The sequence below is a fragment of the Rhinatrema bivittatum genome, chromosome 10 (assembly GCF_901001135.1).
Source record: "Rhinatrema bivittatum chromosome 10, aRhiBiv1.1, whole genome shotgun sequence".
In the NCBI taxonomy this organism is placed as follows: Eukaryota; Metazoa; Chordata; class Amphibia; order Gymnophiona; family Rhinatrematidae; genus Rhinatrema; species Rhinatrema bivittatum.
The window spans coordinates 109,709,305-109,821,574 of NC_042624.1; the positions used below are offsets into that span (position 1 = coordinate 109,709,305).

General features: G+C 46.6%; 3 protein-coding genes across 4 annotated transcripts; 1 reads left to right on the top strand and 2 right to left on the bottom strand.

Moving 5' to 3' along the window:
• Positions 1-2,489: 2,489 nt before the first annotated feature.
• CPT2 (carnitine palmitoyltransferase 2) lies at positions 2,490-9,131 on the bottom strand. Its single transcript, XM_029618322.1, has 5 exons — positions 8,905-9,131; positions 8,435-8,515; positions 8,196-8,302; positions 6,182-7,486; positions 2,490-5,088 (listed from the first exon to the last, which is right to left on the bottom strand). The coding sequence occupies exons 1-5, from the start codon at positions 9,099-9,101 to the stop codon at positions 4,757-4,759; spliced, it is 2,022 nt and encodes a 673-aa protein (XP_029474182.1). The 5' UTR covers positions 9,102-9,131; the 3' UTR covers positions 2,490-4,756.
• A 5,153-nt stretch (positions 9,132-14,284) lies between these two features.
• SLC1A7 (solute carrier family 1 member 7) lies at positions 14,285-63,248 on the top strand. Its single transcript, XM_029618385.1, has 11 exons — positions 14,285-14,425; positions 16,988-17,067; positions 29,807-30,022; positions 31,844-31,886; positions 34,590-34,812; positions 41,937-42,036; positions 43,242-43,475; positions 51,577-51,771; positions 57,685-57,819; positions 60,875-60,974; positions 63,021-63,248. Exons 1-11 carry the CDS (start codon positions 14,285-14,287, stop codon positions 63,246-63,248), a joined length of 1,695 nt encoding a protein of 564 aa, XP_029474245.1.
• Positions 63,249-75,877: 12,629 nt separating this feature from the next.
• On the bottom strand, positions 75,878-107,359 carry PODN (podocan). Of its 2 annotated transcripts, none has more exons than XM_029618309.1 (11): positions 107,198-107,359; positions 104,693-105,009; positions 103,288-103,381; positions 100,390-100,454; positions 94,726-94,835; positions 91,609-91,765; positions 90,394-90,509; positions 89,150-89,807; positions 85,057-85,205; positions 82,139-82,358; positions 75,878-77,146 (listed from the first exon to the last, which is right to left on the bottom strand). In XM_029618309.1, the coding sequence occupies exons 2-10, from the start codon at positions 104,981-104,983 to the stop codon at positions 82,175-82,177; spliced, it is 1,824 nt and encodes a 607-aa protein (XP_029474169.1). In that variant the 5' UTR covers positions 104,984-105,009; positions 107,198-107,359; the 3' UTR covers positions 75,878-77,146; positions 82,139-82,174. The 2 variants fall into 2 exon arrangements, with proteins under 2 accessions (XP_029474169.1, XP_029474170.1); XM_029618310.1 differs by having other exon boundaries at positions 107,126-107,359.
• Between the last annotated feature and the right edge of the window lie 4,911 nt (positions 107,360-112,270).

The following is a 112,270-nucleotide window of genomic DNA, read 5'->3' on the forward strand; positions in this document are numbered from 1 at the left end:
TACTGGGAACAATGCTGTTTAACATTTACATAAATGATCTGTAAATGGGAGCCACAAATGAATCTGCATATGCTTGTAAAATTATTCAAAATTGTTAAAACATGAGTGCACCGTGAGGAACTGCAGCAGAACCTTGCGAGAGTGCGAAACGAGGCACCTGCGTGGCAAATGAAATTTATTGTGAGCCCATGCAAGGTGATGCACATAAGGAAAAGTCCTCTTAACTAGAAATATACACAGTGCTGGGTTCTGTAGTGGGAGGCATCAGCCAGGAAAAAAGATCTCTGCGTCATTGCACACGCTACATTACCGTCTTCAGCTCCAGGTGTGGCAGTGGTCAAAAAAGCAAAGAGAACATTAGAAATGATTCAGAAAGGAATGGAGAATAGAAAGAGGATCAGCACACTGCCTCTCTATAAAGCCTTGAGTCGACCACAGCTGGAGTACTGTGTGTGGTTCTAAAGACGCAGGAGAACTAGGAAAAGTGCAGAGAAGAGCAACAAAAATGGACCAGCTCCCCTGTGAAGAAAGGCTAATGAGGTTAGGACTCCGTTTTGAAGAGGGGGTGATAGGGAAGAAGATAAGAGCTTTATAAAATCATGAGCGGGATGGAACAGGGAAACAGTAGTATCTCAAAGGGCAAATAACCATAGTCAGTGATTGGGGGACACGCCCTGAACCTAACAACCAGCAAATTTAAAATGCTTTGCAGAAAGTTTCTGGTTTTCAATCAAGCTGTGGAATTGATGGCCAAAGGACGTGGGCAAGGTGACTAGGCTAGTGGGGTTTGAACGTGGTTTGGACAAATTCCTGGAGGAAAAGTCCATAACTCATTATTAGCCAGATAGACAAAGGAAAGCTATTGATGTCCCTGAGTCAGTAACAGGAATTAGATCAACCTTATGGGACCGGCCGGGTACTCATGACCCAGACTGGCCCCTGCTGGAGACAGGATGCTGGGCTCAGTGGACCTTGGTGCACTTCTTATATTCTTGAAGAGCCAACAAGAAAGATGGATCTCCTACACTGTGGTGACCCTCACAAGTGTTATTCAGATGAAGTCTTGCACGCTGATCAGCTTTTGTTGGTCTTTTAAAAGGGCTCCAATACCACTACTGGAACATCACACTACAGCATAATTTATAAATCATTATAGAAAAATGGGAGACAGTAATACTTGTTTCCTTTTGTTTTATAATGTGTATACATTTAAAAATGCAATAAAGAAAAAATTATTTAAAAAAAAACAAAGTGAAAATTTTTTAGTAGTAAACCGGCTCCCTTTTGCTTACAGAGAGCTCATGTGCCATCTCAAGGGAATCTAGGATAGTTAAAAATCAATGAATTTTTAATAGTGTTTGCAAATATCTGATTTTTCTGCTTTAAACTGAATTTTGATTGTTTAGATTTATGGTTCTAGCAAGGCTTTTCTTGTGAACATAAACTTGCTTAAAACCTGCATTGAATGCTAAATATATTAAGGCCAAGATGAGAACTATTAAAACCCAAAGAAGACACAGATATTTCTCGATGTTTAATTTCCTTCTTTGGTTCAGAAATCTGCATACAGTTATGACTTCTATCCATGGGGCAGCTTTCAAAATGCTTGATACCAACCAATGGAAGGGTAGCTTTAAAAATCCCCTGTGACATCAGAAGGTGCATTAACCTACTTAAGAATTCAACCATCCTGGCCTGTTTTCCTGTAGGAAGTAAAAAGACAAAGTGAAATTTTCTGAACTGAAGCAGGGACCCAATGTTATTACAGGAGATGTGGTGGGGGGAAGGCATCTTTCATGTGTTGCTGCTGCTGTTTCCCCCTCCCCACTGGCAGGAGAGCAAAGCTACCTGTCTCTAGCTCCTCTGGGGGCCTGCTTCAACATCCCAACGGAAGCTGCCCAGAGGAGGAGGCAGAGACAGGCGCGTGCGCCTCGCCCCCTGCTGGATCGGGGAGGAGGAACACGAGCAGGCCCGAGGATTGTTTGGCAGCAGAGGGTGGATGGCGATATCGAGTGCACAATATTTTGTGGTGAGGATTTAAGAGAAGGGGATTGTTTTGGCATGAGGTATTGTGTTTACAAGCATTTACATAAATTGTATTAGATTTTTACCCCAGCGAACTGATAAAATCTTTTGAGTGCTTAAATTTGAAACTGCTTGCAGTGCGTTGCAGGGCAAGAGGCATCACATCAGTAAACTTTGGCACTGTCATATTCTGATACCATGGAGGGGGTTTAGTATTGCTTGCAGTGCCTATGAACAGCGCTTGCTTTGCACCTCTCTTTTTGGGTATGAGATTGGTGCGCGTGATTCTAATCCTTTTCACGGTGGGGGTTTATCCCCTGGCAACAGCTAAATCTTGTGACTGAATCCTGGATGCACCACTGCAGAAAAAAAAGCGAGAACTGGGTCAGTTCAGATTCAGACAGCATTAAATGTAGGTCATGCCCAGCTCCAACGCACAATGAAAAGCACAAAGACAGCAATCATGAGGGCCTGTACGTTTTGGGGAATAGTCCCAAGTTTATTACTGAAGTTATAATTACCATTTCATTTGCAAAATTACAATTGTATGCCGTCCTTCAGCCATTAAATTATTTTATGCATACAGTATTTTGATCAAGTGAGGTAAGCAGTTAAGTAAAGACTTCCTTTTGCCTTCATAGACAGCATCATGTTCTTACTTTGGTGAGACTGTGCCAGCTGGCATGGCAGCGAGACCACCTGCTGTGTAATGTGTTGCCAACCAAAGAGTCATTGTTAAAAGCGCTTCCATGTGCAGAGCAGTGTTTTACCTACAGAAGGAGGGGCTTCTTTAAAAACCACCTGCAGCACAATTTACCCCCATACAGTGTGGCCTGGAAGCAGGTCCCTTCACCCAGACTGAGCAGAGGCACTGCGCTTACATACAGGCGTCTGGATTTTAGAAAGTATACATGTATATTTGCCAGAAAAAATGCCTGCGTACATTTTAAGCAGCTGTACTTGTGCGTGGATAGCGTTGGTGGGATAATTTTCACAGCAGCTTAAGTTACAAAAGTTAACCCCCCTGCGAGGGAAGCAGCAGGCTATCCCAACGCTCATGGGCCTGGTGCCCGTTACAGAAAGTGGTCTGAGCCTGCTGGTGCCATGCATGGTAGGGGCTGGCCTGGCCATGCTAACCTTGTGCAAGAGATTAGCACAGCTGCCCTGCAAGTTTTCAAAATACTCAATCTTTGGCAGCCAGCTCTGGTCCTTCTCCCCTGTGCTTTCCAACTGCTGCTGTTCCAGGACACCAAAACATTTTGTGGACGTGAGAGAGGCCAAGTCCCGCCCGTCCCTCATAAGCAGATCTGACCTACGGAATAAATGAAGGCCGCTGGCGGGAAAAAGCAATGGGATCGAAGTTGGGGTAAAATCTCATTATTTAAGTGGGGGGAGGGGGAGCATCCCCCTGCCACACTGTCTCCCTCCCCTCAGTCAGGTATAGAGGGCACTGTGGTACAGGAGGGACAGGGGAGGACACGGTGCTGTGGGAGGTCCAAATCTCTCCCCCTATCAGAACAGACCCTCCCAGCAGCAGCAGGAATTCTGCAAATTCAGCCCCTTCTACCTCCTCATCCTACCGAGCTGGTACCAACAGCCTGGGTACCGCGGGCTCGGCTGGGAAACTGAGAAGGCAGCGGGAATGAGGGTATAGTATACACCACTCCCCGAACCTCTTATCCCAGATTTAAAAGGGGTCACAAACACATAATTTAATCGAATGCCTTAATGGTTCCATGCATGCTGTGAGCTTAGATAGTGGAGGCATAGCCAAGTGGGTAGGGCAGCAGGTTGGGAGCCAGGGTTCAAATCCCACTGCAGCTCCTTGTGACCTTGGGCAAGTCACTTTACCCTCTGTTGCCTCAGGTACAAACTTTTGTAAGCCCTCTGGGAACAGGGAAATACCTACAGTTTCTGAATGTAACCCACTTTGAAGTGCTGATCAGTCATAAAAGGCAGAATTAAAAAAAACTAATTTAGAAATTCATCTTTACACAGGTTGAACTGCAGCTGGGCGAGTTAAGACTCTGGCCCACAAGAGAATTGTTCAGCTTCCCCCATAAACCTGCACTCGCCTCCCTGCATGGAGGCGCCAATGCTTCTAAGGAAGGGGCAACTTCCCTGGCCCGGTGCACAGCTGGCATTGGTCAGAGAAGGTGGAGGCATTTCTGCCCACACTCGCAGACAATCTCATGCCCTTGCAGTGCCTCGTTCAGCAGGTGAGGGCGCAAGGGCCCCAAAGAACAAAACCAAGGCCTCCAATGCCTACAAGTGGACCTATCAGTGTTTCCCCAGGCATCAGCTGAAAAGGTCACTCAGTGCCACCCCTCCCCACTCCCCCATCAGCACCCGGCTAGCCCGCCCCCATTACCACACCGCTGGTATCCAATAATGCCCAAGCCATGACCGAGCATTGAAAAGAGAAGGCTTTCAAGCCTGGTTTGCACCCTGCTGGTGAACTGCAAGTCTTTTCAGTAAAGCATTGACCCGTCTCCTTTTATTCACAGCACCATGATAACTAGAATATATTATCCTTGAAATATCTCATCAACCATTATTTCATATCCTTAAAAATCTTCACCTGCAGCACCACATGCTGTCAAAACCAATCTTCCCCCATCATTAGAGCATTATAGATTAGAAATATTAATTCTTCATAATTGCTAAAAAAGTTAAAAAAAAAAAAAAGTCACATTGTGCATTTCAAAAGACAGATCACCACCTAAAACGTCTAGCCCTTTACAGACTTCCCTTCCAGCACCTGAAAAATGTCCTCCAGCGCGTGATGCACACACTGCAGAAATTCTTGCACGTTGCGGGATGGGTAAGAGGAGACGTTGCAGCCCACCCAGTCGTCATGCACCCCGTATGCCACCCCGAAGCCATCGGGGACGACGGGGGCAAAGCCCCCGAACTGCACGGCTGGGCTGGACAGCGTGCTGGTGGACAGGATGTTGTGGTTGATCAGCCTGTAAGCTTCGTCCTGGAAGAGGTCGGGTACAGGAAGAGCCTGAGATGCCGCAAGATAGCGCAGAGCAAACAGATGACGATCAAATCCTTTTCCTGTCACAGCAAAGAAAACAATTAGTAGAGCAAGACAGCCTAAGATCTTTTACTCCCCTCGGAAGCAGCAGCGTTCTGGCAATGTGCATAAAACTCAGTCACAAACAGCGTTTTCAAAGGAGGCAAATGGGCTGGTTCTGTCAAAGCAAAGAGTACTTGTGGTTCATCACCTAATAGCCAGCCCATGTGCCTCAGACATTTAAATCAAGGAGACGCTGAAGAGAGAAGGAAGCAAAAGGTGAAAGGGCTTTGAAGAAGAAAACAGGCAAGTATTTACCTAATCCAGAGAGTCCTTAGTCCAGGGCTTGGTTTCGTACCTGTTAACTAATTAAAACTATCTGAATGGGAAAATTTGATATGGATTTCTTTATGTTGGATTGGCCTCTGTTGGAAACAGGATGCTGGGCTTGATGGACCCTTGGTCTGACCCAGCATGGCAAGTTCTTAGGTTGTTATGTTTCAAAAGAATCTTAGATTTCATTTTTTTTTTCACTTCACGGTGGGAGTTAATTGAGGCCCCTCTGGCAATAAGGCAGGCTGTAGTACTTTTATACTACAGCAGAAGATTTGGAGAGGTGGTCACCCAGACTGTACCCAAAATACCTTTTGAACCAAGTTGGGAGTAAAGATTCACACTACACGCGTCAGCTAGTGCGGCGTAACAAAGACAGTTCGTGAAGAGGCCGTCTCGCATGTTGAAGAAAACAGCTTTTCCCCATCCAAGGAATGGCCCAAGTCTGCTGATTCTGAAAAAGCACCACAGACCTGTGCACTTAAGGCTGGAGTACAGGCAGAGCTGCCCTCCCCAACCCTCAGGGAAACAACGAGCCCTTAGGGAACGAGCTGGGGACTGTAGTACTTGGTACCTGAAACACTACGGGCTTCTGAGCTACTTCTACCCTGGGTTTTTATGGTTACTCTTTTTGCGTTTCTCCATAGGATTTACCATTCTCCTTGTGCAAAGCTCTGCTTTACAAGGTAGACTGCACGATACCCGGCTGCTTGGAACCAAAAGGTTTCCAGGAAAAATGATGCAGCTGTAATATCCGATGGAGAGGGCTTCGTTTTTCCCCCCCATTTCTTTATCACTTACCCATAGCAGCTTCTTTTGTCAGCTGACTGTGGTACTTGGAGCATTCGTTAATCATCTCCCGAAATTCAGCTGCGCTATGCTTGGCAGGTTCCTTAACAAAGGCCTCGGCACACTTCTTGGTATGCACGGAGGCCGGCCGGATAGTTTCCGTGCGCCCATGCTTGAAGGCGGCGGTGCTACACGACTCGTAGGTGGCTACGGTCTGGTTGTACTGTCTGAAGAAGGCAACCTGAAAGGCAAGCTGAACCACAGCATCTGGACTGACTCCCTGCTTCTTGAAGAACTCTTTGCCTCCAGCCATGAACTGCATGGTGTCAATGGTCAAGGTCTTCATGGTGGAATCAAATTTCTTCTTGGCTTCGGCAACTGCAGCTTTCAAGGCGCTGTCCAGGTGGAAGTGAAGCTTCTGCACTGCCTTCGAAGAGTCCACCGGCGCTGGTCTGCTCTGCGGTGTAACGGCAGGGCTCTGGGTGCTGTCCTGGAACACCTCATTCTGGAATCTCAAGACAGCCACCCCGTCGCCCCAGGAGTGCTCAAAATTAACTGCGGCTGTGCCGTCTGCAGCTATAATGAGGCTCAACGATTTGTCAAACCAACGGTTCAGGCCAGTGCCATGCAACATGTTGTGCGACAAATGGTTATGATCCTTAATTGGGAAATCATCCAAGCACAGGCAGAAGACGGCGGCGTCAACTTTCTTTAAGGCTTCCTCATTTCCATTTTCAAGCAGTTTTTGTCTAAGTAGTGCCCAAGTGTTCCTCTCTTCGCTGGTCAGATAGCCCAGCGAGAACTCCGGGGCAGGGCTGCTGTCCGAAAGAATATACTTCAGATGGGCTTGTATTTCCGAAGGCTTCACCAAGTTTCCATCTTTGTCGAGAACATCGAACACGTAAAAGTTCCCGTTTCGGAGCACTAGCAAATGCTTTGCCTGTTCGTCGGTGAAAAGCTCATCTCGGTTCGCTTTGGGCAGACGAGTGGAGTTGAAAAGCCTGAAGTACTGCGACATATCCAGGGGATACGCATTGACCATGTAAGCAGCGTACCATGATAGAAAGGAAGGCACAAGCCTGACGAGCTTCTTGAACGTCTGAGTGTCACTCTTGACTGGATTGAGATGAAAAACCTCCGGAGCCAGATAAGCTGCTCGCAGCGTCTTCAGGAACCGCATCGAAGACACGGTCATATTTGTGGCTCGGGTCAGCTGCTCATTATATTCGGATTTTGGGTCAGGGGTGAAAGAGATGAATGGATTAAAATTCAAAACTATGGGCTCCCGAGCACACAGGTACATGTCAAACCAGGGTCCTAGGGGAAATGCAGAGGACAGAAAAGGATTAGTGCAATACTGGCTAATCCCGCAAGGGATATGTTTTATAACTAAGCAGAAAGTATTGAGTAGTTGCTTAAATAATTTCTAGGCTGCTTCCCCAACAAGGCCATCCTCAGTGGTCCACAACTGCATAAAAATAAAACAAGAAAAATGGGCTGTGGTCACAGCACTGATTGGCACAGAATAAAATAAAATCAGTTAACACTCGTGCACCACAGGTTAGCGCTCAGACCTCAGCCGGGGGCTAGCACGGCTTCTGTCCCGCTGCTCCAAGTTCGCCATTGTGGCTGCAATTCCCTGTCTAGGCAGGCGACATTATAACAGCCTTAAATAGGCGGTGCTTTGACCAAATCACAGGCTGCAAAAACGTTCCCTAAATTATTTGTACAGTCAGGAACTATCCAGCAGCAACTTAGAAAAAGCTGCTGAAAATGAATGCTGTAGTAATGGCTGGCACAGGGCACAAACTGGTGGCCAAGCAAAGATGCCCATGATCTTGGCTTTGAGCACGGTGCATTTACTTCTTTAAATATTCAGCAGCGTCCTAGCAGCGCTCAGTCACACCACACCCCAAAACAGCACTGGGCAGCTGTGCCCGAGACAGCAGGGCCTTTAGCTACATCTAGCCATGCTGCCATGGGGAAACCGAATTCAAGCTTCAGGCCTCGGGAGGAGTATTTTCACCTGAGATGTAACTAGTGTGCTTATTCCTCTTGTCTTGGGCAGCAAGTTGCTCGTGTAGTTCCTTTCCAATGCCCTTCTGAAAGCTGCGGGCAAGCTGTTCGGTTTTCCTAAATTGATTACAAGGAGATTCAGTCACAATACAGACTTCAGGCACTAATTAGTTTCTTTTTAATTTTCTTTGCATAGAAACGAAGTCCATTTAAAAAAAAAAAAAAAAGAATGGACGCAAACCGCGTTACCTGTATTGCTCGTCATGTAGTAGAGGTCTCTGGGCACTGAGGTACCTCTCGATGGTATCTTCTAATGTAGGAATGGGTAACCTGAAAAAGAAAAACAAAGTTAATTCTCGCTTTAAAAAGTGTATTGGGCGTACATCCGTTATATTCAGGACGTGATCTCAAGTTTCCCGATGACAAGCTGGTTAATAACATCGCTGCTTTACCAAACAAGTAACAACTGTATCTAGTTATTGGGGAAAGGTTACATGCTTACTCCGAAAGAGCAACATGAGACTTCTCCAGGTATCAGTGCGAGACTTTCACGCCTTGCAGCTCTGAAGACTGATTCTTTTTATTATTATTCTTTTTTTTTTTTAATTCAAACCCCCGACCCCCTACAATTTTATTTTTTTTTTGTTTTGTTTTACTATTTTTCAGGGCGTTCCTGCACCCTGGCCCCTGCTTTCCCCTCCCAGCGCCCTTTGATCTACCTGGGCAGGCTGCGCTGGTAGTGCATGGTGGGCACCACGCTCCGGTGCAGGTACTCGGACCCCGCCGCCGTGCTGCCGCCCCTGCTCAGCAGGGCACAGGCGCATTTCCGTGCGGGGGACACGCGCAGCAGCAGCAGCCGCGCCATGGTGAGCACTGCAGGGCAAGGCGCCTCGGCCAGGGAGCAGCGCACGCGCATTCTCTCCCTTTCCGCCCCTCACGGTGCTGCGCCCTATACGGTCCGGCCGCCACTCTTCCCAGTTCCGGACAGCGTGGCGTCCGGTGCTTGCTCTTCCAGGCTAAGAAAATCACGCAAATGAACCCAGCTCACAGACTCGGGGTCTGATTCACTAGGCCTCCCCCCCCCCCCCCGCTTACATACGGAATGGGAGAAACGCTTAACTAAATCAAGTCCTAACTGGGTACAACTATAATCTGATGTATATTCATTGTGGGTCTCTTGCAAAGCAGATTGGTTTGCTCCTCTTGCCCTTCACTAGTGATCTTCGCTATATTTTGAGCATAGGGCCAGTTCGGGGCTGGGACACGGCAGGAGAAAAGTCCCCCTCAGATGACATGGCCAGCTGGAGAAGTTTACTGTAGTTTCAGAAGCATCCCTGGATTCTGCTTGTACGGTGAAACAATACCCCTTCAACCCCCCCCCCCTTCCTGCCCCCACCACCATCTCTGTTGGAAACAGGATGCTGGGCTCGATGGACCCTTGGTCTGACCCAGTATGGCATGTTCTTAGTATCCCAGTCTCTCTCTCCCAGCCCTGCATTCCCCGACCCTCTCTTCCTAACCCCTTTTTTTCCCTCTCCCTCCATTTTCCACTTCCTCCCCACCTTGACCTCCATTCCACAAGCCCCACACTTCAGTTTCACCTGCTGTTCTTCACTGTGGCTGGCAGGACCTGCTCTTCCCCAGCCCCACGCTTCTGTGGTTCTGATGCTATCGGCTTCCAAAAAAAAAAAAAAAAAAAATCCAAACACCTATGATTATGTTGGGAGCTGCACTTAGGGTCAATAGATTCCACTGGCCCGTGGATCTTACACTGAAGAATACTGTACTACACAATTATCCATTATCTGCTAAAAACAGGGGTGAGTATATAAATGTCAAGTTGGCATTGTTATTCCTAGCAGACCTGGGTCTAATGATCTGTGTGCTGCCTCCCCCACTCACCCTCTTCCATCTCAGGCTGTTGACTCCACCTCCTCCCACAGTTACTACTGCCCCTCAAACATCCTCCCCTGGCCAGCACTGCCAGTCTTGTGTTGTAATTCTGGTGCAGGATAGCACTGCCAGCCTTTTTATATCAAAAACCCCTACAAGGGAAGAAAAATTGTCTTTGTATTTGCTGAAAAGTCTCTGCAGTCCACTAAAACATACACTGCTTTGTCAGTTCTTCTTCAGCATAGAAATCAATGTAAATAACCGCCATTCTTGCACATGTAAGGGCTCTAAAGCATTCTTACCAGGAATATATATCTGACTCTCCCAGTGTGGATATGTTGATAATGTAGAGAAGAAAGTGGTGTTAAAACAACGAAGCTGAATTTGTAGAGAACCTTCATATTCTGAACCAATTTCCTTAAGTACTGAAATTCTACTTGCATAGCTACACAATTCCATCAGGAAAGACCTTTAATCCACTCAGGAATTTGTGCTTGTGATGCTGGATATATCATCTGCTTTCGATATGGTTGACCACAAAATGAAAATAATGCTGTGCAGACTGAATGAAACTGGTATTTCAGGTACTGTCTGGCAATGTTTTCATTCCTATCTAAATGGCTGCAAAGGATAATTGTCGAGGGAGAAGATTCCAATTGGTTCCCAATGTACTCTGGAGTTCCTCAGGGGTTGGCTCTTTCGGCCCTGCTTTTTAATATATACCTGGCCCCAAGCTGTCAAGTGCTGACTACTTTATGTTCCAGCTACCACATTTATGCTCATGATGTCCATTTTTTTTATCCTGTTGGCCAAATCTTGGTCTGATACTTTAATTTCAGTTTCCAACTGCATGAATAACATCAAACAATGAATTAGCCTTGAACCTTGAGAAAACTGAAATCATAGTTATCCAAACCAAGAACTTAATTGAGGTCCCTTTGACCATTTATTTACATTTTCATTTATTAGGATTTATTAATCACCTAACACTAGACTAGGTCTAAGCGATGTACAATAAAACATACATAAAATATAACAAATAACCATACATTACAAAATTAAAATCAATAAAAATAAAACAGTAAATAAAATGAGATGGAATAAAATTACAAATTTGCTAACTTAAATAATAAGAAGTCTTTAAAAAACCTCTGAATATTTTAACAGATTTATATAAATGGAGCTCCATCGAGAAGGAGTTCCAAAAGATCCTTATCTCAAAGATTGCATGCAGCTTAGAAGTACTTATTGACGCCAAGCTAGGCTGTATTCCTCAAATTAGAGCAGTGGTACATGCCATTTTGGGGTTTTTTAATATATAAACTGCGCTTAGTAAGCGATCTGAAGCCAATTTTACCCCCTCACAATTTTTGGATGATAGTGCAAGCATTTTTACTGACTGCAATAGATTACTGCAATTCACCGTACATTGGCCTTCCTGATTCTTCAATTAAACCATAGCAATCACTGCAGAATTCAGCAGCCAGATTACTTATTAGCACTGCCAAAAATTACCATATCTCACTCAATTCTTTCAGCCTTCATTGGTTCCCTGTTCAATGGAGAATCAAGTATAAAGTTGCCATGTTGATCCACAAAATCCTAACTTTAAAAATGTTGCTGTTGGCAACTTCAACACTCCAGTCTTTCCAGCCAACCAGAACCCTGAGGTCCTCACAAAGAGCATTACTAGATATTCCTCCTATTAAACAGGCAAGGCTGCATGGCACTAGCGACCGTGCCTTTGGAATTCTCTCCCCCAGGAACTCAGGCTGATTGGGTGCTGAAAGCTGAGTAAATCTGCACTGAAAACATACTTTTTAAAACAAGCTTTTTACGAATTTTAATTTTGACTGTATCCTTTATTACAATGTTTTATTGACTCTGTTTTAATTCTCCCGCCTTGGTGAAATTGTTTTATCTCACTGATTTAATATTACTTATGAGCAATATCTTATTTTAGTTGATTACTATTAATGATGTGTATCTGTCTATCTATGTACGATGAGCTTTGGGCTAACACATTAGTGGCCTATAAACGCAAATAAATAAATAAAGTGTACTTACCACCAACTATTTAGTGCATTCCCCTCCCCCCCCCTTATTGGGAAGGGTAACAGGGGCTCAGTGCAGAGTTTTAACATTTCCACTCCTAGACAGAGAGAAGAGAGCCCGCACTGAAGTGCTGAGGCTGTGAGGGGAGCGCGTAGGCCTCTTGTCTCTGCATAAAAGACGTTGCAGGCTCTTTTTCCCTTTTCCTTAACCAAAGGAAAGAAAGCTCAGGCCTCTCTAAAGGGAGAAAATCCTGTTAAGGATCTCATATCTGCTGCCGTCTCGCTGCATTTTTGTTTCTACTCCAGTCAATGCAAAAGTGTTGGCCTAGCACAGAAACCCCAAAGGGAGTAAGGAACAAGGGCCCAAATGATACCAAGAGGAAAAAAGAAGAGAAGATTCAAATAGACTGGAATGGAGGAATAAAGGTGCAAGGGTGACCTATGGAACGAGGGACCCGGCTGAACCTGAAAATACCCAGAGCGATTCTGTGAGAGTGCATTTGCAAGAAATCAAGTTTACCCTTCTAGGAGGTTAAACTGTCACAATCCAAGAAGTCTTGCATCAGTAAACTTTAGTTTCATTGGAACAACCAAACTGGTGTGGAGAATGCATTTCTTGAGTGACTGTAAGTGGAGGTCGTTAAGGGCCTTGAAACTTTGCTTCCCCCTTGCTCAGACAAATCAACAGAGCTACATTATTTATTTAGTTTATATTCTACTTTTCAGCACATCAAATTGTGTCAGTTCTCAGCGGCTTCTGAAAGAGAAGCCCTGACCCTTGCCAGCGAGGACACAGGAGGGGGGGAACGCACAGTTTTACAACCCAGTCATGGGCTGGCATAAGAGATACAAAGATTACTGGAACCTAGTGCCAGTGCCTTGCTGGCGAGACATGGAAGCGGAAGTTAGGAACAAGCACAACAGATTATCGCGTACCACCTTAAACAATGCATACAGATTGGGAGGTGCAGGGGAAGGGTGGCTGGGTTTTGTTATCATATATTGTTTAAAGGAAACACACTGAAAAGTCTTTACACTTCTAGTCCATAAGCCATGTCTGTCCCTGTGTTCCTACGTAAACTTAAGATGGTGACATATTACTGTGGTTTGGCAGCAGTGGTGCTGGTGAAGTCAGGAACAGCTGCTGTCGGGGATGCGGATGAAGGGAGCTATATTTCATTAAAAAAAAAAAAAAAGCCCACCTGCAGCAACTATTGTTCCTAAGTTGCTACTGCTCCAGGACTCTGCCTGCAGTACTTCTTGTCACCAGCGAGTGTCAGTGTAAGACTATATATCAACAGCTAATGTAGCGCACACTTCAGACTCTTACATTTCTCAAGCCTGCACACTGAGCATGCACTCTGTGCTTGGGGCTTCACTGACAGCACTTTTCTCTTGCAGTAATGAATTTACAGTTTGCAGAGGAGAGGATGAAACTTTGCAAGGTTTTGCAAAGCCCCTCGAAACATCTTTGTTTTAATCTTATTTACAAGTCTGGTATTTATGACAGAAAGCTACCCCCCCCCCCCCCCGACAAGCCAGCGTGGACGCCTTATTTACCTGGTGACCTCACTGTACCTACCAGGCCTAAGCAAATAGCTTGTGTGTTAAACCTGTGTTTTGGCAAATTCAGGAAATACAAGTGTTCAGGTTCATACAAATATAAAGCAATATCGTTTTACTGGACCAACGTAATATGTGCCTGGACCAGGAAGTCTTCTTCAGTTCAAATTAGCAAGTCAAAGCAAAAGATGAGGTTGCCTGAAAATACAAATGAATCATGGATGACATTACAATGTTGTGTTAATAAATCATAAAACCATGGCTTTTCCTTTCATTACTGTGCTACTTTTCAGATACATTTTTTTTTAAACAGGGCAGACCATCCATTTCTCAGAGCTCTTAATCCCTATCTAGGCTCTCATGATGCCATTGATAATAGGATTGTTGGTATTAATTTAGAGCAATGATGCTAGCCGCAGGCTTTGGTGGCGATTGGTTGACGGGTGCCCTTGGCAGGTCAGCTAAGCGGGGGTTTGGGGACGGTTTGATCTGATGTCTCCGGATCCAGGACTGCCTTCTTCTGATGAGGAGAGCAGTGGCGAGCTCTCGCTGCATGGGATGTGGCTGATTCCTCCGCACGGAACGCAGCATGGCCGTGACACTGGAAGCAGTGCTGGCCCGGGGCAGGGTCGCCTGCAAGGGGAACGGTCTGCTTATCCTCTCTGTGCTCTCTGTCATTGTAGGATGCCTTTTAGGGTTTTTCTTGAGGACCAGACATCTCTCTGAGCAGGTCAGTAGATCAATTTTGGGACTTGCAGTGTTCAGAACGATGTCTTAGCTGATGTGATCAAATAAAACCAATTCTTCTCCAATCACTAGTGTTACCATGCAGATTTGTAGGGACCTTCCTTTTCAGTTTTTGTTTTATTTTGCCTGGGAATTTCAATGATTTAACAAAAGATGTCAATGGAAAAATGACTCTGATGTAATACACAAGAGAAAAATCAGTGGAAAAATGATTTTTCCACTGATTTGTATTTTGTTCTAACATCCCAGAAAAATAAATAAAAACTGAAAAGGAAGATGCCTAAATATTTGACAGTTTTCTGTAGGATTTGTTTTTAAAAGAGGCTTAGGCATCCATGCATTAAGTGTCTTAAATTCACATTACCTGGGCTTAAAGATACATTTTAATATTAAACATGTGGGTCCTAAGCTGCATATATTAAAGTGCGTCTCTGTAGGTTGTGAGACCTTTTAAATAGAAAGCTGTTTCAGTATGGGAATTTTTGAGACCACACAAACCCCTCCGTGTACGACTTCTTTGCTCTTGGTCCTTTCAAAGGTTTCACAACCTTCAAGACCCCCCAAGTTTTCTTCAGAATCAACTAGAATCGAATGCATGAAACAGTCCTAATTATAACTGATTCCAGCGATCATGGGAGAGGAACTGAATTGCTCCATCTATGCCTGCTGGACATACTGAATTTTAAATTAAATCAACAGTAAAACTGGCCATGCCTTCTCGTGTTTTTCCAACATTATTAGGAGCTTAACCTAGGTTTCAGTTCAGGGAGTTTAAGTGACTTGCTCAAGGTCATACAATGAGTGCTGGGGCAGAGTAATCCCAATGAGAGCTGCCCGTTCTCAGCTCAGGGCTGTGACCACTGCCCTGCACTGCCAGTCCCTAAAAAAAAAAAAGATATTAATTTCATGCAGAAATGAGTTTTTGCAAGTAAAATAAATAAACCTTTGGTGGCTGTGATTAAACCTGCCTGCAGTTATGGTGCAAGTGGGCCTGGGCTTGGTCCTCACAGAGAGCATCTGTGAGCAGCTCCTGAATATTCCTCCTTCTGCAGCTTTTCCTGTTAAAAGAATCAACTATTTTGCCAAAGTTTGTAAGTCGAGGCATAATAGCATTAAGTATTTTAGCAGTCTAGTCTCTGTACTTATTTTCACTGTCTTCCTTTGCCGGAGGGTCAGATGAAAAATGAACCCTCATAGCCAAACAAGCTATGTTATTCCTTACAGAGCAGCTAATTGTGCAAACAAAAAAAAAAAAGAGAGAATAGCAGCAAATAAGCAGTTTGGGATTCAGAATATTAATTTTTTTGTTACACTGATTCACTGAATCTCTGACATAAACGTATTCCTGAAACTGAACTGTTTACTTAAAAAGGGAACACCTGTAAAAATATTTTTGCATAGTTGAAATGGCCTACAGCATCATGCGGTCATTGAAACCTGACGGATGTTGTGATCCAGTAATAGGGAGCACACCGTGTAAAGACACCCAACAATCCTGTGTAGTTAGAGACACTGCAGGTCCTGGGGTAGCCAGCAGGCTATAAACCCCCAGAAACCAACTGGGTTAGAAGAGGCAGTCTACCTTCCTGTGTTAATATGATAATCTACGGTATCTAAGTGTCTTGTGCTACCTGCCACACAGCAAATATGCCATTGATTTTCTTTAACATTACTGTGTCTAATACTGTGATGTTGAATGTTAAGATTTGCTTCGATTTTTAATTCCACTAGCCAGTATGTCAATGCATCATGTAATAAGTCAGTAACAGAGTAAATGATGGCAGATAAAGACCAAAATGGGCCATCCATTTTGCTTAGAAAAATGATTAGGGTTGTAACTGCTGTTCCGTGCTGGTTATCCCCATGCAGAAATTTTACACATAAAGTTACCAGAGCTTACCCCATGTCTTCATTTCTAACCTCCAGCCACTAGGGGTCCTCTCTGCTTATCCACACCGGGAAGGGGCGTTATCTGATTAAGCTCTTTGTTTTCATTGCTGTGTATGTGATGCCATTTTAACAATGGCAGCTAAATTTCAGCTGCTGTTAGTGATATTTACACTGGGATGGACTGATATAAAAAAAAAAAAAAAAAAGCTGAGCTCCTAAAAGTAGGCTTCTCAGTTAGGTGCCTGATGCCAATTTTCAGCCAAAAATTAGGATTCTAAATTTTCAGCTGAAAATGTGCTTAAACTGAGGGCTGCTATTCATTTGCCTAGATTTAGGCTCCTAAATGAGGTTCCTAGCGCTGAAAATCAGTGCTAAACTCCTAACTTTGTCTCTCCACCCTAACTCTTGTAGGTGCCCAGTTTAGTTAGGTACCCAGTGAATCTGGGAGCCTAAATGTAGGAACTCAGCCCTAATGCATTTTCAAAAGAGCTATTTTAGGAGCTTAACTCCCAAATTTAGGAGATTAAACCCTATGACAATTGACCTCAAAGTGTCTAAGGATCACTTTGTTATATTTATATATTTTTTAATCAATAAAGTTTATTTTGTTTGAAATAAATGCATGTCCACCTAAGCATTTCTTCTTATTTTCTAGGAAATTAATTATTTCCAGTTCCCTGGAGAGCTCCTGATGAGGATGCTGAAAATGTTGATTCTGCCACTGGTTGTCTCGAGGTAAGGAGTTTGAGAAACTCAAAATACAGCAAGGAGTGGCTGAGTGGTCCTGAGTATTGGAAGATGATTCAGGGGGAGGCCTGAGAGAGGAGCTCAAGACTTCCCACTCTCACTGACCCCATATGACCCTGGGCAAGTCTCTTGCCCCCTTTGCCTCCAGGATCCAGTTGGACAGATTGGTCTGGCTTTCCTGGGTTATGTTCATTATTTTCTTGTATGGTAAATAATCTATTAGTTGCCACGCTGTAGGGTAATTTTGCAACATTGCGCATACATTTGCTGTCGAATACGGGCCCAAGTTGCACCAGTTTTCAAAATGGAGTTACACGCAGCAGCATCTATTGACTACCAAGACCGGAAGACCGGTCTTCCGTGGGAAGCTCATTTCACGTGGGCTACGTGAGCTGGGATTTGACTCAGTGGCCTAAAGGTGGAAGGTGAAAGACCTGAGTTGTTCAAGCCCCCCAAATCATTCATAGTATCATATGGGTGGGGGGGGGGGGGGCGGAGCTAATTATTTGCTCGTCAACAAACATAAAACACTGATTTGGGGGTAATTTAACGAAAGCCTGATGGGAAAAGCACACGTAAAGTTACACCGATTTTCAAGGCAAACTTATATCCGTAAGATTGATTTGAAAATTATCCCCCATCAAAACTGCTCGTGCACAATTACACCTACTATCGTGGGCCTGGGGAAATTAACACGCATAGCTTTGAAAATAAATCCATTTCCACATTAACGCTCTGTTTTACCCTCTTGATGTCTTCCGGTCTTGGTAGTCAATAGATGCTGCTGCCGCCGCTGGTGTGTCTCCCCGCTATTACTGTAATCCTTAGTGGGGATTATGGTCCCAAGGGCACACAATCATTTATTCTTCTTCGGGGTTACTCCAGCTAGCGGTTTTCTCCCATGCTTAACTCTTTATCCTGGGGGGGACGTTCTCACTTATGGCCCGGACCATGGTGTCTTGCTTTTGGTGTGCGTAGACTGTAGATGCATCCTATGGGGTGAGATGCTGGGAGAAATCAGCAGCACCAGGCTTAGGGTGCCAAATGAAAGTTTACTGATTTGATAATAGGTCCATTTGTGCATAAATAGTGCGGTTACATCTGACTGTTGATACGTAACTAAGGTGTCCCTGGTTTCACTCAGCTGCTTAACCCGCATTGCAATCCTATTGGAGGAGGTCCCCCGACTTCACAGCCAACCAGTCCTACCTTAATCCACCTCCTTACTGACACCCAGCCCATCCTGGTCCCATGGCTGGAGATCCGAGTGGGGGGACTCCCGGTTTTTCTCTTTAATTCCTTAATTGTTGTTTCTGGGGAAAAGTCAGACGGGATCAGGCTGTACCTCAGCACTGCAATCCCAGTGGGGAGGAGAGGGGGGATCCAAAAACTACCCCACACTGTTCAGGTCCCAAAAAATACTTCTACATGGTAACCTGGATCCATCTCCTGCCCTCACCGTCTCTCGCAGCCGGATCCGTCACTGGTGCTCGCCCACCGATGGGTGAGAAAGCCCTTTTGCCCTAGAAGGGAATCAGGCGTAAAAATCTATCTCTTGAGTAAAAAGACTAGGATGAGGCGTCACTTCTACCTGAAACTCCAGGGAGAAGCTGGGAGGCCTCGCCAGAGGGTAAAACTTAAATATCCTGACTGTCACGAGGCCTCCTCAAACTGATCCCAAAGAGTCCTAAGATGGCTGGGCTAAATAGGTTGAGGAATGCGATCCAGAACCTGCAGGTCGGGAGGGGCTGAGAGGGATGGAAGGCTCATTGATATTTAATTTCTACACGGGGTCTTAGTGACATCTCGTGGCCGTCCCCTAGGGGTGCCACATTACTGTGGGGGGAAGCCTGTCCAGTGGACAGAGTCATGACCTTGAAACAGGAAGTCAGACCCTCAGCAGTACCTGTTAACCTATTATAATGCATCTACGAATTCGATACTTGTAGGTTTATTATAACAGGTTTGCAGGCGAGGGAACGGGTAGGTTGTTTAATGAAGTGCCTCGGAAATAGGCTCCCCATTGGCAGTGCCGCCGAATATCCCTTGTATCTTAGCCGGATACAGCTGAATATCAAGCCCCTAAGGTTTAGATCCTAAATTTAGGAGAATTTTCCATTGAAATTAGACCCCTAAATTAACTCTTTTTTTTTAATATCGGCCTCCAAGTGTTTAGCTTTCAGTAGCCTCTAAGCCAGAGTTAAAATAACGTGCTGTGAAGAGAAGCTGTGAAGGCCTGGCATTCAAATGAAACGAAGCGACAGGGATAATGGATGGAGGTCTGCTGGCATCCAAACAAGAAGTCTGCTTCTACGGCCAAGTGCAAAAGCAAGGCATGGCCAAGCAGCAGCAGCACTGTCTGAACCATCAGGAAGGCTGCTCACCCCGTAAAAATGTTGCCAGCAGTAACTTGGTGATGGGTTTGACAGTTGCTTGGTTTTTAATTTTTAATATTATTACCCCGTAACGTAAGACTTTGGGGGGTGACCTGCAGGGAGCGGCAGTTGCTACCACAAGAAGCTCGCTGGGCAGACTGGATGGACCGTTTGGTTCTTTTCTGCCGTCATTACCGTGTTTACTCGGGTTTACGTCCTGGAAAAGGTTAACGTTTTTTTTTGTTTTGAAAAGAGGAAAGCGTTTTATAGTTGGGGATTGCTTCTTATTGCTGCAGTGTGCGTGGGGGGAGGGGATGCACAGGGGCCGTCGCAGAGAAGTTCGGCTTATCTAGAATTTAAATTGAAACGAGGGCAGGAAACGCAGGCCGACCTGAAGGGTTTTCCCGTCACTTCCTGAGGCGGATGTGAAGAGGGTTTGGGGGGGGGAGGGGTATTTGCGCCCCTCTGTAGGAACAATTAGCCTTTTGCCCCAGTGTTACCTTTGCACGTTGACCTGTTTCTTCAGGTACATCGGGTTTCTGTGATGCTGGTCTGTCTGCTAATTTTGTTACTGGACAGCATGGCGCACCCTCCGATTCCCTTTACGTGCTGCTCTCACGATCCACGCAGTTGTGTGCTGGTTATTTGGGTGTAACTAGGCCCCCCCCCCCTCACAATGACACTTGACCACATGGTGTGAACACGAGCAATGACCTTCATTACTATTTCCCAGAGCACCGGCTGGTGACCCCGTGACCTCTGCTAACAACTTTATTAACGCACTCTTTAACTGAACATCACGCTCCACATCCCATCCTCTCCCTCTTCTGTTGTGAGCGCTTTCACGTGCTAGAAAACAAATGAGCATTTCTGAACAACCCTAGGGGCAACGAATAACCCTCCCCTGAAGCAGACGGGGATTATTCTGCCCTGCCAGTCCGTTTCCAGACTATAAATCCAGTCTAAGGATAGGTTTCACTGTTCAGCCTGATCTGGCGGTCACAACTTTCTGCAGGTTGCCGCTTTGAGCGGGCTCCCAGGAGCTCGGAGGGTTTGGGCACAGTGTCCTAGACCACCGCAGGACCTACTCCATCCGAATTTGCTGCCAATGACGCCTGACCAGTCAGCCCTCTGAGATGTGGAGCAGGAAATCAGTGCGCCACGTTGTCCTGTCTCAAAGCTTCTCACCATCTGTTGTCGGGCAGGCCACGCGTCCTGGCACGACAGCCCGTAGCAATGACATTTGTCGCAGAACGTCTCAGGGCTGCCTTCAGCTTTTGTGTCATTTTGTCGCGCGACTGTGAAATCAGGCCATGGCGGCACCAGTGTCGCCAGTAGTTCAGCCCATGGAGACCTTAGCTCATCTGATCCTTCTAGGTTTTGTTGGCTCTCAGTGCAATAAACTTCAAAGTGGAATATAGGGATCTGGTTGAGATGGGAACCTTTTTACAGTGGCTGGCACGCTGTCTGCCAGTCCTTTCTCTTGGGGAAAATTCGGGCTTGTCATCGCAAGGCGCTAAGAAAGTCTGAAAATGGTTGGGCCCTGAACTGGTCCATTATCAGTGACTGGGGCCTCGGGTGATCCTCGTCAGGGGAAGAGGCTGCGCCAGAGAGGGTAGATAAGTGCAGAGGTAAAGGCTCTGACTCCATGTGCATAACTTTGCAAAGAGACAGTCGTTTAGGCCGTTAATTATGTGCTGTCTTCTTTTTTAAACGACAGGAATCACAGCATGTGGGTTGTTTTTTTTTATTTTGTGTTGTTTTCCTGTCAAAATGACCCACAGAAACAACCAAATGTCATTTCACGTCTGCATTTTAGTGCAGAACCAAATGAAGGTTTTTCTCACGCACATCCCTAATTGCCATAGACTGCCTGAACAAGGACAAATCAATGGAATGACAACCAGGGAGATGCTTAATGGGATTTTTTTCTTTTTTTTTTTTTTATCTAGGCTGCGTACTGAGTCCATAAGAAGATAAGTAATGTCAATACTGGGTCACACCGAGGGTCCATCAAGCCTAGCATCTTGTTTCCAACAGTGGCCAATCCAGGTTACAATCACCTGGCTCGTACCCAAACATTAAATAAATCCTTTGCTACTAATATGGGTAATAAGAAGTAGCTATTTGCTAAGTCTGCTTGGTTAATAAAAGTGGGTGGACTTCTCCTCCAGGAACTTGTCCAAACTTTTTTTTAAATCCAGCTATACTGACTGTTTTAGCCATATCCTCTGGCGATGAATTGCAGAGCTTAATTGTGCATTATGTGAAAAAGAATGTTCTTCTATTTGTTTTAAATGGCTACTCGCTAACTTCATGGAATGCCCCAGTGGGTTGCATGGCTTTCTGTAGTCTTTACTGATCTCTAGGGGAGTGTCTGGGAATTCAGTGAGACTGGGCTCATGCTGTAGGGTATGGCTTGTTGTGACTTATTTAGAAAGCTTTAATTAAAAAAAAAAGGTTACATGACAGTCAGATACAATATAATTATTATTGCTATTTGTAATTTATACCCTGCTCTTCTCACAGAGACTCAGTGACTTCTGAAAATAAAAATGATAACATACAATAAAGTTACAGAATTACAAAACCACAATAAAAAAATGTATAATCTACTCTCAATTACATAAAAATTCTCCTATTACAAAATACCTAAGACAAAATCCACCCAGATTTCCCCCCTCCCCCTTCCCTATCCCAGCCCCTCTCTCTTATAGGGACTGATTTAATAAGTTGCATTCGGCAGTGATGTGCACATTTTTTTATGTGCAAACTTTACTGCCGACGCAACAAGGAGTTTTATGCACACAACAATATGTTTACAGGTTAAGCTCCCTCTCATGCAAATCCCATGCTAATAGGCATTAGCTATAGCTATTCCCCCCCAGTGCAGAGAGGTGCACAGGCTTACCTCGTGTTTTCTTAGTGCTAGAAAGCTAATTCCTAGTCCAAGGTGACGTTACGTTTCCAAGTCTAATGTTAGTCTATGAGTGGAAGTGCCAGGAACATCTAGTGGGGATTTTATGAGCGTAAGTCATAGTGCATGTGCAGAAAACATTGTTCATGTGCACAAATCATGCCTTTATACAGACTAAGCCTTTTTTTAGCACACGTTTTCGGGTTTGTGCTCCTTTATTAACTCCTGGTGCATTGGCATACCTTACTGCACTGGGAGTTAAGCAATATTTTTAGCAAGTGTGTTAAGAAACTGGGAAACTGTGCGCGGACAATCATCCTCCTCTCTCACAAAAGCATTGGGGTGAAACACTCTTATTACCCACCTTTCTCACAGAGGATGTGACAGAACCTAAACAAACCCAGCTCAGCCTTCTCTCATCAAGGGGTTGAGAAACAACATCCCCGCCCCCCAGGGGGTTCCAGACTCCCTCCAACCCTCCACCATCCTCCAGTATATCTTTCCCACCCTATAAAAGCCCATTAAGAGCAAAAAGCTTCATTACAGCTGATATAAATGCAAAGCGACCAATGCCTTGAACACCACCTAATGGGCAGTGTTTTTCGGTGCAGCCTCTTGGTTGCCACCTGCAGCTTCTGGAGCTCTTTAAATACCTGGAGAAGTGAGAGAGAGAGAGAGACACAATCAGCAGCCCCAACCCAGACAGCTCCCCAGCAGTCCCAGCTAGAAAATATCCCCGCTCTTCCAGAAGTTATAATCCCTGTTCCATTAAGTAGTTTTATTTAATTAAAAATATTTTAAAAGAAAAAAAGTCCAGTGTCATTTTTAAAACTCTTATTTAAACATTTTCAAATTGTATTCACTGTGGTTGTGATACTGCTGTGATTTTACAGAACCTGATGTGGAATCAGAAAGGGTTTTCTGAACTCATGGAGCGTTTTAGATACTGGAAAGAAGATGTAATACAGACTCCCACTCGGTTACTGTCTGAGACTTCGCTGAAATTATTTGAAGAGCTGAAGGAGTAATCCTGTCTTCTGAATGCACTTTGTTTTAAAACGTGAGACATGTCCTGGCAGCAGCAGAGGGCTCAGTTTATAGCAGACATAAAGTGTCCCCACTGGAGAAGGTAATAAAACAGCATAACTCTATGAGTGAGCATTTTTATATTGTGCTTAAAAAGAATATCCTGGTAGGGAGGCAGAGGGAGAAATGGGAATCAGATGGAGTACGGGGTTCTGAGAAGGCCTTGCTAGAATTAGGACATCTTCACTTTGAATTATTTAAGCCGGGTAGGCTGCCTTCCCCTCTGGGTGGAATATCTGAAAGATCCGATGATATTCTTATCTGGGATGATCTGGCACCTTTTTGAGGAGGTGATGACTATCATTAAGAAAGTCCTTAGACCTCGCTGCTTCCCTCTCCGGGACTTTCTGAATTTATCATGCTAGCCTTTCCTTTCGAGACTGTGAGAACAGCTATGGCTCTGGCGGGAAGGATTGCACTAGCAGGGAGGTCTGTCTCGTCCCCTCAACATCCAGAGTAGATTCTGCATGTGATGGTCCTTGTGCCACTGGGGGAAGCAGTTTGTTAGCTGAGCTGGTAAATTCAATTTTTGTTTATTGACTCTGCAATTTCCTCCTCTTCCTCCTTCGACCTTCTAGCTCAGGCCCAAGACTGGGATCTGAGGCCATGAGCCTTCATTTGCAACTACTTGGAGATGTTGTCAACTATTCTCTATCCCCCCACAGCTTCTGGTCTTTGTGAGGAGTTGCTGTGGAGGGGCCACTAAGCAATAGCGATCATATTGCAATAAAATTTGATTTAAGTACGGGAGGGAGGACATTAAGTAAAGCCTCTTCAGTAGCATATAACTTTGTAAAGGAAGTCTGTGATAGAATGAGGAAATTAGTTAGAAAAAAACTAAAAGGAGTCATTGCAAGGGTTAAAAGTTTGCATTAGGTATAAATATTATTTTTAAAAGTTTTAGGGTTTTTTTTTGTTTTTTTTAACTCTAGGATAGATGCCATCCAGTCTCAGTGATTTGCTACTCTTTAGTTTATCAATCTGATCTATTACATCTTTTATTGTCACAGATATTTGTTTTAGTTCTCCACCATTAATGAATGTTTCAGGAATGGATATGTTCATTACCTCCTTCTCCATAAAAACCAAGGCAAAGAATTCATTCACTTTTTCTGCTGTTTCCTTGTCCTCTCTGAGCACCCTTTTGCTCTTAGTCATTTAGTGGCTCAGCTCACTGCCTGACTGGCAAGCTTTTTTCAAAGCCTCTCTTGGCCTTACTACTATTTTACATTTAACATTCCAGTATTTATGTTCTTGCTTATTTTTATCATTTGGGTCTGCTTTCAATTTTTTGAACAATGCCCTTTTAGCTTTAATTGCTTCCTTTATCTCACAATTAACCTACGCTGGCAGTTTGGTCTTCCTTCGATTTTGTTTAATGCATGGAATGCATTTAGGGGTAGATTTGTTCGCACAACCCGGTGCGAACAAATCTACTCCCGATTTTATAACATGCGTGCGCTACCGCGTGCATATTATAAAATACAGGATCAGCATGCACAAGGCTATGCAAAATCGGCAGCCTGCGCACGCCGAGCCACGCAGCCATCCTCTGTTCCCTCCCACCTTCCCCTCCTTTCCCCTATCTAACCCACTCCCCAGCCCTAACTAATTCCCCCGTACCTTTATTTTACAAGTTACGCCTGCCCGAGGCAGGCGTAACTTGCGCGTGCCGGCCAGCTGCTGGCGCTCCATGTTCCGGTTCGGGGGCTGGTCCGGAGGCCGCGGCCCTGGCCCCGGCCCCGGAATGCTCCTGGGCTGGAACCACGTCGTGGCCCTGCCCCTGGAACGCCCCCCGATGACGTGCCAGCCGCGACACGCCCCCGACATGCCCCCCAGGAAAGCCCCGGGACTCACGTGCGTCCCGGGGCTTGCACGCGCCGCCGAGCCTATGCAAGATAGGCTCGGTGCACGCAGGGGGTGGAAGGGGCATCTTTTCGGGGGTTACACACGTAACCCCCGAAAAGCTGCTCATTAATATGGGCTTCCAAAATGGTAATTAAACTGCTAACCTGTTACTAGTAATATGTAACCTATTTAAAACAGCCACGATTCCTGAAGACTGTAATGTGGCCAATGTGATGCTGATTTTTAAAAAAAGGCTTCTGGGGAGTTCTGGGAAACTATAGAGTAGTGAGCTTGCTGCCAGTGTCAGGCAAAATGGTAGAAGCCATCCTTAAAAACAAAATCACTGACCGTATAGATAGGCATGACTTAATGAGGAAGAGTCAATGTGCTTTTAGCAAGGGGAAGTCTGGTCTTACCAATCTTTTAGATTTTTTTGAAGGTGTAAATAAACATCTAGGTAAAAGTGAGCTGGTTAATGTAAGGTGTCTGGATTTTCAGAAGGTATTTGACAAAGTAACCTTTGAGAGGCTCTTCAGGAAATTAAAAAGTCATGGGATAGGAGGCAATGTCCTGTTGTGGATGGAAACAGAGGGTAAGACTAAATGTTTGGTTTTCCATATGGAGAAAGGCCATTAATGAAGTACCTAAGCAATTGGCACTGGGACTTGTGCTGTTTAATATATTCATAAATGATCTGGAAAAGGGAAGAGTGAGGTAATCAACTTTGCAAATGACACAAAATTATTCAAATGTGTTAAAGCAACAGTGGTTAGTAGGAACTGCAAAAGGACCTTGTGAGATTAGAGGGCTGGGCAACTGAATGGCAGATTAAATTTAATGTAGAAAATTGCAAATTGATGCACATAGGGAAAAATATTCCCAACTACAGGTACACAATGCTGGGTTCTATATTGGGAGTCTCTACCCAGGAAAAGGTCCTTGGAGTCCTTGTGGACAATACCTTGAAATCCTCGACTTAAGTGCATAGCAATGGTCAAAAAAAGCAAATAGAATGCTAGGAATGATCTGAAAAGAAATGGAGAATAAAACAGAAAACATCAGGTTGCCTCTGTATTGAGCTATGGTTGCTCCATTTCGAGAAAGACACAGCAGAACTAGAAAAGGAGCAGAAGAGGACAACAAAAAATGATAAAGGGGATGGAATATCTCGCCTATGATGAGAGGCCACGCAGGCTAGGGCTTTTCAGCTTGGACAATTAACCAGAAAGTCTCTTAAATCTCCACAAATCCATATCCCACTGAACTAGGCCTAGGATTTCTCTGAAAAAAACAGAACTGAAAAACGTCCATTAGGCTTTCAACTCAAAAATCCACAACTCCTCTAGGGGTCTCTGACTTATGTAGATACAGGAAGCCTCCCATAGGGGGCGCTGTGGCGTAGATGGAACGTTCCTCTCTTCTTTGCTAATGCATAGCCCTTCTACAAGGCTAACCCTTAGTAGGGACGCCTATGGTGCCCTATATAATTTCTATAAATAATCAGTATTCGAAATGTGTACAAGTTCGTGCCTACTATGATACTTTCCGTTGCAGTGGCATTCAGTTAAAACAAACCCTGAAGTTCCTTCCCCCTTGAGTTTACACTACAACAGGAGTTTGTTGAAAGACAAGAACTAAGTCTGTAAGGGGGACCCTGACTCTGCTTCCTTCTCTCTGCTGGCCTGCAGCGCTTTCATCACTACGGATCTTCTCCTTCACAGAGGCTCAACCTAAGGGGATCGTGAGCTGGCACTGGCGAAGCTCCAGTGGGATCTCTGCTCTAGCCAGCTCTGCCTGCCGATGGTGGGGAGCTGCAGGGCTCCCTGTGGGTTGTGCCAACTCTGCCTCGGCCCAAGAGTCCTCCAACAGCAATGGGGCTGATGGGAGACATCCAAGGGTACTAAGGGAACTTGGAGATGTCCTGGCAGCTCCGCTGGTGACCTTTTCAGTGCTTCTTTAGAGTCCGTAGTAGTTCAGGAGGACTGGAAAAGGGCAAATGTGGTTCCTATTCAGAAAAGTGGAAGTAAGGAGGAGGCTGGGAATTATAGGCCAGCCAATCTGACCTCTGTAGTAAGCAAACTAATGGAATTGTTGCTAAAACAGAGGATGGTGCAATTTTTGGAATCCATGGATTGCAAGACCCGAGGCAGCCTGGCGTTACCAGGGGTAAATCTCGTCAGACAAATCTGATCAAGTGCTTTGGTTGGGTTGGATCAAGAGAGAGCGCTAGATGTAGTGCGCTTGGATTTCAGCAGGGCCTTTGACATGGTTCTGCACAGATTTATGAATAAATGAAATGCCCTTGGTATGGATCTTAAAGTGAGCAACTGGGTTAGAAACTGGCTGAGGAGGAGGCGACAGAGGGCAGTGATTAATTGAGTTTACTCTGAGAAGAGGGAGGGGGGGGGTTACTAGTGGTGTCCTGCAGGGATTTCCAGTTCTTTTCAGCATTTTCCTGAGTGACATAACAGAAGGGCTGTTGGGAAAGTTTTTTGTCTTTTTGCTGACGATACCAAAATCTGTAACAGGGCGGACGGCTAGGAAGGAGTGGAAAACATGAGGAGGAATCTAGCAAAACTTGAGGAATGGTCTGAAGATTGGCAGCTAAAATGTAATACTAAAAAGTGCAGAGTAATGCATTTAGACTGCAAATTCCCAAGGAAGAGGTAGATTATTGGAGGAGAAATTCTTCTAAGCATGAAAGAAGAGCAGGATCTGGGAGTGATTATATCTGATGATCTTAAGGTGGCCAAACAGGTGGATAAAGCGACAGTAAAAGCCAGAAAGCTGCTTGGCTGCACGGGGAGAGGACTGATCAGCAGAAAAAGGGAGGTGATACTGCCCCTGTATAGGTCCCTGGTGAGACCTCACTAGGAATATTCTGTACAATTGTGGAGACCGCACCTTCAAAAGGATATAAACAGGACGGAGTCGGTCCAGAGGGGGCTACTAAAGTGGTCGGTGGTCTTCATTCTAAAGCATATGGGATAGACTTAAAGATCTTCTAAACATGCACACCCTAGAGGAAAGGCGAGATCTGATAGAAACATTCACACATCTCCAAGGTTTCCATGCACAGGAGATGAGCCTCTTTCAGTGGAAAGGAAGCTCTAGAACGAGGGGTCATGGGATGAGGGTGAAAGGGGGTAGGCTCAGGAGTGATCTTAGGAAATATTTCTTTACAGAGAGGGTTGTGGATGCCTGGAACAGCCTCTCATTGGAAGTGATGGACACAAAACCAGTATCTGAATTCAAGAAAGTGTGGGATAAACAGAGGGGATCTCTGAGGAAGTGATGGGGATTGTAAGACTACATAAATTGGACGGATGGGCAGACTGGATGGGCCATAAGGTCTTTTTCTGCCGTCATGTTTCTATGAAAATTGCTACAATATACCCCATTGAATTGTCAATCATTTTTACCTGTTTAAGTGCACTTAACGCGGGTAAATGGCTTTTAAAACCTGCTGTGACAGTATTGTTACATTTACATGGGTAACTCCTTTCAAAAGTCACCTGTGAAAGAGCAGAGGTAACAGGAGAGAGGAGAGAACTTGCTCCCAGCAGTACTGGAGTTTGGTAATCGGGGCGCACACCCCTCCTGGCACACTTTCTGTTAGGAACTCGCTGCATTGAGAGACTATATATATATATATATATATATTTTTACTGTGAGCCTGACTGGGTTTCAGTAAGATTAAAGAGTGGAGTTCAGTGATAAACTTACCCTGTGGGAAGGACTAGAAGTCAAGTGGCCCCAACAGTCTCTGGACACAGACAAGCAAGGAAAAAGACTTGCAAATTCAGCGCCAGGAGGCAGCCGGGGACTTCAGTCACTCACTTCAGCAGGTTTAAGTCTGAATCCCGGGACCACCACCACCACCACTTCCCAGAATCGATGTTTGAACTTTGACTCGGTACTCGGGTCACGGCTGGAGTAAAGTCACAAGCACAGACTGTTGGGCGAATGTTTTCCGGCACTTACTATGGGTTACTTTACTCTTTTTTCCCCTCTAGCTAAATCTTGCTTACTCTGTTGGTTTATTTCAAAGCAAATTCCTGTAATATCCTTTGCTGACATTTATTCTGTGGTTTTATGTTGTGCTTTCTCATTACCTAAAGTTTATTCTTATATTCTCTAACTGCAGTGGGTCCCGGGATCAAATGCAGTAGCCCAGCTTGGAAGAGAGTGGTCGCAGCGGCACTGGCTGTCCCCAGTTGATCACAAACCACTGAGCCTCGGCCCCCTGGGTTTCTTGTGTGCCATTTTCCCACCTTACACTAAATTACGGACATTTTCTCATTTTTTTGCAACTCAAGATATTAAGCCCCCAAATTTTACAGACCAAAAGAAGAATATGTGGTGGCCAAAGAATGGCGCTCTCTGCATTTTGGAGGTTTTTATATGTTGGTTTTTTTTGTGGAGGATGAAAGCTTTCACTTGAATGCCATCTGAAATTATAAATGGTGTTTTCTGTTTTTATTTTCCTCTCTCTGAACAGTTTAATGTCCGGGCTGGCAGCTCTTGACGCCAAGACCTCGAGCCGTTTGGGTATCCTCACCCTCACTTACTACCTTTGGACAACCTTTGTGGCAGTGATCGTTGGCATTGTGATGGTCTCCGTGATCCACCCCGGGGGAGCTGCCCAGAAGGAGAACCCAGAGCAGAGTGGCAAACCAATCATGAGCTCCGCTGACGCACTGCTAGATTTAATTCGGTAAGTGCACGCGTAACATCCTTAGGGGATGGCAAGTCCTCGTGCTCACCACTCCTAGTCTGCTCTCTCCCTCCCCAATCCAGGTATCAAGTCGTGCCAGTATCCCCCATCAATGCACTCTGGCAACCTTCCCCCCCCCCCCTTGCAGTTAGAGGCCCCTGGCCCGGCACTGCCCCCATGGGCCTGCCCTGCTTAACGTCCTGCACTCTCCCGTTCCATGGAGTGAAGAACAGACAGGACGGCATTAAATATGAATTGCCAGGCCTCTGAGAATGTTTAACAAGGCCGTGACAGCTTACCAGCAGCAGAAATAAAACTGGTGGGTAAAAGTTTGCCGGGTAGTTGCTGTCGATATTCAAAACTCAGCTTTTATCCGCATAACTCAAAGGTTTATCCAGATAACTGTCTTTGAATATTAACCTCCTTATGTTTTAATATTCCTAAATTCAGGTACTGAGGCCGTGAACATTTGTAAGTTCAAAAGTCCAGGTGCCTAACTTTTAAAGTCAAGAAACTAGGACTTTTGAATACTGGGCTCAATATTTTAAATTTCTGCAAAATTCTGCATTCTGTCTTTATCAAATTAATACAATTTAATCACTCTCTAAACTTCTAAACAGAAAAGGTTCGAACTGAAAGTTGAAAAATGTGTAAGATTTTGGTGCAGACTTCCCCCAGGAGTACTGTGACAGTGCACTATAATCAGGGTTTCTGGTTTTTGCTGATTTTACTCAGCAGATCACAGACTCTGAGGGGAGCGCCGAGCTGCAGGTAATTCTGCATCCAGCCCTGGTGTTGTCCATTAGGTTCAGCTGGGCTGCCGTAACTCCCAGTCCGTTAGAGTGCCCCATGAATACCTCGTACCCGAGACACAGCAATCGCAGAGTTGCAGTAATACATCCATGACAGGCGCCATGACAGCTCTGGTCCTCAAGAAGCACACGCAGGCCTGATTTCCAGGATATCCACAATGAAAATGCATGAGCGAGATCTGCATGCACTGCCTCCATAATGTATGCAAATATATTCATTATGGTTCTCCTGCAAACCAGGTCTGTTTGTGGCTCTTGAGGACTGGAGCTGGCCACCCCTGAGCTAGGACAGGTAACAAATTACTTCTCTCCTGAGCCCCCTGCCTTGGCTGCTGCCTCGGTATAAGAGGGATTTATTTATGATTCCTGTTACTTGTAGTCAAGCCCTGACGTGGCCTTTCCCCACAGACAAGGCTAAGATTTAGTGGCTCCCTGCTGCTTATTTGCTGAGTTGTATCACTGCGCTGCCGCCCTGCCAGAAGAGAACGCTGGCCTCTCGTGAATGGTTTTAGGAGGGCTCTGATTATTAACTTGGCTTAGTTTTGTTTAATAATGATAAGGGGTTATTTCTTCTTGCCTTCCAATTTTAAGCCTTTTTTTGTTGTTGTTGGGCTTTTTGTTCATTGCCTTGTCTACAAACGTTTGCTTTAGAAATATGTTAGATTTTAAAACAAGTGCAATATTGTGTCTCCTTTTTGTTGTAACAGTTTGGAGTTCTTCCCTTCTCCCTCTTTATTTGGAAGTTTATACATTGCAAAGTAACAAAACAAACCAAAAAATGGGGGAAAAAAAAGTCTGTGCCCTCCCCTGTGAGAGGGTCCAGCAGCTCATGGAGCAGGAGGCCCCTTCTGTGATAATCTTTAAAGCTGCTGTCCCAGTCTAGACCAGAGGGCTGCTGGTTCCAGTCCCACACATTTCCTGGCAGGCGCGGGAGGAAATACTTTATGCTTGACAAATCGTTCCATTTTCTTTTTTTTTTTTTCTTTCTTTCTTCCTCTTTTTTTTTAAGGAATATGTTTCCAGCAAACCTCGTCGAAGCTACGTTTAAGCAGGTGAGCTCGGGCACTTCTCTTATGTACAGGCACTCAGAAACCAGCATGGGAGGAGATTGTTGGTCGGACAAGCAGAAAGACATTTCTAATGGCTCGGGGACTGAAGCAAATCCAAGACTTATTTATTTATTTATTTATTTATTTAAAAACTTTTCTATACCGTCGTTTAGTAATGCACCATCACAACGGTTTACATTTAGGCACGAAATAGGTTCATCTATAATCACTTCACCTATAATCCAGACATCCCCAGCTGTAACGGAGGGCACTGCCATTCTCACTAGATTTCGTGGACTTTTGTCACAGTTCTGTGATTATTCAGGAAGCTTTGCCCACACTGGAGATGCCTAAATCCTGGGTGGAGCTTTAGCTTGGCTTTGGGGAATGGGTAACTCCCAACTTTAAAGCAGCTGCAGGGGCGTTAGAAGAATAATAACTGGCGATTCTCCGTAGTGCGGTAGCTAAGGTAAGGAAGGTGTTACTTATCTGGATGCAGCCATTTTCTTAGAGGCTCAGCTCCTCATGAGTGGGCCGATACAGTAAAGTCCGCGGGAGAGCGGGCGAACGCATGGGCCACTCTCCTGTGCGTGCGATACAGTATGCAAATTAGGCCCGGCAGTAAAAACAGGTAAAAAGAGGCGCTAGGGCCACTAGCGCATCCCTAGCACCTCTTTAGGGACAGGAGCGGTGGCTGTCAGCGAGTTTGACAGCCGACGCTCAATTTTGCCAGCGTCGGTTCTCGAGCCCACTGACAGCCACGGGTTCGGAAACCGGACGCCGGCAAAATTGAGCGTCCGGTTTCCAATCTGCGAGCCGTGGGCCTACTTCGAATTTTTTTTTCTTTTTACTTTTTTTACCCTTCGGGACCTCCGACTTAATATCGCCATGATATTAAGTCGGATGGGGAGAGATGAAGGTAATTTGGGGTTTGCTTTAGCAATGTTCAGTCCCACAGGGTCCTTCTTGATTCTCAAAGTCTAATAATAAAGCCAGTCTCACTTTATCAAAATGAAATAAGATCACCTTCCTTTACCTGACTCATAGGAGGAATCTTCTGCTTAAAAATAGACGTCTGCCAATGACTGCATTTATTTCACTTTAACTCACAATACAGAAAATAATACTGGACTGGGTTTACTACTGCTTCCATATAAGATCGCCTTTATACACTGATAAAATGAACTCTTTAGTTACACTGCTACCTTTTCTGGCAGTTTAGAGTCACACAGCAGGCCCTGTCTCATCTAACAAAAGGCTCCCCTACCACACACATACGTATACAAGTAAAGCTACCATAAAAGATACGTTGTACCTTGGAAATCAACTGCACAGCCACCTCATGGCTTTTTTCATAGGGGATTCTGCAAAGCAAGCATACTCACTATTTAAAGAGCAGGTATTTACACCCCAATATGTAAAAAGGGCTCCAGGGGCGATCCAGGAAACTATAGACCTGTGAACCTGACTTCAGTGCTGGGAAAAATAGTGGAAACTATTCTCAAGACCAAAATCACAGAGCATATAGGAAAACAGGGTTTAATGGAACACAGTCAGCGTGGATTTACCCAAGGGAAGTCTTGCCCTTGATGTTAAATCACATTAATCTCCAAGATTCCCTGAGCGGGGGTAAGATAAATCTTCTAGGCCATTTTTGCATTTGCTATTGATTAAATCCTCAGAATAGAGTCCTTGTATACAGCAGTGATGAGTGCTCAGTTCATTAACCAGTAAAAAAAAACCTCACTAGAAACTGGTCTGGTTCCCAACATTACTTTTACTGAATTGTTGAGCAATGATGAAATGTTCCTTACAGTTTTATCTTCATTTAGAGATGTTACATTCAAGGTTTTGAAATAAACTTGTGACTTCTTTAATAATTTAATTTATTAGGGATGTAGAAGCTAATTATTCAAATTCTTGAAATGAATCTTTGCTCTCCTCTCTCAAGGTGGAAACTTCCCTCTCATGTAGCTATTGAGTAGAATATTATAATCTAATTTAAACACAAAGTCTCATTTCCTACCTCGCCACAAGGAACTCACATTCTCCTCCAAGTACCAGACTGATACTGTTGCTACTTTTCTTCTCCCCAAAATCTCCAAAAGATGTAATTGAGCCCTAAAGGGGTTCACGCTGACTCCTTTCTCTTCTCCTCTGGATGATTGTAAATTATTCCCTCTTCTTGGATGCAGATGTTCCCAGGTTTCTTCTCTCCCCTTAAATAGGAAACCCATTAAAAACATAAAATGGTGTTTTTACAAAAAAAGAGGGGAAAATGCATGAGCCCAGGCAGGTGGAAAAAACCCTTGCTCTGCTAAGGAATGTCCTGAAAATTGGTTCCACAAAAATAAAGGAAAGCTCTCTGACTCCTTATCTGTCCTAGGTCCCATCATTACTCCTTTAACGCAAGAAAACAGGGAACAACCTGGAAGAAGGGTAACTGAAAAATCCACACATTAAAATGGTGGTCAGAGTATTTATATCAGAGGAGCTTACCATGTGCACTGTCAAGTATGGGGGAGCAACCTACCCACATTGTTACTAAGTTTCCTCCCAACACAAATGGTATCTTCCGTATGGTTCCTGGTGTACTTTGTGGGAAAATGCAATCAACGAATGCACTGCTGAGCAAGAGCATCGTAGAGTGTGATGCGATTTTCAGATCGCTTTGTCTTACTGGTTGTATATTCCTTATTTTGGCAGTACCGGACCAAGAATATCCCCATTGTTAATCCCAGCAAGCCCTCGTCATCTGACAGCAGCAGTCATCGGATCGTCATCTATGGGATCCAGGACGAAAATGGATCGAATATCCAGAACTTTTCTCTGGACATCACCCCACCTCCGTCCGTTATCCTCAGATCTGAGCCGGGCACCAGCGAAGGCATGAATGTCCTGGGGATTGTCATATTCTCGGCAACGATGGGTAGGTCCAGAGGTGTGGGAAACGTGACTCTTCGCAGGTTGTGGCATCTTTCATTGGAGCAACATAAGAATTATCCAGAAGTACTGATAGTACCCAAAGCTTACATGGGACTCATCTTTGGATGTGGGGAAGCAGAAACAGATGTTCTGTTTGTCTACCTACCTGATTCATGGAACTTAGGTGGCACCTATGGCTTTTTATTTTTTTTTTGGGGGGGGGGGGTAGAGGTGCTTGAACATAGATTTAGAGGGCATAACTGATGCTTCTTGTAACTTTCCTTAGCTACAAACTTAAGCTGTCATTTACAAAGCCATGTTAAGCCATTTACCACATAGTAAATTCTTTCTAATCATGCGGTAAATGGCCTAACGCAGGGATAACATGAGGTATTTGAAATACCTTGTGTTATTCTGTTTCTAGCATCGTCAATGTTATAATGAGCTTATTAGCATGCAAAGCATGTTAATCAGCTCATTACTACCCTAAACTATGCCAATCAAATAACCCAGTTTGCCTTAACAATCGCAAGCCAAGTTATTTGAAGCTAACAAAGCCCCCAAATAAACTTCCCTTTCAAGGTGCGAAGAAACCTCAGAAGTCTCCATCAAACCCCTTATCCCAGCTCCACCCCTGCCGTCCCTGGAAGTGACAGTCAGCAGGAAAATCAAAAGCTAAACCTTTTAAAAGAAAGAAAGGAGCTGGCAAAGCTTTAAGAAATCCCTCCTCTCAAATCTGGGATCTCGGTATGCACATATCTGAATACCCTTGCTCATTAGGATGGTTGCTTCCTAAGACTGTTTTCCAATACATTTCTCTCAAAAATCCCTCTCCCAGTCGTAGTTCTATAATTTAAGAGTTTGAATCCTCTGATTTTTTAGTAATACTTCCTACAAAATTACCAGCAGAAGTTCAGGGGGCTGTGACATGCAAATCCCCTACCTGAATATCTGATTAATCGTCAATGGACAGTTAAGTACTAATGGGTCTGACCACCTTTTCAATTTCATTCTGTTTCCTGGGTTGGCTGCTCAAGTTACATAGCTGCATTGTTCTCTTTTGGGTTGGTTTGTTTTTTCTCTGCTGCAGTTCACTTACAGGGTTGCATGCTCAAACCTCTATCTCTTGTGAGCGGGGGTTTCAGGATGGTGTTTTGTTTTTGTTTTTAATCATATGAGTAGACAAGCAAGTCATCGCATAGAGGCTGTTAAATGGCTTTCTGATGGTAAAAACCAGCCAGGCGATGTGTTCACATTGTACAGGAATAGTCGGCCTCAAGGACTAATATCAGAATCATCTGTTCACGCTGCGGTCACTTAATGGCCCTCAGCCCACCTTCCTAGGCTGAGGAGTGCTGGACAGGGCACTGGAGGCACCGCCGTTAATCACGTGGCACGTGACGCTAATGAAGGGCCATCCTGGAGAGGCAGCGCGCCAAAGCCTTGATTTGCACGCACTGTGTGGTTGGGAAATCCCGGGCCGCGACCTTTACATGCTTTGCTCTATGAATCAGGGCTGTAGGGGCAGCCATAAAATTATTTGGCTCTCGGATCTGGCTCCTGCATGCAGATGTGAGCAAGGAAATCGAATCCGAAAAAAAAAAAAAAGAAAAGTCTACACGGGCAAGAAGTTCATCTTTCACAACCTCCTCATAAAAATGTCCTGGAAAGAATATTCCTTGGCTTGCATGGTTTGCTTGTGCGTGTGTGCATACGTTGTGAAGAATGTGTATGAACTGGGAGCACCAAGCCATGAATTAGTGAAGTATGAGTGGTGCGGAAACCACCCCCTCTCAGCTGTCATTTGCAGCAGTTCAGAGCTCTGTAAATCTCCCAGATAATTCATGCCCAGTGTTTTAAAACCGTGTTTGTACTTTCGCAATTCCCTCTTCGTCTCCCCTGTCCCCTGGAATGAAATGCGCTTTCTCCTCCGCCTCCCACGTCACCGCCGGAAGTGCCGCGGGATGCCAGAAGCGGCAGCCAATGGCCCTGTCCCTTTGCTTAACGCGTGTTTCTTTGTTAGCATGTGCTTTTCTAGCCAGGGCATCGCCCCTGTATGAGGGCGGTGGCGGTATAGTCCAATATTTCAGCAAGGTTGGGGGGATTTAATATCCCGGTACTGGGTTTTGTTTTATCCACAATGGGAATCTTTTTTCCCGTTAGGAAGTTTAGTGGGGCTTTAAATTCTGCTCCTGTAGCCTTGGCATATATCAATATTTTCTCGATAAAGGGGCATTTGGAAGGGTATCAGCTTTGTCTGATCAGTCATTAGATATGTTGTTTTTGACTGAAAATTGGCATGCTGATTTCAATTTGGCTACATTGAATCTTGCCTGTCCTGATGGTTATACTTTTTTGTCACACAGCTGGTGCTAATAAAAGGGATGCGGGTGTGGTTTTATTTTATAGGACTACTATCCCACTACAGGTAATTCTATAGAATATGGTGAGAGTAGTGAGAGTCTGGTAGGCATGTATGGTGATTGGCTGTAAGGGCTGGTTTATTGCCCACCCACCCTCTTTGCTTTCACTCAGGCTGATTCAGTAAAAGTCGCGGGAGAGCCGGCCAGCGTCCGCTCTCCCGACGCGCGCACAGGCCACTCTCCTGTGCACGCGCGATTCAGGAGGGAACAACATGCAAATGAGGGCCCGCGGTAAAAGAAGGTGGCGGCTGTCAGCAGGTTTGACAGCCGACGCTCAATTTTACCGGCGTGGGTTCTCGAACCCACTGACAGCCACGGGTTCGGAAAATGGACGCCGGCAAAATTGAGCATCCGTCTTCCGACCCGCGGCAGATTTTTAATTTTTTTTTTTAATTTTTACTTTTGGGGCCTCAGACTTAACCTTGGCTGCACATTTTATTTTCTGTATCACGCGGGAATAACTAATAGGGCCATTAACATGCATTTGCATGTTGCGGGCGCCATTAGTTTCGGGGGCGCACTGTACTGTATCGGTCTGACTGCTGACTATTACGTCACTACTAGCTCATTCACAAAAGATATTGGTGCTAGGAGATTTTAATATGCATAAGGATAGCAGGCCCACTGATATATTTTTGGATTATCAGTACTGCTATCCTCTCTTCATATTTCTCAGTTTTTATATGGGGCAACTCATAGGGCTGGACACGTTTTATATTAGTTGTTTATTCTGGATTATTTAGCGAGTCAGCAGTCAGCAATTTATATTTTAATTAACCCTGTACCTTGGCCTGATAATTCTTTTAGTATCTTTTAAATTTTATTTTATTCAAACAACTTTGAAATATGAGGTTTGCTCAGCCCCATCTAAATTTACTAGAGGGCCTTTTGATCTTACAAGAAAGAGTGGGATAACCACAAGGATGGGATTTGCTGGGATTCAGTTAATGCGTTTGCTGATTCTTTTGTTCAGATGTTGAATGCTGTAACTGAGAAAGTGGCCCCCATTAAGATCACTGTCAGGATTTTGGGGCATGGTCGAATACTCTGGTATATATCGGAGTTTAAAGCTAAAAAAAATGGTTTTTACAAAGGGTTGAACAGATTAGAAAATCAGGCTATTTATCAGGCTCTAAGACAAGAATATAGAAACTTTTTCTTTTAACTTGGAGGCAATTTTTTTACCTCCCAGTTAAAAATCATCTTTAAACCACCCATTTGAGCTCATTGGGTTTGTAAACAGACTTCTGCAGACGGCTAACAGGGAAAAGATCAATGGTGCTGCAACTCCCCAAGTTTATGTTACTTTTTTGAAAGATAAAATGAACAATGCAAGGTTGAGCACCGGATTCCATTACTGATGAAAATATTGGGGAGGCTGGGGAGAAGGACCAAATCTTTGGTTCCATCATTTATGAAGAAGACCTGTTTGCCATCTGATGACCTTAGGAAGTTATAAAACCCATGTCAAACCTGGAATCCTTTGGTAAGTTATTGGAAGAAAATAGTTTTTATACAGCTAAAGGATTTTTCGCAGGTTCATGCGATTCTACAGTGTGGATTATGAGAGAACTTTAGCACTGAGACTCCAGTGGTGTCAGTCAGTGACTTTCTGATAAAGTCCATTGATTCAGGAAACGCTGTTATTGCCACATGTATTTGAACCTCTGATTTGCTGAGCCGTTCAGTATTGCTTGCTAGGCTTAGGTCATTGGGGGTAAGTGGGAAAGTTTTTGACTGGTTTTCTTCCTTCCTCTCTAGTCGTGAGTGTGGTGGGAGCAGTTCATTGGGAATGGTTATCGACTTGTCACCCACACTTTCTAATAGTTGCTTACACCCGTTATGTCGGCTATTGGATTCGTTTGATAATTTTGTAAAGCTTTTGCAGGTGACATTCACTTGTATTTTGAGGCTTCTGAAAGTCTGAAGGAAGCTCTGGATTTGATCTCTGTCCTTTGACAGTAAGTAATTGGTTAGCCAATAATGCGCTGGTTCTTAATTTGTCAAAGACTGAAGCCTTATGGGTCTCCAGAGAGCCTCGGCTAGTGGATCTGTTCTGACGAATCCAGTTTCAGGACCATGTACGGAATCTGGGCTTTTGCTTCGATTCTTCTTTATGCTGCCGACAACAGAGACAAAACCGATTCTGTTTTAAATTGAAGCAGCTTTGAACATCTTAGACTGTTACTTGAGCAATCTGAGTTTAGGGCTATCGTTCAAGCATTTATTTTGACTCTGCTTGATTACAGGAATTCTCTCTTATTTGGGAGTATCAAAGTCTAAGATGAGAGCAATACAATGTTTACAAAATTCAGCCACCAGGTTTGTCCTGAGGGCTTCTTACTGTGATCAGGTAACACCTCTGCTTTATCAGCTCCATTGTTTGCCAGTAGAGCAAACAGTCACATTTAAGGTTTTAAGCCTGATTTTTAAGTCATTGCAAGTTACTGCTCCATCATGTCTGTCTAATCTCTTTAAGGTTTAGGGCCCCAAAAGATCTTTAAGGTCTGCTGACAGGCATTATCTTGAAACCCCGGCAGTACACAGGTTGCAAGGCAGCGTTGCATCTCTATTGGCGGAGTATTACTCTGGAATAGCCTGGCATTAGAATTACGAGCTATATCTGACTGCAAATCATTTCACGAGGCATTGAAAACTTGTCTTTTTAATGAAACTTTTCAGCATCTGGTGACGCAGTGATTGAGAGATTGTTTATGTGAATTGTTAATGTATGTTTTATGTATTTTGCTGAGTTGTGTTTTACTGTGATCCGCTTAGCATGGCATATTGTTAATATAGGCAGAACATAAATGTTAGAAATAAATAATAGTGAGGCTTTCCGTGTAGTGCTGCTGTAAATATTTCCTATTCATTTAAAGCAAGTTTCTGCCTTATGCGCCTCAGCTCTAGGACCGTAGACACAGCATCTTTTTAGGACTGTAACCTCCTCCTGTATCTCTGCCCCTTCTGCTGCTTCCTCCTCGTTTCGCTCGTTACTTAGCCACGGTATGGCAGGTGAATGGTGAGCTCGGTGGTTTCTCTTTCTAAAGACGGTTTACACAGTAGAAAAGTTAGCCATGGAGAAAGGATCATATCTTAATTTTGCAGGTTAAAAGGCCACGGGGTTCATCCGGATAGGACACTGGAGACAGCCACTAAATGCCCAGCTCCTCCAAACATACAAGCACTAACCAGGTTATTAACTGGCCAGTCTGGTAATTCAGGACAACGCCTACTGGAAGGGGGAGATTTTGTCACCCAAGGGAACCTTGCAGAGACGTTCGGTTTGACGCCTTTGAGTCGTGCCCGGCACGGTGACTCGGGACTGAAAGACATGCCAGATGAAGTGTACGCTTAGTGGCCAGGATATCCTGACTTGGCAGGCTCGAGATTTTGTACACGTCTACAGAAAGTGCCCTTGTGCTGCGCTGGAAAAGGTTGGGAAGGGGGATTAGGAATAAATTGGGTGAACGTTGTTTGGTGTCGATCCTGGTCCAAATCGGTATGGTTGTGGGCAAGCTTGACCCAGGCTCTCTAATTATATCATGTGCTATGTGGACTCCTTGAAAACTCTTTTTAAAGCAGCGTTTAGCAGGTCACTCCAAAACGGGGGCACTCTCTTATACGGTATGCGGTCAATTGTCAAAGAAGACTACTACGGATAAGTTATCCAGCTAAGGTTAACCAGGTAAGTTATTAGGGATATGCAGTGGGATAAATGTCCCGCTCAGTATCCCTGAATGAAGTTATCTGGCTGCCTTTAGCAGATAACTTTAAATCTAGCCGGCTAACTTTCAATATTGCCAGTTAGATTTAAAGTTATCCAGCTACAGGTAACCGGATAACTTTGAACTTAACCGACTATATTTATTTTATTTTATTTTTATTTATTTAAGGTTTTTATATACTGGCATTCATGAAATGATCACATCATGCTGGTTTACAAATAAACAGGGGTGCAATAAATACATCAAAAACAGAAATAACGTGTCGAAGAAAGCAGTTACAATTAACAAGGACTATTGAACTGGGATCAGAGGAAATAAAGATAGTTTAGCATTTAAAGAATATATTGTATTTAAAGAATAATGTATATTGTATATTTAAAGAATATATTACATAAATATATTACATATATTACATGTATATATATTACATATATATACATATATTACATAAATATATTACAATATATTTAAAGAATATATTGTATTTAAAGAATAATGTATATTGTATATTTAAAGAATATATTACATAAATATATTACATATATTACATGTATATATATTACATATATATACATATATTACATAAATATATTACAATATATTTAAAGAATATATTGTATTTAAAGAACAATGTATTTAAAGAATACAGCTGTCCTAAGAGCCGACACACACACACACACACACACACACAAAAAAGTCCGGCCCAGTGGCCATGGTCTCTCCTTCCCTACCAAGCAGCTATGAAAATCAGGGCAGGGCACATCCCCCCCCCCCCCCAACTCTCCATAATATTACACAAAATCATCGGTCCTACATGTCCTTTCCAACCATGCCTCCAAAACGCTCGCCAGAACGCCTCGGGTTGATTTTAGGTGGGGCAACCCTTGTTTTGCGCCCACAAAAAGCAGCGTAAGTCTTTGCCGGTTTACCCTGAGCTATCGTGAAGCATAAAGCAGGTTTTTGCCATTTCTCTGCAGGTATAATGCTGGGAAGGATGGGCGACAGTGGCGTTCCCCTGGTCAGCTTTTGTCAGTGCCTGAACGAATCGGTCATGAGGATAGTGGCAGTCACCGTCTGGTAAGCAGCTGCTTTATGGTACCTGAGAACGTATGTGTGCATGGCCTTGGTCTATTCCTTTCAGGAAATATTTCGCCAATAAAAAATTGGAAAGGAGATGCAGTGTTCTTTGAGGATGGTACAAGACATGAGGCACGGTGGCTGAAGCACAACTCGATAGGAGCTTTGTATAAAAACACTTTTTTTTTTTTTTTTTTTTAAATGAAACTAAATGTGCACATTTTCTATGTTTCTATTTAACTGGAAAAAATGTAAATGTATAGGTTAAAGCCACCTAGTGGACGATTGTTGTTCTGCGCTGTTTTCTACTTCCTGTCTGTTTCATTAACCTTGTGTGTTGCTTGCTGGGTAAAACAACATTTCTTATTCAAAATTCACCCTCTGCTTCAGATCGTTAGTATCGTGCAGCACAGAATGACCTTCATATACTGAGATGCGGACTTCACTCCTTTTCTGGAGTGTATGCTAGACTGCCTCTTTTGATATAATCATCGGTTGTATCTGGTTGTCTGTTTTTGTAGAAATGTTTAAAATATGAACATAAAATCACTTATCCACAGCTTATTTCTCTCCTCCACCTGGCCACCTGCCCAACTCTGTTCCAGTGTTTCATTTGACTGCATCGAGGGCTATAATTTAAATGGATAAGTGGCTGAATATGCCACATTTCCCACTTAGATGGATAACTTTTGAGTTATCCGTCTAAATGGCTTTTGCATGTGGACCCAGATATGTTTGCAAACCTGGTGGATGCTTTGCTAGTGTCTTCTTTCTCAAGGGGAGAATTTTGGATCTTTTGGACCGTGGGAGTTCATTTTAAGACAGCCCCGCGTTGGTGGAAAGTCTGCCAGGGATATTTACCCTCGGACATTGCACCAGTTTTCAAAATTAAAGTGGGCACTTGCTCTCCCTTTGAAAACTGCCGAGGGAGAAATTATCCACGGAGATTTGCAGCCTCCTTTTCTGTGGATATGCTTTCTCTGAAAAACACCGCCCGTGCTTTGGAAAATGCAAACCCGTGCGGGATGTTGCCTCCCCTGATCTAAGTGTAAGACGGCTGACTGATTCCCACGTGCAGGGTGGGAAGTTTTCCAATTGCTGGTTTTCCCCAGGAAAATGGCTTTTGAAGCTCTCCCTCTGTGTGCAATGCATTTTGTAGGCAGAATTGCTAACCAGCGTGAGCATGTGATCTGCTTCTTGTCCAGGTATTTTCCATTCGGCATAGTCTTTCTCATCGCCGGCAAGATACTAGAAATGGATGACCCCACAGCCATTGGCAAGAAACTGGGGTTTTATGCTCTCACCGTGGTGTGTGGTCTGCTGGTTCATGGGCTGCTCATTCTGCCAATGATGTACCTGTTCATCACCAAGAAGAACCCCATCGTCTTCATCCGTGGCGTCCTTCAAGCTTTGCTGATCGCTCTGGCCACGTCTTCCAGGTACTGAATTGGAAACCAGCGTGCCTCCACGCCGCACGCTGACTGCAGGTTACCGTCCCTGACTGCTCTGACTCCTCCTGCCGCGCAGTCGGTGAATCGTGGTGATAGGAGAGCCATGTTGTAGGTAGGATTCTTGAAAATGTTCTCTGGAGGCGCTTCAGACTTCAGGTTGTAATTTGGAAGGGTAACTTTAGCAGGATGCCGGATGGGTAGAGGTTACATGGTTTCCATTTAGTCAGTTTAGTGCTGAATTGATCTGTGTGCAAGTCCTGGCAGCTCCTATGTCCTGGACAGACCAAAAGAGATTATGGTAGGGGCCGCCTCCAATATATTTTATATCCATGGTCAGTCAGAAACGTAAATGCAGCCACCTCACTGGTGGATGGCCCATGCTTGATTCTGTATGTAAAAGCCTTCAAAAGGAGAAGAGAGAACAGGGCATAAAACTGAGGCTAAGGGAAGGCTGCAGAACAGCAAGGCCAGTGACTTGCAGGAGATAAGTGGCAGAGCCAGGACTTAGAATCCACAAGGGTCATGAATTCTCCTCAGTCCCACGTGCTGGCCTCGCCCTCTCTGTAGATTAATGTCCTACACTCGGAGCACGCAGTCAGGCAAGGTCATAGGCAGCTGAAGGCCTTCCAGGTTCAGTTCATACCTCCCGGTCACTCTGGCTGGGTCCATTGCCTTCTTTTTGTAACTCAGGGGCTTATTTACAAAGCCATCCCTCTCGTCCCCCATTGTGCTTTGGGGGACGAGAGGGATAGTCTCTGATGGCTAGCGCGAGCCCTTAACGAGCACGTCCTTTCACATTGAAGGCTGCCCCAGATACCACGGACCCACTTTTTTTTGTGTGCATGGAGTATGTAGTTTTATTATAAAGGCAAGCACTGTTCATATAGATGGTCTGATGTATTAAAAGTCATGAGTTTAATGTTTGTACACATTTAATAAAAATGTTTTGTAGGATTATAAATTGTTACGGTTAGCAGGGTCAGAAAGGTTTAGATTAGTTTGTTTTTTTTTTTTCAAAAAAGGAAGCACTGTGGCGGATTTTAGCTTTGTTGGAAGTGTTCCTTGAATTAAGGACGTATGAACTACATCCTTAACATCCTCCCACTTCAGACCGTAATACTTTAAGCAAGACCGTTGAACGCTGATTCAGTGTACAAAAGTTGTCAAACTGCCCTATGATGGAGCATGTTTCTAAACTAGAAAGGGGGTGAAAACCCGCTCCATACAGAGGCTATTGCTTGGCTTATCGCAGGGTTATGGAGTGTGGCATCTAAACCTCCCAGCAGGCGGCTGATCCATTCTCTAAAAAAAAAAAAAAAAAGCCAGCAAAGCTTTCACTTTCAGACACCAAAGATGCCAGATGATTGCTAGAGGGAAGTTAAATGAGTGCTCTTGGTCGAGAGACTGCAGCGGCAATACGTTTGGAGAAATATTCTTTTTTAGCCTGGTCTAGAGACTTCCTATACACTTGGAGTCTTTTATTATATAAAGGTCTAGGTTACCAGAAGACCTGTTCTTCCATCAGGAATGTTCTGCTGTATGGACCTCCCTCTTATAGATTCTTAAATCATTAGAAAACCAGGGGACGTGCTGTCATGGGCAAGCAGTAATGGTTTTTATAGGAGCCAAAGTGTTCAGGGAAGAATGAAGGGATGACAGCCATAGGTCAACCAGTCCCTTCACTGTACCATTTTCAGAGGTGACGAGCTTCGGAAGCCAAAGTTCAAGTAGCTGATCTGTTTCGATATGGGGCTGTCTTAAAGACCTATGGTATATGGTGGCAACCTGAATTTAATGGTGCAGCCTTAGATCTCTAGCTCACATCGGATTAAATAATGGTCCGACCAGGGAGTCGGGATGCATACCATGAAGAGGAGTCCTCTTTCAGTCAATCATCTCAGATAAAAATTAAGTCTAAGGTGTTGCCCAATTTGTGTGTTAGCTCCTGTATAAGTTGCATCTACCCTAGAGCACTCATAAGAATGAGGAGGAAGTCACCGCTGGGACTCAGAGGGATGACATGCACGTGAGAGTTGAAATCACCCAAAACAATTGTATTCCTAACATCTGCTTTCATACCTAAGAAGGAATCTATGAAGGCCAAGACATTGTTCCTAAGGTTGGCTGGAGGACAGTATGTCAAGCAAATGCCCCAGTTAGACAGGGAAGTTAGAAATAGCAGTTCTAGTGGGTGGGGGTGGGGTGTTCTCTATAGGGGCAATAGAGAGGCCAAGCAATGCCTTTGCCAGAATTAGCAGACTCCCCACCCTGCTTATTCTCATGTGGTTTGGAAAAAGCTTCATACCCGGGTAGACTCATTTGGTATATGAGGACCGTATCAGATGGAGACAGCTAAGATTCTGTCACACATAAGATGTCTGGGGAAGTATCCCTAAGTAGGTCAGTTAAGACTGGGATTTTTCACCAAATTGATTGACCATTTACTAAGTTTAAGGATAGTGATGTGCTATCCTTACTTTCCATATTCTCTGGAGGAGCACTCTTTACTTGTACCAGGATGGACGTTCTCTTCCAGGAAATGTGATGATGGAATATGTTGTCCATTAAATGGTCATATTGGCCAAAACTTAAAATCAGAATAGATAAAGGTGTTATTGCTAGATAGTTTACGTGCCAGAAAAGATACTGCCTCTCCCTGCAGATTACCCCCATGCATTCTGCTACGGGTAGTAATTACCACTCCGTGCAGGTTACCCCCCCCCCCCCCACGCATTCCGTTAAGGGTAGAACTACCACTCCGTGCAGGTTACCCCCCCCCACGCATTCCGTTAAGGGTAGAACTACCACTCTGTGCGGGTTCCCCCCCCCCCCACGCATTCCGTTAAGGGTAGAACTACCACTCCGTGCGGGTTACCCCCCACGCATTCCATTAGGGTTCCTCCCCATGCAGAAATGTTACAGCTAAAGTTAACATAATTTTTGTTATTACCAACCTCAAGTCTTTATAGTAATATAGCAATTAATAATGTTGGGCAACGAGAATTTTCAGATCAGTTTAGACAGGTTGGATTGGGAGTAAAGTTAGGGTTATTTATTTATTTATTTATTATCATTTCTTGCATATTATGGAGGGGATGCTGGAATGCAGTGGGCAGCATCATCTCCGTTTCATATAATGTATATGCGAGGCTTTCTTCTAGCTGATTTGTTTCTGAACAAAACTCGGGTAGAAGGAGCTGGTGGAAGCACAAGGCTCCCCTCTTCCTTTAAAGGCCGGGCAGCCGACTGGATGTCGTCCCGGATCCCCTCTTTTTCCCTAGCGGACCTCGCTTTCTTTGCAGCTGCCTGTAAAGTTAACGACTCTGACTTCGGACAGGCAAGATAAACGGGCGGTGTGTGCAGCTGTGGAACGAGAGGAAGCTTTTTGTCTAATGACTCAATCGTCTCGTTTCCACGTGCGGCCTGGGACTGTTACTTTAACACAAGGCAACACGGCGAGAACGAAAACATCTCGCAAAGAAACGAAGGGAACAAGGGAGGTTTTCTAGGAATTACATAGGGTCCTTTGTTTTTAGTTTTTATTATTTTTTCCTGGGGATTTCTATAATATAACAAAAAAAATTAGTGGAAAAATGACTGATATAATATGCAGGAGGAAAATCAACCAAAAAAATCTTTTTTTTTTTTTTAAATTCTAACAGTGAAATTCCCAGGCAAAAATAAAGTAAACTGAAAAGGAAGAGTCCTAGATATACAGCAACACCCCAGGAATAACATTGAACGAGCCAGATCTGCCCTATGGTCCTTATCCGTTGGCGTCCTTCCCAACTGGGTGCATGAAACAGGAGAGGTGGCAGCTCTGGGCTTGTTTGCAAGCTCTCAGATTCACCACCAGCAGTTTCATCCTCTCATCAGGCCCATTCCAGCTCGGATTAATTTAATAAAACTTTGGTGCATGGCATCTCAGGATATGTTACATTGAAAAACCCTCTTTCTCCTTCCAGCCCGGAAATACTCGCTAAAAATTATAAACCGCAACTCAGATACAGATTTTAATCCGTGCATGGTTCTGTATAATGCTCCCTTCCCCTCCCCCACATGGATTAATAATCCAATTAAGGGTGTAGAGATGGCCTGCACCCGTGCAACTCTGGCTGGGAACAGGCTGAGAGGGGCACCTGGACGTGCTGCTGTTATGCCCCAGTGCTCAATTTCCTCTAAGTATGTTGATGGAAATATCCAGGTGTGCTGGGAGAAGAATTATTAGACAGAAGTAATTAGTTCCATGCATTTGACCCGACATGAGCCGACATGGTCCGTGCTTCCTCCCTGTCCTTCCCGTGCCCTTGGTCCGCACCTCCAGCTCCTCTTCCCTGCACAACGCACCAGTATGGGAACAAGGCCACGGCTTTCTTAGCCCAGCAATTACTATTAGCAGTCATCGTTAGAAAAGCACAGCCCAGACCTCACCAAGGGCGGCTTGCAATTATTACTTTTTGTTTAAGCTTTTATTTAAAATTGATGTTGGTACAAAAATACAGGCAGCAGTAGCCCCTTAAGCTTCCAGTTACAAATACACAGCTGTAACAAATACAGCGGCCCATGTGATGCTTTTATTTTAACAGGGCCTTCCTGATTATCCCTCAGAGGACACAGGAGCCATCTGCTGCTCTGTGCCAGTTAAATCTCGCTGCCTTCTTTAATCCTATAGGTAGTGCCTGCCTTCTCAGCTCTTACTCCATGGCCACCCAATCCGATGACTGCTACTTAGCCCTGGCAGTACTTATTTTGTTTGTCTGTTGTTAAGCCCCTGTCAGAAGGATCAGTTTAATCCAGTTCTGGTTTTATTCTGTTGCATGCAGGGGCTGGCATTTCCACCAGTACCCTACTGATCTCCCTAAGATAATGAGAACTACGAACCCCTGCATGCATTGGGGTAAAGCCAGGACTGGATTAGCCTGATCCCTGTGGCATGGAGCCAGTGAGCAACTCAAGTCTAGGAAGCATACTGATGCCAGTCAGAGAAGGTTTCCTAACGTTTCGTGTGTGAGCGTTGTCTCAAAATCTCTCTCGTCCTGGATGTAGAAACTCCCACCAGGTCACATGACTGCGCTTTTCACCTGTGCAGGAGTGTTATTGTTTTGGTTTAGGTTGAAAGGAGAGCCAAGGCCCATGGAGTAAAGCCTTATGATTGCTAAACTGCCCATCCATGTGATAATCCCAGGGATGGTTATTCCCCCCTTCCTGTGCATCTGCTGCCAATTCAGGTCATTTCCCAAGCTCTGTATGCATACAAAACCCGGTGTTGTGCCTGTAAATCGGGTTCTAAGAGCAGCCTGGGCTCAGTGCACGTAAAAGTGTGCGCGCAGAACTTTACGTGTCCTGGGGAGGGGCCGAGGGGAGGGAAGTGGCGGGCAGAGTCGAGACTTACACACATACTGTTTGATTTTTAAAAACGTGCATGCACGTTCGCCCTCACAAGCTATGCCCTGCGAAAAACAGGTTTGGCTTTGTGTGAGGTACTAAGTATGTGTAACCAGATTAAGTTTGCTTTGAAAATGCTGGCTCGAGTTACAGGCAGATTTTAGCTCTACGCGCACGGTCGTAAAATTACCCTCCCTCTTCCCCATCCAACCTTTAGTGATCAGCTCAGGATCACTGGGTTAGCAACTTCCTCCACAGCCAATGGATTCTATCTTTGGATCCAGTGCAGGGTTCAGCATCCATTATTTAGAGCAAGCGTTTAACGGTGCATGATCAAAGCTTCCCTCCCTCCGTGTCGATGCATTAATGACTGCATTTTTTGCTGTATTTTACACAGTCACCCAGAGCCTCTGCTGGAGGGGCCCTGTTATGAATGTGAAGAAATCATAAATGAATAAATGCTGGATTGGAATTCTTACGGGAAAAGCACTGTCTGTACTGGAGATACTCGCTCTAAATTGTCAAGCAGGATTGTCTGCTTATCAGTGCTGGCATTAAAAAGGATTTCACAATTCAAAATATATACAGCAAAAAAGTTACTCCAGTTATTAGGCATCCATATAAAAAAAAAAAAAGAGGAGCAACAGCATTCAAAACTAATTTTTCGAAGATGATTGTTTTATATGTTTATGTTTACTGTAACCCACTGAGCTCTGTGGCTCAGCAGGCTATACATTTTATAAATAAATACATAAAATAAATATTGAGGTATCCAGACATTTATTTTTATAAAGGTAGTATCAGAGTAACTCTAGTGCCAAGTCTCAGTCTAAAAACCTTTTGCCATGCAATGGGCTTTCAGTCCAATCTTGCATGGCCCTGCTACATCATTTACCAGCAAAAATATCCTATACACCACGATGTTTCAACAATAAAGATATTATCTGCATCAGGAGGAATCTAAAAGAGAAACACATCATTTAAAACACTCTCATAATCCTAATCCTCATCTTCTGTGCAAAGAATTAACAATGCCTTGATGACCTCTTACAAACACACACTCTCCTCTTAGTCTTCATGAAAGTGGCGGAATGACCACCCAAACGTTTAAAATAAATGGAAATCCCACCTGCCCAGCCTATCCAGTCCCACAAACATCATTAAAAAAAAACCAAAAAGCAAAACTGCTCTTCCCTATGTGCATACAAAAATAAACCGGAATGTTACCCGTAAGATACAAGAAAGCAGAGACCTACAGGTTCTACTGACTGTAACCGATACATCCCTGATTGTGCCAAACAGATCAGCGAGACATCGAAGTTACAGCGGGAAATGATTGATTAGAGAAGTGCCGTGGAAGACTGGGCCTAAAACCCTTGGGTAGGAAAAGGTTTTTAGATTAAAAGTAGACACCAGAATTACTCTGAAGCCAATTACTCTGAAGCCACCTTGATTAAACATTTGGATACCTCAATATAGTTATAATCATATAAAAAAAAAAAAAAAGCTTTAAATAAATAAATAAATAAAAATAAATCTTTGAAAAAGTAGGTTACAGCGTTGTTGCTCCTCTTTTTTTTTTATTTATATAGATTAAAAAAAGATTTAGCATCATAAAAAAAAAAGTTTAAACCTAAAGAAGATTTCACATAAAGCTTTCCCCTAATCCATGAAAGGCTGAGCTTAAGGGATCAAGTTATATTCAGTTGTTTTCTGTTTAAAAAGTGGTAGCGGACATCGTATGTCATGTTTGTGACTGGGCTTTTATTTCAGAATCTGACTGGTTCTCCAGTTAACAATAAGAAGTGGCGGCGTGGTTGTTTCTTGGCCAGCGAATTGGACTCTTTACTCTACAGACAAGCACCATCGATCCTCTGTCTAATCTGAATATACCGCTTTTAACAAAATCAGTTTAATGGACTCGGGCTGCGGTCCCAAAATATTATAATCAAGTACAGTCATCATAAAACGTTAGTGCTACTATTAGACATTTATATATAGTACTACAAGGTGTACACAGCTCTGTACAGACATAAGAGAGTCCCTGCTTAGTGAAGCTTAGTTGAGTCGGCGGACAGACCCGGGATCTTTGCCTTCTGGAGTCTAAAAGGGAGAACAATCGGAGAGGTGGCTGCTAGGATCACAAAATTATTTTTTGTTATCTTGGTACCGTCAGCAGTTAATTGTAGTGGGCTGACGCCCATCTAGAGATGAGTGAAAACGGGCAGCTTTCTCCCTGATTCCGTTCCCTGGAAATAGGGAATTTTCCCCCAGTTCACAGGTGAAATACGGCCCTTTTTTCCCTCCTGAATGGTCATTACAGCAAGATGTGTTCCGGACTGATGGAAACAGCGTGCACGAGGTTGGGTTGTCAGCTTTAGCTCCATGCCACTGGTTTTAAACCGATTTTTAAACTTGCAGATAAATTCAAGCTCTGCGGATTTTGGGCGACTTGTGCTGAATGTATCCGCAGACCTAATTCTGCAAAGCCTACACATCTTTCATTCTGGCCTGTAAAATCTTTTTTTTTTTTTTTAAAGCCAGTGTGGCTAGCAAACTGTTTTCTGAAGAAGGTAGCTTCAAAGGGAGTAATGGCAAGTTGTAACTGAATTCATCAGCTAGCATGGCGGAAGAGTGACGTTTGTACCTTTAAACCTCATTCTCGTAATCTTTGAGAACTGAGTCATTTTGTCGTGTTTTGCAGCTCTGCCACCCTGCCCATTACATTCAAGTGTTTACTGGAAAACAATCACATTGATCGACGGATTGCCAGGTTTGTGCTGCCCGTGGGAGCCACGATCAACATGGACGGAACTGCGCTCTACGAAGCAGTGGCTGCCATCTTCATAGCGCAAGTAAACGACTACGACCTGGACTTTGGACAAATCATTACCATAAGGTACCCTTGGTCCAATATTTCAGCTCCCACCTTGGTGGTCCGCAAACCTAAACATCCCATCAGGGTCAAGCAGTGCAGAAATGATCCCTATGAGTCCATTGTTACATGACTTACACTGGATAAGCCACAGGCAGAAGCCTAACTCCAAAGTCGTCGTGACCTTGGGGAAGACCATTTCCAAAGTCAGGAAAATAGCAATTTATCCATTTAAACTGGCCTGTCTGAAAACCGCCTTGGCTGCCCAATGAAAGAGAGGCGTTCCTGGGAGCGCATTGAGGCGGGAGGAGTAAAAGTGCGCACATGCTCGATGTTCAAATGCACACGCATTGGGTTTTTTTTTCCACCCTGCTCGGCCGCAGAACATGCGTCTGGTCTTAATACGCGGACTCTGCAGCTGCTGAGCACCAAAGAAAAAGAACGTAGGTGGTTTCTCTTAGAGAGCTGGCCCCCGTGGAGGCCAATAGTGGGGTTATTCACACCTGCTGCCTGGTTCTCAGGTGGACAGTTACCGATCTGTCTTAAGTGATACTAGAAGGCATAATTATTACTTAAAATTTGTTGTTTGCTTAATGGCCAAATCTGCTGTAAGCAGAGTACTCTAAAGTCAAATAGAAATTAGACTTATAAATGTAGACACCAATCAACTGTTCAAAATAACCCTGGCAAAGAGGCAATCACAATTAACAAAACAAAAAAGATATATATATATATATATATATATCACCTAAAAGCCAGTTGACCATCTTCTAGAGAGAAGACGTCTTACAGTAAATAGTGTGGTCTCCTAGTCTAGCCAGTCTTTGATGTTTCTGCTGCCTGCTGGAGCCAGAGGTCATGGTACCGGGCATCCGACTCCTTGAATCTGGACGTACCAGCAGAAAACATCAAAGGATGGCCCTGTGGGACGTGTGGCTAGAAGCAACTACATGAAACGGGGTAAAATGCACAAAACAATGACCATGATCTAGATTGATCAGATCTCCATATCTTGGCCTCTTTAACGACCTCCTGTGACCCTTTATATTGCCATTAGATATGTAACGGCACCTGTTGCATCATGAATGTCACCAAAAGACAATATATAAATAGCCAACATACCCAAGGACTTTGCAGCTGACAGCTGGAAACAGCTGCACCTTCACCATACACACTCGTAGCCACAGAGAAATTCACCTGCATAATGGTGAAATGTTTTGACTGTAGAAAACATTGTCTTTGATGTTAGGTAAATGTAGTAGGATCAATAACTGAGTCAATAAAAGTACATGCAGGGTGATTAAAAAAAGGTTACCACTACTCATACGTAAGTTGCTTGCCATCACCATTCATATAGGTCTCCATCTGGTGCTCTCACACATGTCTTTTCCATTACTGGGGCTAGTCATCGTAATTCATTGATTATGGACGCTGTGCTGAGGACCTCCTGATAAATCTGACAGATTTCCAACCTTCTTTAGTAGAACTAATCTTGATGCTTTCTGCAGACAACTGTTGGATATTTTAGCCTTTCCATCCCAAACTAGTAGCTATTCAGCTCAGTTCTATCACTGAAAATTATAACAGTCCTTAGACGAGGTAGCATTTGTTTAAATTATTAGAATCTGCATTCTCCAGATCCCAGGAGTGGGTGAATCAACCTTTTGCAGCCTCATATAGTTTCAGCCTTTCTCTGTGTTTGTTTGCCATGCCTTCTCATACATGTCATTGTTCCAAGAGACTGTTAGTAGCTTACCATGTTCGTTTGCCTTCCCAAGACAGCCTTAGCACAGAATATAGATCAATTATTGCTTCAGGCATTTCTAAAATGGTCAGAAGCCAATTTCTTTTGGCTTGCTGAGTGCTGGCCTATTCTCTGGCCACACGCATCAACAGTTGGAAAAGTCCTGTTGCATGTTTGCTGGCAGATTGAATCTGCTCTCAGTCAAGGAACGCCGTGGGGAATTAAAGGGCGTTTTCAGCAGAGAAATGGAAAATGATTAACAAAACACTTGCACAGTGTGGAAACTTGAACAAGCAAAGTGCTACAGGAACCCAGAGCTGGGACTCTGGCCTACCTCCATGTGCTGGGAAAGGTCCAGGCGGAAGCATCTTAGTGCTTCAGTCCTGAGGACAAAGGCCTCTCCGAGCTTCATTCTGATAATCCCATGCATAGTGGGATCCAGTCTTTGCGGATCACCATCAGATTTTCAAAACATCCACAATAAATATTCATTAAATACATGTATATGCAGTTGCTCTAGCCAGAGGATGCATTTCATACTTTGGTTATTCTCCAAACCAAAAATGTTTGGCGTACGGAGTTGCCATCTAATCCACATCAACTTAAAGAAGCTGATCCACCTGAAACTGCTGCTACAGCTACTGTACGGTTCAGCTAAGTTATTCTGGAAACTGCTCTCTTCCTACTATGCAGGCACTACTGTTGACTTGTTTGTTGTACCATTACTCTGTTTCGCCTGCATCTCTTGCATCGTTCGCTTTTGCTGTTGCATTGATTGGTTTTCTGTAACATGCTCTGATCTCATTTGCTGGAAAAATGTGTAATAAATAAATGCTGCTGATGAGAATGAAGGGGACTCTCTGTTCAGTTAGCACTTCCTTTGGTAAACATATGCAATAAAAGACTAACTATAGTGCTAGCTATGCCCTCGCTGCTTATATTAACTAGGGAAATTGCCTCAGGTTACCATTTTATTGTAAATCACTTTGATTTGTTGTAACGAAAGGCATTTCATCAAATTAAATAAACGCAACTAAACTATGCAGCAAAGTCCATAATTACAATATATTGGAGTCTCCTGGATGACTTCTCTTGTAGACCTACTAAGTCCGTAGCAATCCAGGGGTAGAGGACAATAGTGGATTTCCGGGGGAGGTAAGAAGACACGTGGAGTAGGATTTGCAGAGCTACTGATAGAGTCCATGGGAAAAGCTTTTCCTGAATTTTCTGTATTAAAACTGACCCAAGTGTGACAAACAGAGTGACCAGCAAACAAACTGGCTATGGGTTAATTTTAAATCTTGACTTCAACTTGATTCCAAAGTGGCTTATGCTGGTCCTGGAATGGGCCTTTTTTTAATCACCCCGGTATAGCAGAAAGTCATTCCTGAGGATAAAGTAGAACCCAGGGATCTGCTCAGCAATAGCATCTCCAGGCAAAGCATTCCCAAGCTGCCCCACCACTTCCCAAACAGCTCTGAGAGAGGCATCCGCCCACTGGGCCCCTTTACAGGCATCTGGACTGGCCTCTTCATGAGCTCGCATATCGGCTTTCCCATCTGGGTCTTGATTACCTAACTTGGGGACGAATGACTTGACCTGTCTTGACTTCCTTCTCCGGCTCCATGGCCAGGACTTCTTAGACGTAGCTCCTCTCTTCCTGATGCTCTTGCCGTGGAAATTCCACACTTTTGAACAACTACTGAAAAGGCTGGGACTCCTTGGTAAACACTTAACCGAAACAGAACAGCATAAATAGCAACTACATGCAGGAAAGTCCAGATTTCAGAATAATTTAATCAGACAGAGCCCGTACCTGGCACACAGAGAATGGGTCGGGCATATTAATGATGACACAACTTTCTAGGGACCAAAGACCTTGGTGAATAGCCAGGTTTTCAATTTTTTTCCTGAAGGTCTGGGGCGGCTCTGATGTCCAGTGGTAGGGAATTCCAGAAGGCTGCATTATCAGTCTATCATATTGATACACTAAGTGTATCATGTTTTATGTCTTTTCTAGACTTTGACTATTTTACTGTGACCCGCACTGATCAATTTGAACTGGATTTGCGGGATACAAAAAGATGTAAATAAATAAATATACGAGTGGATTGGCATCCAACCCTTCAAAATCTCTGTAAACTATCCTGAAATGGATGGCTTTGTGGAAAGGTTAAATTGCAACTTAAAATAGATAATAAGAAGAGCCATTAACTGCTTCCCCACCTGCTCTTCACCCACAAAGCTCAACTACTTTTTCACCATTCAAGTTACAGTACAGACGATAGCCATGAGGCATCCTCGACATAGCCCAGGAAGTCTAGGAGGACCCCCATGAGGAATCTTGTTGAGCACATTCTGCTGCAATAAGAATGTCTCAGGCAAGATATAGAGAGGCGGCAAACTGCACAGTCTTGCGGTTATAATCAACAAACCATTAAGCGAACATTTCAATTTGGAAACAACATCCTGGTTCTTCTCTCTAAATTCAAAAGAAAATTAATGGCCCACTGGCAAGGCCATTACGAAATTGTAGGGTAAAAAAGACCGGTGAAATTTCTGGGGTTGAGACTGGACAAAAGGAAGCGTACTCAGCCACTCCACGTAAAGTTGGTGAAAAGTGGACAGATCGGGGGTGTGGCTTAGTCTGCTTAGAGGGTACAACTGATGACCTGGGTCTCAACGCCCTCCTGGGAGGCTGTCCAAGTGGCCTTGTTATAGGGGAAGAATTCACCCCCCCACCTAGAAAAGAGATCTACTTGACTTTCTGGCCTGAAATTGTGATGTATTTTTGGAGAGGCCACAACATAACCATCATATAGCATGGAATTCACACCCAGCCCAGGGTTATGATCTGGTAGAAGCCTTACTGTGAGCCCAAGGCCCACCAAGCTATTTCCCAGGAGATCAAACAAAAGATCAAGCTGGGAAGGGGAGTTGAGATTGCAGTGTGAGCATTCCTCATGAATGGGCTGTTGAGTTTGGTTGCCTTACTGACTTGCTGGCCATGCCGTCTGAAAGGGTGGCTGGGGTCTATTTCATTCCTGCTGAGGCCTGGGTGCTGTTGATAGTTGAGCAGTGGTTCAACCATTTTCTAAAATGTGAGGCTGGAGTAACAGAGGGTGACCCCATTGCAGCTCCGTGTTGGAAGAGCATCTGAGTCTCCTGGGGCAGAGGTTTTTCTCTGTCTCTCTCTCTCTCCCCTCTGGAAACATCTTACAAGGAACAGTGGTCCTAACTGAAACCCTCACTTCTTCTCCTTGGGTCCTTCTTTGGCAAAACCTTTCTCCCACCTTTTTGGAAAGGCTCCCACGCTTGCTGCAGAAAGCTTCAGGAAGGAAGGGCTTTAACTCTCATCCCCTCAGGGAAATAACTGTAACCCCTGCTTGTAACTGCCCTCGGTTTATGCGAGGAGGCGGGGATTTTATAACCTACGGATGTTCTCCGCACATGAAAATAGCTGTGCGCGTGCATTTAATCACAGTCCACCCAGACATTCCAGCACCGCCCACCCCTCCAAAAACACACGTAAAAGTGACACTGACGATAAAATCACCAAAAAATGCATAGTAAACAGCTTCAAGGCTGACCCTCCCACCCGAAAACTACAGGCGAAAGACCCAAGTGCGATTTCAAGTCTGCGACTGGAGTGGAAGGCGTACGAGCACGCGTGTAGCTTACAAAACCCTTCCATGTGTGTGTGCTTTGGAACTCCTCCCTGGAACGCCCTCTTCTTCACCCACATAGTTCACGTGAAATGGTGAAAGTGTGCACCACCTGAAAGTCTGTTTGCCATGCACAAAGGCTGCACATCACCTAAGCTGGAGAAACGCATGTTAAGAGTCTGGAGGGGCAAAGAACCCGCTTCACTGTTTTGTTTGATTAAAACTTCTGTCAGCAGGAAATCATCTCCCAGGTGCGATTTTTGTCTGAGAACTGGAGGGGAAGAGAGGAGAATCCTTTCCAGAACCCCCCCCCATCTCCATCTCCTCCAGGTAGTGGCACCGCTAGGAATGATGGAGCCTTCCCCAGGAGAACTCCCTGCCGATCAGTCCCGGAGCCGGACACAAAGACATTTGGCATTTGCCAAGAGTGATTGTGTCTCAGCTGCACTGAATGAGATATTTAGAAGGGTTTTTTTGGTAAGGTCTCCTCCCCTGTTCATGAGTATCCCTTTCCTTTCTCTTCTGAAGTATCACAGCGACCGCGGCCAGTATCGGAGCAGCGGGGATCCCCCAAGCCGGCCTGGTGACCATGGTCATTGTGCTGACCTCTGTTGGCCTGCCCACAGATGACATCACTTTAATTATCGCAGTGGACTGGGCTCTGTAAGTGATCCGCATGGACTGGCATTGTGCTCCTTCCTCGAAAAGAAAACACTGTGCCAGGATGCACTTTAGCTAGATTTCATCTCTTTACTGCTAAATGCAGCTCCCTGCACAGCCTGCAGGGTGCGCTCTTTTAACTGACCGTGCGTAGGGCAGGAATAGGAGTTTTGCTGGTTGGGGCTCGGGCTGTTTCCTAGGTTACGGCCCCTCTGCATGAGGCAGGAGGAATCGTGACGGCTGAACTGTGACGGGATAACAAAAATACGGACAGGCCCACGTTCCAGCCCAACGCACAGCTTCAGCTTTGCCCTCATTTCAAGGCTCATTATGTGTGAGCGTAAGCCTTACCGCCGATGCAGCCAGGAGCTTTACGCTCACAGAATGTGCGCTGTAAAAACGTGAATACCGCATAGCGCCCTCGCATGGAAATCCCATGCAAATGAGGGCATTAAGTAGTACTCCCCGATGCAGAGAGGCCCGGCCAGGATTTTCAGAGGGCTGGAAAATTAACCCCAGGGTCAGAGATGGAGTTAATGTTTCCAGCGCTACTGCACTGGCACTTAAAACCAGTAAATAAAAAAAAAAAAAAAGCAAAACAACAAAAAAGGGAAGAAAGAAAAGACAAGAACACTTTTCAGATAAGTACTGATTTATGCGGGTAAGTGGCAGCGGCGAATCTTGCCGGATAAGTCAGTACTTACCTGAACTGCAATCCGCCTGTCTAGGACGTCTTCCCTCCCCTTCCCAAGTTATAATGTGCTTTTGGCCTGTGCTGAACGTACACTTTACAGGCAGCCTGCTTTTTTTTTAAAAAATATTTTAATCAGAGCATTAAAACCGTGCGCCGAAATCCAGCGCACAGCGTTTAAATGTCCAGATTGCTGCATGGGCTTGTGAGAGCAGCTGTCAAATGTTTATATGTGAGGTAAACCGATGTCTACCTGCGTAAAAATGCGTTATTAAACCCCTCCCTCCCCCAACCTCAGGGCAGGCACAAGCATGCGTACCGTATCGCAGCGCGCGCGCTTTTACCCATGGAGAAACGGGAGCAGAATTGGGTGGGGGGGGGGGGGGGGGGAGGAGGAAGGGCCCGCACGACTATTTCATTGTGAATTTGCCTTGCGTACTTTTTGCTGCATCCCACGCCCCTGCTGCTACGTGGGTGCTGAGCCCATGGGCTGTGCTGGAGCCATTGCTCCTGGTAGGAGGGAGCGCTGTGCTGGAGCAGGGAGGGAGCTCCTGGAGGAAGGAGCGCTGTGCTGGAGCAGGGAGGGAGCTCCTGGAGGAGGGAGCGCTGTGCTGGAGCAGGGAGGGAGGTCCTGGTAGGAGGGAGCGCTGTGCTGGAGCAGGGAGGGAGCGCCTGGAGGAGGGAGCGCTGTGCTGGAGCAGGGAGGGAGCTCCTGGAGGAGGGAGCGCTGTGCTGGAGCAGGGAGGGAGCTCCTGGAGGAGGGAGCGCTGTGCTGGAGCAGGGAGGGAGCTCCTGGAGGAGGGGGCGCTGTGCTGGAGCAGGGAGGGAGCTCCTGGTAGGAGCGAGCGCTGTGCTGGAGTCATTGCTCCTGGTAGGAGGGAGCGCTGTGCTGGAGCAGGGAGGGAGCTCCTGGAGGAGGGAGCGCTGTGCTGGAGCAGGGAGGGAGCTCCTGGTAGGAGGGAGCGGCGTGCTGGAGCAGGGAGGGAGCTCCTGGAGGAGGGAGCGCTGTGCTGGAGCAGGGAGGGAGCTCCTGGAGGAGGGAGCGGCGTGCTGGAGCAGGGAGGGAGCTCCTGGAGGAGGGAGCGCTGTGCTGGAGCAGGGAGGGAGCTCCTGGAGGAGGGAGCGGTGTGCTGGAGCAGGGACGGAGCTCCTGGAGGAGGGAGCGCTGTGCTGGAGCAGGGAGGGAGCTCCTGGAGGAGGGAGCGCTGTGCTGGAGCAGGGAGGGAGCTCCTGGTAGGAGCGAGCGCTGTGCTGGAGTCATTGCTCCTGGTAGGAGGGAGCGCTGTGCTGGAGCAGGGAGGGAGCTCCTGGAGGAGGGAGCGCTGTGCTGGAGTCATTGCTCCTGGTAGGAGGGAGCGCTGTGCTGGAGCAGGGAGGGAGCTCCTGGAGGAGGGAGCGCTGTGCTGGAGCAGGGACGGAGCTCCTGGGAGGAGGGAGCGGCGTGCTGGAGCAGGGAGGGAGCTCCTGGAGGAGGGAGCGCTGTGCTGGAGCAGGGAGGGAGCTCCTGGAGGAGGGAGCGGCGTGCTGGAGCAGGGAGGGAGCTCCTGGAGGAGGGAGCGCTGTGCTGGAGCAGGGAGGGAGCTCCTGGAGGAGGGAGCGGCGTGCTGGAGCAGGGACGGAGCTCCTGGAGGAGGGAGCGCTGTGCTGGAGCAGGGAGGGAGCTCCTGGAGGAGGGAGTGGCGTGCTGGAGCAGGGAGGGAGCGCCTGGAGGAGGGAGCGCTGTGCTGGAGCAGGGACGGAGCTCCTGGTAGGAGGGAGCGGCGTGCTGGAACCATTGCTCCTGGTAGGAGGGAGCGCTGTGCTGGAGCAGGGAGGGAGCTCCTGGAGGAAGGAGCGCTGTGCTGGAGCAGGGAGGGAGCTCCTGGAGGAGGGAGCGCTGTGCTGGAGCAGGGAGGGAGCGCCTGGAGGAGGGAGCGCTGTGCTGGAGCTGCCACCAATAGGTAAATTGGAGCGAAGTTGCATGACCGAAGAGTCACATAGAGTGCCAAATACTCTTGCACTGGCCCTGCCTTCTTTTATGCAGATTTTCAAAGTAAGCATCTAAATATAGACCTTAAAATTACACCTGCTCCCGTATAAATCCGCTTGGAAACTTCTAGTTTCATACCAGCAGACTTTAGCATATGGGGGTCATTTGAAAACACCCCTTCCCCATTGCTATGATGGCCACAGAATATGTTATTGGGGAGGCGAAAGGGGACAAGGCCCTGTGACTCCTTACAATATCAAATACAATGGAAAATAGAATGGAAACAATGCAAGAAACAGAATTAAAACCCTACATTTATATTACTTCTTGGTAAAACTCTAAAATTACCAGGTGCTAGGTGCTAACTGCTTACTGAAATGCCTTCTTTGATTTGTCAGCGACAGATTTCGAACAATGATCAACGTGCTGGGGGATGCCTTGGCAGCTGGGATTATGGCTCATGTCTGCAGAAAGGACTTTGCGGTGCAGAGTGATGAGGTGAGAGGTCTGAAGTGCAGTCCTTAGCTGATAAAATCACTGTGTCACCCTGAGCTCCTCCAGCTGCAGGCCTGGCTGCTCTCTTACTAATAAGAAGATAAGAATCCCCATTCTGGGTCAGATTGAGGGTCCATCAAGCCCAGCATCCTGTTTCCAACAGTGGCCACTCCAGGTCACAAGTACCTGGCAGGATCCCAAACAGTAAATAGATCCCATGCTGCTAATGCCCAGGGATAAGCAGTGGCTTTCCCAAGTCTTCTTGGTTAATAATGGTTTATGGACTTCTCCTCCAGGACCTTGTCCAAACCTGTTTTAAACCCAGTATGCTGACTGCCTTTACCACATCCTCCAGCAATGAATTCCAGAGCTTAATTGTGCTTGAGTGAAAAATAATTTTCTCTGATTTTGTTTTGAATGTGCTACTTACTAATGTCATGGATTGTCCCCTAGTCTATGTATTTTTTGAAAAAGAAATTATACATATTTACCCAATTTCCAGAGCACATTTGCTCAGATAATTAGTTCAACTCACACAGTTTTTTTCCTTTTGTAATATCATTAACTTTCTGACAATCAGGGTACAGATACTGATCTCTATTCCTCAGGTTTACCTTTGGAACTAGGACACACCCTTCTAGTCCTTACTTGACAGCATTGTCATTGGGGACTAATCAATAAACCTGTGGATAAGTTCTCTATCAATACATAATCAATACATCTGTGGATAAGTACTCTACCAATAAATAATCAATAAACCTGTGGATAAGTTCTCTATCAATACATAATCAATACATCTGTGGATAAGTACTCTACCAATAAATAATCAATAAACCTGTGGATAAGTTCTCTATCAATAAATAATCAATAAACCTGTGGATAAGTTCTCTATTGCCAGTCAATTGCCTGTGGGTCTCTCTCTTTATATAATTTGCTGTGCTTGTGTGCTGATCACTCTGTGTGTCACACTCCAAAAAGCATTATTGTATTGCCTTTCTGGGAACTTTCATGTTTGATTTCATTTCCTTAGGTGTCCTGTCAGTATCCCACCAACAATTGTCTCTTAACAATCTTAATCCAACACAACAAACAACAAAAATTATTTTCTCATAGGACATTTAAAAAAATCGGAGAAAGTTCTTTTTCACTCAATGCACAATTAAGTTCTGGAATTCATTGCTGGAGGATGTGGTTAGGGAAGTTAGTGTAGCTGGGTTTAAAAAAGGTTTGGATAATTTCCTGGAGAAGAAATCCATAAACTGCTGTTGATCAATAGGGAATAGCCATTGCTATTACTGGCATCAGTAGCATGGGATAGACTTAGTGTTTGGGTAGTTGCAGCCTGAATTGGCCACTGTTGGAAACATGATGCTGGGCTTGATGGACCCTTGGGCTGATCCAGGATGGCAGCTTCTTAGGTTCTTACGTGAAGATGGCAATTTTCTGCATGTTTCACATAGGTAGCCATATGTTTGCATGTAAAACAGGATTCTGAATGAACCTTTGAGTGGGTGAAAGAATGTGTGCTACCTAGCAACGTGTGGGCTTCTATCCACCGGGAGAACTGCACGCGCTGTGTACGGCGTTTGCACTTTCAACTGCTGAGAACAGGAGCATTTCTGGAGGCAGAATGCGACTGTATGCAGGTCAACGCATTTCTTTCCAGCCGTTTGTGATGGGCCCTTATTCTAGTCAATTAATAATCCCCATGGCAGAGGACTCTCTCGCCAGACAATTACCTGTGACCCAAGTTAGATGTCCCGAGCTAATGATGAAGTCAGCCTCATCTTGGCATTAGAGCCCTCTATAAAGGCAGCTCGAATGTTTAGAAGTGGCCTTTGAAAGAAACCTTACCTTCATTTTGTTCCAATGGTTCTCCCCATTTCTGCTTCAGGTGCGACATTTCCCGCTGAGATCTGCTGTGAGATCGTGCCTTTTAGAGCCTGCATGTGGTCTACTGATAGACTTCCCCTCTCTGTTGCATTATTATGACCACTTATAGCACAAGAAAAAGTGATAGGAACTGGATTTTTTTTGTCCCGTTTCTAGGTCCCTTCAGTCTGTGAAACCAAACCCATCAGTGCCCACCAGATCATGGCCTACCAGAGAAATGGAGCCCCAGAAGGCACGAACAGTTTGCACACGGCAAAAGCGGAACGGGGGTTTCCTCCTATAGAGGTGGAGCAGGAAGACAGCCCAGCGGGGAACCGTGACGAGAGAGCCACCAACAAGGACCATTGTAGCATCGAAATCAACGAACTGGTGACCAATGTGTAACCTAACCCGGAAGCGCAGCTGCCGGTCGTGCTCCGACAGTACCTGGATGTTGATGGGCTAGACTAGCCCACAGTTGGTTTTCGGTAGCCCTGAACAGGGGAAATGAAGTGCTGGTAGCTCTTGGGTGTATATATCCAAGAGACAGAGAACCAGCTGGCAGTAGTCAGAAAGGGCATTGTCTGAAGAAGAAAGCAGTTAGTGTTTCGGCAACTATTTTTTTTTTTTTTACTTGGCAAGTAGCCAAAAGGGCATCCTTTTTATTTATGTATTTATTTATTGTGAGTTGGGCCAGGTAAAGTCTGTTGGGAGGAGGAGGGAGGGCACAGGAGTCCATGATATAAAACCACTGGTTTCCAGCCCCAGCTTCACCCTCCTCCACTGAGGACATCAAGGAGCAATAAACATCTCAAGCAAGTGCGAAGGAACATCCTTCAGTTGCATTCCTGACTTCCTAAGGAAAGGAACCGGGGCCGTCTCCCTTGAAACTGAATGTACTGTAGCCAGGTAGGGAAAGGAAGAATTTAATAAACCACTGGTTTGCACGTAGCTAGGATTAGTCTTCCCCATGTGCATCACTTTGCACTTGTCCACATTACATTTTACTTGCCATTTAGACCCCTGTAACGAACGGCCCCTCCGCTCATTAGCATTAAGCCCTGGGTGACTCATGCAGAGTGGGGGGAGGTTACCTTTGGGGGGGGGGGGCTGGCATGGCCGTCCCCCTGCAGCGGTCACCAGAGAGAGCCTGGCCAGTCCCTTAGGGTTTGCTGAAGTTAGGAGGCAGTGAGGGTTTTTTTCTGAGCTGGTGTTCCAGGGTCGGCTCATTGGGGTTTCCCTCTAGGTTGTTTTTTCGGGTTGTGACTCTGGGTGGTGCATGGATTCAGGGCAGGGGGGGATCCCTGGGTCTGGGGCTGCCCCGGTTAGGGAGGACCTGCCCTAACCGGGACAGTGAGTGCTGCAAGGGGCAACTCCAGGGCTGAACTTTGATGAAAGGGAAAAGGAGTTCAGGTTGAGATCCAGGAGGAAGGGTTTTGGCTGCTGCCCCTTCCTTTCTGCATCCGAGCAGGGCGAGCTGCCCGTTTCCTGGGGGATCTCTCCCAGCTGGGAACCAGAAAAGAAGAGGAAACTGGAGAAATAGCAGAAGCTCGCCTAACCGTGAGGAAGAGCAAAGTAGAGATTACGGAGGACCCCCATCTGGAGCCTTCACCCCCTGGGAGGGGGAGAGGTTTCGACTCCGTGCAAAAGTTTGGAAGGGGTTTCCCGCCCAGCTTAAGGATCCCCTGCCCACTGGGGAACTCCACTTCTCCATGCCCTGGAGGGCGGATGCGTTCCTTGTCCTGATCATGAGTCGTGCATTGGTAGAGGGGAGAGACTGTAAGAGAAAAGCAAGATATTTGTGGTGCAGAGGATTCGGTTAATATTGTCATTGTCATTGGACACTAACTCGGGGACTCCGGCGCACACACAGTGAATGAGAGACCCCTCGCTCCGAGGCACGGCCTTTATGCAGAATACTGGCGAGTCTGGGATTACACTATGAACGGGATGCAGATGACATACAATTTTTTTCCCCAATTAAATTGACTTGGGTTCAAACTGAACAGGCTTTGACCAATTATCTTACTGATATCCAGAACTGGCTAAGCCAAAGCAAATTAGCATTAAACAGTCTGAAAACTGAAATAATACATCTAATAAGATTTCCTCTATGCAACGCTCCATCCGAACTCGCTCTCAATGGCCAACATATTCCAATGACCGAAACTGTGCGAAATCTTGGCATCCAAATTGACCCGTCATTGAGTATGAATGCTCAGGTCAAACGTTTAATACAGATATCATATCACAAACTGAATTTACTACGACATCTTAAACCATTTCTCAACACCACAGATTTCCGTACCATTTTACAGGCGCTGTTGTTTTCTAGTATGGACTCTTGCAATTCATTACTCATTGGTCTGATTTTGGTGTATTAGTATAATTTTTTTTTTTTACATATTCAGAGGCAGCAGGGGAGAAGAGAGAGAGTGGGAGTGTGCAAGAGAGCCGGCACGTGTGCATAGGTGTCAGCTGGTGAAAGGGAGCACGTGTGAGTCAGTGTTGCAGCAGATGTAAGGGAGCATGTGTGTGTATGTATGTGTCATTGGGAGTCAGGGAGTGTGTGTGTAGTGTGAGTAGGAGTGAGGGAGAGTGTATAGGTGTGAGTGCAAGGGAGCATGTGTGTATAAATGTCAGGTGCGAGAGAGTGTGTAGGGATTCAGTGGGTGCGAGGAAGCATCCGTGTGTATGTGTTGGGATCATGTGTGTAGGTGTCAGTGGGCATGAGGGAGTGTATGTAGGTGTCAGTGGGTACAAGGGAGTATGTGTGTGTGTGTATGTGTGTAGGTGTCAGTGGGTGCGAGAGAGCGTGTGTGTGTGTGTATGTGTGTGGGTCAGTAGGTGCAAGGGAGTGTGGGTGGGTGGGTGTCATTGGGTGCGAAGGAGCATATGTGTGTAGATATCACTGGGTGTGAGGGAGCATGTGGGTGGAAGTGTGTGAATGTGTCAGCACGTACAAGGGAGTGTGTATGCATGTCAGCATGTGTGTGAAGGAAGAGAAAGTTTGTGTACTCCCTCACCCCCACTAATCCAGAACAATCTCAGGGTGACTGAAAAGTACAGAAAGAGGGAATTTTTAAAATCTTATTGTTATTAGTCTGTCTACTGTTTTAAAATATGTTATTGTTTTTTGGGAAATTTTTGAAAGTTTTATATGAGTTTAATTATTGGATGTTCAGCTGTTTTGTGATATTTATCCTTTTTATTTGTATGGCTTTACTATTGCTGATTTATATTTCTTGATATTTTATGATGAATGATGTTTCTCTTTTTCCATTGTTGCACTGCATACAGGATCTAGCTTGTTGCGGTTTCCAATTCAATTTTTGCCTGCACGTTTCTGTTTATACTTTCTAGTCTCTTTATTCTGTATTTGGTGAGGGTTGATCTGTGCTCTGCATGTGTGACCGAGGTGAGGTATTCTGCTAGCATGGAGGGATCTAGAGCAGCTTAGCTTGTTCTGGGGTAATATTTGCGGCATTGCCTTTTCATAGGCAGAGTTGTCACCGTTTGAGTGCTGGCTGTTATTGCTGTTTTGGTATTGGAGTTTTACTACATTTTAATTGTAATTCAGTTTACCCAAGGCTTTCTGAGAGCCCAACCCATACTCAGCATGTGTTACAATAGATCCCATATTGCAATAAATCTAAGTGTCTCTTAATTTTTTTTATTTTGCAGGGTTTTCTGGTTGGCACTACAGCACTGCATGTAAGTATAATGTACGTGCTGTTAGTGACACTTTTACCTCATAAGACTGTACTTTGGCTTTTTAATGTAAACATTATTATAAATGTATAATTGTAATTGTGTGTGAGGAGGAAGGAGATGGGGGGGATACAAGGCTGTAAGCTTTACCTAAGACGCCTAATACTCTTGCACCAGTCCTGGTTGCACTGGATCCACATGGGAAAGTAGGATATTGGAGCTGTGCTACTTTGGGTCTCTCCAGTCTTGGCCAGGGCTTCATTTTTCTTTATAAGCCCTGGAAGAACAATCGATTAGTCTGGTCTCCCCTCCTTTAGAGTAGTAGGCAGTGCAAAGCATGGGGAACCATAAGAGCAGCAGACTCTGTAGCACTCACTCAATGGGAATACACTGGAGTATGTGTGTGTGTGTGTGTGTGTGTGTGCGGGGGGGGGGGGGGTTATGGAGAAGTGGAGGCAAGCTACAGTGAGAAAAAGGGATGGGGTGAGCCAAGAGGAAGTGCCTGTGCAGTGAAGGAGAGGCTTCTGTAGTCTGGACGTTCCTCCTGAAGGGGTCAGCTAACTGTGGGTCTCCTGAAGTGGGGGTGCCAAAAAGGGGCAGGAATAGGAAAGGGAGAAGGCTGCTGCAGGCTGGGGAAGGACTGGCAGCAAGCAGAAACGTTTTAGATAATGTTGCAGTACTGGAGTGGGGACACTCATTGTATGAGCATATGAGCAGCAGCACAATGATGGAATGTGTGTGGCAGAGAGAGAGTGTGAGTTTCACTCTCTGAAACAGAAAGGCACCCATACACAGAGGAAGAGTGTGTGTGAGTGTCTTTGTGTCAGAGAGAGAGACACCCCACACACACACCCTCTCTCGGACACAAAGTGGGTATGTGAAAGAGTGTGTGTGGGTGTTTGTGTCTGAGAGACTGTGTGTGTCTGACACTGGCTGGCAGTGTGGTTGTCACATTACTTGGGAACTGCTTCAAGAGCTGATTGGTTGACGAGAGACTTTAACACCAAACCACGACTCCAAAATATAATTATGAGAGATGGAAGGAGGCACATGGCTCTGTTTGCTCACCCTTGGTCTAGGGTGTGCGCTACTATTTAGGAAAAGTGTGAAATTTATATGGGAGATTTTTTGACTCAATTCGCCAGGCTCCAGTCACACGATGTACTTATGAAGGATCAGTTTGGCGTGCTTTTGGGAACTGTTAAAACACGTGCTGCAAGGAGAATGCCCAAGGGAATCAGACAGATATCCTGTGGGCTGGTTTTGAAAAAAATCCCCTGAGTTAATATTTTCATGCAATCCGCCCCTGGAAAAGAGCAATGAAAAATCTCCTGCTGAAGAAAGGGAGAAAGAAATAGAAACCAGAACAGAGAAAGGAGGACACCAAAGAGAGGAAGTGAAGAAGCGGTAGCAACATGAGTTCCCCCTCATTGGACGAGGAGATGCGATTTATTTGTAGCAATAAATGTGCAGATACCAGAACATCAAAGAAGCCTAGCGCCCATGAGCTCGACTAACAAAACTGCATGCTAAGCGCTGATTCCGGGACGGTGCATGCTGGACACTCTCTGAAGTTCCTTACAGCAGCACCGTTAACAATTATTAAAGTGTTGCTAAAGTGTCCGGCTGAGGGAGCGTGTTATATACAGGATACGGAGTCTGGAGACCTTCTGTTTCACATTTCTGGGGATAAAATGTACAGTAAGTTTGCAGACAGACTGGAAGATGTTTTCTTATGCACGGCCATGCTAATACCTTACAGCTGTCTGTTCCCGCTTGTGGCACGCATCACCGGCGTAACTTTAAACAAATGTTTCTCTATGCAAAATGCACCAAAACAAACCCTCCGTCCTCTGATTCTGCTCCCTGAATCCAATCTCTGCTGTTGTCTTTCTTTATGCAATGGTAATGTCTTCATTTCGTGTAACAGCCCCCATCCACGATGTCCCCATAGGGACAAGAGGAATCTTCAGGCGGAATTTTAATGTAAGCAACCAAACCATTGACTATTCTGCACATGAGGGGCATCCTGGATGAGGCAACTAAGTCATTACCATTGCAAATGGAAGTCAACATGGTGCAGAATTTGGATCTTAAATGCTATGAGAAAAGCCTTAAGGATCTAACTTTGTTTGCCATTACCATGCATGAGAGGGAGGAGAGGATAAGTTTCTGTGTGCTACAAGAAGGTCAGGATATGAAGATAGAAGGAGGGGGTCCTGCAGGAAGTGTGAGGAAATACCTTGTTTATGGCCATGTAGTTAGAAACATAGAAACATAGAAATGACGGCAGAAGAAGACCAAACGGCCCATCCAGTCTGCCCAGCAAGCTACGCACTTTATCCATTTTTTCCCCTTTTTTTTTCTCTCCCACCTGTTACTATTGGCTTCCAGTACCCTCCAGCCCTAATTCCCCTCCACCCCACCACCAATTTAGAGAGCAGCGCCGTATCTGCATTCAAGTGAACGTCCAACTCAATTAGGGGTAGCAACCGCTGTAACAAGCAGGCCACACCCTTACCCCATACTCTTACCCACCCCTGTTTTTATTTATTTATTTTTTATTTTTTTTTAGATAGCAGCCCTCCATCCTTCCGTTCCGTGAAGGTGGAACACCAACTACTGGCCACTGGCCAGTAGTTGGTGTTCCCCCCCTTCTTCCCGTTGAATCAAAACCATGCTGCTGGGATCCTGGAACCACGAGCGTTCACTCATAACCACCCAGGGATGTTTCCCCTAATTTTAATAACACACCCTCCCCCTACTTCTCGCTTGGTCATTGCAGCAATGGTTCTGAGGCCTGAAGCCAAAGACTAAGGCCTTTGTATCATGGGCCAGCAGGTGTCCTTAGCAATGACTATGACACCCTCCGTCCTCAGTTCTAACCACCCCAGCTTGGACTGGGGACTTTCTGCACTGCCACTGAGCCATTAAGCCAAGGAAAAGGCTCAGACAGGATTCATGGTTTCAGGATTATGGTTTTCAATGTGCCCCTTTACTGAGAGGGTACTTTGTTTGTTATTTAGTCAGATTTTTGTATCATGCTATATATGTATTTGTTTGTTTCATATATGTATATTTTAAGCTTGTGCTATTGTTACCTGCCTTGAACTTTGGAGGGTGCGGGATAAAACTGATTTTAAATAGATAAGACAATTCCAGGCATGTACTATTTTATTTATCTGCAGACATAGTAGCAACCAAACTAGTGACAGATGGAGAGTGCCGTGGTAAGGAAAGAGAGGGAGCTAGGTCTGTGGTGACACTAGGTGGGAGCAGCTAGGCAACTTGGTGAGCCAAGAGATCCTTATCTACCAGCAACTACGATGTTACCGTGATCGAGACATTAGAATGCAAAAGAAGCAAGAATTTTTTGGTGGAAAGGAAGTTGTGGAATCATGGGTCCTGATTCGTGGTTGGAAGGGGGTAGACTCCTGAGTAACATGAAGAAATGTTGTTCACAGGATGGTAGATGCATAGAGCGAGGTCTCAATGGAGGTGGTGAGTCCAAAAAAAGTATCAAAATCTATGTAAATGTACAAGCATAGAGAATCCCCCGTGGTGGGGGTAGTGGGATAAAGCTAGAGATCAAGTCAAGTCTGCAGAATTTCAGTAGCTAGGGAAAATGGGCCTCAAGTCTTCAGCAACCGTGAATTTCTTTGTTTTTGTGATAACATTGTCCAATGTGTGTTTAGTGCTATTAGACAGAACTCTATAACTCTGAAGGTTAAAATAATTGTCAGTTACAAAGTTAGTTCCTATGTGGTATTTGGAGCATCTTCTTCTCTCCCTAGCAGGAATCCAGCCTTCTTCTGGGAATTTTCAGATAATTAATGCCCTAGCACGGGGTAGGCAATTCCGGTCCTCAAGTTTTGCAAGCAAGTTTGCTTTGCAGGATATTCACACTGAATATGCATGAGATATATCTGCATATGATGGAGGCGGTGCATGCAAATCCAGCTCATGCATATTCAGTATGGTTTTCTTGAAAAGTTGATTGACTTATGGCACTCAAGCGGATATGCCTACCCCTGCTGTAGAGAGGTTGTGCAGCTTCTGCTTCGCTAGAGATTCATTGAAACGTACAATTTGACCAGGGTGCCTACACTTTGGCTTACAACTCTATGTTAGGAAAGAACTGTTCGCCACTGCTTACAGCCAGATGGGAAAGGCCACGGGAAACAGGAAATAAAATAAAGGTGCTGTTTAGCACAGGAATCAGTCTTGTGTCTGAGAGTGAAAGGAAACATTTATCATACTATTAATCCAGCAAACTCCAACTACATTTCTAATCTGATTTTAATGAGTCCTACCTCTTTGGGATGCTGCATTGTAGAGGTGCATTTAAGGCAACTACAGCCTATTGCAATTGTTTGTTACTGTTTTTGGTACATTGGTGTATTTTTAATGCATGTTTTTATTGGAAAATATGGCATACAAGCTTTTAAAATAAATGAAATAAATAAAGTCCAGATAGATATAAAAATTCAATAGGGAGAGGACATGTCTTGTGTACAATTTGTGTGTGTTTGTCAGGCAAGAGGCTGCAGCCCTAGCAGTGGTCCCAAAATGTTAGAATAATGGATTCATAAAAGGCTGTAATACCATCAAGGAGCACGGAGTGTCAGTATAGCAGACTAATCAGCTCTGTGAGTGCTGTGGGGGCTCGAGCAACCCCCCATTATTGTCTTCTGTAGCTTGGGAGCTGAAAGCTGCAGAGGTGTGGGGGAGGGCAGTCAGGAAGTGCTTCTCCTATTTTTAATACGGACTGCTGTGGCCAGAATAAACAGTTGCAGCAATATATGCTATGGCCTCACATCCCATGGGACCACACACACACACACACACACACACAAAAAACCCCGTGTCCGACTATAAAACTAATTGCCCAGGCATGGATACTACATACCTGTGTCCTCTGTACTGATCCCACCTCCCCTGCAAGCTATTGGCTGGCTGTGGAATATCTGACCAATGGGCTGCAGGGAGACCAGAGAGCAGCAGTGGTGTAGGACAGATATGTTTCCTGAGGGGCAGTGGAGATGGGGAGAGTTGCTGATACAGGGACTAGAAAAGGAAGGAGGGACATAGGAATTATAAGGAGGATGAGAGAGAGGCTGAGAGAACTGCAGGGAGATGGAGCAAGGAAGAGAGCTAATACAGGCGGAGAGATAGGAACACTGCAGAAAGGGAGAGAGGATACTGCTGGGAGAGAAACTGGGAGAAGGAATTTTGAATGGGAGCGAAAGAGGTGAGGGGGAAGAGGGACTGGAGTAGCCACAGACTGTGAGGCCAGAGAAGGCTGAGAGAAGGGACGAGGGATGAAAGAAGGGATACACGCTGGGAGAGAGGACATGGGCTGCGAGAAGAAGGTCAGGTGAAGGAAAGGTAAGAAGAGATCACAATCAGGCTATGGAATCTGGTGCCGGAGGACGTGGTCAAGACCAATAGTGGGGTTCAAAAGAGGGTTGGACAAGTTCCTGAAGGAAAAGTTCACAAGCTGTTTTCCAGCTAGAAGTGGGGAAGCCAGCACTTAACTCTGGCAGCCTGATACAGGAAACAGATCAAGGAAAGGTTGGGAAATCACTTTTTTCATAGTTTGAAGATTTCTGTGCAGGATCAAGGGTGGGGAGCAGGTGCGAGCTGCCTCTTACTTCCAGCCCTGCAGTTACGAGGATATTTCATTGGCAGGATGGGGAAGGGGGAGGAGGATTGTGTTGGAATGGGCTGAAAATCTCTCTCTTAAAAACTGGCAACTGCAGTCAGGGCTTAAATCGAGGTGAACACTGATGCCCTTGTTACAAAAATAGACAAAACATTCCCCTGCTATGTCCCACAGGAGACAACAGTTCCCTCTGGGATTTCCAAACTGAGTGCAGGAAGCACCGCACGCAGCTGTGGGCCTGGCGCTGGGGAGCTGCTGACTGCGGAGCTGCCGGGTGGTGGAGGGAGGCATCACTGCCTCTGGGCTGGAATCTGAGAGTGCCGGGAGAGGCAGGAGCAGTTCCAGGAAAAAGAAAAGTGCCTGGACTCAGGGAGTGACAAGCAGGGAAGTGATCCAAGGCTGTGGAGGAGGGGGAAATCGCACAGTGACAGGTGAGCTGAGCCTGCCAAGGATGGAAAGCCTAACAGGCTGATGAGGGATGGGAATCAGTGCAGGGATGGCTGAACCAAGCCTGCAGAGGAGGGCAGCTGCCTGAGGAGGCGTGAGAAGTGGAGGGATGGGAAGAGAAACTGGGAGGGAAACAGAGAACAGGTCAGTGGGAAGTGGGGAGCAGAACAGGCTAAGGGAATGTAGGGAGTGGAGCTGGAAGAGAGATATTATACCCCTTCCTCCAAATATAAAATATAAAGTATGCGAACTAAAAGAATTATGAGTGCAGAGGGGAAGATTAGGAAAATAAGGGAAAAGGGGTGGTTGAGAGAGAGTGGTGGTAACAGGTGAGGGTGGGAGAAGAGACTGTGGTATGAATGGGGGGGGGGGGAGGAGGAGTCTTGTGAGGAGGAGCTGGGGTTGGGGGACTTTTGAGTCTTCCCCATGTCTACATTACCGGCTCCCCTCGGGTTAATTAAACACAGCTTGTCAGTCACTCACAACCCATTGTGCTTTTTTTGTTTGCTTTTTTTACTGGAGGGGGGGGGAGGGTTCTGTAACTTGTGTTGTGTTCTGCACCCCCAATCATTTTCCAAAGTTAGCTCCAATGGTCTGCGATACCAGTAATAGCCACAGGTGGCAGTATAATGCATTAATCAGCGGCTTCAGTACCAGCAGTGGCCACAAGGTGTCTGCAGGACTCTAGTTATCAACGCAAGCTGCAGTGGTCACTGGAATAGATTGCAGAAATGTTTATTTTAAACAGTAATAGTAAAAAAAAAAAAAAACAAACAAAGAGGGAATGAGAGCTAGGAATGGGATGGCGAAAATCAAATAAAACAAAATTAAGGTATAAAAATAAGACTTTTATATGTAAAGATTTCTGGTAAAATCAACATCAAAATGAATGTAAGACATTTTTTTGTGTAGGCAAGCAATGTTTATATAGACAGCTTGCACCAGCAATTGGTGAGTTTCATGTTGCTTAGATTCCTGGCACATTTTCCCCTTGCTGCCCATGTGTTCAGCTGGAAATAAAAGCACAACGTTTCTTTACAGGGAAATGAGATCACTACAAGGAGACAGAATACTATGGAGCAGTCTCTGCCTCAGTGCAGGAACGTCTGTCCGTCCGTCCATCCCACCGCTGCTCCCTCTTCTCTCCACACCTGCTTAACATTACACTGGAACCCTCCGGGCACTGCACACCTTGACCCCAAAGTCTGCTGCAGTGTCCAAAAACCCTTGATGGTGCTTACTAGGGTCAGAGGTAAAAGCTGGCGTTTCTACCTAGGTAGTGCTGGGTGGGGCATGTGTGCTTCTAGGACACCAGCATATGCCTCCCAGCTTGTGCGAGAATGCAAATGCTGAAATTCCCAGCAGCCAGCCTGCTCTAGAAGTGGATCTGCATGAGGGACTCTTGCAGAGCTAATAGTGGCTTGTGGCCATGCTTGTGAGGTGGGTATCCCTCACCTCCGGCAATTTATTAAACACTGGGTGAGCGATTGACATCAAAGAGCTCTGAACTTTTATCGTTTAGCTGCTTTTTCTGCCTGGTCCCATTCCTGGCCTCCCTTTGCAATGCCAGGAACGTGGACCTGGGATTCTCAGAGGCCGTGAGGGACAGAGCTGACGTTCAAGCCCATGGGCAGAGCCAGTCCTGCCCTGGTAGGGGGGGGGGGGGAAGAGGGCTCTTCTCCTCTTGACTCACTCGCTCCATCCTCTCGGACACAACATGCAGCAGCTGAGCGGCAGAATCCCGTCAGACAGAGGACCGCCTGCAAGGAACAGATGAGCCCTGCCCATAAGGCTCCCTTCCCCACCCCCACGATAATTAAACTCAACAATCAGGTCCCTTCCAGCAACCCCCCCCCCCCCCCTCTCGCCACCCCCAAACAGCCAGCCACTCATTCCCCACTCTTCAGCTGGCACGCCAGCCCCCGGGCAGCCGCTCTACCCCCCCCCCCTTTCTCACATTGCTCTGATGCTTGCTGGTTGCCGCTGCCATCCCCAAAACAGCCGACGCCTTCTGGCACTGCCTGACTCTCAGGGATCCTGCCTGAGCCGTCGTGGTCCTCTCGCGAGATGGCGAGGGCAGCGCGGTAGTCGGGGGCGTTGCACGGCTCAGACTCACCGAGAGCCACGCGGTGCCGGAAGGGGACGACTCTGGCAGCAACTAAGGAATGGCGTTTCAGGGCATGGGCCCTGCGCACCAGAGCCTGGTGATGCTTCATCAATGGGCACCCATCATGTCTGTGCCCGGGGCCGGCTAAGATTTGCCGCCTTCCAGCTGAGCTGAAGCTCATTCAGCAGACAGCAGCCCTCTGCTCCCCAGTAACGGGGGGGGGGCTTCTAGGCACTTTTGGTGAAAACACCAAAAGTGCCTAGAAGCCGCAAAATCCTAAATCCGTCCCTGTTGACGCTCCTAGCGAGGAAGGCCTCGGCCATGCAGACGCGTCACTGGCGCTTTGTCCGACCTCCTCTGTAAAGGGAGAACTAAAACAGCGCGAGAAAAGTTTAAGGTGGCGTAGAACAGAGCCAGATAACCAATGTGAATCATACTGAGATTTTAATCATATGCCATATGGCCAAATCCAGGAACAGTCGCCCAGATGTGACAAATCTCTACATGGTAGAAATACATTGCTTTAATTATTATAAAGATATAGGTTTGCATTAATAACATTTCAAAGGGTCAAATGGTCCTTTTAGGAAGCAGCTGTAGTTTGCCGGAGCTGAATAGGACTTTCCCCATTCTCGTTTGCTAGGATGGGATAGTGCTACCCCAGTGACCGTCCGCAGCAGGACCACTACAGTAGCGCTACATTCAATCTGGGAGCGAAGTCTCTGAAACCAGACGCCATGAAGCTTCCTCCTGCTACAGGCAGGAGCAGGGATTCTCCTCTCGCTGCCCGCCCCGGGAGTCAGCTCGGAGGCCTCACGCTCTCCTGCTGTCACAGGCTCACTAGGGGGGGGGGGCGCCGATGCAATAAATATGCACAGGATACGGGCGCTCGGTGTTGAGCGCCCATTTTCCTGAGGCTCGCCCGGCCACTTCTCCTGGGCTCCCGATCCAATGTTAAACTGAGAGGTCGCGATAAAGAGAGGAGGCGCTGGGGGCGAAACGTGCGTCCCCGGCGCCTCCTCGGGAATCGGGCGCGCAGGAGAGGTGGCCGTCGCGCCGGTTGGGAAAACGGACCCTCGCTCTACGAGCGTGCGTTTTCCCCCGCGTGCCGGCGCACAGACACAGCCTCTGTGTTTTTTTTGGATGTCCAAAATGGGTTTTTTTTTTTTCAAATAATTTTTACAAAAATAAACCCTGCTTTATTTGGTTCCTCCTCCTCCTCAGCATCACTGCGCTACTATCAGGAGGAATCACAGGAAGCAAGCTTTTTCTTTTTTTTTTCAATGCGCCCTCGGGCGTGGCGTATCTTTAAGGCGGCCCCGGGCTGGCGTAAAATTTGTCGCCTTGCAAGGGCGCATTGGCTGCCCGGAAAGTTTATTGGATGGCAGGGGTTAAGCCCGTGCGCGGCGGCTAACGCACGGTCTTGAATCGGCCCCCAGATGTCTGATTTCAGCTCTCGGCGCCGTGCAGCTGGATTGGAGAAGCGCAGCGCGGCAGGTCCCCGCGTTACGGCGCAGACTCTGCTATCGTCCAGCCTCTCTCTCCTTCCTGAGGGTCATTCTCCAAACTTTTTATGCAGGCAAATGGGATTTTGCCCACATCAAAAGGGCCTTTGAAAATTGCCTCTCTGCCCCCCCTCCCCTGTGGGTAACAGTAGGGGTGCGGTGCAATGTGCCGGTACTTTTATCCGCATTGGGGGGGAGGGAGCGGGGCAGGGATAAGTGGGTGGAGATGGAAAATACGCGGAGGGATTTGATTTTGAAATCTCCAGATTTACGTTCATATTTCAAAGCCAGGTGCAAGGTGCATGGGTACAAATTACTCCTCCCCCGCCCTCCCCTTATCCCTGCCAGGCCAAAGGTTAAAGGCCAACTCCCCAGGGAGCTTCCCTTTGAAGAGCAGCTTCCCATCCCTTCCGGATGACAAGGGAAGGCACAAGGTATCCCTCAGTCAGAGAAAAGCTATGACACACAACGCGAAACAGCAGCTTAATCTCCAAAACAGACACAGAGTGGGGCCTGCGTACAAGGTATTTTCCCATAGACAGAAAGTGGGAATGGTCCCTCTGGGACGTCAGGCCCCCTCGCTTATACACATGGAAAGAAGAACAAAAGCCAGCTTTTGTGTGTCCCAGAGCCATCGCTCAAGACTCGGGGGGGAGGGAGAGCGGGGGTCGGGTTTTCACCTCCCCCCCCCCCTTCTGAGTCTGCAGAAACCGGCTTGGACGTCCCCCAGCGCATGCCTTCTTCAGGTGGTTTTGAAATTCAGGGTCTCTGACGGGAAAAGGTTGTGGGATCTCTGCCTTCTTCATCAGGCCAGGCTCACTGCGGCGTCTATAGGAACAGGTACATGAGTCGCTCGCCTTGGGTCTTCCTGAAAAACAGCGGAAAGGCCAGATCAGAGGAAGGGTCACGTTAGTGGCGCGCCCTAGGAACGACAGCTACAGGATAGCCTCAGCCGCAGACTCCCACACCCCAGGGCAGTCCCTCCCTGTCACACTGTTATGTTTCAAATCCAGATTAAACCACGATGGCTTGGAAGTCCTGCATCACCAGAAAAGGGCCAGGGCTATTGCCAACGTGAAATGTGCTAAGGGCGAAAATTCATTCTAAGGTGAGAGAGGTTTGCTGGTGGATCAGCTCGCTCTGTCTCTGCAGCGTTGTCCTAGCGGGTACAGACAGTCCCACCAAGTCAAAGCTCAGGCCAGACAGACAGAAGCGCATCCTTTATATATTCTTCAATTGTACGTTTCCCACAGTCCCCTTTTTCCTACCTCTTCCCCCGAATTCCTCTCTCACCCCCCCCCCCTTTCCCCAGTTTCCTCTCCTTCCCGCTCCCTGCCCACCTTTCCCTTCTCCGTGGAAGACAGGAAGCGCGAGGAGCTGGGGACGCAGCAGCGCATGCTCCCTGTGCTGCGTTGCTGTCGTTGGTATTGAGGGAAGAGGGAGAGCTGGACGGGGGGGGGGGGGAGTGGGGGAGAAGGTGAAAGCACGCATTTGCAAAATAATATGGGCCTGCGCGCCAGGTGCCATAACGTGCTGGGCTTGGGACCCTGGCCAGGTGACCTGCTCGGCGTTCCCAAAGACGGAAGCCAAACTCCCAAGGCGCTGCTGCTTTCTCTCGTTTCAAGTCATTATTTTATACCTTCTTCAATGCGGATATTCTTCTTTTGATTCACTCCAAATTTTCTGTTACCAAATAATAAATTATGTGCTCAGCAGAAGACAAGTCTCTCTTCTCTAATGCTACTATCACTGCCATAGTGCTTCTAGGCACATGCAGCACTTTACAGATGCACATAGAAGAGTCAGTCCCTGCTCCCTGGAGCTTACAAAACATACTTGTCAAATAAGAGTCTGTGAGAAGGGGTTAGGATTTCAAAGCAGCCTGAAAAAGGTGAGTTTTACTCTGGATTTGAATAAGGCCAGGCGCACGGACTCAGGAAGTCTGTTCCGGGCATACGGCACAGCAAGGTAGAAAGTGCAAAGTCGGGAGTCTGCAGAGGAGGGGGGAAGGGCGCAGGCGAGAGCAAAGCTGCGCTGCACTGCTTCCATCATCCTCGTGTCCTGGGGTGCTCTTGAGGCATCAACCGTGTTGCATCTGGGAGATTTACAAAATGTGTTCACGAAAAAATATTCACAGGGATTATTTGCCGCTCAGGCGCAGAGGGAGATTATTTCATAAAGTGCAGGGCATGTTCATGTTCACTATAAAATGCTGCAGGGTATTTAGATGAAATCAGCCATTCATCCATTTATTTTATTTCTTAATAAAGGTTCTGGTAAATGCTGGTGATTGTGAAAGGCACCAGACGGATAGCGCTGGAAAGGAAAAGCTTCCATTTGTCCACGCAACAGACCGTGGCAGTGCCAGCGTCCCCACAATGCCCTGCCAGAGGGACTCAGCCCTGCTCTCAGGGTCATTAGGTCTCCAGACCTGACCTCTCTTTTGACATTGCCAACAGTGGGTCCAAACTGTAATGTAGGTGTTTTTCTATCGATGCGATCACCTGTCCAGTGGGAACTGGACTGAGACCAGCAATTTACTTCTCATGGGCCAACAACTGACTTTCAGATGACAATGACTTTTAATCACTAGGATTTCACCCCAGAGCACCAACTCCCATGGCCCATCCAGTCTCAAATGAAAATGAACATTCACAATGTGAATCCCTAGTCTTCAAATGTAATAGATATTTTAACCTTATTTATTTGACAGTGCTGACCTAGATTCAAACCAGCCAACCTGCCTCTCACGCTGGCCTTCCTCACCTAGTTGCCTGCTGACCTGGCACATCATAGTTAGCTCATTTCTTGGTATCTAGCAAAGTCCTGGCTTCTTCTGCAGACAATCTGGAGAGTAACTATACTTTGTGGAAATATTGTCTTTGCTTTTGAATTGAATGCATCACAAGAAAGATCCTTGTGGGGAAACATCAGATGTTTTTGTGAGCTGGGATTACAATTCAACAACACTTGATACTCCGACTGGCACCGTAACTGTACCACTAGCCTGACTCCTACCCTAAGTATGTGATCTAAACATGCTGCAAAGGGTGGGAAGTTTGGCTCTGGGACCGAAGAGTGTACTTTATTCAGAGCCCAGAGGGGAAATAACTGGTTTTCATTATCCAGAACTAAAAGACAGACACTCAGCATAACTTTCCCCTTCTCCAATGTATACATTGGAAAACTGACACAGCATGTCTGCTTTCTAATACAGACTGGCTCAGAAGTAAACAGCCTTGGAGCTCGAAAGTACGAAAAGAACATGTATTACCTATGCTCATCCTCAATGTAATTGCCAAGCAGTTTCTCCTCCTCATGCATGGCAAGACAGACTCGCCACCTGAGAGAGTCCCATGCCAGAAATGATATTCAAAGGGGATGAGGAAGTAGAACTGAAACAAATCTCAGTGTACCTGGAAGATGTACTAGAGCACATTGACAAACTAAAGAGCAGCAAATCACCTGGGCCAGATGGTATGCATCCCAGAGTGCTGAAAGAACTGAAAAAATTAAAATTGCAGACCTGCTATTAGTAATTTGTAAACTATCATTAAACTTCTATGTACCTGAAGATTGGAGGGTTGCCAATGTGACTCCAAATTTTTAAAAAGGGATCAAGAGTGATCCAGGAAACTACAGACCAGTGAATCTGACATCCGAGCCAGAAAAAAAACAGAAGAAACTATCATAAAAATAAAATTGCTGATCATATAGGTAGGCATAGTTTAATGGCACAAAGCCAACATGGATTTAGCCAAGGGAAGTCCTGCCTCACCAGTTAGCTATATTTTTTGAGGGTGTAAATAAATATGTGGATAAAGGTGAGCCAGTTGATATAGTGTATCTGGATTTCTAGTAGGAGACTTCTTAGGAAATTAAAAAGTCATGGGATAGGGGGCAGTGTCCTATTGTCCAACTGGTTAAAAGACAGAATACAGAGAGTAGGGCTAAATGATACATTTTCCCAATGGACAAAGGTGAATAGTGGAGTGCCCCAAGAATCTGTTCTGGGACCGATGCTTTTTAATATATTTATAATGACCTGGAAATGGGAACAAGTAAGGTGATCAAATTTGCTGATGACACAAAGTTATTTAAACTTATTAAATCATGAGGATTGTGAAAAATTGCAAGAGGACTTTGCATAACTGGGAGATGAGGCATGCAAATGGCAAATGAAATTTAATGTGGACAAGTGCAAAGTGATATATTATGAAGCTATATTTTGGGTTACTCTTCCTAAGTGTAAGGTTCCACATTAGGAGTCTCCATTCAGGAAAAGGATCTAGGTGTCATTGTTGATAATACGAAGAAATCTTCTGCTCAGTGTGCAGCAACAGCCAAGAAAGCAAACAGAATGCTAGGGATTAATAGGAAAGGAATGGAGAATAAAACAGAGAATATCATAATGCTTCTGTATCACTCCAGGGTGCGACCTCATCTTGAGTACTGTGTGCAGTTCTGGTCATCACATCTCAAGAAAGATATAGCAGAATTAGAAAAGATACAGAGAAGGGTGACCAAAATGATAACGGGGGGTGGAACAACTCCCCTATGAAGAAAGGCTAAAGAGGTTAGGACTCTTCAGCTTGGAGAAGAGACGGCTGAGGGGGGATATGATAGAGGTCTATAAAATGAGTGGAATAGAACAAGCTAAACGTTAATCAGTTTATTCTTTTGAAAAATAAAAAGACAGGGGACACACAATGAAGTTACTGGGTGATATTTTTAAAACTAAGAGAAAATATTTTTTTTATTCAATGCATAATTAAGCTCTGGACTTCATTGCCAGAGGATGTGGTGAAAGCTATTAGTGTAGCTGCATTTAAAAAAGGTTTGGACAAGTTCCTGGAGGAAAAGTCCATTAACCACTATTAAGGAGGAGTTGCAGAAATTCACTGCTTATCCCTGGGATAAGCAGAATGGTATCTCTCTACCCCTTGGGATCCTGCCAGGTTCTTATGGCCTGGCTTGGCCACTGTTGGAAACAGAATACCAGGCTTGATGGACCCTTGGTCTGACCCAGTATGGCAAGTTTTACTTTCTTATGATGTGATAAGTTGATGCCACTTTCACCAGGTTTCTCTTAGAACATAAGAAGATAAGATTTTCCATACTGGGTCAGACCAAAGATCCGTCAAGCCCAGTATCCTGTTTCCAACAGTGGCCGATCCAGGTCACAAGTGGCCACTTCTAATGATGGCGTCTCCCGTCGAGAAGGACAAATGAGTTCTATCTTCTCGGGTATAAATGTTGGCAATTTTCCGAACGTCTGCTTTCAGACATAGTCCATGAGTGCTTTTTACTCACGGACTTTGCAGCACTGTTCAGAGAGAAAAAGTTTGTGTGCGCCTTTATGCCGAAACCTGCCATGGGTACAGCGCCCCCGTGAACGTTTGCACCCACTTTCCCCATGGAAAACACGCATCGAGGGCATTAACTTCCTCTTCCTCGCCCCCAAACAGGCCCTGGGGCACCTCTAAAGTTCGTGGCTCAAAACAGGCACTTGGTGGCACACCGCACGGAAATGTGGCATTTGAGCCATATTGAGGGAGGGGAGTGTTCAGACAGCCAACTTCCCTGCACAAATGACTTTCAAAACGGTCTTCTGCCTGACCTGCAATTTACACATTGCCAATTACATTTTTTTTGGGGGGGGGAGGGGACAGGGACTTTAATTCCCACAGCCTTGTGGTCTCCTTTCCGTGGTCCTGCATGCAAGAGGCAGCAGCTCTGGATTTCACTCTGCCTGCTAAGGCATTCTGGTGACGGTCAGCAGTGACCCGCACAAAGGCTGTGTTAGGAGAGAGCCGGTGCGCTGTCCTGCGCGCCTGGCTTCGTCTCGCCTCTTACTTACTGGTTACCACGTAGCACATCTGTATCCTTGCGGATTTTATGCCGCCGGGTCTTCCTCTTCCTCCTCCTCCTCGTCATACTGCTCCTCTTCCGTTTCTTCTTCTTCTGAACTCGCGCCTTTCTTCGAGAATTCAAAGTTTCCTTCGATGTCCAGCACCTGCAGCTTCCGGAGCTTTCTAAAGGCATTGTCCTTCACTGCCCCCACCACCAGTGCGTTGAACCTGGGAAAGAGCAAAAACAACGACAATGCCAAGTCATCGCATGCGTCATGAAAGAGAGACCGGCGCGGGCAGGGCAGAGCTGCCGGCTCCTTCACAGCCCTCTAAATCAGCCAACACTTTGCCTGCCTGCCCTACACTCGTGGCGTGAAAGCTACTTTCCTTTCGGTCAGGGCAGTGTAAATTTGCCACATCTCGGATATCAGGTCTTACACTGATCGTCCCTGGCATTTCCTGCAGCTCACTATGACACGGCAGCCAATGCGTCCCACTCCCTGCTAGAGATAATTGCATTCCCCGAAGGGTTTGTGGTTTAGTTGAAGTAGATGTTCTAGGACACACCAGAGGATAAGTACAGCAATCAAAAGGGTAATCCTTAATGCTTAAGATCTGTCCGTGCAAAGCCAGACTCAAAGTCTTCTCAAATAGACCGTTTAATGTCCAAGTAAGATACAGCGTATGTCAAACAATTTAGCTATGTCTCACCTCAGTAACAGGTCCGGCTACCGAGCATAGTGCGTGTTGCTTCTCAAGCCTGTTCCAGTCCCTGTCTCCATCTACTCCAGTCCTCGCCTGCCCTACCTGCTCCCCTCTTGCCTGCCTGCCTCTGCCTGGACTCCGGATACACTTGATCGTGGCCTGACCTTGACCTCTGCCTGGACGGGATATGCCTGTCTCTGACCCTTGCCCAGGCCGCGTCCGACAGCAGGTTAAACAGTGCGCTCGTGTGAGCGCACTGTATTGCATCGGCCCCATAGGCAGCAGGCAGAGAGCTTCCTGTCAGTCGGCACACAGGCTCCATGCTTGGAGCTCTACGAGGGAGCAGAAAAGCTCCGGCCAGGTCCTGAGGTTGATGCCAGCAGTGAATGCCCCCTCCTCTGGGAATGAATACCGCAGGCTCAGCCAAACACGGAGACCGAGCTGCGTGTGCCGACTCGCCCGGGCTCGGAACATTTGGGGTTTTTTTAATGACAGCGCAGCACCTGCTCCTGATTTCACATCCTACTGAACTATCTGCTCAAAGGCCAATATAAGAATTGAGAGGGGAATGGAGGCGACTGCACCTCCAGCCCCTCCATCGGGCTGCTCTGTTCTCTTAAGCTTACATGGACTAATTGAAATGTTATGCCTTGTTAATGTTTACGACATGTGTTCACTGGTTTGTTTTCTTAATTGCTCCAGAGATGCAGGCATTATTTGCACAGTCTCCTCACTAATGGCATGCAGATGTTAAAGCAGCACACTCACTTGCAGTCAGATGGGGATTTTATTAAATGTTATTTTTGGTTTTCTCCAGTTTACCAAGTTGCCACAGTTAGCTATGTGCAGCTCGGCTATACAGCTCCAATAGATGCTCCCCTGCATTGCCTTTGTGAAAATCCTTGGTTCAGTTATTGCCCCAAGAGGGTTAGAAGGCTGCTGAGACTCAGCTCCACCACATCAAGCAGCAAAGGTGGAAGGGACCATCCCAGCACTATTACTGATTACTGATGGCCTGAGCCATCCTCTGCCCCCTCCTTGTACTCAGCGTCATCTGCACACTGAAGAAGTCACTGGGATTCCCTAAATGCAGGAGACTTCCATCACGGAGTCTCAGAACCTTCTACAAAATGTTGTCAGCATCTCCAGGGATTTGTTTTATATAATCCTGAACAAGGTGGCAACCTGCATGGAGCAGCAGATACCTGGAGCACCTTGCTGGGCAGACTGGATTTGCCACCCTCAGGGCCGGTGCGTCCTATTGGGTGAACTGGGGGGGGGGGGGGGGGAGAATCGCGTAGGGCGCCAACCATTAGGGGGCGGTGAAGAGCAGCCATGTGGGGCTGCGAGCAGAGCCTATGCTGCTTGCGGCCGAGAGGAGACTCAGAGGGCCGCGAGCGGTGCCCGTCCTGCTCGCGGCTGAGAAAAGCAAACGCTCGGCAGGCCACGAACGGCGTCTCAGTGAAAGAGGCCGGGAGCCAGGCACAAGGCAGAAGCTTCGCCTAGGGTGCCTAAAACGGCTTGCACCGGCCCCGGCCACCCTGGTCTCTACCTGCCATCATTGACTAAGTTACTATGTAATAACTCCCCTTCCTAGTTGCAGTGCAATGATCCCAACTGCTGAGGATGCATCCTTGAAATCTGAGGCTGCAAAACATTCATCTGAAGATTTACTATTGGGTTTGTAAACTTGTCTTGGGCACAGCCAAAATGGAAAGGTGGTTTTAAATAAAAGAAGAAGATGCTAAGCCAAGATATTTTGGATGACAGAATATGCACGCCTTACAATCTTTAATTAAAAAGCCCAGCGGAGGCAGGACCTGAACAAGACTCTCCTGGGCAGCTGAAAAAGGGAATTAAGCTGAGGACACCAAGAGCTCAAGGTGCCAATCGGAAATGCACAACCGTAAATCTACACTGGCACACGCCCACACAAATGATTCAGCAGCATCCTATTAGGTATTTCAAGGCAGTGCTTCCCAACCCCCTCTTGGAGGAGCACCTAACCGGTCTGGTTTTCAGGATATCCGTCATGAATATGCATGAGAACGATTTGCATACATTAGTGTATGCAAATCTACCCCTTGCGTACTCATTGTGGCAATGCTGAAAACCCGACTGGCTAGTTGTGCTTCCAGGAGAGGGGGTTGGGAAGCACTGTTGAAAGGTATTTACCATGCCCAGGCGGTGATAGTGCGTAGTCTGTGTGTGGTGTTGGTACCTGAGGAAGATTCCCTTTATATTTGGCGTGGAGTCGAAGGCATTCTCGGGCACCGTGGAAATCTTGTTGCTCTGGAGGTACAGGTACTCCAGGGACTCCGGCAGGTCTGCGGGGATGGAGGACATCTGGTTGCCAGACATATCTAGCAACTGAAAGATGGGGAGACAGCAAACACTGGGTGAAGGCATGTCATGTGATAGCAAGAAGAGAAGTGTGCAGAAGCAGCTCGGTTTGCTGGTACAGTGCCCAAAGATTTCACATCCTGTAACTTCAGGAAGGCAAGAACCGGTGCAGAAAGGCCTGGGCGCCTTGGGACTGACCCTTCTGGATAAAAGGTTCCACAGAAGAGTTTGCTTGCAGGATTTTTTTTTTTCAGTGCATTTTATATGTTTTACAGGAAATTCAACCTTTGGGCACAAGACACACGATTTCCAAACTGTGCAGTGCACCGGAGCCCTGCAGAAATGCCCCCGTCATCTTGTAAGTTAACACAGCACTCACAAGGCTCCTTTTATATGTGCAAGAGCTGCTTATGCCGTGGTCACAAAGAAATCTGGGAGATGAATAAAGCAACAAACATTCCCATATGACAATGTGCAGTGATACAATCTTACACAATAAGGGTTACCCTCTCCCCCCCCACCCAGCAAGCTGCTTCAGTTGTGGGATGAGGTTTGTGCTTTTTGAATATTCACTGGAGGAAGACAAGTCGCGTGAAGGCACTAGTCCTACAGCACTAACAACAGTAGGATTAGTGCCTTCACTTCCTTACACATGAAACCTCTCACTTCTCTATTTATATTATTCTCCCTAGCAGAAAAAAGGTCCATCACAAAGTCACGGGTGGCCAGAGCCTCTCCAACTGTAGGCCGCAACCCCGACCCCTGCATGCAGAGAGAGTGGAACCGATAAACATGAAGGAAGAGAGGAGAATGAGTCAGGAGGGGTCAGGAGGCGCGACCTGAGAGCCGCATCAGGATTAATGCATGTGGACTGAGAGCCACACTGGGATTTGTACACATGTGCTGAGCTGATTCAGGATTAGTACACTCGGACTGAGAGCCACACCGGGATTAGTACACGCGGACTGAGTCGCACTGGGATTCGTACTCGTGGACTGAGCTGATTCAGGATTAGTACACACGGACTGAGAGGCACACCGGGATTCGTACACGTGGACTGAGCTGATTCAGGATTAGTACACGTGGACTGAGTCGCACTGGGGTACATACTCGTGGACTGAGCTGATTCAGGTTAGTACACATGTGTACTGAGAGCCACACCGGGATTTGTACTCGTTGGCTGAACTGATTCAGGATTAGTGCACACAGACTGAGAGCCGTACGGGAATTAGTGCAGGCAGACTGAGAGCCACACTGGGATTTTTACACGCGGAGTGAAAGATGCACTGGGATTAGTACACGTAGAGCGAGTGCGGTGAGAGTTGCTATAACAGAGGGTGGGAGCAGTACTCTCAACCACTCCACCTGGGGGATGGCCTTTAAGGAACCTAACACCCCAGGGAATAACAGATCTAATCCTCTTCTTCTTTCCTCCTCAATTTATTTATTCTTTTTTTTCAATTAAATTCCAGACTGCAGGTTTTACAGCTCTACCATCCTCAGGAGACAGAGAAATACTGAGGGACTGCAGGTGGCACACTGGGTTATGTACAGTGTCAATAAATATTTCTCTGTCTCCATCTGCTGGCAGGGAGGCAAAACCCAAGAGTCTGGACTGATCTGGGGTATGAACAGAAACAAACAGCACCCAAACAAATAACTGCCTATTCTATGTAGGGGAAGATTACTCTGATATTCCTGTAGTATCTTAAATCAGAGTGATTTACACCAAATTACATACAGATCCAGGGGTCCTTGCCCTGGAGAGCTTCCAGTATAAGCAGGGATCTGAGGTATTGTGTCAGGCATCACAAGGAGGTGCCAGGATAAAATCTGCCAAGTATTTCTGGATACTATTTGTTTTCATTACCCACAATCTAACATGTTAACCCCTTCCCTGCCTTCTTGTCTTTGTGGCTGAAGGAATTTCAAGGTTTTGGGGAAAGAATTGTCAAACCAACCCCAGCCTCCTTTATGTGGGGAAATTTCTTGGTTTCTTCTGGGATCAGAGCTCAGCCCTGTCCCTTTAGGCACACGAAAGCAGCCGGGTGTCCCAGACATCCAGAATGAGTATGCATGAGGTAGACTGGCGCACACTGGAGACTGTGTGCGGGCAAAGCCATCTCAGGCGTATTCATTGCGGCTATCCTGAAAAACAGACCGATTAAGTGCGTCTAGAGGACAGGGTTGAGAACCACCAGTCGTTCTGCCTTGCAGTTATGGGAGCGGGTTACGGCTCACAAAGCTTTGCTTTCGCCCGTGCCGCAAAGCATTGTTAAACAGACTCAGCCACGGAGCTGAGAGCCAGCGTCGGCCGGGGATGCTGCAGAGGGAGGGCGCACCCAGCATCGCCTAACAGTGGCACCTACTGGCCAGGCTGAGAGGGAGCCCTGCAACATCTGAACTATTGGTGGGGGGAGGGGACACCGAAGCCTGCTCCACCCTACTGGTTATTTCAGAGGTGGGTGGCAATGACTACCAATTTCACTTAGAGCTCTTCTGGCTTCTTATGTTTCACGGTTTTTTCATTCCCTGGTCTTCTCTCTCTCTCTCTGCCTTCTAGAGTAGCCAATCTTTATCTCCCTTCTAGATTCCTATTTCTTTCTCTCCTGAGAGTTTTTTGGGGTTTTTTAATCTCTTGGTCTCACTTTTTTGAAAAATGTGGGGTTATTAATTAATACCCAATAGGTTCCTTCTAGATATAAAGAGAATGAGCAGCTCCTTTCACATGCATGTAATTTGGAAATTTTCTGTGCAATACTTGTTGAGCTGCAATGCACCAAATACCTTGTGTGTCAGGGCTACTTTTCTTGGGCAACCGGTGAGAAGGAGCCACCATCGGAGGGCTGCTCAGTACCAAACTCATGACGCCGTGCAATGAGATACAGGAGGCAGCGACCAGCGGCACGCCAGAGGTCAACCGAGGAAAGCCAGAGGTCAACCGAGACGTAGGCTCCAGGACCAGTCAGCATCTGGGGGAGCCTCGAGTAAGAGCCACCAGTATGGGCTCCGTTCCGGACCAGGAAGTCCACAAAGGGGAACTGGAAACCCTGAGCTCAGGGGGGCCAGAACTGACGGTCAGGCCTCCTCACGAGGGCTGAGGTCCGCAATAGGACCTCTCTGTTTTTAATTACATTCTTAAATGAAACTGTGAGAGCAATGCTTTCCAGAGGAGACGCCTCTGTGTGTGTATATAGGCGTGTTGGGCTATTTCTCTCTCATTGGACTCTGCTCTTATAGAGGTAATAGTGGATAGTGCCTGTGAAATTCCATTAGGGGGCATTAGGGCATTTGAGGATTACTTGTGGTGGTGGGGAGATGATGTAAAGGCAAAAAAAAAAAGAGGGTTGTGAATAGGCCTTGAACCTGGGGTTTGGGTAGTCTGGGGGCCAGTGATTTGTCTCTTAGGCTATTGGTGAGCACTGTGGCCTGTAGTGAGTTCTATCAGAGGTGGAGATCCCGCCCCTGAGGAACCGGATTGGTCCTTGAGGCCACTAACAGGGGTTGCTGGGAAACAAAGTTATTCCCAGTAATTGAAGGGCTGGTGCATGAGTGAGAGGAACCTGGAACGAGAGACTTGTGAGCTTTCAAAGGGAGGCAAGTGCTCTCTGTGCTCTCTGAAGGTAGAGAGAATGCTTTGTGCAGACTCAAACCTGTCTTGCACGAATAAAGCTCAGTGTTGAGCTGGTAACCGAGGCAGTGTGCATTCTCGACTTCAAGTGCTAACCTGACACAACCACCACTCACCTCCTCCTCCTCCTCCCATTCCTCGCTCCCATGTCCTCTATACCCATAGTGGCCCTTCTTGTGACCCAGTGCCTGAGCTGAAGCAGAGATCTCCCACAGGCTAAACATGTTCCCCTTCTCTCTAGGCCAAATAAAACCATTGAAATCTGATCCTCCAAACTCCTGGGTTCTGAGTGTAACCAAAAGTTTAAAAAAAAAACCCATTTCTGTGTCCTGAGCGGTACCTGCAGGCTGGCGAGCTGGGACCAGGCCCCTGCGTACAAGGAGTTAACCTTCAGCTTGTTGTTGCTCAGATACAGCTCTTTCAGCTTGGCCATCCCTGCCAGCGAGCCCTTCGGGATGGAGCTGATCTCGTTCTCTTTGAGTTTCAGGGTCTCCAGGTTCTTGGGGAGAGCCCAAGGCAGAGACTTCAGGTTGTTGCCCGACAGATCCAGGGACTTCAGCAGCCTCAGCTTGCGGAAGGCTTCCCGGTGGATTTCGCTGCTCGTGATCTTGTTGTAGCTCAGGTTCAGCTCCTCCAGGAAGTAAGTGGCAGCGAAGTCGTTTTTGGAGATGCCCACGATCTGGTTGTGGAGGAGCATGAGCGTCTTCACTCGGCGAGGCAGCCCGCTGGGCACCCTGTCCAGCAGGTTGTTGTACAGGTGGACCGTGTGCAGCTTCTTCAGACCCAGGAAGGCGTCCGGGTGGATCCCTTTGGCCTTGAGTTTGTTGTTGTGCAGCAGGAGGTACTCCAGGTGCCTGATCTGGGTCAGGACGTCCGTGGGGATCGCTTTGATGGCGTTCTTCTCCAGGTGAAGCAGGACAATGTTCCGGGGCAGGCCACTGGGGATGTGCGTAAGGTTATTGCTGGACAAGTCCAAGTATTCCAGGCTGGACAGTTTCCTGGCAAAGCAAACACGTGAAGCTAAGGCACTTTATACGACTGGCACTGGCACCCACCTCCCATGCATTCTCTTTCCCCTTCCCTCTCCTCTCCCTCCATTCATTCTTTCCTCTTATCCCCTTCTCATCTTGGGTCTTCCTCCTTCCTGCTCCCACCCAAGTTCTCTCTCCCTCTCCTTATCCCTCGCTCCTTACTACACCGCTCCACGTAGGTCTCCTCCTTCCTGTTCCCTGCACCTCTGCCAGTCACCCTCTTCCTGACACCCCCACCACCCCATAGTCAGCCTCTCTCCATGCCCCCCACCCACTCCATGTAGTCTCCCTCCCCGTTCACCTACCACCCCATGCAAGTTTCTATGTCCCCTCCTCTCCCCCCCCCCCAACCACTTTCTCTCCCTCCCTCCTAGCCCAGTGACTGTGGATCTCTCCAGCACCTGGCGCAAGTGAGCTTTTGAATCAGGCAGATTTCTCTGTATTAAAATCAGGCTGGAAATAAATATGCTCTACGGGCTGATCCCCAAGATCTCAAATGGGGTCCATGGCTAATGGAGAAAGCCGGTTTCTGGGTGCGGTTGCAGTGTCTCACCAGAAGGTCTCGTTGTCCATCCCTTCGTTGGTGAGGCAGTTGTTCTGCAGGTACAGTTCTCGGAGGTCAGACAGGTGTCCAAAGGCGCCTCTGGGAATCTTCTCCAGTCTGTTGTTCTGAAAAGCAAAAGGACTGACATTTTTATTCCTCAAGTAAGGCTGGTCCTGTGAACTAGTAAAGCAAACCCTCACCACAGGCAGGCAGGACGCCGAGAGGGAGGGGGAGCGGACAGAGCTGGGAGGCAAGAAACCCCAGTTCAAGTCCCAGTTCTGTCACTGGCGTTCACTGTGGCCCTGAGCAAAACCATTTTGGCACTGATGTTCAGGCAATTTATCCAGCTAAGTGGCAGCCGCTGAATATCCGGCTACGTTCAAAAGCTGCCACTCATCCAGATAAACCACTCATCTGACTAAGTGATTAGCTGGATATCCACAGGGCGGGCAGTGAGCAGATCAGGGCAGCGCTATTTCTCTGGCTAATACAGGGATATCCAGCAGCATAGCTGGAAGTTAGCCGGAGACGTTTTATCTGGCTAACTTATCTAGCCGTCTTTATCGGCTTCTATTGTAAGCTCTTCAGGGGAAGGGATTCATTGCACCTGTTTGTTATTTACCCAGGTGTGGGGGTGTCATATGAATGCCACAAAACATAAAGGTACAAGAGATTCAGAGGCTTTCACAACAAGCACAGAATAGTATTATAAGCACTTAGCTGCATGCTAAACTCTTACCACTAAAACAAGAAACGTCTGGCTAGCAGGATATCACTTTATTACCATTCTTTTCACCACAGCAGGAGAATCTGCCTTCCAGATTTGCCTCTGCCACTTACTAAGAAGGCGTCTCGTTTAACTCTGGCTCTTCTGGTCAAAAAATGAAATTATTGACAATGTTATTTAACTCTATTGGCCTGATTCATCTTGGCATTCCTCCCATTCCTGGGTTTATGGGGGAAAAAAATGCCTTTGATAAATCAGGACTTAAGCCAGGGGAGTGCAAATCCAGTCCTTGGGGACCAAAACAGGTCGAGCTTTCAGGATAACCAACCAAAACGGGCAAATTAGCCTGGTTCTTGGACCAAATGCATGCAAATCTACCTCATGAACATTCAGCACAGAGCTACTGAATACCAGGCCTGCGAACGGCCCCTGGGGAATGGGATTTGGGGGGGGGGGGGGGGGGGGGGAGGTGCCAGAGGCCCTCCCGGCTCCATTACCTTCAGGTGCAGTTTGTAGAGTTTGGGAGGCAGGTTCTTCGGCACATACTTCAGGAAATTGCTGGACATTATCAGGATCTCCACGTTGTCGGAGCCATTGAACATCTGGTCTGGCAAGCCGGCGTCAGCGAGCTTGTTGTTGTGAAGATACACGGATCTGGGAAGGGAAAGGAAGAAAACACTATCACATTGCTTTGCCTAATGCATCTTCCTGAGGACAGCGTACAAATGGCAGTGCCAGTGCCGGTCCTTTGCATCACACATTAATACATTCTTTCTGTTCCTCATGGGGCTTGGTGCCCAGCGCGCCACCGAACTGGTCCCGGGACTTCCAGAATCACCGTTACGCACAAAATGAACCGGCAAAAGCATCTCTGAGGCACTTCCACGCTCGGTGAAAACGTGGCGTTCCCGCAGTGGATCTTGCCACACGGGTTCTTTACTATGAGTTGCCCTCTTTTTTTTGTGCAAAAGACGTTTCCTTTCCTGTTTATCCATATTTCTGTGGTTTATTTATTATTTAGTACATTCCATGAATTCACTGCTGTCCCAATGAGACCCCCACAGCAATTTACAAAAGGAGCAAAGCTCACTAAAGATTATAAACACGCAATGCCATAACAGCATAAAAAAATAAATATAAAACATAATAAACCGTGTCAACAATTGATACATCGTACAAAACAAAAACGGGCAACAAAGTAAGATCCATAACAATCATGAACACTGTTGACCTCTAAGTTGTGCATGTGTGAATGCCGCACGTTCAGCAAAGCGTAGCACGCACAAGAAAGCTCGATATTATTTGCATCGTGCTGCCTCGTAGTGCACGCTTTTGAACCTGGCTTATAACAAGTTGCACCAGATGAACATTTTTGCGCACGCAGTCTTTCAAAAATTTGAGGAAACATTGATCATGAATATCATCAAGCCCCCCGCCCCCCCTAACAAAAACAACAGGTCAGTCGTCAATATTAATCTAACAGACCCAACTGCTGGCACAGCGAACTAATAACCCTGCAAGTAAAAATGAAAACAAATCAAACCAGGAAGCCCGCACAAGCCCGACTGCTCCAACAGACGCCTGACAGAACAACCAAGTCCGGACCTCCTTTCAGAGCTGGAAATAGCTTTTCTGCAGGGGAATCTCACACCAGGCAAAGCCGTTCCAACGCCAAGGAGCAAAGGCAGAAAATGCGCTCTCTCGCGCGCGCTTTTCAAAGGAATCGCTGCCTTTATTGAAATTTGCAAAAGAATGCTCCTGGCAGGAACATAACCCGCAGCCCAGTGGGAAGCTGTACATGTGGTCTTCTCCCTGGAAGCTGAAGGTGCGTTACATGCAGGGGCAGTAGGTACTTCCCTCTCCCCTGAGGCGACACCATTGCTATGAGTGTGGTCAGTTCTTGACTGTAATTTTATTACTGTGACTTGCCTGGAAGCTTTCTCAATAAGGCAAGAAATCAAGTTCTAGTGAATAAATAAAGATTTAAAATGTAACCCAAAATTCAATCGGGAGCCACAAAGTTCACCAGATAGACCTGTCAGGATATTCGGTGGCACCGTTGAATATACTCTGCTATCTTAAGATAGATAGCTTTATCCAGCTAACTTTAGGACTTCTCTATGGCATGACCAGTTAGCCGGGCAAGTTATCCAGCTAAATGTCATTGAACATGGACCCCATACTTTCTAATGTTAAGTCCTCCAAATTCTAGCTGCTCTATTTTGGATTAACTGTTCCATGGGAGCGTGAGGTAGGGCAATCGAGAGAGAGCACTGCAGTAGTTTGTTCTCAAAAAGATTAGGGCCTGGAGCACTGTGGCCAAATCAAATAGAAGTCAACCATGCAGGCAAGGGGTCCGTGTGTTTGCATCAAACAATCATGCAGCCCAGCGTAAAAGGCAAAACGTATTATCGTATTTATCGATGCATCAGAAATGCCTGATGTATTGTGTTTTGTCGACGTACTGTATTGCTATTTGACTTTTTTTTAATCCGCTTTGGAGGAAAGCAGAATAGAAATGCGATTGCTCTTTAATAGCCGCTGTGTAATTTAGGGGGTATTTCGCGTCGATGTGCCATCAAGGCTCAGCTCAAGCATTTGTGGATAGAAAGTTGGGAGCCGGGGGGGGGGGGGAATCAGGGCGTTTCTTTTCGGGTCATCTCTTAACCAGACAGCGTCTCGCTTGTCCTGGCCCGCAATCCCACAGTCACTGCTGCAACGGCTCTGACCCGGTTTGGCTCCCATCCTTCTTCCTTCCGGTCACACATTATGTCACCTGGCGAAAAGCCAAAAAAATGTGCTTGAGATTTGTGAAAATTTTTGTCAACCGCAAAATGGGGAGAGTTTGATGCTGGGCAGAGCTGAAAGTCTCACCTGACAGCTTTATGTGCTGGGAAAAAAACGTTGGAAAATTGGTTTACAAAAAAAAAAGATGCCTCCTCTTCTGAGCACTTCCTGGTAGGGGCACAGTCAGTATGCAGGATTCCCTTCCAGATTTGCATAAACCCAGCAGCATTTCTTAGTTAACCTCTTTTTTTTTTCTGGAGTGGGGGAGGGACCTTTTACCTTCTAAACACTTCCAAAAATCAGGGGCCGGAAGCACTTGACGTCCAGACATGCAATCTCTTTGCTGGTGTTCTGGGACACGGGTGTTAGCGACGCTGCCCGACCCTGAAGGGTGCGGTGCACAGGAAGGAGGTACAGGGGGGGGTTTATAACCAGAAAAGTCAGGGAGCACGTGGTCTGAAGCTCACTGCCGCTTCAGTGAGCGGAAAATCAAATGGGAGCACGTGAGTCCCGGCGAAAGGTCTTCCCTGTTCTCCAGATTATTTGTAAGCCGATGGATCATTCCCCCTGAACATTACATGCAGGGCGCAAATGCCTTAATTCAAGAAGAAAAGCCTCTGTGTGCTTGCTAACTGGCTCCGTTCCTGTTGAGCAAGTTGATCCAGTCCTGGTTTTACCCCGACGCCCACACGGACATGCAGCCCCCTCCTTTTCTTAGGGGAAATCAAGGGGTTAAAACCAGGGCAAGATCAGCCTGCCCGGCAGAAACAGAATCAGTCGGCAGCGGTGCCCGCTGCCAGGCCCGGAACATGCGGCTGCTGACCTACCTTAGGTTTGGTTTCTGCCCAAACGTGAGCCCGTAAATCTTGGTGAGATAATTGGCTGCAAAGTCCGCGCTGGCCAAGGTGCTGGGTAGGAATTTCGGAGCCAATGTGAGCTGAGGAAAGACAGGAAGAAGGGAGGTCAGTTAAAGGCGGTGCCCAGGTCAAACCACCTCAAGCCTAGAGAGAGCCTTAATGAACCAAGGTGCAAGCTCACAGCCGCGCTGCCTGCTTTTTACAGAAAGGCCGCACAGAAGACTGGGCGGTGGTTTTTCCCCCTGAATGGGTGAAGGCTGGAGAGTGCTTCTCGTTCTATCTTTTGCACAAAACAGGAGCCCTGAACTGCTCTGGGGCAGCTGTGGCGCCGGAAAACTTCCGCACAGCCCCGGAAGAGCGGAAATCTGCGGCAGGGTTGAGCAGGCAGCCATTGGCACAACCGGCAGCTGATCCCCACGCACAGAAGGGGGTGCATGGGAAGAAAACCCCTTTTCTTTTTGTCTGTACGTCGTTCTGTTTCAGATTTATGACGTTTCTATTGTTTCGCTTTCTCGTGTAGGTCATTTTGTTTGTTCCTTTCTTTTGGGCATGCTATATTTTTGTGGCGCGTGCACTTTACTAATGGCGCGCGCCGAAATGACATAATGGCGCGAAACAAAATTTAGTTAGTTCTCTGTGTTGTTTGGGATGGGAAACGAGTCATGACACAAAATGACATAACACATATTACTGAGGTTTTCGTGTTATGTTAAACCCCAAGCATATCCCTAATGTGCAGCGCCTGCCATGGTGTGGTCAGAGAAGCACGCGCGGCTGGAGCCGCACTGCACTGAGCCTACCACTTGCTTCCAGCACCTCTTCAGGGTCCTTTTCATTTGCAGAAATATTAGTTGAGAACAGAGTGCACGCAGATAGCAAGTTATCAGTTCGCCTGGCTTGGGGTTCAGCTCCTGGGGGCAGGAGAGAAATGCTGTTCTGGAAAAAAATACAGGCCCAGGGTGGAATATGGGACGAGGAAACTTCTAGAAAGGCCCTGCAAGTGCTTGTCCTGTATAGAGGAAGGGACGTGGGAAGGAAACCAGGAGAAGCTGTGCCCCAGGCCTCCCACCTGACAGCTAGATAGTGAGCAGAGAGAGAGAGATCTTGGAAGCTAAAGACCCAACTTCCTGGCTGAGCTGGCAATCCCCTGAGTGTGTGTGAAGCAGCGGAAGGCTGCCATCCTCTGTAAACACAGCCCTGGCACGACTGGCACGCGCGAGTGACTCTGACTGATTTCTGCAGCGCTGCCAGGTGAACACAGCACCATACAAAGGCACAGAAGCCCCAAGCAGAACCTCCTGACTGCAGGGGATAAGACTATGCTCCTCTGATCTCCTTAAATCTTTCTTTAGCTGTCTCTGTTGTGCTCCCAGGGGCTGATCTAGCTGCTCACTGGGTAAAACCTTTTCCTTTTGTCTTTCTGAAATCAAGAAAATGTTACGAAAAAGAAAAAAAAAAAAAAAGCTTCCATGGCCACACTGCTTGCCCTGGGATTTATATAGCATTCAGAATAAAAAGGTTTTAGGTTTGATATGGATTTACTCTGTCTGCTCGAAGATCGATTTGAGGTCAACACATCGGCAGTATTTTGGCTTAACAAGAAGGGGATGATTAAAAACATTCAGAGATACAAATCTTAGATTAGGGCTGGTTAATTTGTACCAGCCAGGAGACAATAAACACAAAACACTTCACACAGCTTCACAACACTTAGAGCACTGGTTCCTTCACACACACACGCGCACACACACACACACACAGCATGGCCTCTCTCATGTAGCCTCACACACGCAGAGTCACAGCCTCCCTCAAAAAGCCTAACACACAGCCACACACATACATGCAGTATAGCCTCCCTTGCCTCTAGCACAGCCAGAAACAGCACAACCTCTCTCTCACACACAGCACAGCCTCCCTCACACAGCCTTATATAAAGATACATGCAAACAGCAGAGCCTCCCTAACTCACACAGCCTCACACGCATGTACAGTACAGGTTCCCTCACAGACACACACAGCATAGCCTCTCTCAAAAATCCTAACACAGAGACACACACACAGCATAGACTCTCTCACCTCTCACATAGCCAGAAGCAGCACAGCCTCTCTCTCTCACACACATAGCACAGCTTCCCCTTCACACATGCAAATAGTAGACCCTCACACACAACCTAGTCTCTCTCACACAGCTTCACACACACACACACAGCGCTGTCTCCCTCACACAGCCCCAAACACACTCATGTGGTGAGGTTTCTATTTGGGCATAATAATCCCCTTCCTCAGCCTGTTGCTTGAACAGTGGTTTAGAGTCCCACCGTGGCATTCTTGTGTATTATTCTCCTTGTTTGTGGGTTAGTACTGAAGGCCTACCCACTTCCCACAAACTTTTATGTTAATTAACTAATAAGCCTCTTCTTTGAACCTTAGTTGTTGGGTATGCATGCAGTGTGGACAAAAGACCATTGGCCATTGCTTGCCCCCTTCTCCCATGGGGAGCCCATGCTGAATTCAGAACGACAATGTCATTATTTCCGATTGCAGCTTCCTATGTCACGTGTTGACATATGTGTACAACAGACCAAGAGGAATAAAGTGCCTGCCTTATTTGGTCCTACCTGCAGTAAAACTCTCTCTTTATATTCTAATGGCGCAAGGCTTAGAACTGTTCTGACCGTCTCAGTCCTAATGGAACACTTTTTATATTTGCCATTTGAATTAAAGTCATTACGTTCCAAATATTTTCTACTCCTTCAACAAACTTCATCCTATCCAATAAAATTTGGACTGGAACTTCCTAGGTGTTGGTGCCTAAATTGATCTGAATATTTAGGAACAAAACTGATGTGCATAATTATTATTACAGGTGCATTCATTTTTTATGGTCTTATGCCTTGGCTATCAATGTGTGATATATCTCTACCATAAATCTGCCATCAGTTTTATAATTTCTAAAAATGGTATCAACCCCATTTCCTGTTGCTACTGAACTTTCTGATTTCCATTCAAATAAAAGGCTTTCAGCCTGTTTTTATATTCCCCTCCCTTCAAAGGAAATAGAATCCAGATGTTACAGATAGACCTCAACTAGCTTGAGACTCCATCCCTATGATGGGTAAGAATTCAAGCCTAACCCACTGCTCCATGGGCTAGACCTGCATAGGACCAACCTAAAACACAGGGTGGAGGCCAGTGGTCTTGGAGCTTGACGCATTATATTGTCATACTAAACATGACAAAGAGAGGAATGTAAGAATGCTTTGAGGGGTTTCTCTGTGAAGATAGACTAGCTGATGGTGGTGAAGAAAAAAGAAGGATAATAACAGCATAAACCAAGGCTGTTAAAATGATAAAAGTATGCAAAAGGTTAGTCAGTATGTCCAAGGTCAGCATTATGTTTTGTTTCTACCTTCTGGGCTCAACTTACAAGAAATCATATGACCTACAAGGATTCAGACTTAGCTTATATGAGATAAAATAATAAAGCCACTAGTTAGAAAATGTTGTGCAAACAAACTAATTAATTAGTGTGTTGGTTTGGGGAAGGCGACATGTATAACTTACTATAACAGCTAAGTGTCATGGTTTTGCCTGTCATGCAGCCTCACTGTGCCCTGATCCAGCCTGCTGTGACACCTCCCCACCAGCAGAGGCCTCCAGTGAGCTCTGATCCGAGCTACCCAAGCCACCTCCTCACTGGCCACCTGACTCAACCCTTGGTACAGCCTCCTGGGGTCCTCAGCAAGCTTCATCTGCAGCCTTGCCAAGCTCCATCTTGCTACTCGCACCGCATCCAAGCTCCAGCCCCTTTTAACCCTTGCCTTGTCAGAACCTAGATGCCATTTCATAGATTCTCCCTTGGCTCTCTGACCTGGCCTTTCTTACTTTGTTCTATGCCTTGTGGCATCCGGGCCTTCCTGTATCTTCCTCCTTGCCTTGTGGCCTCCTGGCCTTCTTTCTCCTTAGGTCTTGCTCAAGTGGCCTCCAGACCTTATGCTTGGTGCTCTCCCAGCCTTCTGTGTTGCTGCTTTTGGGCCTCAGTGTTCTCTGTTGCCCTTGTTTAGTCCTGTCCTTGTCTGGTCGTGTCCTGCCCATTCCAGTTCCCAGCATCCATTCCCTGCTTTGCCTTACCCTTGACAGTCCTAGTATCCAGTCCTCAGCTCCTTGCCTGATCCAGTACTTATTAGAGATGTGAATCGTGTCCTCGATCGTCTTAACGATCGATTTCGGCTGGGAGGGGGAGGGAATCGTATTGTTGCCGTTTGGGTGTGTAAACTATCGTGAAAAATCGTTAAAATCGTGAGCCGGCACACTAAACCCCCCTAAAACCCACCCCGACCCTTTAAATTAAATCCCCCACCCTCCCAAACCCCCCCCCAAATGCTTTAAATTACCTGGGGATCCGGCGGTGGTCCAGAACGGCGGCGGTCCAGAACGGCCCCCTCAATAGAATCGGGTTGTCTTCAGCCGGCGCCATTTTTCAAAATGGCCGCCGCAAAATGGCGGCGGCCATAGACAAAAACGATTCGACGCAGGAGGTCGTTCCGGACCCCCGCTGGACATTTGGCAAGTCTTGTGGGGGTCAGGAGGCCCCCCCAAGCTGGCCAAAATTTTCCTGGGAGTCCAGCGGGGTTCCGGGAGCGATTTCTTACCGCGAATCATTTTCGTACGGAAAATGGCGCCGGCAGGAGATCGACTGCAGGAGGTCGTTCAGCGGGGGTCCGGAACGACCTCCTGCGTCGAATCGTTTTTGTCTATGGCTGCCGCCATTTTACGGCGGCCATTTTGAAAAATGGCACCGGCTGAAGACAACCCGATTCTATTGAGGGGGCCGTTCCGGACCGCCGCCGTTCTGGACCACCGCCGGATCCGCAGGTAATTTAAAGCATTGGGGGGGGGGTTCGGGAGGGTGGGGGATTTAATTTAAAGGGTCGGGGGTGGGTTTTAGGGGGTTTTAGTGTGCCGGTTTTCCTGCCCTCCCCCTTCCCCCGATTTACGATTTTTTAACGATAAATCGGGGGAATTGGTATTGTATCGTGGCCCTAACGATTTTTTGACGATTTAAAATATATCGGACGATATTTTAAATCGTCAAAAAACGATTCACATCCCTAGTACTTATAACCAGACCTCAGCTTCCAGTCTGTCTCTGCCCACCACGACCAGCCTGTGTCTGACCTGCCTTGTCCATCTTATCCAGCCTGTCCAATTAAGCCCTTACTGGCCTCCAGAACCCAAGGGCTCAACCTGCAGGGGAGAGAGGCTGGCCGGCAGGAGATAATGCCAGCTCCTGCCCTGCAGCCCTGCCCTGCTCCTGAGAGAGGAGCTCCAGACCCAAGCTGAGCCGAGCTGGGGTTTACTTTATATTGTTTGGTCAGCTGGAGGAGGGGGTCAGGTTGGGTCACGGCCGGGCTGCCACTCAGTGATCAGCACCCAGGACAAAACCTTGAAATGGCAGGGAAAGCCCCTGCAGCTTAAAAGCTATTTTGTCATGCAGGTGAATGGTGCTACGGATCAGAAGGGACATTTCTCTGTCGGCTAGGCTGAAGGGCCCATGTCAAAAGAATTGGGTGATTGAAGGAGTTCGAAGGTGACGGGCAACTGCAAGCTGTGCTCAGCCTTACCTTCCCCTACCTTATTATTTGCAAGGTACAGGTAATTCAGGTTCTCCAGATGTTCAAAGAGGTCCTCTGGCAGCCCTGAGAAAAAAAAAAAGAGGAATTATTCCCAGTCAGACGGGAAACCCTGAGGTGCTGTTCACCCAACAAGACATCTGTGATATCGTTTTGAAGTGTTTGGTTCCTGTGCAATGGAAGCATCTAGACATCTTTTGTTTATGGGGGGGTGAGGTGGGGTGGAGGGGGCATGCACGAGATGGGAGATAAACAGCATGTACGTAGGCAAAGAGGAATTGGGTGACAATCTTCCAGGCTAGCAGGGAGCCAGAGACTCCTAGACTAAACCGAAATCAGGACGTCTGCGGAGCACGAGATGTTTATATCCAAGTTCAGCTCCTGCTACCCCAGTTGACTGCACTGGAAATAAGAGAGGTTAAAATTCCGTGTAAGATCAGAAGTAAATTAATCACTTGCCGGCTGGTCAGCCATGAAAGTTATTGGGGGAAAGGGTTCTGCAAGCCGAGCTGCAGACAAGGGCACCATCGTTCAGTTCAAAGCCAGATTATCCACTGCGCTCTGGAGTTAATGCTCATAATCCATTGCACAGGGCTGCCAGCCGTGTGACTGAGGAATAAGGGCTGTTATGTACTAATTACAAAGGCCTAGGCGATGTTTGCAATCAGTGTGCAGGAGGTTGTGAGGTAAGCAGGTGCCTGCAAGTGCTTGTGGGCAGCTTGAGCCAGGTCTGGTTTTCTCCCAATGCTTGTATGCATTTCTGATTCCGGTTTCTCTAAGACGAGCAGAGCCACAAATCCATAGATGAGAACTGGCCCAGCCTGTCCCTGGCGACTTACAAGAAGGCGCTACCCTTTGTAGATTAGTGAATAGCCATGACATAAGAACTTAAGAAGAGCCATGCTGAGACCATAGGTGCATTGAGCCCAGTGTCCTGTCTCCTTGCAGCGGTCAATCTGGACCACTTGGAAGTAGCTGGCAAATCCTGACTGGGAGATCCATTGCCTATGGCTCACTGCCAGAAGTGAGAGGAGGCAAAGTCCAAGTCTATCTGGCTATGGCTAATAACTATTAATGGGCCTGTCCTTCAGGCACTTGTCCAAACCCTTTTTAAACCCAGCTGTACTATCAGCCTTCACCATATCCTCTGACAATAAATTCCACAACTTAATTAGGCATTGACTGAAAAAATTACTTTCTTAAATTAGGTTCATGGCATATCCCCACGTCCTAGTATTATTTGAAAGAGTAAATAACTCTTGCCTATTACCTTGTTCCACCCCTCTCCTCGTTTTATTAACCTCTATCATATCCTCTCTCAGCCGTCTCTTTTCCAAGCTGAAGAACGCTGACCTGCGCAGCCTCTCATCATAGGGGAGCCATTCCATCACCTTTATCTTTTTTGCACCTTTTCTAGTTCCACTATATCTTTTAGAGATGCAGCAACCAGAACTGCACACAATCTTCCAGGTGTGGTCACAGCATGGATATATATATAGAAGTATTGTGATTTTTTTCAGTTTTATTCTCGGTTTCGTTCAAAATAATTCCCAACATTCTATTTGGGGTTTTTTTTCCCCCCTATACCACTGCTGCACATTGAGCTGAGGATTTCAGTGTTTTGTCCACAGGGACTCCAAGATCCTTTTCCTGGGTGGTGACTCCTAATGTGGAACCCAGCATGGTGCACTTATAGTTAGGATTACTTTTCCCTAGGTGCATCACTTTGCACTTGTCCACATTAAATTTCATCTGCCATGTGGATGCCCAGTCCCCAAATCTTGTAAGTCCCTGTGCAATTCTTCACAATGAGCTCATGGTTTTTCATGACTTTGTTTTGCTTCATCAGCAAATTTGGCACCTCATTCCTTGCTCCCTTTTCCACTTCATTAATGAATAAGTTAAACAATACTCTCCCAATAAATATCCTGGGATAATCCACTATTACCTCTCTCCATTGGGAAAACTGACCATTTAGTCCTACTCTTTATCTCCCAGTTACCAATCTACAAGACTTTTTAATTTCCCCCGAGGAGTCTTTCATGAGGAACTTCATCAACGCCAGATACACTCTTGACTGGCTCGCCCCGATCCACATGCTTAGTTACATCGTCAAAGAATTGTTTTGATTAGTAAAGCAAGACTTCCCTTTGCTAAATCCATGCTGGTGTCCACAAAAGGAGGCAGGCAACACACATCCATGACTTCTCTCCCGGCTCACAGCAGGTGCACACAACTGCCAGTGTCCTGCCCCCACCCAGGTCCTCCTACACATCTGCAGCTTTTAAACAGATACCTCGCTGCTACCTAGGAGGTTTCTTTCTTGCACAGGCATTTACTTTCAATACATAACTCCCACACCGACTCTAAAGCTGCATAAATCAGGCCAGCATTGCTTAGAAATCCATTCCTTTCTGAATGCTTTTGCCCGTAACTTTCACATTATTTTCTCAGAGGCATTGTAAATTGCTTCTAATTGCCCCTCTGCTGAGACGGTTCTTTCCTGTGCTATTAATAGATCTGAGTCTGAGCCAACCCATGCAACGTGCACCTTCCCTGTTCTACTTCCCCTGTCCGCCTCCTCACTTCAATCCTTTCCCATCAGGGCGCCAGGAGACTCCCTCTGCCTTCCGCTGCACCCACTTCCCACAAAGGCCCAAATAGGACAGCAACATCCTGGGCCGATGTGGAGAAGGAATCTGCAGGGGCGGCCAGAAAAAAGCGGCAGGCGAGGGAGCCCTGTCCTCCCCAGGCCTGCCAGGGTCAAGGGCTGGAGCCAGGGATCAAAGTGCACCACCGCCAATGAACCTGCAACCTGTCCACGGGTGAGGGGGGGGACGACACAGCTCCAGTTTCACGCAGACGCCTCTCCCCAGCACCGGGCAGCGGGCTCTCTTACCCTTTGAAGTCAGTCGGTTGTTCTGCAGATTGAGCGTCTCCAGCCTGTAGAGCCGGGTCAGCTCCTCCATAGGGATCTCCTCGATCTGGTTATTCTGCAGCGAGATTAGTAATGAAAGGTTAATAGGCCCTGGCCTCCTTATAATACAGGACGAAAGGCGGACAGGTGGGAAGAGAAAGGCCAATGCGACTAGAGTTCAGAGGATTGTCCTGTCAGTCTTTTTGTAAGGTTATCTGTAGCGTGGCCCCAGCCACAGCACCTTACAAAAAAAGGTAGATCTGACCACCAGCAGGGAATGCTGCAAATAACCAGCGTCCTGAGCTAATCAAAGACCGAGTGCAAGGAATGAACTCGCAGATTAGAAAGACGGCAGCAGTGAGATATTTTGAACATCAGGAGAGCATTAACTCCAGAAAAAAAGGGATAGGAAGAGGGAAGGCCTAGAATCTATTGGATGATTTCTTGGACAAGAAGTGCGTGTGTGGCAGAGTGCAGGATGTGACAAGACGGGTGATGTGACAGAAGGAAAGAGGAGCAAGGGAGCGAGAAGTCTGCATGCATTGCCTTTTGGCCAGGCAGCTTCCTCCTCGGCACTCTCGAGCCCCCGTTTGCATCTGCCAGGGGGATTTCCCCCGTCTTTATAACCTTCCTAGCCCTGCCTCTGCTAGGGAATCACAAGCCATCGTTCCCTTCAGAACCCAGCATTGTACAATGACTGCGACCTCCTCACTTCCAAGGGCTGTGAGCACTACCTCTGCAGCACCCCCAGCCCTGGGAGTGAAAACCTGATCTGAGAAATTAGCCTGGCTCTTCAGCGTGGCAGGGCGTGCTCAGCTGGCCCCTGTGCATGTATTTTAAAGTGGACAGCATCGAAATGTCCTTAATTATGGACGTAATATGGCCCCCATGGGTCAGCAGAAGGTTTGGTCGTTAGGCTCCGGGGAGAGTCGGGGTTGGGTTTTTCCAAATTACATTCTTCATGCTGCTTTGTGGATTTGAATGTCTTGGGGGGGGGGGGGGGGGAGGAGTTCCTACCCACTGTGTGTGTTGGTATCATTCATTTCTAGATGGTTCTATTATTTTCTCAGCTGGGACTCAAATCCCAGTTTTAAAAAAAAGCAGCAACTTGGGCAACTAAGTCAGAAAGTGGCCCACAAAACAGTGCGCTCTCCGACTTGTCCAAATCCTGCTTCACGGGAAAGAAATAAAACATCTCTGTTTCCAATGACCGTTCATAACTATTAGAATTCGTGTTAAATAACAGGGGCTACTTAATAGCACTGGGTAGGCTTATTGATCGCCACAGCTGGTGGAGGAGTCAGTTCAGTTCACTGCCTTCTGCTCCAGGTTCACTACAATCTAAGTACAACAAGGAAAGAAGGACAATGTTTTGTGTGTGTGTTACCTGCAGAGAGAGGTGGTTGGTGATCTCGGGTAAATCCACAGGAAACTCCTTCAGGTCCACGCCCCCACAGTCCACCACTCCTTCCTGGGAACAGCTGCAGTCCTTGGGGCAGATGGCGATGGAGGCCGCGGGCCCCGGTTCCGGCCAGGGTCCGGGGGGAAACTCGTCATCCTCGTCACCCTGGCCCTGGATGCCCCTGGAGCTGAGCAGCAGCAGCAGGCAGAGCAGGAGCAGGGACTCGCCGAGCTGGGCCATGTTCCCTAGGAGGGAGCGGTCCAGGACCCAGCACATAGACCCAGGGCTGCTGCCCAAATGAGCTGCAGATGTGCGGAGAGAAAGGCAACGGGAGAAGCGCCTTAGTGGAAAATACTGCGAAATTACAACGCACTCGAGTGACAGCAAACTTGCTTCTTGTTGCTAATCCAGTTCTTGAACTGTACGAGCCGCTGCCAAGTGGAAAATGTTTTAACGTGCCTAAAGCGTACTGTATGCAGGATCGCCGAAAAGGGGAGAGCGCCTTTTTTATTTTTTTTTTTTAAGCAATCCAGGAGTTTGCATCTGCCCAGTAAGGCGGGCAAGAGACTTGGGGAATTAGGTTACGATCAGGGGCAAGAGGTCTGGAAGGGGGAACTCGATTTTTGAAAGGATAAACCACGACACCTTTCCAAGTTTCACTGCTTAAGCTTTTCGTGGTTTGGTTTGGGGAAAGCTCCGGACTGTTCAGGAAGGGAATCGCAGATCTGGAGGCGTCCTGACATCTGGGCTTTGACCCCCCCCCCCCCCCCCGAGGCCCTCACGTGGCTGGGCAGAGCTGAAGCAGCTGCTACAAAGCCAACCTGCCTGCAATTCAGCTCCCCCTTCCCACAGGCTCCTTCCAACCCCATTGCTTTAATTTCAGAATATTTCCCCCTTTCTTTTTCAGTTCCTATTGTAAAGGGTCCAGGGACTCTCAGGATGGCCTCCCAGGCTCCTCCTGACACATCTGGTGGCAGCACATCTGGAGTCAAGAGGTGAAGGGCTCCTTTACCTGTAACACAAGGAATTAGCAGCGCCCCCCCCCCCCCAAGTTCAATCACAAGAAAGAAATACCCATTGATTTTTGTCATCCACCACAATTATTTTTAAACAATTACAAACAGGGGAAATTATTTTCTTTCTCACTGCCGACTAAGATAGATCTTGTAGCGTGGCCTGCAGGACCTGTGTTATCTCCCAGCTTTAAATAAAGAAATCCCTCCAATTTTCGGAAACAGGAGAAAACAGCTGCAACTCTTTCTAATCAACTTCAGACTACAGAGCAAAAAGAAAAAAAAGCAGCACAGTGTCTGCTCAGTGCCAGCTTTTCTCCTTTTACCGAGTCCATGTTAACTGTTCGTGACATGTGCATCTGAAATTTGGAAATGCACAAGGAGACAAGGCCCCACCCCACCCCACGACATGGCTTGCCTAAGCAACAGAGTGACAGCCACAAAGCAGGCTCCCTTCAGCACAGCAGTGATCATCATCGAGTATTGTCAGGAGGAAAATCAAGTTGGATATTGTAGCGATCAGCTTGACCACCCATAAAAATTAGACTGGGCGCAGGGAAATTAGCATTCCCCCCCCCCCCCCCCCCCAAGCCGGGTATGAAATTCTCTGACCTTGAAGGTGACCTAGACTGGCCTGTCATTTGCTCTGCCGCTGCGTCTGGGATGCCCCATGCAGCAGGGCTGGAATCGGACAGGGAGGGCTCCCTGCAACCCCCCTAAACCCGGCTATGCTTGTCAATAGTGATCAGCTTTAGCCTCATCCAGTTACCGCTTTAACAAATCCACTGCAGGAGGCAGCGTTACAAGTCCGCATGGCAGCAGAGCTGGGAGTCTGCACTGTAATAACGACATCATCTATCGAATCAGAAAACCCCAGGTGGTAAAAAGTGATCCAGGGCTGCTGACAGCTTCGGTGCCTGCCGAGGTCTGATCGCCAGTAACCCTGAACGGGCTACCGGGGCACCAGATCCGGGAGGAAGGCGACCCCCCCCCCCCCCCCCCCCCCCCCCCCCCCCCCCGTGCTTGCAGCCGAGGTGAGATGAAAGCCAAACTCGGTCTAACTTCAAAGGGCGCTGCTGCAGCCCAGGTGCAGGCTCTCTCCCATCTTCGGCCCAGCCTCTCTTTTCCCTCCCTCTTCGGTTAGTGCAAGACACCCCCTGCAGGGACCTGAAACTGCCAACCCCTCCTGCCCGGAGGTGAGAAGTTCATCCTGCTCTTAACAGCGCGAGCCCCGTGGGGGCAGGCACGGCCCCTCCCCCCCCAGCTTTGCACGCCGCCCTCCCAGTGGCAGCAGGGTCGGGGGTCGGAGAGTTTCTGCAAGAAGAAACACGTTTTCCCGCAGGAAGAAGGGAAAGCAGCCCCCACATCCTGCAGGGATGGGCACCGAAACGCAGCCGCCACTTACCTCGTGCATGCAAGACACGGACACGGAGGAGGGGAGGGGGTGGGACACAAACAAACGAGCTCGGTGGGTTACCTCCCCGAAGAGCGCCAGCTCATGCCATGGCCCGTGCACACGCACCACTCGGAGAGCGCGCAGCAAACAGATCCTTTCCAGATGTGCGAGGCAAAAAAGAGGGAGGGAGAGAGAGAGAATCCTTTCCCGGAGACAGCTTCCTGCCCTCTCCAGCGAGATGTGCGAGCGAATCTGGCAAAATGAAGCTCAGGAGGGGAGGGGAGGGGAGGGGAGAAGGGAGGGAGTGCAATAGAAATCCTCTCTCCCTCGCCGGGGGAGTTACTGAAGCTGGCGGGACCCCCAAGCGCCACTGGGCTTTTTGCCTAAATGTGACCCAGGGGAGGGCGGCTTCATCCTTCCAAGACCCCCTCCTCACGCCAGTGGCCCCTGCAGCAGTTAACCTCTAATTGGATTCCCTTTGCACACCCTCCTTTTGCAAAATGTACCTTTTTTTTTTTTTTAATTATCTATCTGTGTTAGCGTTTTAGAGTCTGGGGGGAAGAGCTGATGCTTATCTCCTTTGCTGTGGAGAGATCTCTGCTCTCTTCTCCTTGAACCCTTGTTTGGCATTCAGAAGGCCTCGCATTGTAGCCGCTTTAATCAATCAGAAGTCATCAGGAGACCAACCTGTGCCTAACCCCAGTGCTTTCTCCCATCTCTGCAGGCTGTTTTCAGGGGGGCCTGGGGGGGTGCATGCAGAGGTTATGGGGCTGTTGACATTCAGCTGAAGCCACCCTCTTTTCCTAGCTGTGCAAGGACTGGAAGGGATCCACATTTGGATCTGGAGCAGGTTCACAAAAGTCCCTGGGAGAAGTTTTAATTTTGTTTTTCCTTTTCCCAGATTTTGGCCGGTGCGCCCGAAATGAGTCATGGGTCTCTCGTGTATTTTTCCCTCTCCACTGAGCTCTGCTTAGCATCATGTGACTTTGGACCACATCTAGAAAGCAAAAAACGATTTTTTTCCCCCCTTCCACCTGCAGCAAGATTTGGATTGAAATGCGAAGCTATTCTGGGCACGAGTGTGCCCCTCTCGTTCATTCTAACTATCCCTAGGGCGGGTGCAAGAGGATCTGGCGCCCTAGCTGAACCTTCAGTCAAGATGAAAAAGTAAACCCCCCCTTCCTTTTTGTGGATACTTTTCCTCTCCAGAACTGTGGCTTATCCCCTCCTCTCCCGTCCTGGGAACTTCAGTGTGGGTAAGAGGGAGTGCCTTATGGGACTACACGCGTACTTTTACCTGCGTACAAGCTGCGCACCTTTCAGAACAGTGACATTGCTTTTTACCCTCCAAAATTCCTTTGAAAATTTCCTTCATAAAAAGGAAAAAAAAAATGCAATGGCAAGATGCTTTGTGGAAATCTGGGAGCTGCTTCTCTGAGCATTGCTACAACTGCCGAGACAATATCCCCAACTCCCACGATTTTCCATTAATTCCGCCCTCTGGGGCAGGGACAACTTGCAGAAGTCACTGAACTGGGATGTCCTGGAAGGGGATGAGAGCCGATCCTTTTATGGGTCAATCCCCAGAGGATGGGGGGTCATAGCAGGTTTTAAAAGTGGTTTGGATAAGTTCCTGGAGGAAAAGTCCATAACACATTTATTATCAGGTAGCCTGGGAAAGGCATCGCTATCACTGGGAGTGTGTAATAAGAAATACATCGACTTCATGGGATCTGCTGGCTACCTGAGGCCCAGACTGGCCACTGCTAGAGAAAGGATGCCAGGCTCCAGCATTCAGTCAATATTTTATACCTGATACTATCACTAGTCCAAAGTACCCGGCGTTGCTCAGGTCGTCTGGTTCAGCAGGCAGCTGCAGTTCATCAGCCACGCATGGAGCTTTTCACAGGCACCACTCTCCCTTGGGTCCAACACTGCTTCTCACTTTACGCCAATCCTCTCTGGCCTCGGTCTCCTCAGACACACTCTCTCTGCTTCTTCTAACGCACAACTCCTCTAGGGCTTTGTGGAAACCTCAGTTCTTCTTTCGGTTTCCCATCCTTAACTACTTCTGGACCCCTTTAGCACTAGTGGGTGTAACACCTATTTCTTCTCTTTGGCTCAAGCTCCTCCACAGCCTCCCACCTGAGACTCCTTCCTCTGTGACCAGCAGCTAATCCTAGTGAACAACCTTTTTTATACCACTCTGACACCTTCCCCTATTGAATGAGTCTCACTGCCACTCATACACTTTCACACTCCACTTGATCCCTAAAGCTGTAAAATTCCATATTTTAACATATAGGCTACATTCACTCTACGCGATTTCCAATATCCATACGCCATCTAATGGCTAGAGTACACACTACGACCGACCAACTGACTGACACAAGCCTTTAATACATACAGACAACACAAATATAGGCTGATGCAATCATCTTGCCGCTAATAAAATATGTGCTGGATTTTAGCGCACAGTTTTAACACCAAGATTATGTTTTTAAACTCCTGCTGCAGTAAGATAATGATATGCTAATGCATTAGGAATTTGACTAGCTACAACTACAACCCCAGGGATCCCAGAGACTGTGGGTGGACCTGCCCCATCTGCTGGAGACAGAGAAAGACTGAGGGGCTGTGGGTGGCACCTTACTATATGTAGGGAGCCCAACAAGTTTTACTCTGTCTCCACCTGCTGGTGCAGAGTCACAACCCAGGTGTCTGGACTGATCTGGGTACGTACAGGGAAATGTTGATTTATCTGTCTCTCTGGCAGTGGAAAGCAGCTGCCAGAGAGACGTCTAAATCAGTGATTATATGGCTACCTGCCGCAGGACCTCACTACTTAGCTGGAGACGTATTTGATCTGGCTAAGTATCTGGCTGCCGCCACTTATCCAGAGAGTTTTTGGATACTTTAAAAAATTTTAACTTTTTTTTTTCATAGCGCTGGAAACTTAACTCCAGTTCTAACCAGGGGTTAAGTTTCCAGTGCTAAAAAAATATGCACTGGCTGGATGCAGTCTCTCTGCATGGGGGGGGAGTAATGCTTAATGCCCTCATTTGCATGAGATTTCCCGTTTGGAAATGCACATTTTCTGTGTGCAAAATTCCTTGCTACGCTGGCAGTTAAGTTTTGCACACTGAAAATGCACATTGAGGTGCAGGAGAAAGGTGCATTTGGCTAATACACCTTTCCGCATTGGGTAGTGTCTAGTAACTCAACAACCTTCACCCTGCCCGCTTCATAACCTTGCATGACTTTCTTGGGGCAGGTCAAGTCTCTCCCGGTCACGAAGAATCACAGCGTTCCCACTGCTCCCTTCCATTCACTTTCTGTGGGACTTCCAGTTGGCCCATAAGATGAACTTAAATACATGCTGTCCAAGTCAAGTCATCAAGGTGTCCTTAAAATTGGATCTTCTTCTTAAGTCTGGTCATCAGGGTACTGTACTATATTGTTCTTCACTGGTGGAAGAGACGACAGGAACTTCAGAATCAAAAGCTAGCAGGCGAAGTGTCTGGCTAAATACAACCTACTCGCATACATCAGGGATTGTAGAGCCGAGCAGTTGGTGTGGATGGACAGACAGGCCATAAGCTCTTTATCTGCCATCACCTCTCTCTGTTTCTAGCTAACCCTTTCCATGCAAAGTGCACAAAGGGATTCTCATCAACAGTCCTCAACAGCCATGAACAGGGCTGGTGTCCAGGCTTTCCCCAATGGATATTGACTGGATGGATGTGTTTGCATACATTTGGGCTGTGAATCGAGTGAATTTGCATAACATGGTTGTCCTGAAAAACCAGAGATCTTTGCGGCCAAGGACTGGAATTGAGAACCAGGAAAGAGCATTTAAAATTCAGGTGCTTTCTTGTGGTGGAGTGGGTGAGGGGATATGTTTTTCTAAACATTTGGAAATGTTAGAACCAGTGCCAAAGACTGGGCTTCTTCTACAGTGGAACATAACCGCTCTCACCCATGTGTTCTCTTATCAGCTTGCCACATCAGGAATTAGAAATCTGGTACTCATTATTCCAGATATTCAGTATGACCAATCTCCTCCTCAAAAAAACAGTGAAAGACTTGCTGAGATTAAGAGGGAGCAAAGTGAATGGACTACGTTAGAGGAGCAGGGGCTTTTGCTTGAGGGCATTCAGCTATGGAAAAGCACAGCACAACCTCGGACAGGTGGGGGGTGTGATCTTACTGAACTGCAATGGGGCTAAGTCACTCCCTAGGACAGGAATTGGCAGCTTTTCTGCTGCTGCACTCTGTGGTCAACAGGACACAAATCATTAGCTACTTCACAGACATTCTTTAGTGCAAATTAGGCACAGTATTTCTATTACTAAAAAGCCAGACACAGATCTCAGATGGCTACAGGTCAAACATGGTAATTGCTCTGTCTTGATATTTCTTCCTTGCTCACCTGGTGATCCCCGCCATCTGTTAATATTCAGCAGAATTAGGGGGTGTAGGCAAGATTTACGGGTGCTGAAAGGATTTTATGACATATAAAAGAGCAGAGGACTGAGATCACTGGGTTAGTTTTCCTTCTTGTCAAGCGCCTGCTTCAAATCTTCCCTGGTAGCAGCTGTAGCTGCAGTATTTACAATGACATACACAGTTGTTCTTAAGATAATGAATGGCAGACTCTTTATTACTCAACAGTGCTGCTGGTAATTCATTTTTTGTCTGGTATCAACCACAAGCAGGGTGCACACGATTCCGAATGCTGGGACTTCTCAAGGCTTAGACCTCTAACTCTTAATTACATTTTTCTTGAATATAAGCCACCTCCTGGCTATTCATACCATTAAAGTACAATAACAGACCAAAGACTTAGGTCATGCTCCATGCGTGTAGGACACACTCGAGTGATGCTCCCAAAGGGGAACAGCTGCCTTCTATTCGCTGCAGGGGTGGCTTAAGGCAATCGACTTCCTGAGGACAGAAATGAGAGGGCGGTGAAGGTCAAATCGGTGGGGGGCTCTCCGTGGATTTTTGCTGAGGGGGGAGTCCCATGGATCCTGGCCCTATTGGTGATATGAAATGCTGGGAAAGATGGGGGGGGGGGGGGGGGGGGAAGGCAAGGTTGGGCACGGAAGCTGGCAATCCTGCCACACTCGCAGGAGCCCTAGCACCTGCCTC

Coding starts and splice junctions, on each gene's coding strand:
- CPT2 (XM_029618322.1), bottom strand. CDS start 9,101: ATGCGCGTGCGCTGCTCCCTGGCCGAGGCGCCTTGCCCTGCAGTGCTC. Junction 8,303..8,434: donor CTACATGACGAGCAATACAG/GTAACGCGGTTT, acceptor TAATCAATTTAG/GAAAACCGAACAGCTTGCCC. Junction 7,487..8,195: donor GCACACTAGTTACATCTCAG/GTGAAAATACTC, acceptor CATTTCCCCTAG/GACCCTGGTTTGACATGTAC.
- PODN (XM_029618309.1), bottom strand. CDS start 104,983: ATGTGCTGGGTCCTGGACCGCTCCCTCCTAGGGAACATGGCCCAGCTC. Junction 100,455..103,287: donor CAACCGACTGACTTCAAAGG/GTAAGAGAGCCC, acceptor TTTTTTTCTCAG/GGCTGCCAGAGGACCTCTTT. Junction 89,808..90,393: donor ATGGACAACGAGACCTTCTG/GTGAGACACTGC, acceptor TTGCTTTGCCAG/GAAACTGTCCAGCCTGGAAT.
- SLC1A7 (XM_029618385.1), top strand. CDS start 14,285: ATGGCCGTGACACTGGAAGCAGTGCTGGCCCGGGGCAGGGTCGCCTGC. Junction 17,068..29,806: donor CTGCCACTGGTTGTCTCGAG/GTAAGGAGTTTG, acceptor CTCTCTGAACAG/TTTAATGTCCGGGCTGGCAG. Junction 42,037..43,241: donor ATAGTGGCAGTCACCGTCTG/GTAAGCAGCTGC, acceptor CTTCTTGTCCAG/GTATTTTCCATTCGGCATAG.